Source organism: Tripterygium wilfordii, chromosome 6 (assembly GCF_013401445.1).
Source record: "Tripterygium wilfordii isolate XIE 37 chromosome 6, ASM1340144v1, whole genome shotgun sequence".
NCBI classification, from domain to species: domain Eukaryota; kingdom Viridiplantae; phylum Streptophyta; class Magnoliopsida; order Celastrales; family Celastraceae; genus Tripterygium; species Tripterygium wilfordii.
Genome location: NC_052237.1, coordinates 8,359,001 through 8,460,697, shown reverse-complemented (window position 1 = coordinate 8,460,697; position 101,697 = coordinate 8,359,001). Strand labels below are relative to the sequence as shown.

At 36.8% G+C, this 101,697-nt stretch overlaps 10 protein-coding genes and 1 non-coding gene across 14 annotated transcripts; 7 read left to right on the top strand and 4 right to left on the bottom strand.

Moving 5' to 3' along the window:
- Positions 1-6,540: 6,540 nt before the first annotated feature.
- LOC119999510 (eukaryotic translation initiation factor 3 subunit A-like) lies at positions 6,541-14,196 on the top strand. Of its 2 annotated transcripts, none has more exons than XM_038847121.1 (14): positions 6,541-6,653; positions 7,142-7,207; positions 7,499-7,980; positions 8,618-8,833; positions 9,061-9,429; positions 9,516-9,545; positions 10,442-10,669; positions 10,774-10,935; positions 11,503-11,724; positions 11,825-12,034; positions 12,109-12,315; positions 12,577-12,657; positions 12,820-13,021; positions 13,425-14,196. In XM_038847121.1, the coding sequence occupies exons 2-14, from the start codon at positions 7,162-7,164 to the stop codon at positions 13,835-13,837; spliced, it is 2,868 nt and encodes a 955-aa protein (XP_038703049.1). In that variant the 5' UTR covers positions 6,541-6,653; positions 7,142-7,161; the 3' UTR covers positions 13,838-14,196. The 2 variants fall into 2 exon arrangements, with proteins under 2 accessions (XP_038703049.1, XP_038703050.1); XM_038847122.1 differs by having other exon boundaries at positions 6,618-6,669.
- A 175-nt stretch (positions 14,197-14,371) lies between these two features.
- Positions 14,372-18,193, bottom strand: LOC119999511 (probable protein phosphatase 2C 5). The gene is made up of 8 exons (XM_038847123.1): positions 17,989-18,193; positions 17,087-17,332; positions 16,605-16,776; positions 16,300-16,517; positions 16,071-16,178; positions 15,862-15,987; positions 15,531-15,760; positions 14,372-14,933 (listed from the first exon to the last, which is right to left on the bottom strand). The coding sequence occupies exons 2-8, from the start codon at positions 17,294-17,296 to the stop codon at positions 14,726-14,728; spliced, it is 1,272 nt and encodes a 423-aa protein (XP_038703051.1). The 5' UTR covers positions 17,297-17,332; positions 17,989-18,193; the 3' UTR covers positions 14,372-14,725.
- A 3,298-nt stretch (positions 18,194-21,491) lies between these two features.
- Positions 21,492-28,584, bottom strand: LOC119999317 (kinesin-like protein KIN-14I). Its single transcript, XM_038846817.1, has 19 exons — positions 28,064-28,584; positions 27,265-27,431; positions 27,028-27,171; positions 26,654-26,920; positions 26,485-26,556; positions 26,133-26,201; positions 25,913-25,990; positions 25,623-25,760; positions 25,458-25,539; positions 25,286-25,381; positions 25,025-25,201; positions 24,816-24,922; positions 24,521-24,699; positions 24,269-24,430; positions 23,908-24,161; positions 23,646-23,809; positions 23,161-23,349; positions 22,077-22,606; positions 21,492-21,873 (listed from the first exon to the last, which is right to left on the bottom strand). The coding sequence occupies exons 1-19, from the start codon at positions 28,164-28,166 to the stop codon at positions 21,744-21,746; spliced, it is 3,108 nt and encodes a 1,035-aa protein (XP_038702745.1). The 5' UTR covers positions 28,167-28,584; the 3' UTR covers positions 21,492-21,743.
- A 19,152-nt stretch (positions 28,585-47,736) lies between these two features.
- On the bottom strand, positions 47,737-49,002 carry LOC120000680. Its single transcript, XM_038848807.1, has 4 exons — positions 48,940-49,002; positions 48,729-48,875; positions 48,388-48,630; positions 47,737-47,826 (listed from the first exon to the last, which is right to left on the bottom strand). The coding sequence occupies exons 1-4, from the start codon at positions 49,000-49,002 to the stop codon at positions 47,737-47,739; spliced, it is 543 nt and encodes a 180-aa protein (XP_038704735.1).
- A 30-nt stretch (positions 49,003-49,032) lies between these two features.
- LOC120000679 lies at positions 49,033-52,455 on the top strand. Its single transcript, XM_038848805.1, has 8 exons — positions 49,033-49,158; positions 50,420-50,494; positions 50,585-50,735; positions 50,819-51,064; positions 51,179-51,276; positions 51,370-51,447; positions 51,691-52,194; positions 52,309-52,455. Exons 1-8 carry the CDS (start codon positions 49,033-49,035, stop codon positions 52,453-52,455), a joined length of 1,425 nt encoding a protein of 474 aa, XP_038704733.1.
- A 1,719-nt stretch (positions 52,456-54,174) lies between these two features.
- On the top strand, positions 54,175-54,248 carry TRNAT-UGU. Its single transcript has one exon. It is a non-coding gene; the product is annotated as a tRNA-Thr (tRNA).
- Positions 54,249-57,088: 2,840 nt separating this feature from the next.
- On the top strand, positions 57,089-57,505 carry LOC120000678. The gene has a single exon (XM_038848804.1). It carries the CDS (start codon positions 57,089-57,091, stop codon positions 57,503-57,505), a length of 417 nt encoding a protein of 138 aa, XP_038704732.1.
- A 4,548-nt stretch (positions 57,506-62,053) lies between these two features.
- On the top strand, positions 62,054-63,396 carry LOC120001006 (GATA transcription factor 15-like). The gene is made up of 3 exons (XM_038849220.1): positions 62,054-62,361; positions 62,472-62,582; positions 62,951-63,396. The coding sequence occupies exons 1-3, from the start codon at positions 62,341-62,343 to the stop codon at positions 63,257-63,259; spliced, it is 441 nt and encodes a 146-aa protein (XP_038705148.1). The 5' UTR covers positions 62,054-62,340; the 3' UTR covers positions 63,260-63,396.
- A 1,529-nt stretch (positions 63,397-64,925) lies between these two features.
- On the bottom strand, positions 64,926-69,664 carry LOC120000804 (importin subunit alpha-2-like). Its single transcript, XM_038848943.1, has 11 exons — positions 69,254-69,664; positions 68,418-68,514; positions 68,257-68,348; positions 68,012-68,143; positions 67,628-67,813; positions 67,108-67,271; positions 66,909-66,987; positions 66,396-66,524; positions 66,160-66,287; positions 65,683-66,057; positions 64,926-65,515 (listed from the first exon to the last, which is right to left on the bottom strand). The coding sequence occupies exons 1-10, from the start codon at positions 69,461-69,463 to the stop codon at positions 65,685-65,687; spliced, it is 1,590 nt and encodes a 529-aa protein (XP_038704871.1). The 5' UTR covers positions 69,464-69,664; the 3' UTR covers positions 64,926-65,515; positions 65,683-65,684.
- Positions 69,665-84,644: 14,980 nt separating this feature from the next.
- On the top strand, positions 84,645-90,387 carry LOC119999745 (ATP-dependent DNA helicase Q-like 1). Of its 2 annotated transcripts, XR_005468502.1 has the most exons (11): positions 84,645-84,809; positions 85,793-86,121; positions 86,371-86,631; positions 86,867-87,030; positions 87,283-87,379; positions 87,490-87,533; positions 88,068-88,182; positions 88,266-88,619; positions 88,840-89,064; positions 89,162-89,473; positions 90,200-90,387. XR_005468502.1 is itself a non-coding variant. In XM_038847475.1 (10 exons), exons 1-10 carry the CDS (start codon positions 84,695-84,697, stop codon positions 89,270-89,272), a joined length of 1,815 nt encoding a protein of 604 aa, XP_038703403.1. In that variant the 5' UTR covers positions 84,645-84,694; the 3' UTR covers positions 89,273-89,589. The 2 variants fall into 2 exon arrangements, 1 of the variants encoding a protein (XP_038703403.1); XM_038847475.1 differs by lacking the exon at positions 90,200-90,387 and having other exon boundaries at positions 89,162-89,589.
- Positions 90,388-92,719: 2,332 nt separating this feature from the next.
- On the top strand, positions 92,720-98,078 carry LOC120001047. Of its 2 annotated transcripts, none has more exons than XM_038849267.1 (6): positions 92,720-93,290; positions 93,720-93,831; positions 93,982-94,040; positions 94,142-95,869; positions 96,563-96,680; positions 97,289-98,078. In XM_038849267.1, the coding sequence occupies exons 2-6, from the start codon at positions 93,729-93,731 to the stop codon at positions 97,960-97,962; spliced, it is 2,682 nt and encodes an 893-aa protein (XP_038705195.1). In that variant the 5' UTR covers positions 92,720-93,290; positions 93,720-93,728; the 3' UTR covers positions 97,963-98,078. The 2 variants fall into 2 exon arrangements, with proteins under 2 accessions (XP_038705195.1, XP_038705194.1); XM_038849266.1 differs by having other exon boundaries at positions 96,560-96,680.
- Positions 98,079-101,697: the final 3,619 nt, after the last annotated feature.

Below are 101,697 nucleotides of genomic sequence, written 5' to 3'. Positions count from 1 at the left end.
TGTGGCCTCTTTAAGATCAAATAAAGAGAACCCAAAAGCAAGAACACAAAAAAGATCTTTTTTTTAAGTGGGTATTTCACTTTTCAAGTGGGTTTTAAGAATTGAAAATTTTTCCAATTATCGGTTCACCATTATCGATCAATTGGTATACCAACTCTGTCGGTAACAGTAGCATTTTTTGAGTTACCGAAGTTCGATAACAATAATCATTTCTATAACAACCCTAGTCGTTGGTCTCAGTCTTGAACTTGGCATTGAACTTGATTTTATTTTTCTGCCTATGAGATTGTTAACACTTGTGCATGTGGATGCGATTGTCAATGAGCAGAAGCAGGAGTATGATACAAACCCATTGTAGTTTAGTCAATGTGGGGCTGTCACGTGTACTTTGATTCGCTCATATTGATATATTAGTAACAAATGTATGGTGAAAAGGTAGTTTTGGAAATATTATGAAATGAATATATATTTCTTCATTGTGTTCCTTCCCTGTTTTCTCAGTATTTCTTCTTTGTTCTTCCATCTCCATTCTTGGTAGGTCTAGGTTGAAAAGAGTTTATTAATTGGATCGGAGCCATTAATCTTTATTGTTCACTTCCTGTGCTAGGTTAAGGTTTGAAAAGAAGGATTTTATTTGTTTCTTGATTTTGATTAGAACCTCACTGCTACCATGGAAATAGAAGCATTTATTCTTGAGAATCGGATGTCCATTCTTGAAGCAAAGGTTGAAAAACTCTCTGCATCTATTGAGAGGTTTGGTGTTGATTTTAAAGGGTACCTTCATGTTCTCATGAATTTCACAACTTCTCTTGAATCCAAATTAGAAGCGAAATTGAATACTAGAGTTGAAAAGATTCGTCAAGACTTAGGGTTTCATGAAGAATGATAACAACGAAAAATGTAACCACTATGACGGAACCTCTGCACTACTTGCTACAGTTGCGTCGACTTTCAGAGATGTCGACACAACCATCGTGCTTGATGTAGACCTGCCGCAACCAGTAATACATTTGATGAAGCAGCCTGAGAGTGAAAAACATAATGTGCACTTGGCAAGAGGCTACAGATAATAGAATTTACTGGCTTCAATTTGGCTTTGGGTGTTAAGTTTATATAGAAAAAAATTGGTATATTGGTAGATGGATTGTTGAAATTTAATGTCTATTTGATTCACATAGTGGAGCTTCCCAAGCGACGCAAAACTAACTTGATGTATCACGTGCTTGAAGACTGCAACCTATATAGGTGATGAGGAAGACTATGGTGGTAATTATATAGTAGAAATTAATGATGTTGTGGATGCCTTCACAAAAGAGACCAAGATCTTGATCCACCGTATTAAGTTGTGTCATCCTTCAGTACCATCTTTGAGGAAGTGTGTAATAGTGCTGAGGACTCGAGGGTGTCAACCATCAAAAGTAGAGCCTGACTTCCAATTTTTATTTTCTACATTTATCATTACTAGTTTTGGTGATGTGGTTATTTCATTTCTTGTGGACAAAGATTTTTTTCGAAGAAGTAGTTGATATGAACTCATTCTAGTTCAGCCAATGTGGTGTTGCCACTTGTACTTTGATTTACTCATATTGATATATTAGTAGCAAGTGTATGTAGGCCTCAACATCGGGCCGATTCGGCCACCTACTTGGGCCAAGCCTGGATTGACCATGCAGTGACTTGGGAAAAAAATCACAGCCCAGACCCAATTTGGGCCCAAATGTTTTAGGCAGTGTTATCAGACCCGTCCCGACCCGCCGGTCGAACCGGTTCAACTGACATTTTTCAACATTGCCAGGTCGGTTCTCATGTTGAACCGAACAAGCAAACGGTCCGTCACAACCCGCCAAAAACCGTGGTTTTCCATGAAACCCGTTACCATTCAAACCGTCGGTTTAAAGAGTTAATAAATTTTAAAATTTTAACCAATTCATGGGCTACGACAATTGCGATCCTTAGCCCACGTGTGCTAATAAACTCAAAAAAGGAAGAAACAGCCGCATTTATAATATGCTATCAAGGTCATGGAGAGTGATTTTGTCCATGTGAGATTTTAAAGATATATGGTGCACTGGTACTATTCTGCTTTACATCCCACATTGATAAACACTTGTTTGCCAACAATAGCACCTTATTATATAAGTCTTCAAAAACATATTTTAACTTTGGCACTTCTCAGGGACGTGAAAAATGTTTAATTATTTTATTTTTAGTTTAACTTTTATTATGTTATTAATAAATATTAGATTTTTCATTATATTAATGGTATGTTTTCTTATTATTTATAAATAAATTAAATTATTAAAAAATATGCGGTTGAACCTTTGACCCTTTGGGTCAACCGGTTGAACCTTCGAAATTAAGCTTCGCGGGTCGAGACACGGGTCGCTTCTGATAACACTGGTTTTAGACTTATGGGTCGGGCCTCATCCAAAATTAGCTCTCAGTATCATGAGTAAATTTAGTGCTTGTTTAATTATTTGGCTTATAGGCAGTGGATTTGAAGAATAACTGGAATTAATTAGATCTTTTTCTAAGGAGAGAAAATCATAAATAATATTGAGACCCTTGTAGATCCGTCTAATGTTGAAAGCAGATTTATTGTTCTGACTCATTACATTACTAACACTGGTAAATGTGAAGGAAGAATAAGTGAACTCCCATAAGGACATTAAATATGGACACAACTTACGGACATACTTCTTAGCCGTAGGATCAAGTCAACAGTACAAATCATCTTCTCAAATAAAATTATCCCACGCGCAGCCTTCACCCACCCCTCTATCTCGCTTTTTCGCGGCCTAACCCAGTGTTTCGCGAAATCCTTCTCGTTTGATCCACCACCTGTGTGTTTCTTTCACAAAATCCTTCTATTTCAATCCACCACAGTACAACCCAATAGTTCCTCTCGCTCTTCACTCGACACACCTAAAAGAAGCAAATACAGGACACGCTTCACTCATTTCAAGAAATCACAATTTATCCAAAAGTAGATATTTGGAGTCCCGAATTAGCATTTGGAGTCACAATCTGGCACGAAATTACCCATCCACTTCAATCATCTCATTTTTTGGGCTAACTTCGCTTCCTTGGCCAAAATCATCAATAGGGGATATACATGTTTGGGTTTCAAACCCTTCTAATTAGGAATTAGAAATTAAGTAATTTCTGGATTGCATTTAATTTCTTGTTGAAATCAAGTAGACTTAGTGATTAATTTGCTATTGTAGGATAATTTCAAACTCTATGTTTTAATTGTGTTCATTCTACATCTGTTGTTGTTGAATCTCCTTCCAATTCGAATGAATCTAATTTCTGTTGTTTGATCCATCACTTATAATTTCTGTTGTTCCTGTTGAGTAGATCGTACGGCTGAAAAACTATCATCATTTTTTGTCCGGACTGGAGAAAGTTTGTATATATATACATATCATGTTTGTGACGAAGAAGGGTCGGGCTTCGTGCTACCCATGCCTGATTCCTTTTGGGCTTGGATTTGGGTCGGGCTTTGATCCACGGGCTTGGGCAGTGCCTCATCTCGTGTGTCATTTGGTGACTCCTAAGTGTATGGTAGAAAATGTTATGAAATGAATATTCATTTCTTCACTGTGTTCCTTCCCTGTTTTCTCTTTATTTCTTATTTGTTCTTCCATCTCCATTCTTTCTAGGTCTAGGTTGAAAAGGGTTTATCAGAGTCGAACTGAGTATAGCCAAAGGAGAAGGAGAAGAAGCATGATGGCATCGATGTTCCAGATCTTGAGATTGCAGAAACTAATAGACTTTGTGCATCCCTTAGGCATGCATGTCACTATTTCATAAACAAATCGACTACTGCAACCAAATAGTTTGAATATTTGATTGTATTATTTTTGTTCCTTACCTTCAATTTGAATCTCAATGTATGATGTAGTACTATTAACTTGGCTGATTGTAATCTTAAAAAACTCTATTAATCCAGCATAATTTTTTTCTCGTAATAAGTTGTTCTTGCACATCCCTTGAATTAGATATGATTGTTAATATACCAAGATGATCATGATATTGCCGATTTCCAGAGATTATGACACATTTAGTACTGCCACTCTTAGCATATTTGTGTATTTTGTCCTAGTTATCCCTAAGTAATGTAGGGGCCACTATTTCACATGGATCATATGTGCATATATCAATATTTGGGATAGGTGACACAAAATGGTAAAATATATTGAAACCGTTTGGTAAGGCATTTTTGCTAGTATTTATACTAGTTTTGAGCATAAATGTTAGAGGCTAACCAAACAAGCATAACAGCGAACGAATCCGATGTAATTTTACTATCATATTATGTTAGTTTCAAAATGCTATCAATTTCATTATCATTCTCATTCTATCCCTCACTCCATTAATTAATTAATTATCTTTATTTAATAATATTTATTTTATAAATTAATTAATAATATTTATTTTATAAATTAATTAATAATCTTTATTTTTAATAAATTAACAATCTTTCTTTTATAAATTAATTAATAATCTTTATTTTTAATAAATTAACAATCTTTCTTTTATAAATTAATTAATTACCTTTATTTTATATTAATTAATTATTTTAATTTTATAAATTAATTTTTTATATATACAATTTATATGCCTCTGTTATAATTAAAATGCATAATACTCCCTGCACGTAATTTGTCACAAAATGTTACATAGCATAAATGTTACCAACAAAAGTTCAACCAATCATTACCAAGCATTCATTCAGTATATCTTCATTCAGTATATCTGCTACTAAAATTGTCTAGCATTTCTGCTAGCATATATACTACTTTGCAAATGCTTTACCAAACTAGGTCATTAACATTGATTTCATTTTTTCATTAATAACATTCAAATGGTAAAAAGATCTTCTCATAGAACTCAAAACCAAATCATGTATGTTGTTACAACGATAAAGAATCAAAAGAAGAGAACAAAAAGCGAAGAATCAATAACAAATGCCATATAAATACCACTTTGAGAACTTATGGACACATAAGTCCATTTGAAAATCTCTTTTCCACATGGGTGCCTCTCTTAAAATTTTTTCATAGTTTTATATTTGTCATTCTCCTTCAATAGTCATAAACGTAAGAATACTTAGATCTAAGAAATCGATCTCCCCTCCATTTTCACCACTGCCACCATCCACCTCCACCACTGCCACCGTCCACCTCCACCACCACCGTCCGCCTCCACCATTGTCGCTCCTCCACCACTGTCGCACATCCACCATCATCTTCTTCGTTTTCTTATTCTCCATCTTCTTATTTTTATTATTCTTCTTTTTCATCTTCTTAGATATGAGATCGTAATCAGAGATGTACAGAGTTCAGATCTGAAAATTGCACAGATATGAAACTGTAACATACGTGAATGTTACAGTTTGAAACAATAACATTGCAAGAACAAAACGGTCCAACTTCGGGTCTTCCTTTTCGATGACCGTTTTGAACGGAATCTTGTTGGGCATTGTGCATCTCAGTGAGAGGAGTCTAACGGCGGTAGTGGTGTAGTGAACCATCGTCGAAATCGTATCAATTTGAGACTTTTTCTTTCATGTTACAGTTTCAAACAATAACATGAATTGATATATAGCGAGGGTAGTGATGTAATTGGCATTTCCATGGGTACTTATGTGTCCATGTGTTTTAGGAGTGAACCTAGATGTCTAAAAGTCCTCCTAGAGGTACCGGCCTGAAATTTCCCCAAGAATCAATAACCTATGATAAATTTTATCTACACATCACAAAAATACTATCTTTACACCACTTTTTGAACATGATAAACTTACACCAAACAATTATAAGTCTACACAAAATTGTAATGAAAATACCAATTTACTCTTGATGTGTGAAATATTAGAAATTCTATTGTTAAAATTAAAAACTTATTTTAATTTAAAACCCTAAATCAAGTGGAGCAAGAGGAGTCGAGGATATGATGAAGAACGATGGTGGCGACGCCGGTCACATGGAGTAGGAGGAGGAAGAGGAAGAGTGTGAGAAATTGGGTTAGATTTTGAGGTGTTCTTGTGAAATGATAAATGAGATGAATTGGCTATGAGGTTGAACATGAGTTTGATAAACTAGTTTTGGCTTCTTCTCCTCCCCCATTTATACAGGCGAAAAATGAACCAACCTTGTATTTATAAGCATTGAACTTGCAATCAATGAATATTCCCCTATATTATTTTTTTATTTTTTGTAAATCTAGTAATCTCTAATTAAATATGAAAAAATTATTTATTTTAAATTTTTATTTTAAGGGTTAATAGGTCATTGTATACAAAAATATTTATGTAAACTAAAAAAAAATTTAAAAGTGATGTAAAGATAGTATTTTTATGATGTGTAGATAAAATTTCTCATAGCATAATTGAAAAACAAAATCTTGCGGCCCCTCAACCGGATTCACATAGTAAGACTTAGGGCCCAAAACCAAATTGTAATGGGCCACTTATTGGGCTGGACTAGCAATATGTCTAGGGCCTTCTTTTTTTTTTAAATTTCTGGTCGAAATTCAGTTAAAAGCAAAACTTCGTTCTGCGTAAATACACTAAAACCCTAGGCCTCCCATTATCGTCTTCTAGAGCTGCAACAGATACGGGGGGCCGCCCACTGTGAGCTGTGTCTGAGGTACTCGCTTCAAGACGTCGTGCCTGTCGATTCCTCTTTTAACACTCACCTTCGAATTATATATCTCTGGAAGTGTATCTATAAGCGTGTTGGATTTTGTACTTGTATTCACGTTTTGTCTAATTTGATTATCCAATCAATTTATGTTTCGTAGATCTAGGGTTGTGACTGTTTGATTGAGGACAGTGATACGGTGTCCGATTTGCTTATCACTTGCAAAAGAGTAATGTAGTCCCTCGATCTGGGGGTAGTAGTTTGTTTGTTTGGTCGGAAAGTTTTGTTCTTATTAATGTAGATGCATGATTGGGATAATTGGTCATATGCTTAGCTCAACACTAAATTCTGATTGATATTGAGAGAATTGCCTGCATAATTTTTCTTATTTTATGATGCTTAACTTCCATAGTTGAACTATTTTGTTTCTTGTGTGTGGATCACTATATGTTTGGTTCATCCCTAACATGATTGTTACCCTGTTCTGGACGCAGGGATAAGATTTCGTTGAATCATGTCAACGTTTGCGAAGCCAGAGAATGCGTTGAAGCGAGCAGAAGGCAATCATATTTTGTTTTTTTAATTCTTATCATGAATTCTTCTGGCATCTTGTTTGATAACTGCAAGGCCAGATCTTAGTTACTAGAATTGGTGTAGGAGTTAATTTGAGTAAACAATGCTGCTAATTCGAGGCTGCTTCTTCATTCTCTATCGAAATTTTAGAATATTTATTTATTCTGGTCTACATGTGGCGGAGGTGTTCCTAGTTAACGAAGGCCTACATGCATTCATTTGTACCTTTTCTGGTTTGATTTTTCATTCTAACTTACTTTGATAGCACATTGATGCAGAGTTGATTACTGTTGGGCAAAAGCAAGATGCATTACAAGCTCTTCATGATCTAATCACCTCAAAGAGATACCGTGCTTGGCAAAAGACACTTGAAAAGATTATGTTCAAGTATGTAGAGCTTTGCGTTGATATGCGGAGGGGTAGGTTCGCTAAGGATGGTTTGATTCAATATCGAATTGTTTGCCAACAAGTGAATGTTAACTCTTTGGAGGAAGTCATCAAGCATTTTATGTTTCTCTCCACTGAGAAAGCCGAGCAGGCTCGTACCCAGGCTCAAGCCCTGGAAGAAGCTCTTGATGTTGATGACCTTGAAGCAGATAAAAGACCTGAAGATCTGATGCTAAGCTATGTTAGTGGGGAAAAGGGAAAAGACAGGTCTGATCGTGAACTTGTTACTCCATGGTTCAAGTTTTTGTGGGAGACTTATAGAACGGTGCTTGAAATATTACGAAACAACTCAAAGTTGGAGGCACTATATGCGGTATTTCCCATTTAATTATTATTTTCCCCTTTTTTTTTTAGATTTCATGTGTTTTCGTATTCTGTCATTGCATTGTCATTATAATCTTCATCATGAAGATCCTCTCCTCTGTGTTTTAACTTTACGCGTTTTTCGGGTGTAAAGGGGTTTTGGTAGAGCCGTAGAGGTTTTGTTCAATTCTCAGGCAGATCTGTGTTTTGTTGGGAATGCTCTGAAATTGTGGTTCTGCAGATGCTGTAAAGGGATCTACATTCCCTTATCCTCCTACAACCTTATCCCCAGACAAGTTTTGGGACCTCTGTATTTGTGTTGAAATAGTTGAGAAAGTAAATTGGTCTTCCGTGTAAGTGCCAGGTCATAATTGTAACAGTATGTGGGCTTTAATTTGTTTACCTTCAGCATATTGTGTTTCGTGTTACCATTATCTTCATCATTATATTGGAGTTTCTGTTGAGAAATTAGGTACCTTATTCCTCCTGCATTCCTTCTGCTTTTGCGACAATGACTTGTAGTCCGTATTTTTCTGTTCTGACAATAGTATTGTCAAAAGAAGTTGTCTACAAGTTGGTTTTTTGAAATCTGAGGGCTTTGTATAATGAAAGAAGAAATGACATCTGATTGGTCTTTTCCTGTGCAGATGACAGCACACCGAGCATTCCAGTTTTGCAAACAGTACAAACGTACAACAGAGTTCCGGAGGCTATGTGAAATAATCAGGAATCATCTGGCAAACCTTAACAAGTACAGAGACCAAAGGGACCGACCTGACTTATCAGCTCCAGAGAGTTTGCAACTGTACCTTGATACAAGATTTGAGCAGCTGAAAATAGCAACCGAACTCCAACTATGGCAGGTATCTAAATAAAATTTTTATATGTACCAACAATTTGTTTCCTTAGAGAGTTTGCACGCAAGTGAAGTGGTAGAGTTGCGGGGGTGCATCCTAGAGGTCACAGGTTCAATTCCTGAAATATTCATGTTCTGCCTTGTTCCCGGCCCCACCCACTGCAGGAGCTTTGTGCATGAGAGTTGTTTACCTTTAGAAATATTCATGTTTCTCACAATCCTTTGTTTCTGCAGGAAGCTTTTCGTGCTGTAGAGGATATTCATGGGTTGATGTGCATGGTTAAGAAAACCCCCAAGGCATCCCTGATGGTGGTTTATTATGCCAAGCTAACAGAAATATTCTGGATTTCATCTAGCCATCTTTATCATGCATCTGCGTGGTTGAAGCTGTTTACACTTCAGAAAAGCTTTAATAAGAACTTAAGCCAGAAAGATCTTCAAATGATTGCATCATCTGTTGTTTTGGCTGCACTTGCTGTGATCCCCTATGATCAAACCTGTGGTGCCTCCCATTTGGAACTTGAAAATGAGAAAGAACGCAATTTGAAAATGGCAAATCTCATAGGATTCAATCTAGACCCTAAACTTGAGAATCGAGAAGTGGTATTGCACTATCATCATCATCATTGTTATTACTATTATCATCACAAAATACTGTTTTTTTGTCTGACCATTTCTCCCTTTTCCAGCTCTCACGGTCGTCGCTCCTCTCAGAATTGGTGAGTTTGATTGCTCCTTTTACTTATCTTATTTTCTCTGCCCTTATTTGGGTGCTCTTCTTACGAATAGCTTGTGTACGGTAACTGTTTCAAAGTAGTAATCATTCAAGAAGCAGATTCGTTTCTTCATTATTAACCTTTCCTCTTTTCTTAGATTTACCTCTTGAACTGTGAGTTTTCAATTTACTTTGGGTAGTAGTAGTCAAAATAGTGCAAGTAGGTGACGCCCACGAGGCGACGAGACTTTCTCACTGGAAAAAAAGTATTTGTTGTGAACATAGAATTTTTTTCTATCAGAAGATTGAAGAAGTTAATCACCATGTTACCCGCTCTGCCACTCAGTTTCATTTTTAACAAGAAAATAAGTTACGAAACTCAAGATGATTTTAGAATTTGTGTTTAAATGTCCAGTTTGTCTAGGAACCTTTATATTCTTAAAGAGTTGACCTTTTAACGTTTTAGTGTCCACAATCAGATGAAGTTTATTTGGATACTATGACCATCAAAGAAATATAAATATTACTTTGTTATTTGATCGAAATATGAGGTGGGACACATTATAGGACCAAATGTATGACGGACACTTTAGTCCTCCCTCTTATTAATAAGATACTTTGCCCACGCAAAGTCTTGACATAGATTGTACTTTTTTAATAGAATATATTTTTACTGGAAAGTATATTTTTGCTTTTGTTTATAATAGAAGCTTATTGGAGAAGCAGCTTTATAATGTTGTGGAATATCTGCGGTCTGTCAAAATCTTTGCAAGGGGTATATAATCTAAAGATAAGCATACCATTAAGGTTTTGGAATTTTTTCTCCTTTTGTTGTAGGAGGTTGCATATTATTATTATGTTGCTTGTGTGTGACAGTCTGATTTTGGTGGTGTTTTGCAGGTTACTAAAGGGGTGATGAGTTGTGCCACACAAGAAGTAAAAGATCTTTACCACCTTCTAGAGCACGAGTTTTTTCCTCTGGATCTTGCATCTAAGATCCAGCCCTTCTTGGCCAAAATCTCGAAACTTGGTGGTAAGCTTGCTTCGGCATCATCTATTCCTGAGGTGCAACTTTCTCAGTATCTTCCTGCCCTTGAAAAGCTTGCTACTTTGAGGTTGCTTCAGCAGGTTCAGTCTTTTTTTTTTATTGTATCTTTTTTATTAGGAACATCTTCTGGTATTCTTCTATTAGAAATCTTTTTTTTCCTGATGGTTATCTTTATGTTTTGCAGGTTTCTCGGGTGTACCAGTCCATGAAAATTGAGAGTTTATCTCTGATGATACCCTTTTTTGATTTTTCTGTTCTGGAGAAAATATCAGTTGATGCTGTAAAAAACAACTTTATAGCTATGAAAATTGATCATATTAAGGGTGTTGTGACGTTTGGTCACCTGGTAAGTTAGTCACCACTTTCACTCTCTTTATGCAATATTTATAGATATCATGACAAACAGTTAAACCTGTAATCTTTTGCTGGCTAACCACATCAAGATATAGAACTGTAAGAGCCATTTATGCGTACTATATTGATGTGTCATTCTTCATGCAATATATGTTAGAATGGTATTGATTTAGTTGTTGCATATTCTGAAGTTAGCTGAGCAATCACATGCTTTTGTCATTTATCTCTTGATTATAGGATACTCTATTACGATTTTCCACCCTTTGTTTGTCATTATTTTGTACAAGCTGGAAAGTTTGAATGCAAAGGGCAGATGTCGTAAGATACACATCTTTTTCAATGTTGAACACTTGAACTCTCTCTGCCTGGTCTAAATTTCTCCTACACATCTTTTTCCCTCTTACTGGGTCAAAGTGAATTCTAATATACCGAAGTATACGTACGCATGCTATGTTTTGCTGCCTTGACAATGTTTTGTTGGTTGCTATATCTTAGCATCCTTCTTGTCATGGTAGCTAGAGGCATATTTCTAATTTAAATTGGGTTGTGTCTACTTCAGGGTCTAGAATCTGATGGATTGCGGGATCATTTGACTCATTTTGCTGAATCCTTGAACAAAGCAAGAGTCATGATTTATCCTCCAGTTCAGAAGGCATCAAAACTTGGTGAAATTTTACCTACTTTGGGAGAAGTAGTGGAGAAGGAGCACAAGAGACTTCTTGCCCGGAAATCAATCATTGAGAAAAGAAAGGAAGAGCAAGAACGTCAACTTTTGGAAATGGTATTTCATTTGAACAGTTGCCGGGAAAGATTGCTTACAGTTTGCTCATTGATCAAAAATGGAATAGAATTAAAATTTTGAACTGATTTGTTTTTTTAAGGAACGCGAAGAGGAGTCAAAGAGACTAAAACTTCAGAAGATAACTGAAGAGGCAGAGCAGAAGAGGCTTGCTGCAGAATATGAGCAACGGAAGAATCAAAGAATTCGCAGGGAGATAGAAGAGCGTGAACACGAAGAAGCCCAAGCAATGCTTGAGGAAGCTGAGAAACGCGGTAAAAGCAAGGGGAAAAAGAAGCCAATCTTGGAAGGGGTGAGCATAATTTTTTGTGTGATTGTATCTATTTCAATTTTCAAGGGCGATTTTTGACAGTTGCTTGTGTGCAGGAAAAGGTGACAAAGCAAACTCTGATGGAGCGGGCTTTGAATGAGCAGCTCAGAGAGCGGCAAGAAATGGAGAAGAAATTACAGAAATTGGCTAAGACGATGGATTATTTGGAAAGAGCCAAGAGAGAGGAGGCAGCTCCTTTAATTGAAGCTGCTTTCCAAAGAAGATTGGTGGAAGAAAAGATGATCCATGAACGGGAGCAGCAGGTGTGTATGGCTTTGAAATATTCCTTCGACATTTATCATATCGTGTTTAGTGCAACAATTTGCAATTTTATTTTTTAAATATCTTCACTGTTTCTCCATCTGAATTTGCTTTAAAAGTTACGCTATATCTTCAGCTGGTTGTGCTTTGTTCATTTCAGTGTCATATTTCTTCTTGGATTCAGTTCAATGCATTTATATTATAGATTTATAGGTTATCATATCTGCTCTTCTATACGTAACGGTGACTCTTCTACTCTGCAGCAAGAAATTGAAATGAGCAGACAGCGACATGACGGGGACCTTGCAGAAAAGAATAGACTGGCACGCATGTTGGACAATAAGGTCTGTACCTATTTTGGCTGGACACTTCTTTCTCTTCTCGTAGATATCTGATCTTGTTGCATCTTTTCCATTAGATTTATGCATATTTTTTTTATTTAATGTTTGTATGGGTCTGGGCATTTCATTGATGTTCAAAGTTGGCTTTTCCATTGCTGTTTTTAGTTGATTTTCGAGGAAAAAGTTATAAGTCGTCGTCAAGCAGAGTTTGATCGATTGAGGATGGAGAGAGAGGAAAGAATCAACCAAATCATACAGGCTCGAAGGCAAGAGAGGGAGGCTATGAGAAAGAAAATTTTCTTCGTGAGAACTGAAGAAGAGAGGCTGAAAAGGCTGCGTGAAGAGGAGGAAGCTCGCAAACATGAAGGTCAGTCATATATAAAGAACTATCTATTATATTGCATGAGAACTTTATTCAGAGATTTCCATATTTCTTTTCAATTTCACCATTTTCTTTTCAATTTCTATTATCCATTTCTGCTACTTTCCTGTGGAACTCCTCGAGAAAGTTGGATTAAATAATTTTCATTACCAATTATCAACATCACATTCTCCCTATTCCTTGACCTCTAACAACATTGGTTAGTCCAAAATATTTTTGAGATTGTTGCTCTTTTTATGCCAAGTTAACCTTTTGTAATAATGAAGGAACTATTCTGATTTGTTATTATCGTCCTTTATTTTATGGCAGATAATTTGCTCCTGGTTTGGTTACCTTGCCCGTCCTTTTAACATATTTTATTGTTGTCCTGTACTTTGGAAATGTGCAGAGGCTGAGAGACGGAAGAAGGAAGATGCTGAACGCCAGGCTAAGTTGGACGAGATTTTTGAAAGGCAGAAGCAAAGAGAGCGGGAGCTGGAGGAAAAAGAGAGGCTTAGGAGGGAAGCTCTCTTGGGAAGATCAACTGATGGGCCTTCAAGGCTCTCTGAAGCCCGACCACTGGAAACTGGAGCTGCTGCTGCAGCTGCTCCTGCCCCCGGTCCTGGAAAATATGTGCCTAGGTTCCGGCGGGAGAGAGTTGATGGTGGAGGGCAGGCCCCACCTCCAGAACAAGATCGATGGGGCAGTCGGTCAGATGATCGTCCCCCACAATCCAGTGACAGATGGCGCAGCGATGACCGTAAACCATCTTACGGTAGCAAGGGTTGGCCATCAGCCAGGGGTGCTCCTCGCGACCGCTGATCACATTAGTTTTGCAGCATTTGTTTTGTTTGCAGAAGTGACATTAGTGTTTTTGATGATTCAAGTAGAACGTGTCTGGGAAACCAAGGGATAATCTACTATCTTAGCGACTTAAGACTTGAAAGTGTGACAGAGTTATAGTCTGTCAAGCCTGAGCAACGCTCCTTGTGGGTCAAGCTTGAGAGAGAATTGTTTAAACTCTTTTGTCCTTGTGAAAATCTGTTGGGATCCAGTGATTCTGTTGGAAAATATTCCTTATAATTCAAGCTACAAATTTTGCTCCGAAGTTCATGTTAAACTACTATTTCAATATGAAGGTAGGTACACGCCTTGTTGACGTTTAATGCACCGTTATTGTCTGAACTTGTTTGTAAACAGCATTTTCTGAAACACATGCAGGTTTCATTATTACAACCTTGAGGACAATATTGTTCTTGTTCGTTTGGAGAAAATTGCTGGGCAATGCCGTTCTTGTGCAAAACATAAACCTAAACCCTAAACACTAGTTAAGTTTTAAGAGTTGTCCTTTCCATATATTCAAAACCAAAGGGAATGTGTATTTTACCCAATTAGGCATATATAAAGCAGCCACAATAAACACAGCACCAATAAATCTTCGTTCGTAATTACATATTCAAGCTGTTAGCAATCAAACCAACACAAAGCATATCTATCAGATGGCAGTTCGTTCTGTCGGTCGGTAGAGCAGCGGAGCACAAACCAGAACTGGCACAAACAATTGGGAAGCAAAACCCTACTCTGTACTAACTCATACCTCATTTCTTACGGGTATTAAAATCACGAAGCAAGTAAAACCAACCATGCTCACACTGCCAAAGAGAGAATAATATTAACATTTACTCTGTTACCAGATATAAAACTATGAGGTCAATGCAGGTCTGGCCTTTTTCCTTCCATGGCATCCTTCTTTTTTTGACAGCTTGTGCACAAATACGGACCTTCCCATGGCTTAGGTGGAGGTGAAAAAAATGTACCAGAGTTCACTGGCAAACCTTCAGCTGGGGTTTGATCCACCTGGCAGACTGCACATCTCAATAATCCAGAATCTTCATTTGAAGGAAAATCCTTACCCAGCCTGCGATTTCCATCACAAAAATGGAGAGAGGTTACAAGATGAAAATCTAAATCACTTGGTTATAGAAGAGCAGCACCCAAAGTTAACAGTCAACCTGCCATTTTCACTCTTCTAACATTCTATTTATTATAATTAATGTTGCTTGATTGCCATATATGAGGATAAGGAAGGCATTTTTCAACTACTGTCAGCAGAACAAATTTTAAAATTATTCAACACGAAAGATACTCCTGAAGGAGACCAAAAAAAAAAACGCATGCTAAAAGAATTATTTGTGTCAATATCCAACAAAGCCATGCATTTTACAACCTTAGTTGGCCGATTAGGTTCAACAATTAATCGAAAGGGTGACTGATTGTACATAACTAAACATTTTGTTTTTTTTTTTTCAAAAAATTGTATACAAGTAAACATCAGGATTCAACCAACTAGTTCTATTATCTTCTATACAAGGGAACATCAAAAGGTTTCATTGTGGCAAACATGAGTCTTATATTGGACAGTTATGGCTCTCTGTTCAAACCTTTTTTTCAGAAAATAAACAATGTAAGAAAACTCAAAGCCTTTTCATATCAAAGATATGTATGACAAACAAACCTTTCCACAAGCATGGCAGAGCCCTCCTCAAACAGCTCCTCCACAACTCCAACAGCAGATGGCTTATTTGTTTTATATAAAGAATTCTGAGACCTCTTCCGAAAGATAAGTGAACTAAGCACATTCTGTTTTTTCATCGGTGTCGCAGGTAAAACAGGATAACCAGATGGTATTATGTCAACAACCAGGCAGGTTGTATCATCCTTCAGGCCCCTTGATCTTAGAGCCTCCTAAAACATTGAAAGATCACCAGTATTAATATTATGATAAAACAATTAGAAATGTATGCATTACTCTATGAATTGTACAGGGTAGCCAAGCTATACACAACCTTAACGACCAGCTTTGCAGCAAGCTCAGCAGGTAAACCCCGACAAGACTTGGCAGCCACATCTGAGGATAGAGCATCCCAGATGCCATCTGAAGCAATAATAAGCCTTCCTCCAGCATTTGAAAGCTAAAAAAAAATGAACTATCTAACATGAGAATGTAGTAACAGATAAATAAGGGAAAGCATCATTTTTAGGCATATGATCTCACCTTTACTTGTTTGACATGTGGTATTGGGACAATGAACTCTCCCACATCCGTGTCACCAATGGACCTCGAAAGGCATAATCCACCAGGCCAGCACCGGAGAGGGCCAACCTAAAACGACGCACACATCAGGATTAAAAGAACACTCATAAATTGAATTCATACGCACATATAGATGAAAGAACATCTTTCAACAGTAGTAGCATAAACGAACAACAAGACATTGACAAACCTCATTGCCCCCGAAAAAATTGAGCCTTCCTACTGCACCCCCACTTGCAGTGACACGTTCCCTCTCTTCGACATTCTCTTCTAGTCTGTGATCAACAGTCAAAAGAGAAACCACGCTGTCCTGTGTGTCCAATATACATCGAGAATCCCCCACAGACGCAACAGTCACAGTCCACCCATCAATCACAACAAAAGTCACCGTTGTCCCAGAAGTTTCCCCTGTAATTTGCATCAAACTAATATAAAAGCTGGTAAAAGAAACGCGAAAAAGATTCCAAAGCTTAATATTGTCGATATTTGACATGCCTTTTTGCTGAAACTCTATATCAGTTTTAACAAAACCCGCAACTAGTGCCCGAGGTAGAGCTTGAAGCCATTCTTCCCTACTAATGCCCTGGGGAATGGCATTCAAGACATTACGCAGTAAATTTTCCTTCACAAAGATAGCGGCCGATATACCATTATGCCCATCAAAAATCTGCAATAAATTCAATGTTCGGAATCCCGATGAGTATTAAAATGAATTAGGATACAATCGATACACCACTTAATCATAGGAAAAAAAATAGAAACAAAAAAGGAATTTTTAAGGAAAATGCATAAAGGGGTTGCCATCAGACAGAATTATATTCAAAGGAAAATAGATCACACAACTCTGTGACACAAAATAAATCCATTGAGTGTAAATTTACTCCAAGAAAAGTTTAAAGTTTTTTTTTTTCTTTGTGATAACATGCAGAGAAGTGTTTAAAACGATCTCATCAAGTAGTATATACAAGAAACAGTACCGCAAAGACAAAAAATGACGTCGAAGGGTTGTCTGGAATCCTCTGACAGTCAACTTTTATCAAAAAGTAATCCTCCCCTTTCTTTGCCAAACCAGCCTGCCCATATTTAATGAAAGGTTTTTCAACCTTCTCATTCCTCATCTCACGACCGAGCAAGGTCGCAAGCGGAACAAGTGAAGGCCTCATCCTTGATACTTCAGCCTGGCTCATTCTAGTTTCGATCTAGACATGTCGAAATCCGTAATTCTGAACAACAAAGTAGATGAAGTCACGTAATCATCATCAATTCCCCACTGAAATTACTAGAAGGAGACGATAGCACAAAGAAAATCAGTTCAACGGCCCAATATCCTTAATCCCCATTGAAATTACCAAACGAACAACTTCAGCAAAAATTCAATCAGTTAAATTGCAAATTTTCCAAAAATTTTGTTTAACAATATATATCATATGAGAATTAAAGCATATGTTAAAACTAATAGGAAAAAAATGTCAAGGAATAATCAAATCACGGTTAACATATGAAAAGAAAAAAGAGAACATTCATGCAAGCCTCAGTTTTAGCACTAGCAAACATTATACTACCACAATTCAACAGGCCGATCTGATCATTCGCATTAAAACCTCACAGAGAGAGAAACTACAATAAGCGATACTAAAAGCAAAGCTTAAACAAATATCTGAAACGAAACCCACTAAAATGCTCTTTCACAACTGAACTTGGTGGACGCCTAACCAATTCACAAACTCAGTTCTGATAAGATCCAATGGTTTGAACGGGGTTTATCAAGTTCCCGTTTCACACATCTACCTCCGAATGTGGCCAAAAACTAACAATGAACACCAAAAACTAACAATGAAAATCTTGAACAATTAGGACAATGTGAAACCCTAAAACTCACAATTGAAACATAGAGAGGCAACAACAGATCGAGCATTGAAAATTAACTCATCCAGAAGCTCCTCGACTCCGAAACTCTCACAACAAGGAACAAACCCTAGCGCCTAAAGATAGAGAGAATAAAGGTGTCTCTGTGATTCCATTTGATTGGAAGAGAAATCTAGAGAGAGAGAGACGCGGGGTTTCCATAATGACTTCCATGTCCTAATCCCAATCTTCGTTGTTATTGAGGAGGATACTCGGCCGAGATTACGATTAAGTCCTCGATATTGCTTTTAATTGACATTAAGGTCCCCTCCAAAACTAGCTCGATCGGTGATGTATAGCCGCGTATAGGTGGGACTGACATCAGAAAAATATTCTTGTGTTTGCGGAGATGACATCCACAGAAATAAGCGTGAGATATAGGAGGCTTACGTGTGTTTTTGGGAACTCTCCGACGTTCAAATTAATATGTTAATAGTGAATGAGTGCTCGTTACTCTCTTACGTAACTATTAAGAGTACTAAGTTCAATATGGTTTAGCCAAGGTTGGATATCCTTTTATTATTATATAGATTGACTATGTTTTCTTGAGAATGTTGTGGTCTTTTGATGTTGTATCCAAATTTTTTTTCCTCTCTATCTAAAAAGGGGTTTTAGGTATTAATTAGATGATTTTGGGGTCACAACAATTATCAACTACAGAGCATGGCTTTCTCTGTTTTTGACTTTTTGTCCACACAAAAGAAAGTGTTGTTAATTGATGGGCAAGGATTAGGTAGGTTAATTAAGATTAAAAAAGAATGAGAATTGTTTAGTTGGATTAGCAATCACACAAACAGAGAACGACAACAAATAAGGTCCTTTTTTTCATTCTTAATATTATATGAAAACTAGAGAGCCTAGGACTCTGACAAATGGAGCAACAAAACCATCCAAGACCCAGCCCAACTTTGGCATCCTGTAACCATCTAGGATCCAGCTTATATTCAATTATGAGAAGACTTGAAAGTAATCAGGATAGTATGTCAAAACCAGCTAGATTACAACAGAGACAAAAGAAACCTAAATATATACATATTTTAACAATTTTCGATATAAATTATAAATATAAATATTGTATTCTTCTAAGTCACACAATGATGGTTTTTTTGGTGGGATAATAAAATATATTGAAATATGTGTTTTGTTGATGTAATTGGATTAACAAAATATTTTGATATAATGATGCAAATTTGTTGATTTTATTTTTGATGTAATAGAGGTGAGTCTTAATATTGATTTTTGTATAGATGTGAGTGTGTTTTGTTGTGAGACCCACTTGAAAAGCAAAACCATCCATTTGAAGAGCCAACCAATGTTCATGACTGCATATGTGTCACAACAAAATTGACCCAACAAATCAACACCATTGCACCTCTTTTTTTTCTTTTTTTTTTTCCATATGTCATTAGTTGGGATAATAAAATGCCTCCATGGGCCACTAAAAAGGGATTGTTGCAGTTGCTCTTAGGATATATAATATGACTAAATCACTGGGGTAATGCAATGATAGCCTAGTGGTGAATTTCTCTTGCGAAATTATATAGAATCAAAAGGTTTCGAGTTCAATTCTCATTGGGAGCTATACATTTATGGTCACGCGGCCCAACTTATCCCGTCTTCATGGGAAAGTTTTACGACCTGAATTTAAGCCATATCAAATATTCATAGTACAAGTTTGAATTGTATCGTTCTCCTTTATCCAAAAAAAAAACATAATATCACTCTAAATGAAAAAAAGAAAAAGAAAAGGGGATACATGGGTCAATAAAATGGTGTAAAAGGGCAATGAAGGTCACACAACTACAGTAAGTACAAAATCTCCAATCAAATTTAAAGAGCCTTCGTCTATCAAACCGAATGGATTTGTGGTTGTGGGCAGCAAACAATCATGGGGATGTTTTCGTTTCAAATTTGTGGATATTTCTTAAATAAAATTTTTAAAAAAGAAATACATTGCTGACATGGCCATGTGATGGTGGGACCCATAATGGGATTTTGCCCTGTCATTTCTTCTCTTCCCGGATCCAGCTGGAAAGGTATGACATTGCAATCCACGCGCAAGTTCATGTTCCTGGACCCGGCCCGCCTGAGTTGGTGACATGACATGTATATGTGCAGTCGCGATTTTTGCATCCAATTTATGGCTAAATGATTGTTTATATCTTTAATGTTTACTCAAATTCTCGATTATGTCCTCCAACTTTCAAACTTATCAATTTTATCATTGATGTTTTCAAAATTTTCCAATTCTATCCAAATTTCGAACTTTCTGGCAAATGTGCATTACACGTCACATTTTATTGTAAAATAAAGACAGCTCACAAAAGAAAGAAGATTTTATAATTAAAATTTTAAAAAATCAATCAAAGAACACTATTGTAGAAATGCTGTCACATTTTATCGTTCAACCACAACCACTCGTCTTTCTCCCCCCATCCCACCACTACCACCAAACATCATAATGGACAGATCCACAAACTGGGTGGAGGGTCAAAACCAAAGAATAAACTAAGGAGTCCAGGACCTCACAACAATACAAACTTGAGGACTTCTTGTGAAGAAATTACCAAGAAAAAACAATAGATTAAGGCCAGAGCGTAACAACAACTAGATCCTCAATCCAAAAAAGGAGACCACGCCACCAACAATTGAAGAAACACTGAAACTCCTTGCTTGAAATGAAGAATGTGATTCCATCATTGTTGATGAAGCAAAAGGTCAGCAACTAAGTGAAATGGATACATTAGAAATTGGTCCAGAATCCAAGAGGGGGGGAACCCCTGAGCAGACTGGAAAAAAGATCAAAGTGGGTTAAAGGATTTTATGGAAGAAGAAGACAAGGTGGAGCGCCATTCAGAGAAAGAAGATGGATACGATTCTCTCGTTCGCATAAACCAGGGAGAGAAATAAGAGATTTGCCCTAATTTGATATTATTTTAGGATTTTAAGAAATGAGTATTTATGATGTGGCTTTTAATTTTAAAATATAAATTATGTGTCATTTGCAAACAGTCTCTCCGACGCCACGTGTGCAAGCTCTGGCGAGTAAATGCCGAAAAATTAAAAATCTGGACAGAATTGGAAAATTTTGGAAATATCAATGATATATTCGATAAATTTTAAACTTGAAGGACATAATCGAGAATTTGAGGAAACATCAAGGATATAAACAATGATTTAACCTCCAATTTATTGTCCGCTATTTGTTATCCCATCTCTCCTACTAACTTACGTATTCATTTTCTTACCTAAAAAGAGGTTTTGGGTTCGACTCAGGAATACGAAATAATTTCTTTAAATAAAATCGTAAGGTGAGGGGGAGAGGAGGAATGGCCGTAGATGTATCTCAGAGGAATAAAAAAAAATCACATCCACAATATGCATATGCATAATAGACCCATAACATGTATATGTATGCATAACTATGTATATATATCTCTATAGGCCAAAGTGGGATGCACGGTTTTTCATATGGTATATTCAAAAAAAATCATCTATGTTCATAAACTAGTAGTACACGCATATAAACAAGCTTTACAACTCGTGGATATGATCACCCCTTCTCATAAGACCAAGACACCACAATTTTTGCCACTTTGATATGAGAAAACCTCTCCTTCACTCACTCTCTCTATATACAACTGAATTATAGATATACAAGAAGAAACCAAAAATAGAAAAGAGAAACAAAAGGCCACCACTTCCTTGAGTTTTCAAAAAAATTACTCATCACTTGGCATGCCCAACTTTCCTCTTCCCATCAAGAGGAACTTGTATGCTTCCTGTCTTGTGTGAAGGTTGATTAACCCCATTGGATAGTTTCCGCGATGGCTGAGGAATCAACGATGGAATAGAACTCCTATTTACAAAAGGTGAAATTCATAGCGTTCCATCAGAAAAATTATAAATGGCAGGCTGTTGAAGAATAAATCAAACACTAGAAATGACAATGTTATCGCCCCTACACCTTCAGTTTCCAAATTCAAAGGAATACTCTAGTACATGGTAGAAGTGTATGCATCCATAAAAAAGCACAAGAGAATGCAGTAATCAGATAATTACCGGGTTTCGATGACCTTTGGTGCCCTGAGATTACTCTTTTTCGTCTTAGGTCCAGAGACTCCAGACCCAATAAGCAGGCTACTAGACCGAGGAATATTTGATTGCCAAAGATAGTCTGGCTCAGAACAATCACTAGTTGCAGCCTCAAGCTCATCATCGGTGCTGGCCGTTTCATGCCGATTTCTTTGTACATCATAGTCTTGGCTGTCCTTTTTGTTCATGATGTATCTATTATAGGGTTGTTCTGGATATATTTTCGAAGAATCTAGCATGACACTCTGATAAAATGTCTCAGGTAACTGTCTGTTATCGAGTACTTCCCAGTGTCCGACCGGATTTTCTACTCTACTCAAACTGTCAAGTTTGTTCACCATGACCTTATCAACCCAGTCACCAGAACTAGCAGATTCTTTGTCATCATCCTTTACGCTTAGAGCATGACTGCCCAAAGGTGGCCAGGGAGGTGAGTTCATCATATCTTGTGGGTCCAAGCTTCTCCTTCTTGGTTTCGATGAAGATTTCTTCCTACCCTGTAGTTCAGTACTTTATAACGTCAATGAACTCTTCATTTTTATTGGACATAAGCCATCTCAGTTCATAACCTTGTCAGTTTGTTGAATTCACGAGATCATGACATCGTTCATCGAAGATCTAATAATTATCAATTGGTGACTTGATTCAAAATAATCTATTGGTGCTTCATCATCATGCCTCTTCATGGGCCGCCTTCTACTTTATTACATAGATAACAAAAGGAGCAGTTTCATCTCAAGACGCTAGTAAATAAATAACGAACCTCATTGATAGCTGATCCCAGCAAAAATATAAAAGCTGATCTATGACTGGTAGCTTAGGTTACTGGTCTAGCCGTCTAGCTTACAATATATCCTTATTTTTCTAGAACTCAAGAATCTTCAAATTTCATTGCTAACTGAAGATACAAGGAAAACCTTGACAAAAGAAATAAAGAAATTCCAAATTTTCATAGGTGCATGACAAGTAGGTAACAAATAGATTCAATGCAAGCAAAACTTTATAAAAGTCCACAATTTTAATTAAAACGAAAGGAAAGCTTAGTTCATACCTCTATGCTACCGACATCATCCACAGGATGCCTATGATTGCCGGACATATCTCCTGCACCATGCCAACTATGATGAGAAGAAAACCCTCGACTCTTTGTTATAGAGCTTTCTGGGGAGCTAAATTGAGAATGCGAAAGGTGCTCTGGCTCTCCCTCCTTCCTTGCTAGGGCTGCCTTAAGACTAGCAATCTGAAAAAAGAAGATGGGGGTAAACAACTGTCATGCACAAGGCTACCGCAGTGGACGGGGTCGGCGACTGACAAGATGTACGTAGACTTTACCCCCCAACATGATATGTGGAGAGGCTGAAAACAAAGGGAAAAAAATGTGCCCTTCACATATTGAGCGAGCAATAAGTAGAGAATGCAAAGAAATAGTAGATGGCATTAAGACAAGCCCTCTAAAGAAAACTCTGATAAGCAAGAACAAACTAAGGGCAGTTCAAGTCGCACCATGCAGGAACAATAACGTAAGACAGCACAAACCTGTTCTTTAAGCTCTTTCACCTCTGCACTACATTTGTTAACTCGAGCAGCACCAAGCTCAACAGAGGCAACACGTTCAGCAAATTTAAGGGTGCTAATTGTTTCTCCAGTAGCATCGGCCTCAGGACTAATATGAACAAACATGAGTGTCTTTGCCTGCCCACCTGATGGGGTATAAATGCCATTCACATAATTGTAAACGGTGTTAGCATGGTTGAAGGAAGCCCTTCATTACAAGTAAAAGGATGTTAGATAATCTTACCAAGTGAATCTTGAAGCAATTGAGTGAGTTTACTATTTCTATAGGGAACATGTGAATTTTTTTGAGCAAGAGAAGAAATCACATCTCCTAAAGCAGAAAGAGACTTGTTGATATGCTGTGCTTCCTTTAACCTATCTCCTGTAACCTCAGATTTGTCAACCCTCTCACTTCCTGCCAGATCAACCAGGTGCATGCAACCACGAAGAACAGTTCCAGATGTCAGGTCTTTCCCTTGAACATGAACTGTCAAGCAGCTGCAGGTGCCACACGTGGAATCTAGTGAGTACATGAGCATATATAAGGAGAAAAGACAATGCTCTCAAACCAAAATAAAAGGCAAAGCTTATACAAGTTACTGAACCTGTGAGATCGACTGCTTCGATCATTCATGGCTGTAGAGCCCACCGCTCGATTCCGCTGCCCAAGATTCATAAGATTTATAACATCAGAAGTTGTTGATACAGGTACAATGTTTGCATCCGGTACATTAATTCCAGTTTGGGAACTGTTTCGAATTTCTAGTGTGTGTAGGAGTTAAGATTGCAATTACATGCAGAAATATATCATGCATTGGAAATGATGTAAATCGATAAAGTTGGGTCCTTAAGGATATCTCTTGTTAAGACCATCTGTCACAAGGAGGTCCCTAACTTGCTCATTGTATATTTCGAGCATCTGCACTGAGATATCATAGCTAATGACATCTCTTCTCTGATGTGAGAGTAGAAATAGGTCACTCAATGCCCTGTAGTTTACACCTAGGCTCTCCTCTGTAAGCTCGTTTGGTCCAGTCTGCATTAATTAATAAGTGACATTAAAAAATTTGACTGGTCAAACAGCTGTAAGCAAATTCAGAATTGAAGAAAAAGAACGTGAAATATTAACTTGAAATCATAAGTATCTCTCACCATAGTATAAGTTTTACCAGATCCTGTTTGACCGTAAGCAAAAATACAAACATTATACCCATCAAGAACCGACCGAACCAAAGGTTGGGTGTCAGAGAACACCTCCTCTGCAATGAAAGAAACATGGCCATAAGATTGAGAGAAATACCAAAACAAGAAAATTTGAAAGAATAATAGTATATCGTTTTAACAAATGGACATCGCCTAACCTTGGGTCACACAAGGACCAAATACTTTATTGAAAGTAAATGATTTTCTTCCATCTTTTCCATATTTTGATGAGGTGGTTATTGTGATATTCCCTTCCTCTATGTGCTCTACTGTACTCAAACTATTTGCTTTCCCTGTCAAGAAGGGTCGCACTCTGCAGTATACCCTAATGTTTCCTGATCACACATAAAGGAAGTTGAAGTACATATCTAGAGCAAATAACAACAGAAGATTAAGCTTTAGGTCACTAACAATGTTACCTTTCAGGTCCTGCACTTGATTATATAACTTGCGATTTTCTTCAAGAACTTTCTGATATCCTGAAGCAGCGTGAGCTAGACCACGCAAGTGCTTACCTATTGCAGAAAGCAAGTGATGAGGTAGATTATTCCCTCTCTAAGCAACTCAAAAAAAAAAAACATGAATTCATACCTAGATTGTTGAACTCCTCTTGGTACCTCATTTGCAAAAATTGCATTCCTTCCTTTGTAGTTTGCAAGGTGCTTTTTAGTACCTACAAGAAACGTTGCTCGTTCAGTAACACATTCAACATAGGTTTGACGATTTTAAAGCTAGCTTGATCTTGCAGCAAATTACCTGAACATCTCTTTGCGGTTGTTCAAGCAGCATATGCATTTTCAGAAGTTGCTTGCTTGATTCCTTGTTGCAATCATCATGTTTTTTATTGAGACATTCCTCCCTTGTAATTGGAGCAGAGACTTCTTTTTCTTCCATCTTAATCATTGCATCAGTTAAAGAAAATGTCAAGCAATTGCATTTAAGAAGATCTATTAAAAGCATAGTTAACTTGAAAGGCAAAATAATCATCCAAACTTTTAAATAGATAGTTTGCATTTAAATGTTCAAAAGTGCAAGTTAACTCTTACCTTAATGTCACTAGAAGAAGTTCTCGAAAGAGACAGACTGGGGCTAGATGCTGCTGTATCTTTTGGAGTTGTTTTCACCTACCAGGTTACCAAAAAAATTAACTTACAACTAAGTGACTAAAAACTACTCACATTACTTAAGGTAAAAGGAACTTTCATCAGCATCAAGTTTATGAACTCGAAGAGATAAAACTGCTGCAGATGAAAAACAGCGACTTACCACCTCATTTTGACTTGCTAGTTGATGCTCAAACTCCTCCATAATTTGACTCAGCATAGATTCCAGAAGCTGTCATAAGCAGTGTCGCACTTATTTCTTTAAGTAAATGAAGTTATGAGTAGAAGGAAAAAAATCTTAACTCAGATAGACAAACTTGAACCCAAACATTATCCTTAAGAGATCTAACAAAAATTTCCAGGATCAATATGGTATTTCTAATACTAAGGAAGTGTGCTACAACACCAACAGTAATTAAAGTATCCACATGGTGAGAATGAGGAGTGTGTTGTGTGCATTCCAGATCCAAAAAATTCATCAATAAGCTTAAGAAAACAAGCACAAGAATCCTTACAATTGGTATTTCTTCTTGTTTCTTATTGGCAAGAACTGCACGGACTAGCATATCTAACGACCGATGAGCACCCTGTGATCCAAATGCAAAATATCTTTTAACTCTTAAGTAGTTCTTTCCCAAAACACTTAAGTGACAACGACATTCAAAAGCAACAAAGCTCACTAACAGCATCATTGTGGTCATGGCCTAGAGCAACATGTGAAGGCTGCTCACTGGACAAGCTATCTATGGACTTCTCACCCAATAACATGGTCCGTGATATTGAATTCATGAATGGTTCCGAATTTTTCCGTACAAATTGTCTGCTGCCATTACTGGTTGGGGGTTTCGAATTTCCAGCAAATTTCCATGACCCAATACAACCACTCTGTTTCCAGTCACTATATGATTTAAGTGCCAGTACACAATTTACTATCCTTGCAGATTTCCCTCCCTGAAAATTCAAGGCACAACAGAAAGACAAAGTCTCAAATATTTATTTACATTCCCTAAGCACAAGACGTATTGTTTTTTGAACATTAAAAATATTTTAATTTTAACCTGTTCCAGATCAGAGGCTTCAAAGGTAGGAAGCCCCATTTCCTCCACGGCTACGAGGAAGTTCCTTACATTTTCAAAGTACTGGTATGCAGATAGAGCCGCCCCATCTGGAATAATAACAGAATCACATGGACCCTCAACTACCTAACAAGAAAATCATAGTACATTACATGCAAAAAAAGAGAGAAGAAACAGAAACTTGAAAATGATCAACATAAAGACAGAGAGAAACTGTACCTTTGGGACAGCTCCGGGATTGACTTTGTTAAGAACATTGCAAAGGACAATCCCGCTACGCAAACCAAGCCTGAATTCTTCTTCGGAGGGAACAGCCGGCAAATCTTTACCCCCAACAACTCCGACTGTCTTTCTCAACCATCCAGCTGCTTCGTACCTTCTCAACGCTACAAATGAAAAATCAGCATTAAAAATGTAAAGTATCATTTGCAGCAGATCCTAAGCTACATCAGTCTGTAATTCACCATTCAATGGCAACCTCTTGCCCCTTGACAAATAAGACCAAATTTGCATGCTTTTATTATGAGTTACTACTGTGCTTATAAATCCTCATCTCTACCTTCAATCCAAGTAAAGTAAAGGCCTATATCCTCAGAGACACCATTATGAAGACAGAAGTAATTAACTTAAAACCATAAATGAGAATAGCAAAAGATCTTTCCTAAGTTGATATAATAGAGTTTCAATGAAGGCATGATCGTTTATAGCACTCAAATCAATAGAAGATGTAGATTATTGGCATAGAATACTATCACACCACTCATTTCTAGGAATTCAATACTCAAACCCCCATGAATTTCAATGATAATACCCCAAAGCCACACACCAAAAAAAAATCTTGCTAAATCAGAATTTAAAACAAAAACTTACCAAAAGAGAATCAAAATATTTTCATCAAAGAACCAATCCAAAAACAGAAGAGAAAAGAAAAAGAAAAAAACAAAAACAAAAGCTAAGAACCGCTCAAAAACTTTAAAAGCACTAGAAGTGAATAATTTAAAGGAATGATGTATCATACATGCTTCCTCAGCTTTTCTTGAAACCATATCAATGTCCCTCGAGCGAGCCCCATGTTGTTGTAGAACATCCTCAACGAGGGCCAAAACTTGCTCGGTCGCCATTTCAGACTTACAATCCAACAAAATTCAAGCCAATACTCGAAACCCAAATCCCAAAATTTCACAATTTGAATCCTTTTCACTTTATGTCCAAACAAAAATCCAAAGAATCAACGAATTACACTTGTATACGTGTTCGTATCTATATGCTATGTGGGTTGGGACGATATACAATCTCCGAGACGGAGAACAAAAATTTCTTACACGGGGATCTGCATGAAGATCAAAATAGAGAAAAACAAGAGAGAGAGAGAGAAAATGGGTGCCTAAAAAATTTCTCTCGCTCTCTCTCTCTCCCCCTCTCTCTCTGTTTGGTCGGATATTGAAGAGAAAAGGTAGAGGCCGAATCTGGTTCCGGGCCTCGCGGGTTCTTGAGAACTTGATGGTTTATACTTCATATTTTCACGGGGTTTCAGAGAAACCAATCAGCTTACCTCTCTTTTATTTTTTAATTCTTCCAGTCTTGAGGTTTGAGTATTTTCTTTTTTTACATAAAAAAATGGAGTAAAAAATTCCAAAAGATAATATTTATTATAAATCGAAAGCGCTACGTATCCTTAACAAATTCGATCATAACATTTAATTAGAGAACGTAATAACGAAATTCAATGTAATTAAATAACGTAATATTGTTATGGCTGATTATGGAAGAAATTGTTATAAATATATAGAGTTTTCATAAGTTATAACCCCTAAAAAAGTACCCAAATTAATTGAGATTTGGTTTAGGCATGGATTCTTTCCATGATTTTTTCCAAATATAGATCGGTTAGCACCATATTTGCTTGGATTTTGATGCATTGAACTTCAAAGAATTCTCCTATGGAGTCTCCTATGCGGATTTAGAGCAAACACTTAAATGCGGATCATTTTTTGAGTGTGTGGATAAGTGAAATGACAAGTGGGACCCACTTCTTTGGATCCTATATGTATCAAATCAACGGTGAAAACATAAGTCAACATTTTAAATCCGCATAAGAGAATTGCTATATATATGTTTTTGTTCGGCAATTGAGAATGACACTATGCAAGTTTATCTTTTTTTGACATTATATGGATCTAAATTCGGGCTGTCAACCCCACGCACACAAAAATTTCCACTTGACGACATTATAAGTTGGGTCAAAACTCAACACAAAAATATTGCTCCATATATGTTACTAGTTACTTAATAAATTAAACCCCAAAATCTTGACAGTACAACTTCACTTTCAATTGCTATTTTCCTAGAGAGTAAATCATATCAAATTTCCATGGAAGCAACTAGGCATCTACCCTTTAATTGCTTCCTCTCCACTTCATTATATGATGCTCTTTCTTGCTCTTTCTTGTGTCGTAGAAGACACTTATTGGACAAGCTATGAATCTTAGACTAAGATGTGTTGAACTATGATTGTGTCAAACTCAAATAATGAATAAAATGCATTAGTTTCCTCATGTTGCCTATTTATCATTACAACATAGAGTTTAATTTCCTGATAGTTTAAATGGATTGTTTTGCTTATATGTAAAGCATAAACTTGTCATCATGATTAGATAACTAAAATATCAAACAATTATTAAGTTCATACCCTACAATTTTTGGTCCATTTTATAGCATTGAATGATACTTCATGTATCTAATGATGAGGAGTATAAGTAAAACAAAATGATCCTTTATTAGGACTTTTGATCACTTTCTATGACCATATGAGCAGTTGTTAGAAATTGGTTACACACCTAATTTGATTGTGTTCTTCATCATAGAAAAATTAGTGACTAGTGGAGAATCTAAAAATTCTTGGCATTCGGACACACTATCTGGTACATTGGGAGTTGTACATAATTTCATTGGGACCACAACCCTCAGCGAAATAACACTGAGTCCGCCACTGCCAGTGACATCTATATTATTCCTTTCACAATCATCAATTGTTAATCATACTCTTTTACTCTTTTTGATACCTAATTTTTCAGGATTGATAAAGTCTGAAAATGATAATAAATAAGATAACAAAATAAATAAATAAATAAATAAATAAGAGCTAAAATTAAATTATAATTAAAAAAAGAGAATGGGCAATGCAATAGGACATGTGTTCACATAAAAAAGGGGAGAAAGAAGTGATCTAATGAGTGAATTAGGCGCAGAAGATGTAACCAAAACAAAGCATGGAAAGGAACAGCACCTTAAAACAGATCATTTGTAGGGTAAGTACTAAGCAAACTAGCTAAGAGGAGCACATGATATCTACATATCACCTCTGTTCTTTTTTTTTTTCTTTTCATTTGCGATTTAATAGTTGAGACCCATATCGGATGTTCAAAAGACAAATTCATATGGTGTTGTTTTCGGGTATTAAAAAACTACAAAAAAAACCTTTGCCAAATATTTTTTATATAAGAGTCCGCAACCACTATTTTTAGGTTCTACATTGGATAAATTCATCAACTTGTGTAATAGCCCACAAATCACTTATACAAAACAAAACATGAAAATTTCAGAGACAAGTTTATGTAGTAATCGAATCCACAATCCCATATAGGGGATAGGTGTTCTCCTAAAAATCACTCACATATAAACTAATAAATCAATGAAAACTCTAAAAAGTTCTCACTAATTCTTCTTATAGATTTATCTAATTAGCCCATTATTATCTTCAATAAAAAATATTTGATAATGATTATGAGTTATTTTTCTGTTTTATAGGTTGGATATATGAATGTAGAAGGCCTTCCTTGCCTGTTCCCTCCAACGGTCGAAAATATTCAAACCAGTGGTTCGGAGCCGAACGTCATAGGCTCGGACAACCAAACGTCAGGGTAGGCTCTTCTGCCTCCTCTCTTTTCTTAACTTGGCGCACTAACTTGCGGGGAGTATCAAAGCTGCAAGTGGGCCCTCAAAGAGGGTGGGGCCCAGATCACCATGCCTGCATGCATTAGTTAAGTCCAAAAGGCCGCCGGCCCAATCACACCCTCCGCCGCAACCAAGTGGCCTCGATTGGGCCGCCTAAAGGCCTGCCAAAACCATGGTTTAGCCATTCAGAGAGAAGTAGAGAAACAAAATTAAATAAAAAAGGCTCACATCAAATGCTTTTTTTTTTCTTTGTGGATTTGTGGGGGTGGACTTGTACTAAAACATCTAGTCAAAACATTTTATTCAAAAATATTACAATTTTTTGCCAAAATAATTCCAAGTTCATGATAAGGTTTTGTTGCACAATTGGAAAACATAAAATTTACAAGCAAGAAAAAGTATGAAAGTAAATTAAGTGATCACTAAATAAAAAATAGTAGTACAACTACAATTATAGAGAAGCTATTAATCTTTATATATATATATAGCTAAGCAGTGAAGACTCAAATTGAAACAGTGAAGACTCAAATTGAGTATCAATCAATCGAGTATATGCCTTAACCAAGGGTTATTAGTAAAAAGCTATTGGTCTCTAAACTTAAAACTCTTTTGAACTAAAGTTGTCCTCTCACTAAAAAAAAGAAGCCCATTTATAACTTCTTAGATAGATTATTAAGCAAATGCATAAAGTAGTGTAGTTTGTGTGGAGTATATGATGATGCAAGGGCCCATTTGAGTGACTTTTCTAAAGCCCAAAATTAAGGTAATAAACAAATGCATATGGTAATTATTTTATTGTTGAACTAAATATAATCCTGAAAAAAGGGAAGAAAAAAAAATATGATTAGAGCATGTTCTTGTTTATGGATAAGAAATTCTTTTACTCCCATTATTAACTAATATAATTATTGATGGTGCACTACAATACTATGTATATGAACTAGCTAGCTAGCTCAGAAAAGGCAGATGGGTGTCATCAACACTACAAAGTCCATGAATTGTCCAATTCATGAACACTGGTGTTAATTAATTAGAGGCCTTTGTTGGTGTGTTAGGAGAAAAGGGTACTGAAGTCATGAGTTAGATTCTAGCAGCAGCAAAAAGGTTGTTCCAGCCTTATAAATTAATAGAAATATTATAACACTCGCCTACTCCGCACTAATAATACCTTTTGTTCTAGGATAGTTCATATTGGCCCGCATAATTTCTTCTTCCTAGGACAAACATCAATCCATACTAGTTTGAGCATAAGAAAAGTGACTGTTATTAATTTGAAAATTTGACATATTATATTATTGACTTCACATATTCTCCTAGACGAGATAGGATGAGATTTAGCCACATCGCCACTTGATAGCTCGCTTAGCACCACCAAGCTCGACACTACAGAGGTTTGTGACATCACCCACTCGAGCTAGGTGCTACATATGTATACATAATTAAACAACATTATGTGTGCTTTAATCACACGTGTATAATTATTTTATAGCAAATCTGTCATGGTTTAATGATGATTTTGTGACTTCAAGTACAATGGAATGGACTTGTGTTGAACCACTTTGGAGGAAATAAAAGATGAGGGATGTAGTGAATGTGTTGATGTCAAAGTCCTTTTCTTTCTCATCATCCTACCAGGCTCGTTTTAACTAACCCCATGAATGGGTGTTAACTTGGGCTGGTTAGTACTTAGTAGTGGGCCAGATCTTGTTTTCTTTCATTAGCAAATATCATATAAGTATCACTTTGATAACTATTGGATATATAGGTCCATTTGAAATTTTTTTCCACATAAGTACATATTTTTCAGATAGATGCATCTTTTAAAAAACTAATAATTTCATATTTTCATATTTGTCATTCTTCTTCAATAGACATAGATACTTAGATTCGAGAGAGAGAGAGTAAATTTGTAGGGAGAAAGAAGACAATAAGGAAGGTACAAATGTAATTGACCTATTAATAGATAGTTTTAACTTTTAAGGAAAAGAGTTCTTGGGTGGACTTTTATGTCCTGACGTATAATAACTGGTATCGGCTTCGACTTCGATGGCTTGAAAGTATCCCTTATTTCATTCTAATGGGCCCATTTGCATGACTAACTCCTAGGCCCAGCTCATTATTTCACAAAGGTATTAGTCCATTGGATTCACGTGGCCTATTAAATAGTTCATAATTTTAATTATGTCTCCGAAATTTATCTGAAATAAAAATAACGACACGTAATGATTAAAAGTTAATTTATAAATGAACTGAAAATTGTATAAGAGACATTTTATTAAAAAGACAGTTCTTAGTGTCATTTTATCAAACACAGTCATTTACAATTTTACGATTGTTCTTAAGGTCTATTTTGGGGAAAAATTCAACATAGTAAGGGTTTTTGGATTCAATGCAAAGATGGGAGACAATTATGGTTAGGGGTCACCATTTGACCCGCAGGTCTAGGCCCGGCCCGAAATTATATCGGGCCTGGGCAGCCAGGCCCGATGCCTAGGGGGGCTTGGGTTCCATTTCTGAGGCCAGGCTGACACTTCGGCCCAATTTTGGTCCGGTCCAAGCCCGACTAGACACCATACATTATTTATTTATATATAAAATATGTATATATATAATATATATATAGACGTGTGTGTGTGTCTATATATATATATAGCCCGACCCATTAGTCTGACTCATTTGGGCTCGGGTCGGGTTTGGGTTTCCATTTTCATCCCAAGCCCACGCTCAAATCCCGAATGGTAAATCTGGGCTTGGGCCTCATATTTTTGAGCCTGCCCGACTCGGCTCGATGTCGAGCCCTAATTATGGTGGATTTGAATATGTCATTAAGGTCCTCAAGAAGATCAGTTGTTGAGACAATTTGTGGTGAATATTGTGGAGTTGGAAGTTGTAGTGGCAAAAAAGGGGCTCAAGCCCATTTTCCTCAGGTATTGCTCCAAGCCCAATCCACTCTTTGACTAATAAGGCCAAAGGTCCTCTCTTGTACACAAGTTCGCTACCTGACCCATGGACTATGTATGATTAGGCCCATGAATCGCCTCAGGTATGAAATACCCTTTGACACCTTGTCCACATCGCAAACCAATATCATGCCCAACATACTTCCAATATCCAAAATAAGTAATACGTGTGACAAAGCAACATACTGCCTCCGATACCTTGCCTGCAAGTGCTCCTTCATTCATAATTGAATTTGCCATTGGTATTTCATAACTGCAACCCTTTCTGTTGAGACCAAATATTCCACATCTACCACACCTCATAGAGTCATAGGGTTAGATGGAGTTGACCTGGAGATAAATCTGAATGGGAGTAGATCGAGAATTAATGACGATGATTTTGAAGATACGGTGTGCTTCCTGGTTTAGTAATTTTCTTCTATTAATTGTTAGATATAATAAGTATATGCATTCGTAATTTTGGAATTTATTTTCTGTATGATATGTTGGACTATAAGCATGCATATGATTAACTCTAACAGTAGTAATAATAGATTGCATGAATAAATAGTAACATATATTGAGTAACACAACATGATTTACGAGTACAATAACAACTTTTTAATTAAAAATACCAAAAACCGATGTAGGAACAGAAGTTGTAGGGAGCAAGGTATGTCTAAGTCAGCGAATTTCCTTAAAGAGAATTTACCCCAGCCAAATGGTGTTTCTGTTTTCCGGACAATCCCTTCCCAAGATACAATGTTCCACATCACGAGTAAGCAGTACAACAATACCAGTGGACTCAATCGAACCAACAAGAATAACACTCTAAGAGAAGACAAATAGCAGGAGAAAGAAGAAAGAATTTTTGTTCTTGTGTGTTGAATTTGCTGCCAAGCTCTCCTTATATAGGAGAGCCCAACAACCACCAGCCCAGAAAAATCAGTGATCCACACTGATTTTCGGGCCTCCACTTCACCAAGACGTGCAACCACTTGAGCTGCAATTGACTTGATCGGGTAATGAGGGTAGTGGGCTGAGCAAATATTGTGGCCAAACTCAACAGGTTTGACCAAGTTATCTATCCACATTAAATGAATATGGATTATTAATGGGCCAAAAAAAAACTAAACTTCGTGCAAAAATTTAGGACCGCTCGCCTCGCCATGCCATGCCCCATTGACCAGCCGGCCTGGCCTGGCCAGACGTGGAGGGCGGGCGGGCATGCACGTGTGTGTTTTCAATCCAAGCCCATAGTGGAGAGTCTCTCCCTCCTACAAAAGCTTGGGTGCCCTTGGGCTCAAAACTTTACTTCAAAACTTAAGCTTATAAACAATACACCCACAATGAATTTCTCCAATGTGGGATTCCCATACACACACTTATTGTACTTTGTTTTTCATGATTAACATGACTATTTTGGAGTCAATTTCCATTCAATCGAAAAATGGTTTTGGACCATATTAAACTCCAACCTCTTCTCTTCATATTGAAGATTAAGACCCATCAATTATTATTCAATGACTCTTATTAATTAGTCATTAAATTTAGGTCAAACTATGGTTGACCATCATTTTTCCAACAATCCTCCACATTGAATGGAAACAGACGACAACTCAGACACGGGAATACGTCTGAGAGTGCAGTAGAATCAATACTGCATCGAGATAGGTAGCTTTTGGCTTTGAACCTTCCCTAGTGAAAGCCTATCGAACTTACTTAACTAGTCAGTGGACTGACGCCTTGAATTGCTAGTTGTTTGTGTAAGCCTAGTCAACATACCTCACACAGCACTGATCCAATTCATAATTGGTTCTCGGTTGTGTTCATTATTTCGGCCATGAACGTCTTAGGTTTAGTGAGGGCCTTAGAAATATTGCCTTAAAATACTTTCATAGAGCCGACCATACTCTTCACTCACATAGGTGATTTCCTATCAAGAGTATCCTCTAATACTATACTTGTTTATCACAAGACATAAGAATCTTTAAAAGCATAACTTAACCTTATACACACTTTCTAGCAGCACTTTGTGCATTCTAGGAATGGGTTGGAGTAAAATTCCGTACTGCTCACATTTAAGTTACACCCAACTTGTGTTGTCCTATTGAACCTAGTCCCTGGGATCTCCAATCGCTAGGTTAGGTTTCCATCAAGGTAACTTATTCAATCAAGGCCTTCAAGCCCATTCCCCTCGATGCGCAGTCTGTTACCTCTTGACTCAAATCTTTTGTAAATGGATCTGCAAGATTTTCTTTAGACTTCACAAAATCTATGAAAATTATTCCACTCGAGAGTAACTGCCTAACGGAATTATGTCTTCGACGAATGTGTCGAGACTTACCGTTATATATCATATTTTGTGCTCGTGCAATTGCAGCTTAACTATCGCAATGAATGCAAATTGCAGGCATAGGCTTTGGCAATATTGAAATATCCTCCAAAAAGTATCAAAGCCAGTCTGTTTCTTCACCATCTTTATCGAGAGCAATGAACTCTGATTCCATCGTCGATTGTGCGATGTAAGTTTGCTTTGAGGACTTCCATGATACAACTGCCCCTCCAAGAAGAAATACATAACCACTAGTTGATTTTGATTCCTTTGAATATGAAATTCAATTGGCGTCACTGTATCCTTCTACAACAGCAGGGTATTTATCATAGCTCAAAACTTTATTTTTTTTTGTTTTGTTTAGGTACCCTAATACTCTCAATAGAGCTTTCCAGTGCTCATGTCCAGGATTGCTAGTGTATCTGCTTAGTTTATTAACAGAATACGCAATATCCGATCTCGTGCAGTTCATGATATATATGACACTGCCAATAATACGAGAGCATTCTAGCTGATTAATATTGTTTCCAGTATTCTTATGTAAGACCAGGTGAGGGAGAAAATGATTGTTCGCATCTTTGATGCCATGCCCTTTGAACCGTTCAATCACTTTCTCAATATAGTGTGATTGAGATAAAACTATGCCTTCTGAAGATTTGAGAATCTTAATGCCTAGTATCACATCAGCTTCACCCATGTCTTTTATATCAAAGTTCTTCGATAGCATTTTCTTGGTTTTGTTGATGATCTCAACGTTACGACCAAGCATTAGCATATCATCGACATATAGACAAACAATTACACACTCATTATTGATAGTTTTTGTGTAAAAGCATTTGTCGCACTCGTTGATTCAGAATCCTTCTTGAATCATTAATTAGTCAAATTTCTCATGCCATTGCTTTGGAGCTTACTTAAGCCCATACAACAACTTGACAAGTCTACACACTTTGTGTTCTTGTCCTTTGACCTTGAAACCCTCAGGTTGTTATATATAAATCTCTTCATTGAGTTCACCGTTTAAGAAAGCGGTTTTTACATTCATTTGATGTATCACCAATCCATATGGCGAAGCTATCGAGATTAACATCCGAACAGATGTAATCCTCATGACTAGTGTATAAGTATCAAAGTAGTCTAGACCCTCCTTTTGTCTATACCCTTTGGCTACAAGCCTTACTTTGTACTTATCAATGGATCCGTAAGCTTTTAGCTTCTTCCTAAAGATCCATTTACATCCAATTGGTTTATTCTCTAGTGGGAGATCAACCAATTCCCAAGTATGGTTACTTAGGATGGATTCTAGCTCGTTGTCAACAGCTTCTTTTCAGAATGGAGATTATGGAGATGACATTGCTTCACTATAAGTCTGAGGTTCGCTTTCTAACATATATGTTAGATAATCTAAACCAAAGGACTTAGAGATTTTCGATCTCTTGCTCCTTCTTGGTTCTATTTCATCGGTCTCTCGTTCACCGATTTCTTCATTCTCATAATTTGAATCTCTATTTCGTTTTTGAGAGGTTTCACCTCGTTTACAAGGGAAAATATTCTCAAAAAATTCTACATCTCTTGTTTCCATGATCGTATTGACATGGATGTCATCAATTTTAGATTTGTGTACCAGAAATCTAAATGCACTGCTATTTTGAGCATATTCGATGAATATGTGATCCACCATCTTAGGTCTGAGTTTTGTTTGCTTTGGTGGAGGTACAACGTCCTTAGCAAGACACTTTCAAATATTTGAAGGATGGTGCTCTCTTATTCCTTATCTCATATGGAATTCTACCTGTTTTCTTTTGGGGCATTCAATTAAGAATGCAATTAGCAGTCAAGACTGCTTCCCCCCCCACAAGTTTTGTGGTAGACCTGAACTTATGAGTATGGAATTAACCATCTCTTTTAGAGTTCGGTTTTTCCTCTAAGCAATCCATTTTGTTGAGGTTTATATGGTGTTGTAGTCTGGTGGATTATTCCAAACTCAGCACACAACTTATCAAAGAGAGCATAATCATATCTTCCTCTCCCATAAGACCTTAGTGCTTTAATTTTCGTACCAAGTTGAGTCTCAACCTCATTCTTGTACTTTACAAACATGTCCATTGCTTCGTTTTTGCTAGTTAATAAATAAACATAGCAATAACGAGTACAATCATCAATGAAAGTAATAAAATACTTCTTCCCACCTCTACTTTGAACAAATTTCAAGTCGCATAAATCTGTATGGATTAATGCCAGAGGCTCAGTACTTCTTTCAATATTGGAAAAAGGGTTTCTTGGCAAACTTTGCTTCAACACATGTTTCACATTTGTGGTTGACATCCAAATTGAATTTGGGAATTAAACCTAAGTTTACCAATTTTTTATTGTACCATAGTTTACATGTTCTAATCTACCATGCCATAGAAAAGGAGACATAACCATGTAAGCTGAAGACTTTTCTTTATTGATAATAGTTTTTGGGTATTGGAATTTAGACTTTTCATCTATTACAACACAATTGGCTTTAAAAAGCCCATCATTGATATACCCATTTCCCAAATAAATCCCACCCTTAGAGAGTACAAATTTGTTTAACTCAAATACTAATTTGAATCCTTTCTCGATAATAATGGGCATTGATACCAAATTCTTCTTGATATCCGGGACATGCATCACATTCAGCAGCTCAAGCTTCTTGCTGGAAGGGAACTTCAAAATCACCTTTCCGACTCCTTCGATGGTGGCTGGAGCATAGTTAGTCTTATAAACCTTCTCACCATCATCTTTCTTCTCATATGTTGAGAAGAGTTCCTTGTGGATGCAAATATATGTGGTTGCACCTGTGTCCATCCACCAATCTTTGGTGTTTGTCACTATGTTTACCCGAGAGATGACAGCACAAAACACCTCTTGATCTTCCTCCTCCTCAACTAGGTGGGCTTGCTTCTTTCCCTTGTTATTGGCCTTTTCCTTGTTAGGACGCTTCCTGCAATCTTTGGCCCGGTGTCCAGGTTCGTTGCAGACAAAGCAGGTACCCTGTAACTTATTGGGTTGCTCTTTCAGCTTCCCTTTGGTCTGGTTCTCCCTTTTCCTCTTCCCATGCTTGGGCTTGGAAGCTTCCACCAGGTGGGCTTTAAAAGCTTTTGGAAGTGCTAAATTATTCCGGTTGTCCTCCTCAATCCTCAAACGGACCATCAATTCCTCCATGTTCATCACCTTGCGCTTGTGTTTCAAGTAATTCTTGAAATCAGTCCAGCTAGGAGATAGCTTCTCGATGACTACTGCCACTTGGAATGGCTCATTTATTACCAATCCCTCAGCTTGTATTTTGATGCAAGATGAATTGAAACTCTTCAAGTTGGTTGACAATAGACTTGGCATCCACCATCATAAAGTCAAGAAATTTGGCCACCACAAATTTCTTCGTACCGACATCCTCAATTTTGTACTTCTTTTCAAGAGAGTCCTAAAGCTCTTTGGCTGAAGAGATGTTGGAGTACATATTGTACAGGTCATTGAATAATCCATTGAGGATATAGTTCCTGCATAGATATTCATTAACCTTCCAAAACTGGACTGCTATAGTAGTTATGTCTTGCTCGCCTGGTGACAGAATGGGGCACACCTTGTTGAGGTACTTGACAAGGTTCAAGGCGGTCAAGTAGAAACACATCTTTGGTTGCCACCTTTTGAAATCCTTGTCGGTAAACTTTTCTGGCTTTGGTTGGAACCATTAGGTCAGCCAGAAGAGCTGCAGTCCTCCCATCAACATAAGCTAGAGTAGTAGGCTCAACAGGAGCAATCTTAGGCTCGTCTCCATTAGGAGCAGCCACACCTCCAATAGGAGCAGTCACTGGCACACCTCCACTAGGAGAAGCCACACCACTTGGGTTGTTCAAACCTCCAGGGGTCAAGTCATCACCTCTGGTGTGGACGGTGGATCCTTCAACATTTTTAATTGGTTCTATTGATTCTCTACATAAGTCAAAGTGTAGAGTAAGTAACACAAACATATAAAATAATTCAAAGATATAAGCCTTGATAATTCAACACCACAGAATTATTGGTTCAAAAAGTCACAAATAAAATTTTGTCGACTTTCTAAGTTAGGGACTAACGAATTTAACAACCAGATCTTTCCAAGGAAAGAGAGGGCCTTCCGTTTAATACGACGCACAATTAAATAACCCCTTTCCTAGACAAAACTTTCTAGACATTGCTTCATTATTGTTAATCACTAAAAAAATCACCAAAATATTTTTGTAAAAGCAGCTAAGCATGCAACATGCAAAATATTCCAGCATGCACAATTATACAGATATGCACATTTTACCATATGCAAAAATTACTCAGTATGCACGTACAGGTAGTGCTATTATTCCATATTTAACATTAAAATTCTCTTTAATATTGTTGGAATATAACTTGACAATTATATAGATATGCACATTTAACTGGAGTTGGTTGTTGCATAAATTGGCTGAGTGTATTTACTGTGTATGTAATATCAGGTCTGGTTATGCATAGATACATTAATCTACCCACTAATCTCCTGTATTGAAGGGGATCATGTAAAGGTAGGCCCTAATCAGGTGGCAGTTTGCTATTTGTATCAATAGGGAGTTGATAGGATTAGCATCATATAGAGCAGTATCCTTTAAAAGGTCATGGGCATATTTTCTTTGACTGACTGTAATACCAGTTTCAATATTTTGAATCTCCAAACCTAAAAAATATTTTAAGGGTCCTAAGTCCTTTATTTTGAAACAAGAACCTATGTATTGCTTAACTTTATTGAGTAAGGTCAAGTTATCTCCCCCTATTGCCATGTCATCTACATAAAGAAGTAGAAAAACCTGGTGACCATTATTTTTGTATAAAAATAGTGAACAGTCAGCTCTACTTTGAATAAATCCAAAGTCTAGAAGTGCCTTCTTACACTTTTCATTTCATTGTCTAGAGGCTTGCTTTAGACCTTAAATAGATTTATTTAATTTGCAAACTAAGTTCTTTCCTTGATGAGAATAACCTGGAGGAATTCTCATGTAAACATCTTCCTCCAATTCACCATTTAAAAAGGCATTGTGCACGTCAAGATGAAATAAAAACCATTTATTTATTGTGGCTAAGGCTAAGAAAATTCTAACTGTGGTAACTTTAACCACAGGAGCAAAGGTTTCTTTGTAATCAAAACCTTCACTTTGGTTGTAGCCTTGGGCATCCAGCCTGGCTTTATATCTTTCTAGGGAGCCATCTGCCTTATATTTGGTCTTAAATATCCATATCTAACCTATTGCCTTTCTATCTGGTGGTAAAATAGTTAAAACCCATGTTTTGTTATCTATTAAGGCTTGCATTTCATTCTGCATAGCTTTAATCCAATTGGGGTCTTGTATTGCTTCCTTATATGTATTTGGTTCCTTTTGTTTTATAATGGTAGATATGAATGAATCATGTGAATGATCAGGCAAAATGCTATCATGCATAGAATGTTGATGGGAAGTATCAATAGTATTGCAAACATAATCTGCTTGGTATGTGGGTTTTGTTTTAATTCTAGAATGACTATTTAATTCATTGCTAGTATGAATAGGAATTGATGTTGTATGTTCTAGTGAATGTTGTTGAAGATGTGCAGTTGTTGTGTTTTCTTGAGTAGTTTGAAAAGGGAATTCTGTTTCCTTGAAATAGACATCCCTAGATGTAAAAATTTCATGAGTTTGAATATTTAGAATCTAGTAACCTTTAGTTCCCAGAGGATAACCTAAAAAAAGACCAGGAATGGCTTTAGGTTGAAACTTAGAGTTGGGTGTTTTGTTTGTTTTAGCAATACAAAAACAGCCAAAAACTCTTGGAGTGTGTTAATCAAAGTCTCTATTATAGACCATGTGATATGGGGTTTTTTGGTCTAAAACTCTTGAAGGTAGTCTGTTAACTAGGAAGGCAGCTGTTTTGATACAAAATGACCAAAATTGTTCATCTATACCACTCTGAATTCTAAGAGTTCTAGCCATGTTTAAAAGGGTTTGATGTTTCCTTTCCACTATCCCATTTTGTTGGGGTGTGTAGGGACACGATTTTTGATGGTTGATACCTTCTTGTAAATAAAAATCTGTCATGAGAAATTCGTTGCCATTATCAGATCTAATGATTTTGACTTGTTTATGAAATTGAGTATGGACTAAATTAATAAAAGCTCTAATGTATTTCATGGTTTCGTCTTTAGATTTCATTAGGTAAACCCATACCATTCTAGAATAGTCATCTACAATGGTGAGAAAATACTTATAGCAATCTATAGAAATTGTGACATTGGGTCCCCAAATGTCCATATGGACAAGATCAAAACAAGATTTGGACAAAGAATTGCTAATAGTGAAAGGTAATCTTTTCATTTTACCATAAAAATATTCATTACAATATTGTGAATTGTTTGACAAAAACTTAGGTAGCATATGGCTAACAGGTTGAGAAGGATGACCTAGTCTTATATGCCATATCCTACTACTAGTTATAGAATTAATACTTCCAGAGTACAAAATGTGATTTTCTTTATCTGGATTGTAGATGTAGAGTCCCTTAATCATGTTACCCATACCAATTTTCTTCAAGGTGATTGGATCCTACAGTGCACACTTGTTTTTAGAAAACAGGACAGTATGATGACTCATATTAGTGAGTTTACTCACCGAAATTAAGTTGAAAGAAAAACTAGGAACACAAAGGACTTTAGTGAGAGTGATTTGAGGAGTAAGTTTAACAAAACCTATGTGACTAATGTTGTGTTTTTGACCATTAGGCAATGTGACATAGGAGTTATGCATGACATGATATGTATGAAATAATGACACATGACATGCAACATGGTCAGAAGCTTCAGAATCTACAATCCATTTAGTAATTTATTGGGTAGAATTGGTTATACCTGAGAGAGCAGAAGCTGAAGCCACGTGATGCTTAGGTTGTGAAGAATTGGAAGCTTCTCCATTCACCTTAGTCTTAAGAAAGTCAATGAGTTGCATGCATTGAACATTAGAAAGATCCATAGACTAAGACTTGGAGTCATCAGATGAAACAAAAACTTGATTGGCTGAATAAGATCGACCATCATTGTTTGATTTCTTCTTTGGAGGAAATCCAAACAACTTGAAGCATTTTTCTGTGTTCTGATTATCCTTTTTGCAATGCTTGCAATACATTCCTTCCTTGTTGGAGGAGGAATTTTTAGAGATATTATCATAATCTCTTTTTGGCTTGAAAGGCTTGTTAGAGTAAGAATTGTTTAGCTTGTTGAAAGCCATAGCAATAGGATTCTCTGCCACTATCTTTGTCAAATATATCTGTTGTGTATTTTCTTCTTGTCTGATCAAATTGAAAACCTTATGCACATCAGGGAATGGTGACATGAGTAATATTTGACTGCTTACATGATGGTAAGAGTCATTTAAACCCATGAGAAGTTGCATTACTTTCTCTTCCTCCCTCTATAAAACCAGAGGTTGATATGTGTTGCAAGCACACTGTCCACATTTACATTGTGGTATAGATTGATGATTTTGAAGTTCATCCCAATAGCTTTTGAGTTTGACAAAATAGTCAGTAACTGATAAAGAACCTTGCTTGATATTAGCCAAGGTTCTATATATTTCAAACACACGAGTCTTGTTTGTGACTAAGAACATGTTTTTGAGATCAACCCATAGATCTCTTGCTGATTTCCAACCAGTAATACTGGCTTGAATTTGTATGGATACACAATTAGTGATCCAATTTTTGATAAGGCTATTACCTTGTTTCCACAATGGAAGGTTAGGATCCTGAGGATGAGGAATAGAAAGTGTACCATCTATGAAGACAAGTTTGTTTCTTGCTTCCAAGGCAGTCAACATATTGGAACTCCAAATATGGTAATTAATTGGATCTAGTAAGTTCTACTACAATTAATTTGCTTACAGCAAAATCATTAGGGAGAAAATGATAGGGGTTAAGAAAAGGGCTAGTAGCTGTATTTGGAACAGGTGTGGTGTTTGTGGTAAAAGGAGGAGTTGGCAGGGTGGAATAAATGGAAGGTGTGGGCAATAGAGGTGTAGTAGTGAAAGATGGGGTGGGCAAGAGAGGTATAGTAGTGATGGGTGGGTAAGAAAATAAGATAGGATTACCAATTGGAGGTACTGAGTGGAGATTGACTCCATTGTTGAGGCCTGCCACTGCAGTATTCCTCATATAATCACTAGCTTCAGCCAGTGCTTGAGATACCCTAGAAGTATCAACATCTTGTATAATTTCTGAATTCATTTTGCTGCGATACGATAAAATAATTGAATATTATTGATTCTTTGCAGGTAAGAGATCAAAGAAGAGAAGGAGAAGAAGATAGCATGGAGAAGAGGAAGAAGAAAAGAGAGAATAAACAACTAAACATGTATATTCAATTGTCGTAATTACAAAATGTAACCACAGTACATATATATACAGTATGCTAGTGTATCTAACGGTCATCAACGTTCTTTATGATGTGACTATTATAAATACAACCGTTTGAATCTATATGTATTATAATACACTTAAACTAAAAGAGCTCTTAACAATGAGAGCCCAATACACAGGCCAAAGTGTAATACCCCGTACCTTTAGAGTCCTAGTATGAATGACACGTATCTAGTATATATCCATTTGAGTCGGGTAGACATGTTTGAAGTCAAATTTAAGGGTAAAAATCATTAGAAATTTATACCGAGTGAGTTGGGAGTGTACAAGTGGTTTAAAAGCTGTAACTATCTGGACAGCTTTATAAAGCTGTCCGGACAGTCATAGGAATATAAGTGCAGATCTACCAAAATAGGCAGAGGTGTCCGGAAGGCCGTCCAGGGTGTCCGGACACCTCCCTAAAATCAGCACGCATGAATTGTTTTAAAAACAACCATTTCGCGATTTCTCTTCAAATACCAGACCTAAACAAACCCTAAACCCCATTTTCTCTCAAATTTCCTCCTTCCATCAATCTAAGATCATCAATCAAGGTAAGATTGTCCTCTTTCAATTTGTTTCAAGTTGGATTCATGACTTCTCTCTCTAGATTACATATTCTTAAATTCCTCTCTTTGTTCTAATCTTTCAAGGTTTGAAACCAAACTCAAATCCATGAGTTCCTACATCATTTAAGGCCTAAAGGAAGCTTGAATCCCTTCCTTCTACTTGTCTCTACAACCTTGGTAAGTTTTCTTAAACCTAAAAGCTAGTATCTAGAGATTGGGTGATTTGAGATTCTAGGGTTTTATGGGTTTTGTCGATTTGGGGGAAAATCTTTAAATTAGATGAAATTAGTGATTTAATAGGTTGATTTAGATTTGTTTATGGTTGTATTTCTAGATTCTATTGTTGATTGGAGTAGCAAGCTTGAGTAGGTGAAGTTCAAGAACTTGGAAAGTTTGGGGTAAGAGAAGGTAATGGTTTCTTGATTTATTGGGTTAATTTGTGTTAGATATGTGAAATTAAAGTTGTTTTTATATTGATTGGAGGATGGGCTTATCGAATAGTAGGTTGATTGAGGCCGGAGAATTCAAGGTTGAGTATTGGTTTACATAGCTAATTTTTAGAGTGCGAGGTAGGGAAATTCCACCCTTTGCTATTCTCTTTGAATATGTCTTCTTATTAAGAACGTTTATCTTTTCTCATTGTTCATTATGATTTCGTTCTCGCCTTAATTGCACCTAAGGGAGAGCAACCCCACTTTGTGATTTATTCGTTGTATGATTTGAGTTATATTGCATACCCTACTTGTTCAATCTTCCATTGAGCATGAATTATTCTTGAACATGCATCATGTAGTATATATATATGCAGGTTGTATGTATATTCTATTGCATCGTCATGTTGGACACGCATTGTAGTTGCATGATAGATGTCGGGTATGGACCCGTATATCTCTTAGGTTTGATTGATGTGAATGTGGAATATCGGTGGCCCGTTCAGGGTTCCTATGAGTACGGGAATGCCGGTGGGCGGAGTCAGGATCTATATGTGCTCGAAGCACCATGTGATGATGTCGTTGGGCTGTTCAGGGTCCCGATATGTTAGGGTCTCATATGGCGTGGTTATCTACTTGTGTTTGATGTACATGATGTTAGCTATCATATTGTTGCATTTGTGCCTTTCTTATTATTCCCTACTGGGCCTTTCGCTCACCCTTTTCTTTTCCTTATTCCCTCCTCGCAGGTGAGTCTAGTTCCGGTACCAGGGTTGCGGATCAGGAGGAGTGTGCGTGACATGCATAGATCCTTGGAGAGTAATAGGACTAGATGGTTCTAAAATTTGATTATGTTATTAGGATTTCGTCATACCTATTTTATTGATTGAGACATGTCGTGTGATACCCCAATTCGATGGTGGGATGGACGGTTGGAAGGGTGCTCCGTGTGATCGGGACTCCCGAACCGAGTTTGTGGATTTTGTGTCCGGACGATGGCTTATGCTTGCGGGATTGCTCCTTGCATTGGTTGTGGATTACATATGTTATTGTGTGTGGAGAATTTATGTGTGATTGTTAGGAAGCCTAAGGCCCTACTTAGATTTGAGAATTTATTGATTATATGATTTGTTAGGTGGCCTAAGGCCCTGCTTAGACTTGAGAATTTATCTGTGATATGAATTGTTAGATGGCATGAGGCCCTGCTTAGGTTATGAATATATTTGTGATATTGCTGCACGTTTACTCCAGGTTGGCATCTTCGTATTATGGGGAGGTGCGTTACACAAATTAGTAGATTGATTAAGAGCATATCAAAAGCAACGCATTCCGGGTTGGGGCGTTACACAAATTGTGTTAAGCATGAGGCCGAAAGAAGCCCAACTTAAACACATTAAGAGCCCATTGTTGATCCATCAAAACGGAGAGTTTTGACAAACACAAATTCTGCTAAGACGAACACAATCTAGTTAACAATCGCACAAGAGAAGCCCTAGATGAAGCGAACCAGGAACCTAAAATTGAGGAAGAACATTCTCAATTTATCAATTATATTCAAGAATTCATTTGCGTTCTTACTTCTTATTGTTGAAACTCACCACCGCAACATACTTCGTTTGAGAGACATTGCCATGCGTGGAAAGGTCTGATTTGCCCCCGTTACTTACACCAGATTGACTAGTATCTTTATACACTATGAGCAACTACAACAATCCCTTTTTAGTGGCCCATGGAGGCATTTTATTGTCCCAACTAATGATCCATGGAAAAAAAAAGTGGTGCAATGGTGTTGATTTATTGGGTCAATTTTGTTGTGGCAAATATGTAGCCTGGCTCTTCAAATGGCTTGCTTTTGCTTTTTAAGTGGGTCCCATAACAAAACACACTTACATCTACACCAAAATCAATATTGGTACCCATCTCTATTATACCAAAAATAAAGCCAACAAATTTGCACCATTGTATCAAAATATTTTGTTGGCCTAGTGACATCAACAAAATACCCAACCACATCAGCAAAACACGTCTTCCAATACATTTGGCTGTCCCAACAAAAAAACCACTATTGTGGTTGCTCTAATAGACGGAATAGAATCCGAGACCTACGATTTCAATTCAATTAAGTCAATTGGCCTTTAGCCACTCGCCAGGTCAAAGCCAAGCTTGAGTTAAGCGAGTATGAAAGGAGAAGAGTAGCGGTATTTTGACCCCCACAAATTGATAACATTACCCTCTTTGAATTGTTTAATATTTAATTTATATAAAAATTAGTGTTTTTTTTATAACCTTGTACCTTTTACATTAAATAAATATTTTTTATATCCCTTTCTTTCTTTTTTCTCCCAATCTGTACTTTTTTAATAAACTTGACACGTGTGTGATTTGATAGATGACAATGAGATGTCTGCCCATATGTAGTTGTATCTATGCATCAATTAATTAATTTTTTACTTAACTATTATTAATCAAATGACGAGATATAATAATTTAATAATTACAAATGCTACTTTATAGTACAACAAATTGTGGTGGATTGGTATTACAAGTAGATCTTGACATGTCTACCAAGATATCATTTTCAGCAGTGAAAGTCTGCCAACATACGAATGCCCCTCCATATATATTGCCGTTGGATGGTTGTGAATTCCACATATTATCCTAACCATCCAGTCATCATCTGTCTTCAATTTAATCCCCTTAAGTGTAAATGGACAGCCACATCGCTTTGATCCAGTAACTTTTGTAGGCTTTCTTTTTGGTACGTAGTGACCACTATGCTCACATTGTAAAATTAATTTGTGTCGCTTTCCAAATCCTCCAATTTCCGACCTTATAATAATTACAAATCCAAGATTACGTCCAAGAGTTTGAACCCATTCGATTAGTGATTCTCGAGAATTAAATATCTGTAAATCAAACAAAATAGGTATTTATGCCCATATCAATTATAAAGAACACGAAAATTGAACTTGAGTAGAAAAAATTACAATTCATATAAAATTACCATATCAGTGGAAAATTCTTCAGTAATATCAATCTGAAATTCACCTTCATCTTTTGCTACAATTTCATGTTGTGCCTCAAAATCTAAGTCGAGTCTTTCCTCTCTCCCTGTATGTATTGTTGGTATTTCATTTTGGAGAAAATCCTCCTACATACAAATAAAATTAGTTTATATAAATGAAAATAAATATATTACATATAAAATTATCTACCTCACTCGATATGGATTTACTGGACAATCTTATACTTTCTGCCCAAAACTGAAGATTATCCATTATTTAGTTAATGAGCTTCTGTATCTGCAAATGGAAATTGAGTTTTCAAAAACTTGGAAGTTCTATACGCATATTGCATATAGAAGATCTTATATAGAAGAAGATCATCCTACTCGGTTGCATATGCTCGATTTTAGTAAGGAAAAATTCATGAAAGTAAACAAAAAAGTCGGGAATAAAAATCATTTCAACTGAGAAAAATTACAGACATTATTGGAAAAGACAAAATCTTATGCATAAAAAAAAGTTCCTATCAAGTCAATCACGTGAGGGTACCGAGCATGATACAATATTTATTTAATGTAAAAGGTACAATTTTGTAAAAGAATATATTAAAGCACTGATTTTTATGTAAAATAAATATTAAGAAATTCAAAGGGGATAAGGTTACCAATTTGTGGGGTCAAAATACCGCCACTCAAAGGAGAAAAAGAAAGAGATGCAATCAGTACAGCTGTATTGAGATATCGTAGCTACTGTTATACCGTTGAAAAAGGTAACTGACCTCTAGTCAAGCTTCTTTCTTTGTTTGTTTTTTGGGTATTGCTATACAAACCCACTCTAGCCTATACCTATGATGGATAGTTTGTGTTTGTCACTTCATAAACTCACTCACATGGGACCCATGTCGACACAGATCAATGACAATTATGTCAAAAATTAACCATAACAGTAGCTGTCCATCTGAACCTTTTTATGTGGCCAAGGATCGTACACGTGTTCCTCCCTTTAGAAAAGAAAATCAATGTCTTCTATATCTTGCACCCAAACATCTTTACAATATTGACTCACAAGTCACGCGCTTTCTTCAACCATAAACGAATACTCCATACATAGCTTCTCAATAGATTCTGGAGACCCATTAGTCTTTTAATTGGATTAGGGTTTCCAAAACATAAGCCTTTGGGCCTTGTTTCGAATGAATTATTGAATTTTATAAAAAATCTTTGGTTTTTACCTAGCCTAGTGATAAGCATACTCATATCTTGTCTTGTCCTGTGTCATCTGTCTGAAGATAATATATTCTCCACTAAAGTGTGTTACTCTTTAGTTGCAGAGAATATATTCTCTGTAAAAGGGTGTAACTCTTTAGTTGCAGAGAATATATTATCTATTAAAGTGTATAACTCTTTAGTTGCAGAGAATATATTCTCCGTAAAAGGGTGTAACTCTTTCCATCAACAACTTCAACTTTAACACCATTAATCTATATATACATAGATATGGTTGTTCTTGGCAATATACATACCAGCAGAAAATATGAATTTGGATCAATTGAGGATTTGGGCCAATGATCTGCGATTGTCAAGTGGTTCAAGTGATCAGGTAAATATACAACTTTTTAATTGTTTTAGGAATTTTTTTTCATTAATTGCAGATGCTCAAGTGAATGTCTATTTCAGGCTAATATTCTCAGACACAAAATAAAACAAAGGATGAAAATGTGGGCGAAAATGTTGATGAAAATGTGGATGAATTTTTCACCGACATGGTATGATATTTAACTCAATTAATATAAGTTTTCTTATGTCAATTTGTAATAAAAAATTGTTAATTTCTAACAGAATTAATACATTTTTAGGTATTCAATTTGCGCCAATCTCTTATTGATTGGATTCAAAATACTGGATGCAGTTTAGGATATGTCATTGTCATTAAAAGGTTAGGGACTAGTCTAATCAGGAAGAGTCCTAGATTGTTGTTCCAATGTAATCGTGGTGGCACGTACAGAAGTAAGAAAACCTCCACGAAGGTTACAGGCACAAAAAAAAAGTTAATTGTCCTTTCAGATTGAAAGGGGTGAAAATGAGAATAGGTGATGACTGGATGGTAAGGGTGGTATGTGGAACACATAATCAGGCCCCTGTAACATATATGGAGGGACAATCATACCCTGGTCGGCTCTCTGAATTCGAAATCCAGTTGATGGTACATCTGTCTACGAAAAATATGAAGCCACGAGATATCTTGACATCGTTGAAGAAGCAGAATTCGGACAACGTATCTACCATTAAGACCGCATATAATGCACAATCGAAATTTCAAACTGCAGAGAAAGCCGGTAAAACCCATATGCAAGTTGTCATGTCATTCCTATAATGTGAAGGATACATTTTCGAGAGTCGAACAAATATTGTAACCAATGAGCTTGAAGATTTATTCTTCGCACATCTAGGATCATTAGAGCGATTGCTTGGATTCCCGCACATGTTATTGATGGACGCAACATATAAAACAAATGGATACATGATGCCTCTCCTTGAGATTGTTGGCGTGACTGCAACTAATATGACATTTTACATAGCATTCGTGTTCCTACACTAAAAAAAAGTGTTCAATTATACTTGGATTTTAAGGTGTCTGCAGTCAACAATGGATGGATGCACTGGTTCACGGGTTGTTGTCACCGACAGAGAGTTGGCCTTGATGAATGCATCTGCCCAGGTATTTCCCGATGCTAAGAAATTACTTTGTAGATGGCACATCTATAGGAGTATTTTGAGCAAGTGCAGGTCATCAATAACAGACAACAAAACTTGGAATGCATTCTACAAAATGTGGACTACGTTGCTGGAATCCGAAACTGAGAATGCGTATGTGTGCAATTTGGCGGATCTTGAGGTAGTGTTACAAAACTTTCCAGGTATTATTAATTATCTTAAGGATGTATGGTTGACACCGTATAAGGAGATGTTTGTATCCGCATGGATCGAAAAATATCTGTATTTCGGAAACCAAACAACTAATAGAGTCGAGAGCCAGCATGCCAAGTTGAAACGATACTTGGAGTCATCACAGTCAGATTTGGTGATATCACTGTCATTTATTCACCAAGTCATCCAATCACAGGTCATAGGTATCAAAGCTAGTATTGAGCAGAGCAAAACTATCGTCCAACATCGATTCAATATACCGCACTTTCAGGAATTATGTGGTTTCGTTTCAATCCACGCATTGCATCTGATTTTGAAGGAATTTGAGCGATCTAAGTATGTCATAGAAGTTTCCTACAAATGCGGATGTCAACTTCGTACTAGCTATGGACTGCCATGTGGGCATGAGCAAGCAATATATTTGAACGATGATCATCCCATACCAATTGATTCCATAGATAATTTTTCGAGGAAACTTGATTTATCACTGTGCGTGTCTCTTCAAGACGATGACATCGATTGTGACGTCGATCTGCAAGTATTCACAGAACAGTTTAAGTAGCAACCAAGGCATGGTAAATTCAGTCTTTTAAGGAAGTTGAGGGAGATAATCACACCATCAACAACTTTAATTCGTGGACCTGTTGTTAAGATGAACACTCGTGGACGCCCCTCCTCGAAGAAAAAAGTTGCATCAAATACTCGTGCGAATCCGTCTGCATTAGTGTTCATTGAGTCTGATTCCCCTCATTCTCGGGAACCAAGTAGACACAGTTATTCGTTTGGAGGCCCTGACTAGAAGAGCGGGAAGACATATCCACTCGTGCTAACACGACCACATTTGAGTTTGTTCAGCCATATATTTTCCAGTTTCAGGAACCAGCGAGACACAGTTGCTCCTCTACTTACAACTACTCTATACATGCCTATGTTCGTCAATTTCCACCTATACTTCATCTTTACATTATTCATGTACAAGATGTAAAACCTGATGGAAATTGCAGCTTTCGGGCGATAGCTGTCTGTCTTGGTCTTCATGAAGATGCATGGGCAACTATCCGATATAACTTAATAGAAGAGTTGCACATATTCAGGACACAGTATGTTGCAATATTTGGCAGTGATAACCAGTGGACCGTGTTTACAACTCATTGAACTTCTTTGCATTAGATAGAGGAGCACCAATTGAGCATTGGATGACTATGCCAGACATGGGTATCTTGATTGCTTCAAAGTTCAGTGTGATATCACACATTTTAAGTGCTGCACAGAGCTTCACATATTTTCCACTTCGATCTACTCCACCACCGTCGTATCAACATGTTGCTATCGCTATCGGGTATGTAAATAATAATTAATCACTACTTCTAAGTTGCATTGACAGAGGGTTACCCGATGTCTCCCATTATGCCTCAATGGGTTCACTTCAGGCATGATTGTGCAACTGCTTGGGCTACCCCGTATGCAGAGCGAATTCATGCGTACATGCAATATATGCATCTTAGGTTTCCTTCTGAAACCATTGTGTTGGAAGATTAAAAATGTAACATGTGTTAATATGTTTGAATAAATTTGTTTTAAATATCCAAGACTTTTGTGTTATTCTTTTTATGTATTCCCACCACAAACGCGTGTAATCTACTCCTCTATCGTAGAAAGCACAAGAGATTGGAGAGTTGGTGCGTTTTATTGACAAGGTGAGTGAAGATAGGGTTTTGGATTACATTGGTGAGCTTTTAATATTGATAATCATCACAACCGTTTTGATGTGAGTCAAAAGCATGAGAGAAGATTGTCTCTCTCACTCTCTTATGAAAAGTGGCTACGTAAGTTCGTGATCTTATAGATCAATATGGACAGAGAGAGATAGGACAGAATAGGGAGGGTTTATATAGTAAATAAGGTGGATGTTTTTAGAAAACCGAACACAAAGGGAAAAGAAAGAAAAGGGGTTGGGGCTGTATTAACACCTTGGAGATGTATAGAGTTTACATTGTATAATGTTTCATGGTCAAGGTCCTCATCAATGCTTAGAAAATTTTTGGTAGTTTGGCTTGGTTTCTGGGTGAGAAACTTATTACCGTTTGTAACAATTCTTTCATTCTATAGTACAAGATTAGGTGTCTTCTGTACAAGTCCCTTCTGTTTTCGTGTTTCCACTTTCAACGACCGGATCATGAACGCCATTTACAGCGGAGCCTCGCTCTTTGGGCCATGCTGTAGCCAGTTTGATAGGGATCAAAGTTTGTGTTGTCTGTAATCTAGATTCAAATGATGATTCATTAGACCTAAACTTACAGCCAAAGAACCATGAAAGTCGTGTGGAACTGAGCAAGAAAAATGACACTGATATTGGTTGAGTTTACCTTCTGTGGTAAGACGGGCCATGTGGAGACGTGGAAGTTGTGTTTAATAAATGTTATTTGTTGATAGAACAGGCCTCAAAATGTTCAGTTCTTCTACTCTACTGTCCGTTCTGTAGGTTAAGACAACAACTTAAAAAAGTTGACGCCAAGTAGCTCTCGTAGCTCAGTTGGTTAGAGCACCCGTTTTGTAAGCGGGAGGTCTTGAGTTCGACTCTCAACGAGAGCAAAAATTAATAAACATTTTAGTTAATTTTGTGTTATTTGGGCGAGGGCTCCAATTCCTAGTTTAGTTTGTTGTTTTGGTGCTCATAATATTATAATATAAAAGATTTTGGGAAAAAAAATTTAAAATTCTAAACACTGCAAATTAAGCTATAAATCCTAAACTCTAAAGTCTAATATGTAATTTAAAAAAAATCATGATTTAACGTGATTTTTGAAAGAGAATTAGAATACGAAATTGGAGCCCCTCCCATCCTAGCAAGTACGACGTATCAAGCATGGTTAGGAGGCACCATAACTAGAATCTTTAAGTAATGTGTTCATGACCCAACAAAGCTTCAATTTTTGATAGGGAGAAGTTTTCAAATGGTCTCTATACTTTGATGAAATGATCATTTTCGTCTCTAAACTTCATTTAGGGTCAATTTAACCTCTCAAGTTTTAATAATGTACTCCGTTAGCCCCTGAGCCCATTTTTCATCAATTTTTGCTTATGTGGCCCATTTTTGCCGTTATTTTACTAACATGTGAATTTTCAGACGGCTAACATGGATTATAGGTGTGATGTGGACCAATAAAAATATGACATGTGTCAAAAATTGTATCTTAATTTTTTTGGAAAGTTCCATCAATGGCGACCAAAATCCTCTCCACCTCTGGGTTCACTTCCATGATTCTGACGCTAAAATTCGGTTCCGATAACTGGATTCTACAGACGCCTTCACTCACAAATTTCTATCCCACTGACACTGCCTAAGTACGATTTGGTCAGCCTCCCCTTGCTCTCCTCCACTTCCACTTCTTTCCCGTCCTCCTCCATCTAAGGACATCGCAGAGATCACCATTTTTGCTCCTAGTGATAAAGTGATGGCGGCCTTTACTGGTAATTTTAGTAATGACTGATAAAATGGATTTTTAGGGTTAGGGGCAAAGGGGAGAAGAAGATAAGATGTTAGGGTTTCATCTCAATCAAATCAAGCATTTCTCTTTTCCATGTCATTTTCGGATAAATTATTTCCATTTGTCATGTCATAAAAAGGAGCCACATAAGTAAAAATTGACGGAAAATGAACTTAGGGGCTAACAAAGTACATTATTGAAAGTTGAGGGGCTAAATTTCTACATGAAATTCAGGGGCAAAATTGATCATTTCATCAATGTAGGGACCATTTGAAAACTTATCCTTTTTTGAAATAATTTTGTGTGTCAACAACAAAGCTTCAATTTTTGATATAAATTTTGTGTGGGAAAGCACTATTCAAACCCCCAACTTTCAACCCCCCTACCTTAGATCTTTAATGAATTTTGTCAAAAGATTTATTGTCTTTCTAGTCTTTCATTTCAACAATGCTAGGCGGTGCCGGTTGCCCACCAAAACACAAAAAAAAAATGATGACAGAAAAAGAAAAACGAAAGAGAGAGAAAGAGAAAGTAGACAAAAGTCACAGAACAGTCCATTAACTTCACACTAGTCTTAATTTGACACCAATTTAAATTTTTGGTTTATTTATTTATTTATTTATTACCTATGTTAATCTAAGCCCTTCAATTGATCCAACGGCTTGAGTCGAAAGCCCGCATAGTTTGCCAATTACGGGTCTGCGCATAGGAGACCCGCTGTGTATATATATATATATATAACTTTTCAATTATATCTATCTATCAATTGTATATGGGTATCCATTGTATATTCTCTGTCCTAATATATTCTCTGTATAGGATAGAGAATATATTCTCTGTATAGGACAGAGAATATATTCTCTGTCTGTTCATGTGTACACATATATGTCTGTATGTACACACCAATCACTATTAAAACCCCCTACTTTAACCCCCATCTTAGACCCCCCCTTTTGTCATGTCATGCTAACATATATATATATATATATATATATATATATGTGGACCAAAAGTGTGGACCAAGTTTGTGGACCAAAATCCAATGGTTGAAATCAATCACAACATAAGTGGGGGCCACACATTTATTATGGGACCCATCACATCTATGGTTGAAAAACAAGTCCACAAACTTGGTCCATATTTTTGGTCCACATAGGAGAATTTCTGTATATATATATACATATATATAACTTTTCAATTATATCTATCTATCAATTGTATATGGGTATCCATTGTATATTCTCTGTCCTAATATATTCTCTGTCTGTACATGTGTACACATATATGTCTATAAATTGAGAAGAGTTTGCAGAGTATTTGAAGAAGCTGTAAGAGATAGCAGTAGTGTGTGAGAGAAAAACGAGAGAGAGTCTTAAAGTAGTCTGTTTTTGAGATAAAAAGAGAGTGAACCTATTGTGGATATGGGTTACTTTAGTGATATTTTCGACTACCACTTGTCAAGTTGTTCAAGTGAACAGGTAAATACATATACTGATGTAAATTATATTGTTGTTTTTTTGTAAATACTCAGTGTAAATTATATTGTTCGTAGGGTGATTTTATCTCAGCCGAAATAAAGAAGAAGACGAACATGTGGACGAGATGATCGATAATATCAAAGTTAACGATAGATGTGAATTTGAAACTGATCAGGTGTTCAAATCGCGACAATCGATGATCGAGTGGGTTCAACAAACTGGACACAAATTGGGATAGATCATTATCATTTATAGATCAGATATTGGTGGGTTCGGCAAAAAACACAGATTACAATTCAAATGTGATCGCGGTGGCAATTACCAGAGCAATAAACCATCAACGAAACAGACTGGCACCAAAAAAATAGAATGTCCGTTCAAATTGAGAGGGAGGAAAATGAAGCTAGACGATGATTGGATGTTGGAGGTGGTGTGTGCGGAGCATAATCATGATCCTGCATTATATATGGAGGGACATCCATACCTTGGTCGGCTTTCTGAATCTAAAATTCAAATTATGGTTGACATGTTTGCACAAAATGCCAAGTCATGGGACATATTGGCGGAGTTGAAAAACCGAGATTCGAACAACGTGAGCACTATCAGAACCATATATAATGCACGCAAGAAGCACATGACCTTTGAGAGATCGGGTCAATCACAAATGCAAGTTGTGTTCTCATTCCTCAACGATCAAGAATATTTTTTCGATTATCGAGCAAACCATGCAACCAATGAGCTCGCAGATTTGTTCTTCGCACATCCTGGCTCGCTAGATCGATTGCGTGCATTCCCACACGTATTGTTGATGGATGCGACATATCAGACCAACAGGCATGGGTTGCCTCTCCTTGAAATTGTTGGTGTTACCTCAACTAGTTAGACTTTTCGCATAGCGTTCGCATATTTACACTCAGAAAAAGAGCCCAATTATACTTGGGCTTTGGAATGTTTGCGATCTGCAATGCATGGATGCACTAGCCCACGAGTTATCGTTACGGATAGAGAGTTGGGGCTGATGAAAGCCTGTGCTCAGGTATTTCCAGAGGCTTCGAAACTACTCTATAGATGGCATATCTATCAAAGTATTTTAACCAAATGCAAGCCATCAATACAAGACAATAGAGTTTGGAATGCATTTTACCGCATGTGGACTACGGTGATCGAGTCTGAAAATGAAAACGCGTACATGAGTAATATGGCACGCCTTCAAGTAGTCTTACAGAAGTTCCCGGCAGTGATGAAATATCTGAAAGATGTGTGGCTGACACCGTATAAAGAGATGTTTGTATCTGCCTGGACAGACAGATATATGCATTTCGGGAACCACACAACTAATAGGGTCGAGAGTCAGCATGCCAAGCTGAAAAGATATTTGTGCTCGTCACAGTCAGACTTGGAGAGATCCATGTCATGGATTCATCAGGTTATCTTGTCTCAGGACATAGCTATCAAAGCCAGCATTGAGAGAAGTCGAACCATCATCCAACACCGATTCAATATACCGCACCTTCGGGATTTATGTGGTTTTGTTTCAATCGAGGCGTTGAATTTGATGTTGATTGAGTTTGAGCGATCAAAAGATGTTAGACAGATTGCTTACAAATGCGGATGTCACTTTCGTAGGAGCTATGGACTACCGTGTGCTCACGAACAAGCCATGTACGTGAGCGAAGGTCATACTGTACCGCTTGATGCCATTGATAAATTTTGGAGAAAGCTTGATCTAATGCAATGTCAGTCGATTGAAGAGGATGACATTGACTGTAATGCTGATGTACAAATGTTCACAGAACATTTCAAGCAGCAGCCAAGACATGTAAAAGTCAGTTGGCTAAGGAAATTGAGGGAAATATTCAGACCTTCATCAACTTCTCTTCGTGAACCGGCTGTGAAGACCAACACTAGAGGGCATCCATCCACAAAGAAAAAGGTAGCCACCAACACTCATAACAATCCAACAGCATATGTCATTGATGGGAGTGATTTTATTCAGCCTCAGGAGCCTCACAGACACAGTTCCTCATCCGGACGCCCCGAATCGATGATTTTTTAGTACTATTTTTTCCAATCTTATGAACCAGAGAGACACAGTTGCTCCTCAATTTACAATACTCAGTCTCTCTCTACACAGGAAAGTTCGATGTTAAGAAAGGGAAACTACTCTTTACGATCCTATATTGATCAGTTTTCAGCTACACTGCATCCTTACATTAGGGACGTACAAGATGTAAAAACTGATGGAAATTACGGCTTTCGATCGATAGCTGTGTGTCTTGGTCATGGGGAAGATGAATGGCCCACTGTTCTGTATAACCTGATGGCAGAGTTGGACGCATTTTGGAAACAATATGTTGAAATACTTGGCGGTGAAGAGAGGGCATACAGTGTCAAACACTCACTGAACTTTTTTCAAGATGATGTTGCAGCACCATTTGAGCACTGGATGACAATGCCAAACATGGGTCTATTGATTGCTTCTGCATACAATGTGATATTGCATGTTCTTCATCATGCAGAGAGTTGGACATATCTACCACTACGTACAGCTCCTCCATCACCCTATCTACGCGTTGCCATCGCTATAGGGCACGTAAATGGTAATCACTACGTCAAAGTTGGTTTGACAAGGAATTATCCAATGCCTTCCATCACACCCGAATGGGTTCACTGTATGCATACTTATGCAACTGCATGGGCGACTCCGTATGCGGAACGATTAGATGCGTACATGCACTCATATGGATTCATCAAATCTTCATCCGAAACTTTTATTCATGTACTTGAATAAATTATTGTCTATGTCTTACAAAATTATGAAATTAATATCAAAAAAATATAATTTCTCTTTTCTTTATACAAAAATTAAAAAGAAAAATAATAATTAAAAAAAAAACCAAACAGAAAATCTTAATCAAAGCATTTAAATTAATAAATGTATATATATATTCTCTCACCTATATGTATATGTATATATACACGTAATATATATATATATATATATCAGAAATTCTCCTATGTGGACCAAGTTTGTGGACCAAAATTCAATGGTTGTAATCAATCACAACACAAGTGGGGGCCACACATTTATTATGGGACCCATCACATCTATGGTTGAAAAACAAGTCCACAAACTTGGTCCACACTTTTGGTCCACATAGGAGAATTTCTGATATATATATATATATATATGTATGTATGTATGTATATATCTATATATGTGTGTGTATGTATGTGAGATGAGACATGACATATACTAAAAAAAAATAAATAAATAAAAGAGAAGACATGACATGATAAGTAGTGACAACCTAGGGGAGGGGGTTTAAAATAGGGGGTTTATTTATCAATTTCCTATATATATATATATATATATATATAGATGGAGTTTGTGAGGCTCTACTTTTGATGGAATCACTCGAATAGAGCTCGACGGTTGGGACATGGGTCAATTCCATTTCTCTTTCTCAGGCTCCCTCTTCTTCTGAGACAATAAATATTGCTCATTAGACAATTGAAGATGGAAGGATGGTGGTTTTTGTGGTCATTGGTTCAAGGTTTAGGGGTTTTTTTTATTTGTTTTTTCGGACAAATTCCAAACCCTCTTGTGGTCTGTCCACAGCACAGACAACGAGATGGTTCGCCTTTAGAGCCCTCCATCTCTTGTCCACTATAATAATAAGATGATCAAAATATCATTATCCTTGCCTTGTGGTTATATAGGGAGAAACTTTGCACCATTTAAGGCCACTCCCCCATTAGGGTTTTTGTTCTTTTACTTGTCGATTTTTCTCATTAGATTTTTTGTTCTTTCTGCTGTTGAACATGTGAAGCAGAGCAATTCTTTTATGATTAAAACACAAATGGGAATACAGGGACTCCCCCAAAGCAAACATGCATTCATATAAAAAGATAAATCTTTTCTTATATGTAAAATAAATTTCACACTAAGAATATTTTACTAGTCGATAAAAAAAATACCCTGAGTGGCGGGCCCTAGGCCTGAGCATGGATTTGCCTTAAAAGATCACACGGGCGAGTACAAGTTTATTTGGACATCCCGCAAGTACGAACGAAGCACACAACCTTGCTGGGTCCACGTGGCAAACGCCCATCTACAAAATTTGGCGGGCGTGGTGTAACCCTAAAAAACAGAGAGAGAGGATCATTTAAGGCTCTAGGGTTTTGTGCATATCCTCCACCACCTTCTAGCGCATACTCTGTGCCTGTTTGGTGCAGCCGATCCGGGAGCGGATCCGCTGCACCAACCGCTGTCAACTTCCGTTGCACCAAACGGTGCAGCGGATCCGCTAGATAGGGCTGGGACTGGGTCGGGTCGGTTGATTATCGGCCAATTATCGGCCCGACCCGACCAACCGACTTTGCATAAATATGAAAACCATTATCGGCCCGACCTTTGTGGGTCGGGTAATGGTTGACAACCGACAAAGTCGGTTGCTCAATGGGTCGGTTGATGGTAACAACCGACTTTCAGCTCATCATATATAAATAATTAAATATGTAATTATCTATTAAGTATTAATTGTATCAAATATAAATTAATAAAATGAGGAAAAAACTAAAAGCATAATTTTATTAATTTAACTAATAATATGGTAATATATATTAATTTAACTAATAATATAGTTAATATTCATACTTTTATATTAATTTTTTAAAATAGTCGGTTGGCCGATAATTATCGACCAACCGACTTTAAGGTATTTTAAAAACCATCAACCGACCCATCTATACATGGGTCGGGTGATATTATCGGCCCGACTTTGTGGGTCGGTTGATGGTTAATTATCGTTTGGCCGATAATGGGTCGGTTGACCGGTAATGACCGATAAAACCGACTCAGTCCCAGCCTTACCGCTAGAGGAAAATGGAGCTTCTTTCACAGCAGGAGGCGTTTAGCCTCCTGCTTCTTTTTTGTTGTTTTTTTAATGATGTGGACTCCACACATCATTACGGTTTATTATTTTTTAATATTGTGGGTCCTACAAATAATATTTATAACATTAATTTCTTTTAATATTTAAAACATTAATTTCTTTTTTCATATAAAAACAAATTATAACTAATTTTAATAATAAATTATATTTATTAGCTTAAATATAATTTTAATACTTAAAATTATTTTTAACAGTTTTAATACTATAAAAATTAACAATATTTATTAATTAATACTTAAAATTAATATTAATAAGAATTATATTTATTAGATTAATTTTAATAAAAAAATAAAAATAATATAATAATACTTTATTTCAACAGTTTTTTCCTTAGCGTCAATTTTTAGTGCACTAAACACCCCACAACATATTTCACAGTTTTATAAGTTCACTATATTTTTCACAACATTTCTACTAACATTGAAAATCAAGATTTCTGCTATGCCAAACAGAGCCTCTGTCTGTCTGTCTCTCTCTCACATTTGTATTCTCTCTCTGCTCAGTCTCTGTTTCGCCATTTTCGTGCTTTGCAGGATCAGGGTGGTGCTTTGTTTCTGATTTCTTTACTTCTTTTTTTTTTTGTCTTACACAATAGTGGGTCACTCTGTTTTTTTAAAGCGAATGATTTTGATCGTACAAAGTTACTACACCTTCAAAAGAGACCCACTTTGTGACCTGATGATTTTCTCTCCCTTTCTCTTCCTCTCTTTCCGTCTCTGATTTTTTTTCTTGGAGAATTTGTTTGGTGGATGCGAATGTGATGGATCATCTGAAGGAAAAGGTGGGTGGTCTTTAACGATTATGAGCTTTTGCTTTCCTTTGCCCTTTTCATTTAGCCTTTTGTTGCTAATCATCATTGTTTTTCTTCTTGTTCTTTTTTTTTTTCTTTAGAAAGCATCGGTTGGTGAAGAGAATGTGAGTGAGACGAAGAGCCAGAAATTTTGTACTGATTGTAAGACCACCAAGACCCCCTTGTGGAGGGGTGGCCCTTCTGGACCCAAGGTCTGAAATCCGAAAACCCTTTTTGTTCAAACCTCTTTTTTAAAATTCCTCTCTCTGACTCTCTTTTCTCTATTTTCCAGTGGGTTTTGGGGGGTCTGGTTCTCTAGCTCTTGTTAAGTTGTGATTGTCTCGTTATTTTATATATTCCTTTTAAATTTGATTCACTTACTTGGTGAGTCTCTCACTGAATGGGTATATAATATAGGTTATTTTTTGCTTGGAATTGATATATATTTATGATGATTTTTGTATTTATCTCGGTTTGTTATACGGTGTCTTCATTTTAAAAAAAAAAAACTCAAGTGTAAATTTTTGTTGATTTGTTGATCAAGGTTATGATTCTGATAATTGTAAGCTTGGATTTGCAGTCACTATGTAATGCATGTGGGATCAGACACAGGAAGCAGAGAAGAGCCTTAATGGGTTTGAACAGGGGAGAAAGGAAAAAGAAAAGACTACGTACTCAAACCTTTACCGTCGCCGCTGCAGGGAAGCATAATGGAGACGGCTGGAATGTGCCTTGGAAGATGAAGTTGATGGCTTTAGGGAAGGAAGTGCTGTTGCAGAGTAGAGTGGTGAAGAAACAGAGGTGCCAGAGGAGACGTAAATTAGGGGAGGAGGAAAAACAAGCGGCTTTTTCACTAATGGCACTCTATTGTGGTTCTGTATTTGATTAAAAGAGGAAAAGAAAACTATACCCTTTGTTTTTGTTTCTCTGTTTGTTTCTCATTCCAATGAAATGCAAAGCAATGGCTATGTCGAAAATGTTTTCTGTTATCAATTTTTCTTTCAAGACACAGAATTGAAAGTTTGAAAATGCAAAGGAAAGTAGAGTCACCATTGTTTGTTTTTAAGTTTACGGACAAATTATTGCTGATGAAATCAGAAACCAAGTACTGTCGGGTGATGTAGGGCTAATGCTACTCTAGAAATTGATGATGAAGGGATATTGTCTGTTTGACATTTGCATACCCTGTTGAGTCAGATTTGTGTGCGTGGGGTCTTCGATTGGTTGGACAGAATCAAAGCTAAGGTTAGGCCTCCTAAAACCAGTACCCAACCCAGCCCAACCAGACCCAAACCGTGGTAAATCCGACCCTGACCGACAAACTACAATTCAGATATAGGTTGAAATAGGTGACCCGTTTAAATAACGGATCGGATATAGATTTACTTTAACCCGAACCATGTTAACCCGACGCTACCCTATTCACATGAAACAACGTTGTTATATATATATATATATATATGAAACATACACAACACAAATACGTCGTCTTTTTGTCATTTGTGTGTAAGTTATAAACCCAGTACTACTGTAGCCTCTCTCATCTCACGTCTCACTCTGAATATTTGAATATTTTGTTTGATTAGTTTTGGGCTTATTTCATAATTTGGGCCATATGTGCATGTCCAGGATTCCAGGCCATGCCCGTTCCAAACTAAGCCAAAACTGTTATAAACCCGACCCCAACCCCAACCCTTATATACCCAACCCGAAACCCGCATGAAACCAAACCGACCCAACCCGCCACAACCACAGGTTAGTTAAGGGTTGGATGAAGCATAATCCAAACTTGTACGGATCGGATGAGGTATTATCCCAAAATCGACCCATGTGTAGGCTTAGCTAAGGTAGGAGGAGAGAAGAAGATGGTTTGATCTCTCTGCTCACACCGGTATACTTAGGTAATTACTAGCGGCGTCACAAGTAATCACACCATTAGCACCGACTTAACAATGATGTGATTACCACTGACATGATTGAATCACACCATTGAATCACGATATTGACACTGATGTAATTGTAAAAACACTACACTAATCACATCAATTCTAATGATGTGAAGAGCTATTTTGGTAATAAATTTGAAGTCAGTGTTATACTAATATTTAATTATACTAAGAGAAAAAAACTCCATCCACCTCGGAATCTTAACACTCACAATCTCACTGTCTTTGCAACCAACATATTCATCTGACGATCACACATAAGCTTCAGGTGTAATAGATAGGATCATAGAACCACCACCTACAATTTTTTGGCCCACTGGTAGCGTTGCAGAGGTACAACAGAGGTTACAAATTAATTATTCAATTAATTGGAAACAATCTCCCCACATAATGTAAAGTTTACATACAACCTGTCTATCTCCAACCCGACACATTGCATGGGAGTTGTTTGTCTTTTTTAACTAAACTTCTAGAGAGGCTTAAAGTAGCGGCAACACAACTTCTAACTCGAATGATGCTGATGATGGCAAAGCAAACATGTCAAACTTGACAAAAAGGAGAGTGCGTAGATGTTAAAAGATAGGAGCAAAGGCAAAACCAAAAAGATTGGCAATAACAAAAAGAGTCTTATACCGTTTGGCACTTTTGCATTATCAGAACCAGTACATATTGCAGGCTACAGACTCAAAAAAGACTTGAGAAAACAAGAAATCATGACAATACAACTTACCCTATAAAGAAAAAATTTATCACAATTAATAATAAGAATTAATATAAATAAGCATTTTGGGAGTGCCAAAATCACCCCACGACAAAAGACGGTGCATACAAAGACACAACTATGACAACTAGGACAACTGAGACGCAAGAAAATAAAGACTCAGCATCATCTTCACAAGAGGAGGCCAACCTCCACGGAGAGCCACTTGATGAGAAGAGAGAACTCCCATCACTCAGCTTATTGCGGAAATGGGCCAATGCTCATATACACCCGCCTGTCCCCATCCACCAAAATAATCTATTCACGTGGTAAATCGAAGACTCTCAAGAAACCCTCACGACCATACAAGGACACTGGACCACAACGGACCAAGACATGATGACAAGACCCCTGACCTTAACTCCAACAATGTCCGATTGTACTCAATTCCAAACATTCTCCATCATAAGACCTGATAGATAGAAACCAGCTACAATTTCTGCGATTAAAAAACTACACATGAATTTCTGAACTCCAAGGACATATACACATATGGTAGCTAGCCAATGCAGTGTTCAATAAAACAAATTATCTCAAGGGAGGAGAGTGGAAGAGCCAAGAAATCAATCTAGAGATCACGCAGTCCAATTATTGCATAATACATACCTTTAGCTGAAGTTGAATCCACCAGAAGGTACTGTCGGAACTTCACTACCTCCAAACTGAAACCCTTGAGGACCATCACCCGGTGGCATTGTTTCATCCTCCTCTTCCAACCAATATGTCTCAAGAATCTTCACTGCCTTCTCATATATCTCAGTATTATCGTGAGACTGAAGGTTCTCAATCTTCTCTAAGCCCTCAGCATCATCAATCAGTTGAGCATATAGATTAACACCTCCGGTAGTACCCAAATTCTTGTCAGCTTCTCCTGCCTTCAAGATGTTCTCAAGACCTTCTAAACAGACGGTAACAATCCTTGGATCAGGGCAGATGAGAAGGTCACACAAGGGCTTTATGCAACCTTGGCTTACAAGGTACCTGATATATAAGTATACAGATGAGGACTGACAATGAAGTGCATATCTTAGTCTGCTAATAAATAACAAAAAAGGAAATTTTAAAATGTGACATTATTCATACTTGATCTGGTCAGGTGTACCCCCAGATGTTGCATTCGAGATTGCCCATGCAGCCTCTTTCTTGATGTCAAACTCAGCATTTTGAAGCAGATGAACAAGTGGGCCAATAATAAGAGCCTCAATTACAGACTGTAAAATTTGTGAATAACTTATAAAGAAATGTGATTTGAACCAAGTTGTACCTCCATTCTTCATATACATGAGAACAAAAAATTATGATAAACTTGTATATATTACCTGAATTTGCTCTTTGTTGCCAGCTGTGATATTTGAGATAGTCCAACAAGCTTCCTTTTTTATGCTCTTTTTGTAGTTATTGGTCAAAAGTGCCAGAAGGCAAGGCAATGCTTGATGGTTGATAATACACTGTGTGACATCAAAACTTTAACTTCTTAGAAAGAAACTAGCAATGTTTAGCTTAGATGATCACTTCATCATATAAACAGTTAGATGATCACTTATTCATACGAAGATTAAAATTAAAGGATCTCTGCCAAAGATCCATCTAGCTATTTACATGCAACACATCCAACACAAACGGCTTGTTCAAAATTATAATCCTTCATATGCATGATCACACACATAACAAAAATTAATTATAGCCAATGAGATCCCCTATGTTATCCACATTTATGGCTTGTAATTATCTAGTTTCCATCTATAGATGGCCAATTGAAAGGAACACAGTACCACTCTGTATGTAATATGCCATTGAAAGGAAGAAGAATAAGACCTCAAAATGACCAATACCTGAGTCTGCATATCATCACCAGTGACAATGTTTCCAACAGTGCGAAGGGCAGGCACAAGCACAGAAGGAGATGGGTGCCTAAGGAAATTGAATAAAATTTCACAAATCAACTCATAACACTAAAACAGAATTCATAAGCACTGATTGCCAAATCTTAGAGGGGGGGGGGGGGGGGGGGGGGGTGGGGGAAGCACTCACGTTAAAAGCTCAACAAGCCTGGGGCACACCCCTGCCTCAATAACAGCTTGAATTTTGTCATTTGTACCATCAGATAGATAAGAAAGTGCCCAACATGCATCTGTCAAGACTTCTTCATCATTTGAATGAATAAGACGTGCTAGAGCTGGAAGTGCAGGCTTAACCTGTACAGTAATTTGAAAGAGAATGAAAAACAAATTAACAAAAAGAACCCAATATGGAAAAGATATTTAAAACCACGAGTATCTACTGCTAAAATATGAGAGTTTACACAGTGAGTTACATAAAGGAGGCTTTATGAAACTCTAGGAATGTTTAAGCTTACAGAGACTATAGAAGTACAAATAAACAAAATAGAGCCTAGATAATCATGTCCACAAATAAAACATAATCATCATTAAAGAGAATAAATGACAGTTAAGGAACAAACAAATGGCATCAAAAGTACTACTCAATAAATAAAATACTAAATACACCAGCTAAAATCAGCAGTTCCACAACAAATCAAAAGATATCCAACCTGATCAAAGGGTGGCTGAGGTTTGCCACGACAAAAGTTTGACAAAGTCCAGGTAGCATTTCTCAGCATGGAAAGTTTGGCATGCTCATTAAGCTGTGACAATAAAGGAAGCAAAGCTCCATGTCCAAGGACTAAATCACGGCATCTCGAAGAATCACCAGCAACATTTCCCAGTGCCCACACAGCCTGCATGTTCCAAACAGAAAGAAACAAAACAAATGCATCAAACAAAATCCAAGATTGCATCGCCAGTTCGCCACAAAAGACAAACCAAAAGTAAATCACATAAACACTCGCGTGTTGAGCCCTCATTAAACTAATCATGTGAGCAATCAAAACATAACATATACGATAAACAAAAACTTTTTATTTTTCACTAGTTACCTGCTCACGAACATCATCACTAGGAGAAGCAAGAAGTTTCACAAAGATTGGGATGGCACCATGGTCAATAACAACCTTGGTGTTCTCTGATGTCCCAGAGGCAATATTTGTAAGAGCCCAGGCAGCCTCAAACTGCAAAATAAAGTCAATACAAATTTTAAGAAATAATAATAAATTCTCCATCAATAAATATAGGTGACAATCACTTATAGGAAAAAGAAAAATAATTTAAGAAATAAACAAACCTGAAGCTGTGGGTAGTCCTCCCTCATAAGAAACTCAACAAACCGTGGAACAACACCAGCTTGAATAACTTCCTCAATTGGAGGGCTGCGTTCTGGCCAAATGAAATCAAAGTTATTATTTTATTGGATAACTAAAACACTTAAAAGGGCCAATTGCTCACCAATCGATAGCAATTTTCTGAACTGGGTAGTGGCCTCAAGCTGTAGGTTCTTATCATCTGACCAAACTCCAGCAACCATGGCTGGTAGATTTTCCAACTGCATTCAAACAGTTCTAAAATGATAAGAAAAAAAATCAATAGATCATCAACAGCATATGAAAGAGTCACAATGCGTGATTCCAGAATATTGGTCTTTTCAGGGTTCCGGGAGGGAGTGCCCATAAGCTTAACTCCAATAACTCTATTTACGTCTCTCACTCATGGTTGAGGCAGGTGTAGGTGTGAACAGCTTACCCATAAGTTGAATTAATAATACACTTTAGAAGCGAACCCTAATCTCAGATGCATCACAATAAGTAACTTTTCAACAGTAGAATCTGGCAGCAGCTGAGCACTTCTTATAGTATGTTTATCATAATACGCCTCAAAAACTCACAATCCAAAACCAAAGAACCCGATGAACAAAAAAAAATCAACTCCTAGTTCTTAAAAAATGACCAAGTGATTAGCCAATTGACGTTGGTAAAGCAGCCAATTCGAGTAGGCAAGTACTGTGGGAAGAAGTAAACCATTGAGAAATAACATTTCGCAGCTGTTGGGTAGTTATTTGATCATCAGAACGCGAAGAAAAAAACTCCACAATCAGAAGCCAAAGGGAAAAAATAAAAGACATCATAAACAATATAGTGAATGAAACCCTTATCTGATCCAGTTTCAAATAAATCGAACCCTAGTTACGAATGACAAAATTCCAAAAGCTAAATCACCCAAAATTGCATCAAACCCCGCCAAACCTACAGAAAGACAGCCGAATCCAACACAACTTGAAGAGTTACCTTCTTCTCGACAGCTGATGAGTGGATGGAGGCAGGCATCTGCTGCGGTTGGAGCCCCTCACGTCGCTTCTTTTGCAAACTCTCCTCCCGTCGATTCTTGCGGATCTCAACCATGGTGTCCTCGCGCCTCCTCCTGCCCTCTTCCGCATCCACCGCCACCTTGTACCGATTCCGCCTGACCTCGGTCCTAGCGTTCGGCCTCAGCGACATGTTTACTGGTCAACCAAAAGGAGAGAAATCGTGACTGGGGAAAGCTGATTGCTCGAATGATTTGATTTGATGAATTCGAAACCCTAACTAAAGAGGGGTTTTAGAGACGATTTCAATTTAATTTTAATTTTAACTTTTTCCGGAGAGACTACGAAGAAGAGAAAAAGGAGGGGAACAAACAAACAAGTGGAAACTCGAAAGGTGTCTGAAAGCATCATAGCGATAAAACTTATGGACACACTTCAAATCTTCCTAAATTATATTTTCTCTTCTTTTCTCTTAGGTGACACAATTTAATTGGGTGATTGAGTCCACAACCTATACTATTCATTAACATTCCATATATTTCAATACTCTATACTCATTTTCTTTATTTTCTCTCTTCCTTTTCATCATCTCTTTTACTTTTCATCAGATCTCTCTTCCTTTTTCATCATCTCTCTTTACTATTCATCAATTACCATAAACTTCAAAGATCAAGCATGGACTAATTTTTCAAGTGCCATTTTTATCACACTTTTCATCACATCTCTCTTCCTTTTTCATCATCTCTCTTCACTATGCATCAATTACCACAAACTTCAAAGATCAAGCATAAACTAATTTTTCAAGTGTCATTTTTATCACAAGTGTGTATAGAGTGCTTAACTTATCAAGAAAGTACCATCTCAAGTACCCATTGTGAACATCTAACACTTAATTTATCAAGAAAGTATCATCTCAAGTACTCTAAAATCATCTCGTTGTGGATGCTCTGAGAAATACAATTAAACAATGATCCTGGTTAATTTACGGGATACTCCACTTGAGCTTTGTGCTTGGATAAGGATCAACTCAACTACCAAGTGCCAACACGGTAGGTATTTGCGAAACGTGCCTGACATTCGTCGTTTCACAATTAAAATGAAATAAAAATCTTTTTAGTGAGAATGAATATTCTACGTGAAGAAAATAAATTTTTTTGATCCAGTATTCTGGTAATTACAGTGGATGAAAACTCGTAGGGATTTTTGGGTTTTGTTTCTCATCTCTTTGTGGTTCTTTTGGGACCAACAACGTCACAAACAGTGCCTAAATGATAATTAAACAGTGCCCAGATGACAAACATGTCGTATGGGTAGTGGTGAACTTGAGCTAGAAGAGAGAAAGATGATGAAAGAACCTTACCTTAAAACAAAAGTTGGAGAGAGAAAAAAAAAGTACATTTCCAAAAGATAGGAGAGAGAGGCGGGAAACCATTCTTATTTTTTAGGGTTTCACTAAAAGTAACTATATGGCATGTCAGATAGATTATGAACATTATGAAACTTAATTTTTATGGACCTATATCATTTTTTTTTTCATATGCACATATATATATATATACATATATATATATATAATTATGACCCCACAAATATTTTCATTTTGACCTCACTTGTTTTTTTTTATGTTTTTTTAATATTTACATTAATTGACCGTAAGAAATCCAAAACTAAAGAATCCAATCCAAATAAAATAGATATTACCTAGTTACCCACTCCATTTACCTTTTCTTATCTTTATCTCTTCACCTTAGGCGTTAGCCCGCTAGTGATAGTGAGTTAGCAATAGGAAATGAGGAGTATATGGTAATTAGATCAAATATTATGTCAATTTATCAATTTTCATATCTAATTTGTTTAATTTGAACTTACTGTTTATTTGTCTAAATTTGTGGCTCTTTTTTATGTTTATAGTTCTTGTCATGGTCATTTCGCCAATAATTAGTGACTTAGTCTTCCTTTGGTAGACAATATTGACAGTAGTAGATATGCTAGCTATAAGTTAATAGCATAAATGATGGATAATAATGGTAGAAGATATGCTATTTGAATGATTGGTAGTGTTCGTTTTAACTTTTGCTAATAACATATATAATGTGCAATATTCTGTGACAAATTACATGTCCGTTTGGCGCACAATTTTACACCAACATTAATGCTAGTGATACACCAAGTAGCAATTTGGTGGCTCAAATTCCCAAACAATTTTAACACCCAAAAATTGATGTTTTACAATTGTTCAAGATTCAACAATTTTGGGGCAATTTTGCGGAAAAATTGTATGAAATTTCCATTTATAACCTTGCTTTAAATGTGAAATTTCCTTCATAGTACCCCTACACGTAAGTTGGCACAACAATTTCAACATCACAAATGCTATCAGCATTTCAGACACCATATCTGCAATTATTTTTTACTAGCATTTAAGGAGTAAATAGCCAATTTGGTCACCGAAAGATGAGACTCGTTTCAACTCAGTCATCAAGTTTTTAAATTTCTAAACTCGATCATTGATTGTTGATTTCCTTTCTCACGGCAGGTCACTCAACGACCAAAAAATTACACGTGGTCGGTGGACCCTCATCGAAGTGTCACGTGGCAGTTGTTCCCAGTCAACATTGACATGGCAATTTTTTAAAAAAAGAAAAAAAAACATGGAACATCTTACTGGACTTATTCGAACCCTAGATTAAAATCATCTCAAACTCATTCTCACAAAAAATACCTCTCTCAGTCGTTTCTCTTCAACATGTTCTCCCAACCATGACAGCAAGGGAGATAGCCCAGTTGAGCGTTTATTGTGACGAACAATCTCAACAAAAAATCTCAGATCTCTCTTTGAACCTGTACCAGTTGAGTGATTTGTCGAACCAATAATCCATTAATGTTCAAAAATTCACTATAATGTCAGACAGGCAGAAGGTAATATACAATACTTATCATTGTCAATATATTTTATACTTGGAAACTATATCATATATCACATACTTGTTTGCAGGGACTTGTTCCTGCCATCAAAACTTTGTTGCCAGATGTAGAGCATAGATTATGTGTTAGGCATATATACTGCTATTTCAATCAAAAGTTCAAAGGAGAACAATACAAGGTACTGCTTTATAATTGTGCCCAAGCCATAACCATGGTTGAATTTGAAGAAGAGATGAACAAAATGAAGGAATTCAACCTGAAAGCATGGGATTACCTTAACAAGATACTCCCTAGACAATGGTCTAGGGTTGCATTCTAGACTCATTCAAAGAATCTTGCCCTTCTAAATAATATGTGTGAGAGTTATAACTCAAAAATTCTTCAATACAGAGACAAGCCTATTCTCTCATTGCTTGAGGGACTAAGAACTGATAGTATGAACTAGGTTGTTAGGATGAGAATGAAGATGTTTAGAAGACATGGTGTATTGATGCAAAACTCGAAACTGTTACACTAGTGCCTTGAAGGGTAAGACAGAAGACTTATAGAAATTACAACAACTGGAATCTTCGATCGACCAAGCCACACCAGTCGACCAAGATCCGTCGAACATGGAGGAGTTGCATGACATACAGATCCACAAGGTGCAAATAGGCACACGGCTGGATTATGATATACGCTCCAGGTTGATCGAATTCCTCATGCAAAATCATGACTATTTCGCATGGTCGCACGTCGATATGATTGGAATAGATCCAGAAGTTGTGGTCCATCGACTCCAGGTCGATCCAAGCCATGAACCCGTCAAACAGAAGAGGAGAAAGTTTGCACTAGAATGGAACCGCATCATCAACGATGAAGTCCAAAAGCTAATTGATATAGGCTCCGTCCGTGAGGTTCAATATCCAGATTGGTTGGCGAATGTCATTATTGTGAAAAAGAAAAATGGCAAGTGGAGGGTTTGCATGAACTTCATTGACTTGAACAAGGCTTGTCCGAAGTAACCTTTTCCACTCTCACACATTGACATGCTGGTCGACTCAACTGTTGGCCATGAACTCCTTAGTTTCATGAATGTCTTCTCCTGCTATAATCAAATCCTCATGCATCCAGACAACCAGGAGAAAACTTCGTTCATCACCGAAAGAGGTATCCTTTGTACAAAGCCATGCCTTTTTGTTTGAAAAATACAGGGTCCCTACATAAGAGGTAAAACATTGTTGTTTATTAATGAGTTTGTTTTCTTCACAACAACATATTAAACTTGTTATGCAGGCTGGTGGTGTCAACCAAGGTGCTGAGAGTGCTATTTTTGTAATTGAGAGTTTTGGTTTTGTAACTGGAGTTATACAGGTGTCACACGAAGTAATATTACTGGTGTGGATAATATTACTGGTGTGGATAATAGGTAAACTGAAAAGGGAAAAGAGAAAGTTTATACAAGGTGAAAGGAAGTGTCAAATGAGGCTCTGATGATTGGTGGACCTGCCAAGAAAACGAGGTATTTATCAATGGTGCATCAAAATCAAGAGTCCAACAACAATGGAGGACCTAGTCGAGCTTGAAGAAGGAAGACATGCCATGGTATATAACGCCTATGATAGTATTGTTCATAACTGTAGTGATGTGTAGGCTTATCTTGTTTAGTATTAGTATTATGTCATGGTTGATTTTGGGCATATTTTATTGGCTATGCTCTAGCTCTTTTTGGACATATTTTATTAGGCTATTTAGTGGATGATTTTGTATATAATGTCTCATATTAGGATATTTTTGGGATGTTTAGAGAGAACTATAATATGGATGAATTAGATCATATTGTGTTGAATAGATTTTGGACAAAAAGAATGGTTTTGGATATATTTGAATAGATTCGACACTATAATTTGTGTATATAATGTCTAAGATTTTCCACCTTTTCCTTCTTTTTTCTAAAAAATGTCATGTCAGTGCTGACTGGACAAAAACTGTTACGCGACACTCCATCGAGGATCTGGCGACCACATGTAATTTTTCGGTCGGTGAGTGACATGCCGTGAGAAAGAAATCAACAATAAATGACCAAGTTGAGAAATTTGAAAATTTGGTGATTGAGTTGAAACAAGTCACATCTTTCGATGACCAAATTGGCTATTTACTCAACATTTAAGCTATTAAAATTAATGCTAGCATTAAAGCTATAGTCAAAATTTTCCATTAAACAGACCCTATGTGTGGGGTATTAAGCATTTAACATGAAACATATGCAAATCAATGCAAAAATAGATAAGAATTAATTTCTAAAATAATTATAACTAATTACAATAAACACAAACATATTTTTTGTGGGGATTTTGGAAGGTCACATGTCTCTCCCCACCCCACCTCTTCTTTTGCTTTCATCCAAAACTTCTTTCTAATTTTTTTTTTGTTTCATTTTCTTTTTTCGGGTCTCTCTCTCACTCTATGCCTCCTTCACATTGGCTCGGTAGTTTGTGGGGGGGATTTTTGGTGCCTCTTATTTCAATTTTCAATACAAAGACTCTCCACTTTCTCTTCTCCTCTCCCCTCTCCCTCCTATTTCTTTCTTGCTCTTCCTCCATTCAATGCATCTTTACTTTCCTCTTCATTGGCGTCTTTGCCCCTTCGGTTCTGGTTCTTTCTTCGATCTTAAAGCAAAGTGGTGGCAATGGGTATGGCAGCAGCAGAATCACAGTTTCATGTATTAGTTGCTGTCACGAATTCGTGATTTTTGGGACCTTAGAAATTTTTTATGGGTATTATGGGGATAACAGTAGAATAATGAGGACAATATGGGAAGTAACTGGAAAATACTAGGAAAATTGTCAAAGAATTGAGCATTCCAAATTGGATTGAGGGGAGAACCGGTTCAATAGTGAACAGGTTAATAACCTGTTCACTTTGTGAACCGTTAGATGTTTCTTTCTAGATCTAACAGTTCCCCCTAAGACCACCTGTTTGTACACTCTCTCTCCAAATCAAAAACAACATTGATCCTAAGTATTTTTAGGTTTCTCAATTTCTCTCTTCTGGTTGTACTCTCTCTCTCCAAAAAAAATAAAACACAGAGATCACTGAAGCTTTTGATTTTGAGTATTTTTAAATTTCTGTCTTTTGGTTGTACTCTCTCTCTCCAAAATCAAACACATAGATCACTGAAGCTTTTGATTTTTGAGTATTTTTAGGTTTCTATCTTCTGGTTGTACTCTCTCTCTCCAAAATCAAACACATAGATGTTGAAGAGCTTCAAACACAAAGATGTTGAAGAGCTTTTATCGATTTCTCCTCAACACCCCCTAACCAAACAAAAACCAAAAAGAGAGAGGGAATAATTGGTTTTCCCAACAATGAATCACGTCTCAACGAGTTCTTTCTTTAATTGAAGAAGACTCCCTTGTATTATTAGCCAATATCTGTGTAAAATAAGCAAAGAAATCTCTGATTCAATAGCTGATTATTCTTTCTTCTCTAGATACAAGGTCAAGATCTAGTTGTTAGAGAGAGAATACAACCGAAGAGAGAGAAGTGAGAAATTGAAGATGATTGAGATAAGAATGAATTTTTTATTAAACAAAGTTATAATCGTGAGATATAAATCTTTTAATCTGAAGGTGGAGAAACTGAACAGGTTAATAACCGGTGCACTACTGCACTGGTTCCCCCCTCAATCCTTCCAAATTAACAATAATATTGTTATGGAATTGTGTATTTGTGTTGGAATTGCAGCCGCAAAATACTTGTTTGGCTTCCTCATAGCATATATGCTACAGCCCCATCATATGTTGCAGCTAATATTGCTTGCCAAACAGGGTCTTAGTGTTGTTTTCCATACTTTAAAATATATAATTAATAAATAATTCACAAAAATTATGGGGACACTACCTCTGGATCCCACAAGGACTTTTCCCACCCTAAATACTTTTAAATATTTTTTATTATATAATTTTTTTCTAAATTTGACCTCACATGCTTAAGAGGCTGGGTCTACCCCTGGTGATAATGTAACCTAGTCTATACTTCTATATCTATATCTATCTATCTATACTTATATATAAAGAAAAAGCTCTAAGGAAGTATTCTCTCTATGTGACACCTAAATTTCAAAGTATTTTGTTAAGAGTTCATGTGAACTCTTAGAATTTATTTATTCCTTTTGTAAGTCTATTGCTATCGATTTCTTAAAACTAAAACCATTCATTTAGTTTATACTAAAAGTACTTATCAACTATTCATATTTACTTGTTACTTGAATTAAATATGTAACTATATATATGGTTAAGGTTCTATGAATGAAAGTGGATGTACTGTGTCTTAAGAAAAATTTACAAACTAGAAAATGACCACATAAGAGCAATTTATTGAATGAAACTATTCGGCTCCCTGCATGAAGACCTGATCATGGACCCGTTTGGGGCTCCGTTTTGCACCAAAAAATGGAGTTTAGTCCAATTGCAATTGTCCGTTTCACAGTTCGCTGTTTGGCAGACAGTTTCATTGCAACTGAAATCGCAAGATTCGCGATTTCATTGGAAGCTCTCGAGAGCTACTTCGACTAAGACCGAGTTTTTCGCAAAAAAATAATTTTCTCTTAAAAAAACACAGAGCTGCCTTTCGCCATCAAAATATCATGAATCTCTTGACACATTTGCCCTCGACAAATCTGGTTATTACATGCCTCAACCCTCTGTGCATTTTAACCTAAATCGCAACAAATCATTTCAGGCGCAACTCTCTTGTTCTCTCCATTTGCTTCTTCCTTCTTCTACTATGACCGCTTTCGTCTTGAGCATCACTGCAGGTATTGTCTCCTTTGATTTTTCAAGTGCGATTGTTCTCTTCTGATTAAGCTTCATCGTGCGGTAACCATGTCTGATTTATATGGGTCTTGGGTTTGTCTTTTAATTTTGTTCGTTCGTTTGAGTTATTTGTGTCTTTTATTTTGTATTTCTTTGTTTGTTCGTTTGATTTATATGGGTTATGGGTGCTAAAACTATCGTATACTTGGCATACAAGGGGGAATGCCAAGGCTATTACATTTTATAATAAAAATTTGACAAATTACATTATCTCACCTCAATGCAGTTTTGTTCATTCAAACACTAAATTGTACATCAACTCACCTCACCATAGTTTTTGTGACCCGCCAAACATTTTTTGTTAGTAGAACTCACATCACAACACCACAACTTTTTACCTAACAGATTTTCTCTTATAAGTACACATAATAACTACACACTTAACAACCATTGGATCATACCAAGGGACCATATCTGATCTCAAAATTTTATGCCAAATAATCACTCTCGCTCGCGTTTGGTCTTCTCTCCTCTCTCTATGATTTCCCTAAACCAGCTTATTCATTCTCCATCTCTCTTTCACTTGCTTTTCTCACTCAAAGACCCAGCCGTAGAGAAACCTCTCTTGCTCGAACTGACGAAAATGTCAATAGGGAACAATAGCCTCACATTGTCTCATCTTCAATTTGTCTAAAGGTATTCAAGAATCCTTTGCCTTTTATTAATTTGTATATCTGATATGAATCTTAGAAAAATAAATGGATTTTGGGCAGGATTGGCGTCAAATGTGTACAGAGATTTGATAAAACCTTGAACAATTTTTCAAACTTTAGATAGAACATTTGGATCTTTTAGTGCCTCCAAATCTCCAAATCAGGATGAATCCCGACTCTGGCAAAGAAATCGAGAAAATAAATTTGGGCAAAAATCTATTTACATGACTAATACGCAATGGTTTCAAAAGCACTACTAGTGGCGACAGTGGTGGTGGTCATCTCATGACTCCAAATCTCTAAATAGGGTCAAAATCTCGACTCCAAATCGTGTTTCTCCAAATGATCAGTTGGGTGAGATAAGAGATGAGAATGGATGCTGGGTTGGTGATTTTTGGTCTTTGGGTTTATGGAGAGGAGAAGGTTGTTGGGGAAAAAACAAATGAGAGAGGGATGGCTGGTCGTGAAAGAGAGAGATGGCGAATGGAGAACAAGGCTTCAGGAAATCAGAGAGAGAGAGAGGGAGAAGGAGAGGAAGTCGCGTGTGGGAGTGATTATTTGGGATCAGATTTTGAGATCAAATTTGGTCTCTTGGTATGATCCAATAGTTGTTAAATGTGTACTTATAAGAGCATCTCCAACAAGGTTTATAAAAGAAGATGTAAAACCCCAACTATTGATTTACAACCCAGAAGTACAATAAAAATAACTCTAACAGAGTTTGTACCAGAGTACGTAAATTTATATATCCGAAATTGGTTCCCAAATTTACGACTCACCAAAGGAAAGAAAAGAAGTACGTAAAAAAAAGAGGGAGTTGGTAGTTGGTGTTCATAGTCGTTGCCCAACAACTACTTTCTCTGTTCTTGACCGACCGTTGAGCTTTCTAAGTACATTTCCCCAACTTCAAACCTGAAAACTACACACACTTTCAAGAAAATACATCACAGATCTTGATCATGAACCACTGCATCTCCATCTCCAGCTACGCATCTCCATTATCGGCTCTGGTGATCAACCATTGTCCACGACAAAGTCTCAAACCCATTTTGGCTGTGTTTGGTGAAGCGGTACCGCTAACAGTCCCACTTTACGGGACCACTTCACCAAACACATGAAATTTGAGGCCACTCTAATACCGCTCTCAAATTACAAGCTCCAAATTGGAGCTTGTGAGGGCGTTAACCGCCCTCACTTTTTTTTAAAATTTTTTTTATGCGGGCCCCACATATGTTAAAGTCAAACTTTTATTTTTTAAATAAAAAAAACATGATGGGACCCACTTGAATAATAATATTACTAATAAACCCCAACTAAGATATATTTAGACTTAATAAATTAGATTTATAATTATAAATATATATATTAATAATTATAATAATATATATTTTTAATTTGACATTTTCTTTCATTTATATATGCAGTATATATTATATTACAAATTTATTTAAATATTAAACTAAAGTAATTGTTAAAGTATATTTATAAATTAATAATCATTATTTATTTATCAAATTTATAATTAATTTTTTATTGAAATAAAAAAATTAGAATGAAAAAATACAAACAAAATATATTTACCCAACCTAACCGCTAACAACAGTTAACAGCTCTACCAAACACCTCACAACTTATTTCACAGCTTTAAGCTCAGATTTTTTTCCACACCTTAACCTCTAGCGTTGAAAATCAACACAACCGCTCTACCAAACGTACACTTTATCTCTCAACTCTGAAACTAATTTGCTCTCTGTACGACTACCCGGGTGGCTGTCTTGTAAGTTTAATATGTAAGATTCATTGTATTTTGTGGGTTGTGTTTAATCATTGTGGGTTGGGTTAATGGGCATTAATGGGCCACAATCTTGAGTAGAAGTTTGGCTTATTTATGTTAAAACGTGATATGATATACATTATATTAAGTTGGATCCCATGGATAATTTTGTATTAATGTGTATTACTTAATTTTTTATTAATACTCATTGTTTAATTGTAGATATGGATCTCATGTATAAGTCTTACACTTCGTTACTATTGAATGAGGAATTAGAAGGCAATCAAAATGTTAACACCGATTTCGACTCTCAAATTCCAAATGAAATTGCTCCTTCAATAATAAATCATCGAAGGGGTGGGAATTTCTCAATTGACGAGGATAAACTCCTCGTGTTTGCTTGGCTCAATACTAGCAAAGATTCATGTCTAGGGAATGTTAAAAATTCTAACAAATATTGGCAACAAATTATGAATTTTTTCAACACCAATAGTGGTTCTTGTGCCCAAGCATCTCTTAAACAACGATGGTATGACATTAACAAAAAATTTCCAAAATTTTCTACATATTTGAGTCAGATTGAAGGAAGAAACCAAAGCGGGCAGACTGAACATAGGAGGTAATGATTACTACTTATTATTGATCAATAATTTATAATAATTATGATTTTAAGAATCTGACATTTCCTTATGTAGATTGGTGATGTCAAAGCCATGTATACCGATTTAGAAAATAAACCATTTTTGCTTGAGCATTGTTGGATTTTATTGAGGGAGGAAGTTAAAAGGCAACAAACTCTCTCTACTAAGAGGCAAAAGATTGCTTCATTGTATGAATCCCATGATTATGTAAACTTAGAAGATAATGATGAAGCATCCATCAACCAAAACAGACCAATAGGCACCAAGGCGGCTAAGAAAGCTGCTGCAAGTGGATCAAAGAGTTCAATATCTGATGAAATAATGCAAGAGAGGATTGCGATTGAATGTGCAAAAATGGAGCAACGAGATAGAGCTTTAATTGAGCAGCAAAGAGAGAAAGCTGAAAGAAAAAGAGATGGAGATGGAGATGAATTCGGAGGTTGAAGCAATGACCAAAGACTTCTGTAAGCAAGGATCCTCATCGTGGCGGTTATCTTCTGAAGAGGAGAAAGACCAAGCATTCCATATGCATTTCGTCTCTATACAAAATATTGGTCATTAGCTACCACACAATTTACACTATGGAGAAAAAGATTTATACTCATTCGAAACCTTCTCCTAAGAAGACCTTATGGTAAACCGGATCAGGCTTAAAATAGTCATTCCAAAACCTGGAGTGGCCATTAAAATGATTATGATGAATTATTCTATGACCAATGACGGAACCACAATTACCAGGACGTCGCCTTCCCCTATTTGATTCGATTTCCACCTCTCTAACATCAAATAATATATTTAACTCATCTTCAGAATTAGAATCGAAGTTTAGGAATTCTCTCAAAATTTCAAAGCTAGAACTTGGACGATCCATCATGAAGATAGAATTGTCTCAGGTTTTTTGGGTAGGATGAAGAAACGTTGGGTGATATCAAAATCTCAAAGGAACTCATCATATTTATAACCCAAATTGAATTTTGAATTTTTCATTAAAATGTTCAAATTTTAAATTTTGGAATCTTCAAAATTTTAGACTTTTAAACTTTCAAATTTTTAAAATTTGAAAATTTCCCCCATCTTTTAGATTTTTCTAAAATTTAAAATTTTTACTATTCATAATCGAATTACAATAATGGGCTACGGGTTAAAATATTGGGTCGTGTTAAAATATTCATAGTCCATTGTTTAAAATATATGGAGAAATTATATAGAAACTTCTTTTATACCTTGTTGTTGGCGTGAGTTTTTATCAAAGTAGCAGATATGCTAGCAAAAATGGTGGTAGCAGAAATGCTGGACAATTTTAGTAGTAGATATACTGCATGAATGCTTAGTAGTGTTTGGTTGAACTTTTGCTGATAACATTTATGTTGTGTAGCATATTGTGGCAAATTACGTACAGGGCTATTATGCATTTTTTGTTGCAACATAGACATATAAATTGTATTTATACATAAAATTAATTTATAAAGTAAAGGTAATTAATTAAAATAAAGGAAAGAAAAAAAATAGAGATAAAAAATAATTTATCAATTAATTTATTAAAAATAAAGATAATTAATTAATTTATAAAATAAAGATAATTAATTAATTAATAAGATAAAAACTATTAATTAATTTATAAAATAAAAATAATTAATTAATTAATGGGGTGAGGGATAGAATGAGAATGACAATGAAATACTAATGATATAAAAGGGATAGAAATGGAAATGCTAGTAAAATTGTTCAAATTGGTAACATTTTGAAACTAGCATAATATGATGGTAAAATTGTCTCGGACGTACCCGGATATGCTCATTTGGTTGGCCAAAAGTAGTTATACTAGTTACAAGCATAAATGTTTTAACAACCGCAGCCTAGAACCCCTTGTTGGTGATGCTCTAAGAAAAAACTTGTATATATATACACGCTGCATGAGTGTGCTTTGTTTCAAAAAGATGAAGAAAATCAATATAATAATTTGAAATTGGGACCCACACAAAAAGAGGAAAAAGGACTCCAAATGTAGAGTATAGTGTGTATTTAGAGTCACTGATGTGGGTGCTCTTAGTCGCATTTTACAGTCTGCTAGAATCTTAAAACTTGGTATGGCAACTCTGAATTAAATAATTAATCAGAATCTCTATCATTGTTGTTTGATGGTTTCGTCTTATGTAACCTAAAGATTATAGTTTTCAGTTTGATATGAAGCAACTGGCTCATTCATATGGAGAATTGAAGTGTTTCAAGCAGTATGAAATGCTCGACATTCAGAATGTATTCAGAGAACCTCGGAGTGGTTTATCTGGGCTTGCCGAGGTATATGAAATGCGGAGGACTGCCCTTCCTACCTGACCATATCTCATACAAAATCTAGACTGTTTTTTCCTTTAACATTTGCAGGGTATTCTGTGAAATCCTGTTTGTAAATTTTTGAATCAGAAAAGCTTGGGAGCCTCTTTGAACAAGACAAGGCGAAACAACAACCGAGAGCAACGGCCTCTGAGCCAAAATCAAGTAAATCCATTTTTTTTGTTGGTTTAGTAGATCTTTTTTCTGTTTTCTAAGCTGTGCAATGCCTGAAATGTTGTTCGGCTAGAATATGCTACGCTGGATGCGGCTGTTGTTGTTCGCATATTCGCTTACATTTGCAATCATTCCCATCCTTCTAATGTTTTTCCAGAGGGGCATGACAAAATTGAATGGAAATCCCACATTGTAAGTTGAGTTATCTTCTGCAGCGTTATATCCATTTATTTCTTCTCTTTTTTCTCCTGTTTTGGGATCGTTTTACAAGTTTGCCTCAGGGATTAACCCAATAAGTCAAAAAAGGAATTAAATGACGAAGAGTTTGAACCAGCGACCTGCAACTAAAGGAAATAATCAGAGTACTGCTCCTAAATCTGAGTACTACTATGATGTTAATTAAGTAAATGCATGCTCTATTTGCTATGATGTTACGCAAATGCATGCTCTATTTGTTGTCTGATGTTACAACATTGTACAAGACTCTACTGGTCAGATTTTTATTAATGTCTCTCTCATGAAAAAATACAAGATTCTCTCTAGGCTTTCTATATTCGAACTTTGTAGATAGATATGGTGGTAAAGTTGCTTCATTGCAAGCTGTGTCGCGGGTTCAAACGATGGAAATAATCTTCTCATCCTGATCTATTCAGTTGTGGTTTTTGAACTATTAATAGAAACTACTTCACCTTTCCTGCTTTCCACCTCTCCTTGCCATGAATAAAGGACTGTGAGTCTGTGATCACCAAACTCTGCGTCTCTTCTCTCAATCAAAGCAGAGGTGGTGATAAGATAGGGCGATGACTGAGTTCCAGTTGGCTTATGATGCGTATGCAGCCACGACCACCGTGCCTCCTGGAGATGATCTCCACATGATAAGGACTCAACATCCGAAATCACCACCAAGATTTGAGCTTTCTCCATACAAAGAACGTAGCATCAAAACATACAAGGACACCAAGTCATGGCGGAATGATTCGGAGATGAAGAGGAAGAAAAGGGTTGTGAACTATAAATTCTATGCTGTTGAAGGGACGATTAAGTCTTCCATTAAAACTGGGTACTGTTGTTTGAAGAAGAAATGTTCTAAGATGGTTCATGGCTTCTGAGGAACAAAGGAAAGAGAGGTCTTGAACTCTTGAAGGGAAATTTGGTTTTTTGGATTCATAAAAGGGAATGTACTGATGCTTTCTTAGAGAAATTCGATCTTTTACTTAAGTGTAGGATATTTGTTCGATCCTACCGGTGTGGTAATCTCTCCTTTTTCTTAAGTCTGTTTCCTACTGAGTCTTATACTCACTCCTGTGTTGTGTAATCTCTCCAGGTCAGGATGATGATGAGATGGGGCCACCGGAGATTTGAGGAGGTGTAGCAGTCCATGGCTGCTTAATAGATTACGAGGGACCATAAAACCTTATTTGAATTTGAGTAATTTGTTTTTCTTAAATAACTATGCTGCTACTGTTCACTCTAGGTCTGTAATGATTTATTTGTGTCGAACCAAATGTTAACAATGGATTTCATGTACATATACTGTTGCTGTGACAAGTAAATAACCATGGACACGAATTGTTTAGAGAAGTTTTAGTGTTACATGTTCTGTTTTTACACCCACCCTGTGCGAGTCATGACAACCTATTATTTCAACATTACCATTTCATATATACACCTTTTATGTAACTTTTAATTAAATATAAAAAAATTTGAGTTTGAGGCCACCCATGAATAATAATGTTGAAACCTATTACATAGGTCTTAACTTAGCAAATGTGGAGACACGTGTGTTCTCAAACTCTAATTTTTTGATATTTAATTAAAAGTTACATAAAAATGTGAGGTTTGTATGGTATTTTGACTATTTTCAATTGATAATTTATTGATAAGTTAATAACAATATTTTCTCACATTTAATGATTTATTAAAACGGTGTCGTTTCTATCCCCAACCTAATTCCTTTCTTTTTTATACCTCAGCGCCCCTTTTCTTTTCCTTGTGAATTTGAAGGTATTTCAGCGCGGGAAATTGCAGCGCCACCCAGTGATTCTCTTCATCAGTCGATTCACTGGAGAAATGAAAGGTCACGATCTCGAGTTGGAGAAATCCCGATTGCTTAGCTTGGCGCTCGATGGCGGATTCGATGAAGATTCGGCCAACAAATGCTTAGAGCGTTTCATCTCTCTTTACGGTACTCATTTCCATCTCCAACGCCCCATAAATCACCAAAAACCTCTTCTTTGTTTCCAATGATAAACTTGTATATGCATATTTCGCATGAATTTTTTAATTTAAGGAAAAATGAGTTGTTGTGTCGATTGAAGGTATGGGGCTCCGGAAATGCTGCAGAAAGGGTATTCATGAAATGGGTTTGTTAAATCTTATTTGGGTTGAGCATAGCGTGTTCAAGATGAAAACTTGCAACATATGCTTGGTTATTTAAGTTCAAATGCCGCTGTATCTGAGATTGATAAATTCACATCAAATGAAATTAGAAGAAAAGGTTGAGTGGTGATAGAAAAAGTGAAACAATTCCAGTGCACAAGACTCCTGCAGTGGGAAGGTCGGAGACTGGCAAGATATACGTAGATCTTACCCCACATAAAATATGTAGAGACTTTTTTTCTAGAAATTGAACAGGTGACCTCTAAGTTGCATCTTGCAACTCTACGCCCTGCCACCGAGCCACATATTCACCTGTAAAATGGTGAGTGGTGATATTGTTTGAAAATAAAAATTGTTTTGGGATTTTGTGTAAATAGAGCTGTAGTGAGGGTTATTTGCTCGTTGCTTGGGGCTGCATTTGATGATGAGAATGTGCAGGAGAATGTGACTATACATTAAGCCTTGAGGGCTCTAATTTGTTGCCTATTTTGTGCTGAAAAGCATTCCACAGACATGGTATAGTGAAAATACTTCTATCTTTCAATCATGCTGGATTGCAAGGAACATTTATATTTGTCTTGAACTGTACTCATCCAGGTTATAAATTTGATTGGGAGAGAATTTAAATCTCAAAGTGTTTTGGTTAGTTTGGAACTAGTAGAAAGGCTTAATAACGGACTGCTAATCTATATGATTAATGGCTTCTGATGATTATGACCAATCAAGATTGTTCTTTAGTAACTTCTCATTGATTTTATTCCTATTTTTTCTTATCATTTTTTCCCAAAGGTGATGATGGCCAAGATTTCATCAGTGTGGAGTACTGCGGTGATGATTTTCTTGCTGTATTAGCAGAATCCATGCAAGACATTGAGGAATGGGATGATTTACAGGCTGTAGAGTCAGAAGCATGTGGAGCTCTCAATAAAATGTTTGAAAGTGATATTCTCTGCAATAATGAAGCACACAACAAGGAGAATAAAAGAGAATACATCAATGTCTTAGAAGATTCACCTGAACCCAAGAAACAGCCAAATGTGGTGGAGGTAGATTCTTCTAGTGACAGTGAATACTTCATTCAAAGTTCGCGTATCAGTTCTTCCATTTCTCAGGAAAAGGTATTTCTCACAAACATTTTTGGTCTCAATATCATCACCTCTACATTGCACTTTCACTATCTGTTGGGCATCTGGAGTTAATAAGCAGTTATCTTTTGCATTCATAGCCTATATGTGGTGACAAAATCATTAATTTATTGCTGCTAATATATCCTGTATACTTTTGTACTTGATGGGGGTAGCATTCTTATGTATGGATGTATCTTTTATTTCATGCTCCACTAATCCTTTTTTTTATTTACCTCGAAGGATTGTAGGAGCAGTGTCACTCAAGCGTCCGTTACATCAAATTACAATAAAAGGAGATCCTCCCGAATATCAAACAATGAAAATTTTACTCTCAGTTATGAAGAATTGCAGGAATTGGATGATTTTAAATTGGCAAATGTTGTAATATTTGGCAACCCAACATTTCGACCATTGCAGCATCAGGCCTGTAAAGCATTTGTGGCAAAACAAGATTGCTTTATTCTTATGCCCACCGGAGGTGGTAAAAGTTTATGTTATCAGGTAGTCTTTCTTCACATATCATAACATCTGTCCGTTTATTTTGTCATCGATAATCAGCAATTTGCATTTTTAGCGAATCTCTTTTGCAGTTTTGGTCTTGTTAATGGGTATTGTAATCTTGGGTTTCATGTTGCACAGAGTGTGGCAGTCATTGGATTTTGCATTAAGTTGCTGAAAGTGAGAAATCTCTCTTTGTACTGTAACTATATAATATTTATCTCCATGTTTTATACAGCTTCCGGCAACCATGAAACCAGGTGTAACTGTGGTTGTATCTCCCCTGCTATCCCTCATTCAGGATCAGATAATTACACTGAACCTCAAGTTTGGAGTACCAGCAACCTTTCTGAATTCTCAACAAACTGCTTCACAATCACTGGCCATCCTGCAAGAGCTAAGGCAAGGTCTACTTCTATGTACTGGGATATATTGAGGGTCGGTATTTTCTTATTTGGTCTGCATCAAGTTTTTCTTTGTTATTCCCGTGCTGGATTTAAGATTCCATTGTTGACTTCATTACCACTCTCATCAATTTTCTCAATTCTCATTGTGGCTCATATAGTTATTCCCCTCTATGGATATAAGATTTTTCTCACTGCATTGTAACTGCATCAATTGGCTTTCATATTTATGCTTTTCTGTCACTCCCAGGAAGGACAAGCCATCATGTAAGCTCTTATATGTAACTCCAGAGAGGGTTGCTGGAAACCTGTCATTTCTTGAGACATTGAAATGCCTGCATCGGAGGGTAAAGCTTTCTTCATGATTCTGACTGAACGGATAAAACCTTGTAGACTAGGATAAGTTTTTGAAAGTTTTAATAGTTTTTTTCATCTGGTACTTTTCATGTAATTGCAGGGACAGCTGGCTGGTTTTGTTGTTGATGAAGCACATTGTGTGAGGTATGTCTAGCCTTTTTCAGCATGCTTTGTGCTTTTATTCTGATGGCCATGAGGCCCATGACGATTTTATGGATTTAGATGTGTATAGGAAGGGCATGCCTGATGTCCATCATGACTGTATAACCAACTGAAGCAACACAAGCACCTTCAGAATTATAATCTTTCTATACTTAACTTCTTGGTTAACGAATTATGTTCAACATCAAGTGTAAGGATGGGCACTCTACTGATAGAATCGCACCATTGTATTAGATAGGAATATAGGATATATGGGAAGATACTGAAATCTGGGAACAAAAGTATGAATCATGGTGCACTGACTAGTAGTCAGCAGAATACTAGGACTGTGTTCTAATTACTAGTATGAAGCTTGTTAGGTAGAGAAGAAGCTATAACAAATTTGAGGAAGCTGTGAGCAGCAAAATGCTATCTGCGTGCAGAAGCAACACAAATTTGATTAACAAAAACAATTAGCAGAGATTTTGTTTTCGATACCTGGTACCAATTTCAACCTTCTCTAATAATATTTTCCAGTCAGTGGGGCCATGATTTTCGTCCAGACTACAGAGGATTAGGATGCCTTAAGCAGAATTTCTCAGATGTTCCTCTCATGGCATTGACTGCAACGGCAACCCAGTCAGTCCGTGAGGTAATTGATTGCAGAATAGAACTGCTCTTTTTGTTTCTTTTGAAATAAATGAGCATCTTGCTATATAAGTAATTCTTCTGTAGGACATCTTAAAAGTTCTGAGAATTCCACGTGCCCTCATTCTCGAGACAAGCTTTGATAGACCGAATCTGAAGTATGAAGTGATTGGCAAGACTAAGGAATCACTAAAGCAGCTTGGGGAGCTTCTAAAAAGTCGTTTCAAAAACCAATGTGGAATTGTATACTGCCTCTCAAAAAGTGAATGTGTCGAGGTTTCAACTTTTTTGAATGATAAAAGTAAGATCAAGACAGTATATTATCACGCTGGTTTGACAGCTCGTCAAAGAATTGCTGCACAAAAGAAGTGGCATACTGGAGAAGTCAACATTGTATGTGCTACTATTGCATTTGGGATGGGAATAGACAAACCAGATGTTGTAAGTCTAGTTCTATTCTTCAGTTTCTCTTCAATTATTCCACGTTATTTTTAGTTGTTTAATCATTCCATTTTTGGTCCAACAAAGTCAAGAGGATATGTAGGTCCATCAATACTATAACTGATTCAGCGTACTCTTTTTTTTTTAAATTTTTATAGTCAACTGTGATTTTTGCCCTATCTCTGTAAAACTCATTGAGTTCCATGTTTCATTTGTTCAGCGCTTTGTTATTCACAATACTCTGTCAAAATCAATTGAAAGCTATTATCAGGAATCTGGAAGGGCTGGAAGAGATAATCTTCGTTCTGCATGCATTGTTCTATACCAAAAGAAGGATTTCAGTCGGGTTGTATGTATGTTACGGAGTGGACAAGGAAATAAGAAGGAAAGCTTCAAGACGGCAATGGGTCAAGCTCAGAAAATGAAGCAGTACTGTGAACTTAAGGTATTGACCACATTCTGTTTGTAGTGATTGTTATTCATTAAGTTTATTGAAAATTCCATGTTCAAAAATCTTTTTCCTCTTTTTGGTGAATATTTAGGCCGAATGTCGAAGGCAAACACTACTCGAACATTTTGGTGAGTCTTTTGACCGAAAAGCTTGCAAATATGGTTCTAATCCTTGTGACAACTGTCTGAACACTTCCTTATGAGTGTGGAGATATGGTTTCATTTCATGCGACAACTGCCTCAAGCCTTCCCTGTTGCTGCTGCTATGTGTTGCTTTTGGCTCCATCAATCTTAGATTCTGGGCGAATGAGAATACCTTAAATGTCCTTGAAGGATAAAGAAGTAAACAGCTGTGCTTCATCTTGGTCGACTTTTTATGATAAATAAACCAACCATTATCGCAGGTAAGAGATGTTATGTATTCAAGTCAATTTTGGTTACATTTTGGGGTTCATGATTCGTCACTGGTCGATTTGTTTGTATGTTTACTCTGAATCAACTAACACCATGTTGAGTATAATTTTGTTGATTCTGTGAGGATAATCGACGGATTAAATGGGTATGTGAGCCTTGAAGTATACAAGTGTTCATTCCCAGTTTTCTTTGCACCGAATTAGGACTGCAGTTCTTTTAGTCTAAAGTAGATGATGAGCTGCAACAAGAATAGGATTTTGCTACTTTTTCCTGGAAAAAAAAAGTTAGACATGGCCAAGACAGGAAGCTGTAAATATTGAAGTATCTATGGATGATATATCAAAAATGCCGATGAGAATCCCACTAACCAAACCCATGACAAAGTATCAGCTGATGTGATCTCTTTTTTCTGGGGCAACTGAGAACGACTCATTAAGTGTACTCTTTGGACAGTCCACTAAACCTAAACTCAGGTTGGGTTAACCATTTGAGAATAGTGGTGCTAGTTTAAAATCGAACTTCTGATCTCGGATGAGATTCTTTACATCCTAAACTGGAGAGATAATTAGTAGATGATGTAGTGTCATTCAGGGGTTAAGCAATGTATCATCAGAAAGCAAATATGACATCTCCAATGTGGGACAATATGTTTAGATTAATTTGTGCTTCTTGACTTTATTAGAGTAGAAAAACTAAATTAGGGTTGATTGTATCAGATTGGGAGGTTGATAGGCCCATGAAGGACTTACAAAAGAAGAAGCCCAGCTGAAAGGAGAAGCCCAGCTGCACAAGGAAAGACTATTCCAGAAGGACCATGTGGTTGAGTAAGAGTGAAACACTTGTCAGCATCTTATTAGTATAATGATATTATAATATTTGCTTGTTTTGTTATAAGTATGGCAGTAGGCTTGTAGTGTGACAGTCTTTTTGGTGGTGGTTTTGGGAGGACTTGGTTCCTTGAAAATTAGGGGTTGTGGCATTGTTTTCTCTCAGTTGTCTATTAATATTTGTATTCTCATACTGATATTTTCGTTAGTAATACATATCTAGATCTGGTATTATCCTTATGGTTGTGTATTTCTTGCTATTCTATGAATCTCTTGAGTTTGACCCTATCCATTAGTATCGGAGTGACTATGTTCCTGGTATGGTCCTCCCAAAAATGAAGCACGAATAGAAGTTTTGGAAAAGGATGTATCTAGTTTAAAGTCTAGTGTTGCAGTCTTGCAGGAAGACATGGATGAGGTGAAAACTTGTATGTTCCAACTGCGCGATTTATTGCAAAACAAAGGGTTGAACAACATAAGGAAAGAGAAAGATGATGGAGGCTCTTCTCAGGTCCAAGATACAAGTCTGGAGCGCCACCCACCCATAGAGTTGGACTCAGGCAGGAGGAGGCTTGAGCTGCCTGTTTTTAGGTGATGACCCACTGGGTTGGTTGTTTGGAGTTGAACGATACTTTTCAATTAATCATCTCAGTAACGACGAGAAACTTCGGCAATAGTCGTTTGCCTCAAAGGCAGTGCTCGACATTGGTATCAATGGGTAGAGATTCGTAAGTGAGGAGATGTTAGCTGGCATTTTTATTAATGGGCTGAAGGAAACTATCAGGGCTAAGTTAAGTATGAGGCCACCAAGTACTCTATTGGGGATTATGGAGATTCCCCACCGTATAGAAGAAAGAAACAATTCTCTGGCACATTCTTGTCACCCCAAATCACAGCAACCGTCCTCTGTCAGTCTCAATTGTGGTAGTGGTGGTACAAGTAGCTATGTTCCTCCATCTGAGTCTTTCCGGCCGTCTATTATCACCAAACCCCTCGTGACAGCAAGACCAGTGAAGTGTCATTTTGGTGGTAGTTTTGGGAGGTCCCGGTTCCTCGAAAATCAGGGTTTGTGGTGTTGTTTTCTCTCAGTTGTCTATCAATATTTGTATTTTCAGACTGATATTTTCATTAACAATACATATCTAGATATGTTATTATCCTTGTAATTGTGTATTTCTTGCTATTATGTGAATCTCTTGTCTATCAAAGGTCCTCAGCTAGACCTAAATACACCCTTAATTGGGTGCTCTTCCTCTCCCTTTGATTATTGAAAATTTCCTCACAAAGTCACCACTTAAACCCACATTGACTAATTCTGATGATCATTTTTGGGCAACTATTTGTTTGTGAAAATGAAGGCCTATTAGTCAACAACAAATTAAATCTAAGATCTAAGATCTACATGGGCATGAATATTTTTTTTTCTATAAAGAGCACATGCAACAACCATGCAATAATTGTGATTATCACTTGTAGTTTTATTTAGGAAGGAAAATATATGATTCATGTAGACTATGACATGTCAACAAATCCAATTGATATATTTGCATGAAACAGAATAAAGCTATGGATCTTTGTTTTATCCAAATCTTGCTCAATCATCTATGATATTTAAAGTGCCTTCCCTTTTGCCTGAAAATCCAGGAAAAAGGTTCCAAAGCCTTCATATTCCATATAATTTTGCAGACAAAGAAAGTAAATAAATAAAAATAAACTACTATTATTTAACTTCCACAATTTGAGTGACACTATTATTATTATTTTTCATTTAATTGTAAAATCAATCCCACTATTTGAGGGTGATTGTGATGGTATGTGCTTCCTGAATCCCGATTGTTAGGGACATGGGTCCTGGACATGGTGGTTAAAAAAGCAAATTATATAATTGACGCCATAGAATCTTAAAAAAGAAGAATTTTGCTCAAAATTTATGTATTATATTCATACTTTTGTCTTTAGAAACAAAAACTTTCTTATAATAGGATAGTACCGGTGAATTTTTCAGGGGTTAAATGGTATGAATTTGAAAATTCTAGGATTTTCACCGAAAGCAAATTATTCTCAATTATAAAAAAAAAAGAAAGTAAAAACCATTTGATTAGTATAGTTTGAATTTTTTTATGTAAGAAATTAAATCAATTTCCCTTTTTTATAAAGAAGAGAAATTAAATGAATTAGTAAATTACATTAATGCCACCTCATTGACTAAAATTATAAAAATAAAAAATAAAAACATCTCCGCCAATCTTCAGCTTCAACGCCCTTTTTTTTTGGTAAATTACTAGATGGTGGGCCATAGAATTACTGCTGAATCCACGTGTCAAGAAGAGAGGATATGGTACGTGAGAGAAGTGGACCCCACCATTATTAAATTTTCACAGATGAAGAGAGCCTGAGGGCGTTTGCTGTCTCTTTTGACTCTCTTGCGCTTCGCCAAGATCTGTTCTTTAATCAAAGCTCTCCGTCCACAAAACCCAAACATCTCTCCCCAGTGCCCCTCCCTGGCATACAAACACCATTACTACTGTTATTACTCTTTTAACCTCTCTATTTCTTCACTGCTCTTTTCAACTGTAGTATTACCAATATCTTTTCTCAATCTTGTAACCGCAAATGTCGTCAGTTTTAGCTTCTTGTGGGGTGTACTTTTTTGTCCAAGTTTCAGTTCATAAACCCTAACATTTTTGCTCTGAGTAGTTACTTCTTGTCCTCCATTTCTTTTACAAGTTGAGAGAATACGCCCCCTGAAATCAAATCAGGAGTACAGAAGAAAGGAAGTTGCTTGAAGTTTTGCGATTGGGTTCTATGGATAAAGAGTAAATGGTGGGATTGACTGATATGGTTCAGAGTGTGTGCCGTTTGCACATCTTGAATAAATATCCGTTTGGGCTGAGTCGTCTTTGCTCATCTCTATTATGGGAAATGGGTGATTTGCTGTCCGTGGAAAGGAAAAGGAATTGCAGATTGTAAAGATTTCCAGGTGAGTAGTGATGTAGATTGGTTTTTCTTTTTCTTTTTCTTTGTTTTTTCCTCCCCCTTTTAAAGATGCATTTTTTAAGATACCCATTTGAATGCCATTATTTATTTACTTTTATTCCTCCAGTGTGCCGTGTAATCTTGAATTTTGTGGATAGGATGATCTGATTTACATGTTGATTTATCATCTGTATATGAGGTTTTGTTAGCGTCTTCCAGTTGAAGGCATGGTAGGTCACGCTAGGTTTTGAGTTTGTGTAAAAGTCTCCTCTTGCGGCTAACACTTTTATCACAATCAAATGGTTGAATTTTCCTGTATTTGTATTTCATCTAGTGTTGAGAAACTAATGTGGATTAGCTAGTGGGTTTTGATTCATTATTCTTTGTTTATAGCTTTTTGCATTGTGAATGTTGATATACTTGTTGTTTGCAGAGGATATAAATGGAGGTAGAAAAGAAACGCCAAAAGGGGGGCTTGCTCCACTTGTTTGATTGGAATGGAAAGTCGCGGAAGAAGCTTTTCTCTAATAATCCTGCATTGCCTGGTACTTTACTTTTATGATATATATGAATAGCATATCTCACTCCTGTGTTGTGTTCCTAGAGTGTCTGGTCTCATGATTGTTGTTGTCTTCATTCAACTACTTCTATGTCTCGTTTGGTTAATTTGAATTTCTTCGGCCTATCTATTCCAGAAGGAACAAAGCAAGGGACTGGAATACCTGGAAATATGGTGAAATTGCAGTCTAATACAGTGAGATCTGATCTGTCCATTACATACTATTATCTTATGCATGCTTGATTTAAGGTGAAACTAATAGTTTGTAACTGCTGCCAATATTGCTGTCTTTCCAGATTGGGGCAGATGACAATCGAGCAAGTTCAAGTAACAAAGGAAGTAGTGATTTTAGTTGTGCTTCATCAGTCACTAGTGATGAGGGACATGGAACAAGAGGCCCTGGGATAGTTGCTAGACTTATGGGTTTGGATTCAATGCCAAATTCAAATGCTTGTGAGCCATGCGCTACACCAGTTTTTGACTCTCACATGCTTAGATCATCTCAATATGACAAGAGTTCATCTGGTTTGCGAAGAGAATATCATTCCACAGACTATTTCAACATTCCAAATAATAAGCTGGAAATATTTCAGTGGAATCATCAAGAATCAAGGCCACACAAGTCACTGAAACGGCCAACTGAGAGGTTCCGGACTGAAATGCTACCCTCAAAGTCAGCTAAATCCATCCCAATAACCCACCATAAACTCTTGTCTCCCATCAGGAGTCCTGGGTTCATTTCCACAAAGAACGAGGCTTACATAGTGCAGGCAGCAGCAAAGATGATTGAGTCAAGTCCCAGGGCAGCTGGCAAGGAAAAATTGTCATCAATTGGACCTTCTTCAGTTCCCCTTAGAATTCGAGTTTTGAAGCAGAAGATGGAAGCTGCACATACAGCATGTAAGCGTGAAAGATCGAATGAGCCAAATGGTGTGAAGTGTATGAATGGGCAGGGTAGAGGTAAATCCCATGGAGAACCTAGAATCTCCACTGCACGTAAGGTTTCAGAACATTGTACTTCTGACAACGTGATGAATAAGGTGAAATCTGTTTCCCTTGCAGTCCAGGCAAAGGTCAATATACAGAAAAGGGATGGATCAAATTGGAGTAGTAATATGAAGCCTATGAACCAGAAAGAAGGGAATGGGGACAGACCAAAGCAACCATTATGGAGCCAGTCAGGTAGGCAAAGGACTCTCCACAATAATACTTCTGAAAGTAGGACTATAAGTGTGCTCCGACATAATAATCAGAAGCAGAATCGTGTATCAAATAGAGATAGTTCAAGATCAAAGTCTTCAGTCTCCAATCAGCGAGGCAAAAGAACTCATTCCATGGACAATTCAAATAGGATGGTAAATAAGGTGGTTTTAGATCCTGAAAATAGGTTGAGAGAGATGAACTGTGCGGTAACTGATTCCACAAAAGAGCTTTCATCATCTAAACCAAAGAATGCAACTCGGAAGAAATGTCCTGTAAATGCAGATGATCATATTGATAACAGTGTTTCTAATAATGTTTTGATCACCAAAGATGAAAGGTATGTAAAATGTAATGTTGCAATTGATGGGTGCTTGAATGAGGGTGCAGACAATATGAAACAAGGGATGGATGTTGTTTCATTTACGTTCACATCTCCCTTATCAAAATCCAGGCCTGATCCCCAGTCTTCCAGTTCAGTGTCAGGAAACACCAACAGGTGTGGTCTTGGTCCTCTCAGTAATGATGATCAGTCTCCCTTCCAAGATTCGATATTTTCCTCTTCTGGCCTAAATATAATTGGCGGCGATGTTTTAAGTGTCCTTCTGGAACAGAAGCTCAGGGAATTATCGTACAGGGTTGAGGAGTCTTCTGGTTCTGCTTTACGAAATCCAGTGCCCATGCTTAATGTAGTGCGCACCACACGAGAAGAGCAAAACAGGTTGCTTCAACTCAGTTTTGAAAAAGATAAACCAGGAATTCGAGATGACTCGGGTTGTTATACAATTGATGACTTGAAGCTTAGTGTGAATCCGAAATGGCAGGTTTGTCTCCTATTCTCGTACTATTCTGTAATAAGTTGCAAACTACTGCTTTTTCTCTGTGATACAATGGCAAAGAAAATTCTGGTGTCTCCTCAGATTCTAAACTCTTAAGTGCCAGGCTAAGGGTTTAAGTACAACAGTAACTGTCAATCAAAATCCTCCATTTATGGGTGTTGCTGGAATAAGTGCCTTTACAGCTAGCTAATGAAGTGAAGCTGGTTGTTGGTCAAGAAGAAACCAAGTTAAGCTGAACGGTTTCGGTCTTGAGATTGCATACTAGGAATCTCATGGGTTCAGTATAACTGTGGCAGAAGCCTTTCACCAGTACATCTGGTCACTTTTGCACAGTTTGGGTTTTTAAATTTGTAATTGGCCAGTGTAAACGCAAGGCTTTATTTGCTGAGTTTTGCAAAATCAGGGCTTCCGCCCATTATGCTGGAGTGAAGAACTCTGGTGTGTTTTCAATTCTGAATGCCTCTTTTATTATTGAATTAAATTAAGAGGATGAGATTCCAGTCACCTACATGTAGTGGATGAGATATAATTCCGATGAGCTCGAAAAGAATTCCAGTTTTCTGCCTTGTCTTCCAACTTCCAAGAATAGTTATATTTGTATCCCGAGTCTTGTGTAATAATTGTTTGTTGACATTAAACTCAGCACACTTTTAATTTTCTCTTTGGCTGTTTCAGCAGTTGGAGGAGAGCGAAGACCACAACAACTGTGCCAATAGCAGTGAGGATGGACAAGAACTTGACTGTCTGCTCCAGAGCCCAGGTCAAAGTTACTCTGAGGATACAAACACTGCCAGTGGTAGGACACTTCTTTTTCCCCTATGAGATGAACTTTTCTGGTTTTGCATGCAATCCGTAAGCTCTGTGATAACTTCTAGGTTCAAAGATATTTCTGCTACTCGTGAAGTTACAATTACTGAACCACAAATAGTATGAACATGTCAGAACCCTAGTCACAATGAGAAACTTGTCCAAGAATCTTAGGACTGCTCACAGGGCAAAAAGACTACTGGCTTGATAAAATTCAGCTAGGCCGTGGACAACAAAAGCTTCATTAGAAAGCATTGATGCTATATTGCTGACTCGACATACTACTAAGTACTAATCTTTCATCCCTCTGGAAAATCAATTTTCCAAAAAAAATGAAATATTGGAGACTACATTATGTTGTCAATAAACTAGTATCCAAAGGTAATTCAAATAGTTTGTGGAACCAGACTATTTATGATCGCTTCTTTATAATTGAGATATTTGGAATTCAGTACAATGTTTTGTTATGGGATTCCATATGCATGTCTATTAATCTTCTTCTAGAAAGCAGAAATGATCTAAAAAGTGCTTGTGAATTTTGTTAACGGAAAGGCTGTTTTCAAGTAAAATATTGAGTCAAATATACTCCTTTTGCAGGAAGCAAGTATTCTTCATTTTCTCAAGCTCAAGAAGCATTTGACTGGCTCTCAGTGGAAGATTCTCGACAAGAGGAAGGTAACGCAGAGTTATCTGACTCAGCCTCTTCCAAACCTAGGGCCCATGCTTCCGGATTTTATAAAGTTGGAGCATTCATGCCAGTAGTATTTAAGGAAGCAAATGAATGGGAACTAGATTATGTGAGATATGTACTTGGCAGCACCGAGCTCTCATTGAAAGATTTTGCATTAGGCAAGAACCCTAAGGTCATAGACCCGGATCATTTTAATCAGTTGGAGAATCAAGAAATCGAACCTGACGAAAATGAGGAAGAGCAATCCAAGCTTTGTCGAAAGCTTTTGTTTGATTGTGTGAGCGAATGCCTCGACTTAAGATGTAGCAAAGTCAATGTTGGGAGCTGCAAAGCATGGATTAAATTGTCTACATCATTTCAAAAGAAGAAATGGTTGATAGAGGAAGTGTGTAAAGAGATTTCAAGTTGGAAAAGCATGGAAGACCTCATGATTGAAGAGCTTGTCGACCAGGACATGAGTTCTTACTATGGAAGATGGCTTGACTTTGACATAGAAGCATTTGAAGAAGGTGTAGAGATTGAGAAGGGTATATTTACTTCTTTGCTTGATGAAGTGTTTGGTGAGTTACTGCATTTTTAGGAAAACTTGTGATCTTGTATAATTTTCATATTGGTTAGCAAGAAAAATATGTTGATAACAGGGATTTACCATCAAGTGAAATGTGAAGATTTTCCACTCAAGTTCATGTCTGTCAATTTTATTTTTTCACTGAAAATGTTTCTTGAGAAACCAATGGCTTTAAAGATTGAATGCTATGGGATTCTATACTATATTAATTGACTTGGTGAATTCTCTTTCTTTGGGGTTCATCTAGCATTCATTCTGTATGGTTCTGTGGATGGTGGAGCACAACTGCACAAGGTGTGCATGTTCAAATATCTTCATTTTGTCAACGCATCTCACATGTTTTTCTGTGGGAAACAAATCTATAAAGCAGATCATATGGTTACCATTACTTTATACTCCTTAGAGGGCCCAAAATACAAACTTTATGGGCCTTTTTATGATGAATATTTTTTGGGTAACTAAGAATAATTTAGTAGGCGTGTACTTTTGAACAATCCACTAACCCAAATTCGGATCAGTCCGCCGATAAGTTAGTTGGGTCGAGACCCAATACAAACCACTTGAAAATACTTGCGTTAACTTATAATCGAACTTCCGACCTTAAATGAGATTCTTTATACCCTAAATCCAGAGAAATAATAAGCTATTATGATGGATACACATACATTGCACATTCTTTAATTAATTGCCTAGTCCATTGCTAGTACCCTAGTATAGTTAAAGATAATTAATCGTATATTAAACTAATTAAAAATTATGCTAATAAAAGCTAAAAGCAAGTAGTGGTTTAGAAGTTAGAGGCCACTTGCTAAACAAGACGAAAAGAATGTTTAAAATTAGTACAAAGACTAATCTAACTATACTTTATTGATGAGAGAATTTATTTTCTTTGGTAATGTGTTGGTACTTGGTAGGCTGGTGTATTTATTTTTCTCTATAGGAAAGCAAAGTGTTGCTGCCAAATATTCTTTGTTTCTTGGATAGAGGATCAACTGACAAAGGCACTCTATAGTTTATACACTACAAATCTATACAGTTTAATATACAAATTGCTGTTTTAATAATACTTATTCAAATTGTTTGATTAGGATATTAATTGTTTAATTGTAACAATGATTAACTATTAATTAGCTGCTTGACCAACAGTTAGTATCCTAAGAACCCCTTGTAAAATCTATACTAAATTTAATTTAGGTGATTCACTAATCATTCAACTCTCAATAATAATTGTGTTCTATATAATTAACAACTTATCTCGTCGTTAGGTGAAAATTTTATGTGTGCAAAAGCCTGATGTCTGAGTTAATAAACTTGTGTGGTGTGGTTATTCGTTAAAAAAAACCAGCTGTGAGTTAAGCTTATCAAGATTCAAGGGTAGAGATCATGACACGTGGACGCAAAGTGGACCTCCACATGAATAATGGTGTTGTGGCAATCACATGATAACACAAGTACTGAAATAATGTGTCTTACCCAAAGAATTTCTTTGATCCCTCCCTACTCTCCCCTCAATGCATCAACTTTTTTTTAGTTCTTTTCATGCCATTGCCACTATGTGTGCATATAAATGTATGATAAGATTTGGTTAGACCTTTTAAGTTGTTTTAAATTACAAGTTGAAGTGGTGAGATTTTCATACATGTTTGGCACATATTTGACCTTGATATATTAGAGGAAATTAATGAAATAAAGTATACTGACTGACATCATTCACATACAGAGAAAGTGATTGGATGATTGTCAAAATTTGACGCCATTTGTATATATATGGTATGAGAGGATTAGATTCTTGGTCTGATTCAAAAAGATATTACAGAGTTATCAGTTTGGATGTCACAGAACAAGATGTATGTAAATCTAAAAAGCTCTTCAGTCTTCAACTTGTTTTATTTTTTAATACAAATAAAAATACAATATACGACACACCATCAGATCAAGTCTATGAAAATACAGGTGTCAACAGGCCCCACACAGGAGGCACAAATCAAGCCCACGAGGGGCAGACTAAGCCCACACACCTCCTTATAAATATTCGGAGGAGGTGAGACTAGAACCCATGACCTCAGTCAGGAACATGCAAAGTCATTGCCACTCAACCAATGGCTCATTTGCTCTTCAGTCTTCAACTTGGCATATATACATTTGGCACAAATTAAATAAATGGAAGTGATAACAGGAAGTGATAACAAGTCTTTTAGATGAACTTTGGGTCACTTATATCATCGAAAGATAGGACTTTTTATGAATTAGTCACAAAAAGAAATTTTATTACAAAGTCGTCATCCAATATTTCAAAATGAGACAATTTAATGACTCGAGCAGATTTCAAACAATACTGCTCAGGAATAATGCTTATGTGACATTCAGTCAACAAATACTTTGATGAAAATTTGATAGGTGAACTCGCAAATTCCATCTAAATTTTCTGGGAAAAAAAACTTCGATGGTAGAATTAGTTCCATGAACTTCACAGATTTCGACAAGGAGAGAAGTTGCTACCACTTTCTCCAGAATTGAAGCCGGTCGATCTACTCTCTGCATCAAAGACACACTCTGATGATATATGGGCATGACCTCAACTTCCCTCGGTCCCTCCAACTTCCTAATGACAAAGCAGAAGAAGAAATCAACGAAGACTGTATTTTAACAAGGATTGTATATTTCAATTTTGTTGATTTTGACGTCGGCGTTGGGTTTCCAGGTGAGGGGAGAGGTAGAGTTGCAGAGGGAGATGAGAGGAAGAGTTGTAGAGAAATTTTTTTAATTACGTGTCATTTTTTGATTATTTTATTTTCAGAAACCTAGCTGGATATTTCAAAGTCAATTTTGTTGCCACATAAGCATATGTTGACCAATATCTGTTTACTGGTTGCCACTTCAGTGGAAATCCTGATTGAAAATGGGTGAAATCTTTATGGGTCACTAAATGTCTGAATTGTCTCGTTTTGAAACATTAGATGACGATTTTGCAATAATTTTTTTCCCAGTGACTAAATTATAATAAACCCTATCTTTCGGGTGCTATAAAGTATAATTAACCCAATGAACTTTCTTACTCCAATATTTCACTTTAGGGTTTGGGTTAATTATACTTTACAGTACCAAAAAATATGGATTGTTACACTTCAATCACCCAAAGAAATTTTATTACAAAGTCATCATCCAATGTTTCAAAATGAGACAATTGAGTGACTTGAGCAAATTTCACCCAATTTTGGTAAGGCTTTTGGCTGATGTGACAAAATCTATAAATTTTGGTCAAAAATGCTTATGTGGAAATAATATAAAAACTGAGGTGGTAGCCATTTCCCTCACCTCCGGTGCTCAATGTTCACCAATTTAGCAACGCTGCCACAATGTCATTGCATTCTCTCTATCCCCCATTGTAACCCAGTAATCGACAAAATCACCACTGCATTCTCGTCAAACTCATTCAGTACCATAGCCCTCGTCCATTATGTGCCGCAAATACAGCATCGCCCCCGCACTCTTCGCCGCTGCTCCTACTGTCACCTTCCCCATCACCACCACCACCACCACCAATAAGAGTTTACTAACTGTCCAGACACCTAGTAGCCATCCAGACAATTTGAGAGGAAACCTTGACAAGGAATCTGGTGGAGCTCATCTGTCCGGACACCTTCTATTTGGACACCAGTACCGACTGTCCGAACACCAAGCAACAAAAACATAGGCAGAACTCCAGTTGAAGACATCCATCCGAACATCTGCAGGAGTCGACTGTGA

What these genes read in the sequence shown, in the direction of transcription:
- LOC120000679 (XM_038848805.1), top strand. Translation starts at nt 49,033, where the DNA reads ATGGAAATTGAGTTTTCAAAAACTTGGAAGTTCTATACGCATATTGCA. An exon ending in TCGTGGTGGCACGTACAGAA is followed by an intron (nt 50,736 to 50,818) that starts GTAAGAAAACCT and finishes AAATGAGAATAG; the next exon opens with GTGATGACTGGATGGTAAGG. An exon ending in TGATGAATGCATCTGCCCAG is followed by an intron (nt 51,448 to 51,690) that starts GTATTTCCCGAT and finishes ACACCGTATAAG; the next exon opens with GAGATGTTTGTATCCGCATG.
- LOC120001047 (XM_038849266.1), top strand. Translation starts at nt 93,729, where the DNA reads ATGGAGGTAGAAAAGAAACGCCAAAAGGGGGGCTTGCTCCACTTGTTT. An exon ending in TGAAATTGCAGTCTAATACA is followed by an intron (nt 94,041 to 94,141) that starts GTGAGATCTGAT and finishes CTGTCTTTCCAG; the next exon opens with ATTGGGGCAGATGACAATCG. An exon ending in GTGTGAATCCGAAATGGCAG is followed by an intron (nt 95,870 to 96,559) that starts GTTTGTCTCCTA and finishes TGGCTGTTTCAG; the next exon opens with CAGTTGGAGGAGAGCGAAGA.
- LOC119999511 (XM_038847123.1), bottom strand. Translation starts at nt 17,296, where the DNA reads ATGAGCCAGGCTGAAGTATCAAGGATGAGGCCTTCACTTGTTCCGCTT. An exon ending in CGTCATTTTTTGTCTTTGCG is followed by an intron (nt 16,777 to 17,086) that starts GTACTGTTTCTT and finishes AATTTATTGCAG; the next exon opens with ATTTTTGATGGGCATAATGG. An exon ending in ATTTTTTCGGGGGCAATGAG is followed by an intron (nt 16,179 to 16,299) that starts GTTTGTCAATGT and finishes GCGTCGTTTTAG; the next exon opens with GTTGGCCCTCTCCGGTGCTG.
- LOC120000678 (XM_038848804.1), top strand. Translation starts at nt 57,089, where the DNA reads ATGGAGGGACATCCATACCTTGGTCGGCTTTCTGAATCTAAAATTCAA.
- LOC119999317 (XM_038846817.1), bottom strand. Translation starts at nt 28,166, where the DNA reads ATGGCGACCGAGCAAGTTTTGGCCCTCGTTGAGGATGTTCTACAACAA. An exon ending in ATCCCGGAGCTGTCCCAAAG is followed by an intron (nt 27,172 to 27,264) that starts GTACAGTTTCTC and finishes TTTTCTTGTTAG; the next exon opens with GTAGTTGAGGGTCCATGTGA. An exon ending in GCCATGACCACAATGATGCT is followed by an intron (nt 26,557 to 26,653) that starts GTTAGTGAGCTT and finishes TTTGGATCACAG; the next exon opens with GGTGCTCATCGGTCGTTAGA.
- LOC119999510 (XM_038847121.1), top strand. Translation starts at nt 7,162, where the DNA reads ATGTCAACGTTTGCGAAGCCAGAGAATGCGTTGAAGCGAGCAGAAG. An exon ending in AGTTGGAGGCACTATATGCG is followed by an intron (nt 7,981 to 8,617) that starts GTATTTCCCATT and finishes TTTCCTGTGCAG; the next exon opens with ATGACAGCACACCGAGCATT. An exon ending in CTTTGAGGTTGCTTCAGCAG is followed by an intron (nt 10,670 to 10,773) that starts GTTCAGTCTTTT and finishes TATGTTTTGCAG; the next exon opens with GTTTCTCGGGTGTACCAGTC.
- LOC120001006 (XM_038849220.1), top strand. Translation starts at nt 62,341, where the DNA reads ATGGATCATCTGAAGGAAAAG. An exon ending in TGGATCATCTGAAGGAAAAG is followed by an intron (nt 62,362 to 62,471) that starts GTGGGTGGTCTT and finishes TTTTTTCTTTAG; the next exon opens with AAAGCATCGGTTGGTGAAGA. An exon ending in GTGGCCCTTCTGGACCCAAG is followed by an intron (nt 62,583 to 62,950) that starts GTCTGAAATCCG and finishes TTGGATTTGCAG; the next exon opens with TCACTATGTAATGCATGTGG.
- LOC119999745 (XM_038847475.1), top strand. Translation starts at nt 84,695, where the DNA reads ATGAAAGGTCACGATCTCGAGTTGGAGAAATCCCGATTGCTTAGCTTG. An exon ending in GCGTTTCATCTCTCTTTACG is followed by an intron (nt 84,810 to 85,792) that starts GTACTCATTTCC and finishes TTTTTCCCAAAG; the next exon opens with GTGATGATGGCCAAGATTTC. An exon ending in CTTCCATTTCTCAGGAAAAG is followed by an intron (nt 86,122 to 86,370) that starts GTATTTCTCACA and finishes TTTACCTCGAAG; the next exon opens with GATTGTAGGAGCAGTGTCAC.
- LOC120000680 (XM_038848807.1), bottom strand. Translation starts at nt 49,002, where the DNA reads ATGGATAATCTTCAGTTTTGGGCAGAAAGTATAAGATTGTCCAGTAAA. An exon ending in GTAAATCCATATCGAGTGAG is followed by an intron (nt 48,876 to 48,939) that starts GTAGATAATTTT and finishes ATTTGTATGTAG; the next exon opens with GAGGATTTTCTCCAAAATGA. An exon ending in AGACAGATGATGACTGGATG is followed by an intron (nt 47,827 to 48,387) that starts GTTAGGATAATA and finishes TTGAAATCGTAG; the next exon opens with GTCTCGGATTCTATTCCGTC.
- LOC120000804 (XM_038848943.1), bottom strand. Translation starts at nt 69,463, where the DNA reads ATGTCGCTGAGGCCGAACGCTAGGACCGAGGTCAGGCGGAATCGGTAC. An exon ending in GTGATGATATGCAGACTCAG is followed by an intron (nt 66,525 to 66,908) that starts GTATTGGTCATT and finishes GATGTCACACAG; the next exon opens with TGTATTATCAACCATCAAGC. An exon ending in GGTACACCTGACCAGATCAA is followed by an intron (nt 66,058 to 66,159) that starts GTATGAATAATG and finishes CTTATATATCAG; the next exon opens with GTACCTTGTAAGCCAAGGTT.